The 123,623-nt window shown below is 41.6% G+C and overlaps 1 pseudogene; it reads right to left on the bottom strand.

Annotated features, from left to right (window-relative positions):
* Nucleotides 1-4,536: 4,536 nt before the first annotated feature.
* LOC134343335 (uncharacterized) lies at nt 4,537-69,184 on the bottom strand (annotated as a pseudogene).
* Nucleotides 69,185-123,623: the final 54,439 nt, after the last annotated feature.

Raw genomic sequence — 123,623 nt, 5'->3', positions numbered from 1 at the left:
TTGCTTTACAAGACATCTTATTATTTTTATAACTGCGACATCCTTTTTCTTGCAAATTGCCAAGGTTCATTACCCATTTTAGAATCAGAGTAACGTGTTACTCAGATACAAATCAAATTAAGGGACATATTCTCCCTCTCAGTTTAGTTAGAAAAAAAAATAAAGTAAAAAATTCAAAGTTTTGGGAATAGAAGTGAGCGTGAAGTTCATTTGTCATTCCTTGTCACGAGAAACTGGTTCACACCATATCTTGGTTCTCCATGCATGTACTGCATATGACACTTATGACCAATTAAATCCCACAAAAATTTGTGAAGCTGGGTATAAGGTCATAAAGATAATGTACTATGGGGTGTATGGATCTGAAACAGCAATATTTAGTACCTGCAGGAAGATCTCTGATGAGTTTGCCCCTGTTGTCCATTGCTATGCTGTCTTAGGGAAAGCAAGTGAGAGCATAAAGATTTTTTTTCCTGTGGCAACCAGTGGCAGAAAAGGCCTTGGAGAGGGGAGACAATGCAGGAGCTTGGAGACACGGTGATCTATGTGTTTGATCCCCATGCATGGGGAGCTACTGCAAACTATGCGCAGATCAAGTGACTAGTGCATGCAGAGGGATGAGTGACTGCAGAATGAACTCAGAATTGATTTGGATAAGAAGGTTGCAATGAGTAATGGGACCAGCCCTGGACGCAATTCCTATAACTGATCATTGAAAACTGTGCTGACAGATTCAATGAGCAAAGCATGTCTTTAATTGCCACTTCATCTCTAATCTCTGCATGATGTGTTCTTCATTTAGTATGAATAATCAATGAAAGTCATGATTTACCTCCAAAGTCTGCTGGCAGTGAAGGAACTGTGCATTAAAATAAACATATGCAGTGAGTCTAGGCATTCGTCTTTTGTAGTAAATTTCAACAACCAGCAGTACAATTAGTTAGCAGTTTTAATTAAACTAAAATGTCCCAACACCCCACTCAAGTGTTAGCAGGCACTGCACCACTTAAAGAGCGAATGAAGCAGATGATAAAATGCTTGGCAAATGAGGTAGGCACTGAGCTGTCTGTGAAAAAGTGGAGGTAGAAAGGTTTTGAAGGAGCTTTGAAGTAAGTCCTTTGTAGCTGCCACTAATTTCCATGAAGTTAGGGTAGGAGGACAATGCAGTCTTACAGGGCTGGAAGAGATTACAGAGCAGAGAGGACCTCAAAGGGATTTAAAAAATAGAATGAGTTTTAAAACTCAGGCATTATTTAACTGGGACAAAACAGACAATTCTGGAAACAATCCGCAGGTCAGACAGCTCAACAGTTCATTTGCCAACATTTCATCACCGTATGAAGAGACATCATTAATGCACCATTGATTCGCAAATTAACAGTGCACTGATGATGTGTATGGTGACAGAATATTTGCAAATGAATTGCCAAGATTGGAGAACAACTCAACCCAACCATCAACCAACTGAGTTATACATTGTCTGAGTTATTTCCAAGGTCAGACAGCACCTGTGGAAAGAGAAATAGAGTTAAAATTTCATATTGAAGACCTTTCGACAGAACTGATGTGATCTAACAATCATAGTGCTGATGGGTGAAAATGTGTAGCTACAAATATAGACGAATTTTGGATCTTACACAGAGTGAAACGTGGAGTAAGGTCAAAGAATAGTCAAGTTTAAAGATATGAATGTGGGTTTTAGTAGTAGATAAGCTGAAGCAAGGCCAGTGAGGTCCATAATGGCTAGTTTGTAAAGGATTATCTGGTCAGACTCAGTTTGGGATCAGATATGGGATGAAGATTTAGATGTTCTCTGCATGTAAGAAAATAAATGAATGTTGTATGATCTTAACTTTAGTTGTGGAGAAGCAGCATGTTGTCATTCCAATATCTTTATTTTATCAATAAGCAAAATGCTTAAAAATAAAAAAGCTTTCACTGGATGAGAGTTCTGTAATGGCCTGATAGTATCTCGCTGCCACCATCTAGAAAGCAAAGTAACACATTTTTTTTGCTCACTAAGGATACTCACATGCAGAAATTTGAATCTTTATGTCTAAAAGTCTACTGTTTTGCATTTCACACCTTTTAACAATCTTTTACCTGAATTTTCATTTTTCTGCTTTCTCTCACTACTCCCATTAACCTCTCAAACAGGATGATCTCTACAATTTATCCTCATAGGAATCCTGACTTTACCTTATCACAGATATTTAGTTTGCTTTGCCCATCCCTTCCCACCTTCTCTTCAATGTAAAACTACTATTTTCTGCCTTCCCCAGCTTTAACAATGTGCCTTTTACCCAAAACTTCATAACTCAAACTTTGGTGAACCCAAACGCAGGACACTGACACGGAGAGACAGAGTTAACACCGGCAAACAAAAGCGCAGAAACAAAACTTAGAATACACAATTCTAAGCGGCCTAGGACGTGAACTACCACACTGGCTGAAGCAACGATTTGGCGATCGGTGGATGGAAAGCCGGGGTCTTTATGCTGCAGGTGAAATGAGATTCAGGTGCACCGCTACCAGGAAGCCCGGGAGAACAAAAGGAACACCACGCCCACCATGACCCCCCCCCCACACACACACACACACACACAAATAAACAGACAGAGACACACACAGGGGAGAAGGAGAAACACGGGGAAAAGTGAATTAGGAGAACATGAGGAATAAACGGGAGGGACGGCCGGGACCGTGGTAGTACCCCTCCCCCCAACGGGAGTCTCCAGACGAACCAGCAGGCTTGCCCGGGTTGTCGCGATGGAAGTCTCGGATGAGGGAAGGGTCCAAGATGAAGGAGTGGGGGATCCAGGTGCGCTCCTCAGGGCCGTATCCCTCCTAATCGACCAGGTACTGGAGACCCCTGCCTCGATGACACACATCCAGTACTCGCTGGACGGTGTACGCTGGATGATTGTCGACAACCCGGGCGAGTGGAGGGGGTTCAGCAGGAGGGCACAGAGGGCTAACAGACACAGGTTTCAGTTGGGAGACATGGAATGTGGGATGAATGTTCATGGATCTGGGTAGCTTGAGTCTGACCACCGAGGGGTTGATGATGCCCTCGATTTCGAATGGTCCGATGTAACGAGGGGTGAATTCCTTGGACTCGGTTTTGAGGGGGATGTCACTTGAAGAGAGCCAAACCTTCTGACCAGGCTGATAGTTGGGTGCTGGAATCCAGTGGCGATTGGCGATCCTCTGGTTGCGGTCAGCCGAGCGTGCATCCCTCCAGACCTTACGGTGTCAGCGGAGATGGGCCTGAACTGAAGGCATGGTGATGTCATCCTCGTGAGCAGGAAACAGAGGGGGTGGGTAACCGAGGGAACATTCGAAAGGGGACATATCGGTGGCAGCGCTGACCGGGGAGTTGTGGGCATACTCAATCCAAGTGAGGTGGGTGCTCCAGGATGATGGGTTACTGGCAGAATTGCAGCGCAGTGCTGCTTCTGAGTCCTGATTGGCTCGATCCGTCTGACCATTAGTCCGTGGATGGAAACTGGAAGACAGACTCACTGAAGCTCCGAGGGCTTGACAGAAAGATTTCCAGACTTGGGAGATGAATTGGTGCCCCCGGTCAGAAACGATGTCAGAGGGGATTCCATGTAGGCAGAAGACATGTTGGACAAGGAGGTCGGCTGTTTCATGGGCTGTAGGGAGTTTGAGAAGGACTATGAAGTGCATGGCTTTGGAAAAACGGTCCACAATAGTGAGTCTAGTTGTGTTACCATGTGAAGGGGGTAGTCCAGTGACAAAATTGAGAACTATGTGGGACCAAGGGCAGCCAGGGACAGGTAGGGGACGAAGCAGCCCAGCAGGTGGTCGATGGGAAGCTTTTCTGCGGGCACACACAGTACAGGCGGAGACGAAGGAGCGAGTGTCAGCATCTATGGTGGGCCACCAGAAGTGTCGCTTCAAAAGGGACAGGGTGCGGCCGATTCCAGGATGGCAGGCGAACCGGGAACTATGCCCCCACTGAAGAACCTGAGAACGGACAGAGTCAGGCACGAAGAGGCGACTGGGGGGGGGGGCCATTGCCTGGATCTGGCTGAAGCCCGACTTATAATTCTGCGTCAAATGTACGCTGTAAGTACCATGTACCCTACGCCGTAGGGTGACGTGCACCTCCCCAAAAATGTAACTCACGCGTTGCGGTGACGCAGACCGCAACAACTGTGACTGGTCCACTTGGTAGCATCACATTTCCTCCTACACATTTCCAGTTGCTTTTCTCCCCCATGTCTGTACACTGATGCGAAATAAATGGTTGGAGACGATGAACCAAACAGTCAAATCCGCCTGCCGACATCCAAAAATATTTGAATTACGTTTCCTCGACCATGTCTCTCACGAAGAAACTCAACACAGTGGCATAAAAATCCCACTGCCAACTAGCATTTTGGCAGTGAATTGCAGAGTGACGCAGACACAACTACGCATGCTCGCTACGGCGTAGGGCTACGCAAAAGTATAAATCTGGCCTACGGTGTAGCCAATACGCACAAGTATAAATCAGCCTTGAGTCTATTAGGACTTGCTAACTACGGACTCGATCTCCCAGGTGAGAGCAGCCACGACACAGGATGGTGGAAGGATGGTATCAGGATCGGAAGAACCTTCCTGGGAGACGTACTGGTGAGAGAGAGCATCTGACTTTATGTTCCTGGAACCAGGAAAGTAGGTAAGGGTGAAGTTGAAGTGGCCAAAGAACAGTGCCCAACGGGCCTGGCGGGAGTTAAGGCCTTTAGCTGTCCGAATGTATGCCAGGTTCTTATGGTCCGTCCAAACAATGAATGGGTGTTCTGCTCCCTCCAGCCAGTGCCCCCACTCATCCAAGGCGAGTTTAATGGCCACCAACTCATAATTCCCAACATCATAGCTCCGTTCAGCGGGGGATAGACAGCAAGAGAGGAAGGCGCAGGAATGAAGCTTTTGGTCCGGGATGGAGCATTGAGAGAGGACTGCTCCCATCCCAGAGTCGGAGGCGTCCACCTCCACTATGAACTGGCAAGATGGGTCAGGCTGGACCAGGATGGGAGCGGAGGTGAAACACCTCCTAAGCTCTGAGAAGGCTGAGTCCGCTTCGGGGGTCCAGTGGAAGGGGGTCACAGGAGAAGTGAGCTGAGTAAGGGCTGCTGCCACCCAGCTGTAGTCCCTAACGAAGTGACGGTAGAAATTGGCGAATCCCAGAAATCGCTGGAGTTGTTTAAGCAAAGTGGGTTTGGGCCACTCTGCCACCGCTCGGATCTTTTCGGGATCCGTTCTCACCTGCCCGCTTTCAATGATGTACCCCAGGAAACTGATGGAATGGGCATGGAAATCGCATTTCTCGACCTTAACAAATAGCTTGTTTTCCAAGAGTCTCTGAAGAACCTGGCAGACATGGAGGGTGTGCTCCTGGAGGTTACGGGAGAAGATTAGGATATCGTCCGGATAAACAAGACAAATTGGTTGATAAAGTCCCTAAGGACGCCATTGACCAGAGCCTGGAACACAGCGGGAGCGTTGGTCAAGCCGAAAGGCATCACCAGGTATTCAAAATGACCGAGGGGGATGTTAAAGGCTGTCTTCCATTCATCTCCCTCCTGTATCCTGACCAGGTGATAGGCATTCCACAAGTCCAATTTAGAGAATACAGTGGCTCCGTGAAGGAGCTCGAATGCTGAGTTGATCAGGGGCAGGGGATACTTATTCTTTATGGTAATGTTGTTCAGGCCACGGTAGTCGATGCATGGGTGTAGCGAGCCGGCTTTCTTCACCACAAAGAAGGAAACAGCGCCTATGGGGGAAGATGAGGGTCAGATGATGCCAGCCATGAGGGAGTCATTTACGTGCATCTCCATAGCTTCTCTTTCTGGGCGGGACACGCTATACAGCCGACTGGTGGGTAATGAGGCTCCGGGGAGAGGGTCAATCGGGCAATTGTAAGGGCGATGTGGAGGCAGAGAAAGGGCCCGTTGCTTACTAAACACATCTCTGAGATCATGATATTCTACGGGAACGGTGGACAAGTCAGGGGGCTCAGAGGCGGACAAGGTCACAGTGACCTCCACTGGGGGAAGGGCTGATTGCAGGCTAGAGGAATGGCAGAACGAGCTCCAGCTGACTATCTTCCCGGTGGGCCAGTCGATGTGGGGGTTACGACAGCTTAGCCACAGGTGGCCGAGAACTAAAGGGGCCTGAGGAGAGGAGATTAGATTGAACCGTATCTGTTCCCGATGGTTTCCGGAGAGAAGGAGAAGCAGGGGTTCCGTGCATTGCGTGACATGGGCCAGGAGTCTACCATCTAGCATATTGGCATCCAGGGGGGTACACAGAGGCTCACGAGAAATACCGGCTTGGAGAGCGAGGTTTTCATCCAGGAAGTTTGCCTCTGTGCCGGAGCCCACTAGTGCTAGCAGAGGCAAGGACTGTTGATGATGACACAGAGTGGCTTGAAGCTGCGTTCAGGGTTGGGGAAGGTTCTGCTACTGGGGAGCCCTGCCCCTTTTTTACCGAAGGGGACAGGTGGCAAGGAAGTGGCCGGACTGACCGCAATATAGACACCCGCCTGCTCTCTTTCTCCAGAAGCGTTCGGCGGGAAAAAGGTGGACCCGCCCCAGCTGCATGGTTTCCTCTCCCGGGGCGGTGGAAACAGCCGGACTGGGAGCTACTCAGGGTGCAGGAGGGGGAGAGAGGCATGTTCTGGTGGGAGGTGGTAAAGAGAGCCAAGAAGTGGCCAAAGGTGGTGGACGATCAGTTCTCTCTCTACGGTGCTTCCGGAGGTGATTGTCCAACCTGGTGGCCAGGGAGATCAGGGAATCCAGGCTGTGGGAATCGTCTCTCACCGCCAATTCATCTTTCCCAGGTCGCTATGTCCACCCCGAAATACCCCCTGGAGCGACTCATCGTTCCACCTCGAGTCAGCTACTGATGTCTGGAACCCCACTGAATATTCAGCGACACTGCGGGAGCCCTGGCGGAGAGTGAGTAGGCACTTAGCGGCGTCCTTACCCTGGATTGGGTGATCAAAGACCTTTCTCATCTCCACAATGAAGCTGGCGGAAGAGGAGTAGATATCAGGTTGGTTGTCCCAAACTGCTGTGGCCTACGCTAATGCGCTCCCTCGTAGCAAACCCATGACATAAGCAACTTCAGACTTATCTGTGGAGTAGGTCGATGGCTGCTGCTCAAACACCAGGGAGCATTGAAGGAAGAAACCCCAGCACTTCCCCAGGTTTCCAGCATATTGCTCCGGTTCTGGTACGTGAGGCTCTCTGGGCTGGGTTGAGTGATATGAGTGGAGACACGTTTCACCTGGTTACCGATCTGCATGACGAGAGCAGACTGGGAACGGAGGTTCTCCATGACCGGAGGAGTTGGTCGTGCTGTCCCAGTAGGGAACTCTGGCCGGTGAGGGCTGGTAGGATGGTGTTTGTGTCTGCTGGGTCCATGTTGGCCAGATCGTTCTGTTGAGGTGAACGGGTGAACCCAAATGCTGGACACTGACATGGAGAGACAGAGTCAACACCGGCAAACAACAGTGCAGAAACTAAACTTAGAATACACAATTCTAAGCGGCGTAGGATGTGAACTACTACATTGGCTGGAGCAATGATCTAGAGATGAGTGGATGGAAAGCCGGGGTATTTATGCTACAGGTTAGATGAGATTCAGGTGCGCCGCAATCAGGAAGCCCGGGAGAACAAAAGGAACGCCAGAATGCCGTGCCCACCGTGCTGACACACACACACACACACACACACACACACACACACACACACACAGGGAGCGAGACAGACAGGGGAGCTGGAGAAACACAGGGAAAAGGGAATTAGGAGAACATGAGGAATAAACGGAAGGGACGGCCAGGACAGTGACACTCTGTTCAAAATAGACAAAATACTAGACTCAATGTCAATGGAGGGAAATTAATAGTTGAGGTTTTGGGCTGAGACCCTGCATCGATTATTCAACCCGTGCAGACGTTATTTGTTTTTCTCTTTCCGCAGATGATTCCTGATCTGCTGAAGTCTTTCCAGTATTTTCTGTTTCTTTCAGATGTCTCATTTTGAATATAAGCATTAGATTTCCCAGAGAAAAGATCTACAATTAATAAAGTTTGAACTAGAAGGAAGTTATTAACAGGGCTGTGAACAGCTTTGTGATATTCTGAGTCATATTTAAGGGGCTCCATTAGAGCGTCTCGACAGTGACACTATATCAAAAATATATCATGGGTTGTGAATCATTCTGGGACATCTGAAGTTTGTGATAGGTGTTAGAGGTGGAAGTATTTTTTATTAGTGCAAGTCCATTCACGTTAACAACAAAGGGCCTTCCTTTATTAACAACAAAGTACCTTTAGCAGGTCTACATTATCATCTAATGTATTGGGAAACCTGCATGACGTTCTAAAAAAACACACACAAAATGCTGAAGGAACTCAGCAAGCCAGGTAGCAGTTATGGAATAGAGTGCAGTTGATGTTTTGGCCTGAGACCCTTCATCAGGACTGGAGAAAAAACGCTGGAGGCAGAATAAGAAGGTTGGGGGGGGCGGTGATTGAAGGAAGAAATGCAGAGTGATAGGTGAAACCAGGAGGGGTGAAGTAAAGAGCTGGGAAGTTGACTGGTGAAAGAGATAAAGGGCTGGAGAAGGGGGAAACTGATAGAGAGTACAGAAGTCCATGGAAGAAATAAAAGAGGAGGAGCACTAGAGGGAGGTGATGAGCAGATGATAAGGAGAGAGAGGGAAATGGGAATAGGGAATGGTGGGGTAGGTCATTACGGGAAGTTCGAGAAATTGATGTTCATGCCGTCAGGTTGGAGGCTACCCAGACGGAATATAAGGTGTTGCTCCTCCAACCTGAGTGTGGGTTCATCACGACAGTAGAGGATGCCATGGACTGACATGCTGGAATGGGAATGGGTGGCTATTGGGAGATCCCACTTTTACTGGTGGTCAGAGCATAGGTGCTTGGCGAAGCGGTGTCCCAATCCACATCGGGTCTCACCGATATACAGGAGGTCACACCAGGAGCACCGGATACAATATATGACCCCAATAGGTCTCAGGTAAAATGTCTCCTCACCTGGAAGGACTGTTTGGGGCTCTGAATGATAGTGAAGGAGGAGGTGTGGGGACAGGTGTAGCATTTGTTCTGCTTGCACGAATAAGTGCCAGGAGGGAGATCAGTGGGGAGGGACAAATGGAGTCATGTAGGGAGCAATTCCTGTGGAAAGCAGAAAGTGGGGTGGAGGGAACAATGTGCTTGGTGGTGGGATCCCATTAGAGATGGCAGAAGTTATGGAAAATTATGTGCTGGATGCAGAGCTGTTGGGATGACAGCTAGGACAAGAGGAACGCTATGCCTGGTGGGGCAGTGGGAGGGTGGGGTGGGGGGAGACGTACGAAATGAAAGAGATACGGTTGAGGGCAGTGATGATGGTGGAGGACGGGAAGCCTCTTCTTTGAAGAAGGAGGACATCTCCCTAGTTCTGGAATGAAAAGCCTCATCCTGAGAGCAGATGTGGTAGAGAACGGAGGAAGAGACAGAAGGCGATGCCGTTTTACAAGTGACAGGGTGAGAAGTGGTGCAGTCCAGGTAGCTGTGAGAGTCAGTGAGTTTATAATAGACAGCACTGCTGAGTTCCTCCAGCATTTTGTGTGTGTTGCTTGGATTTCCAGCACCTGCAGATCTTCTCTTGTTTGTGACATTCTAAGAAACATACTTTACTACTTATAGAATGTTGTCTTTCTGAAATACCACATAAATAAGTAATGGAATGGAGAGTTTTGCAAAAATAAAATCTGAAACATGATAGATTTTCATTGTAAGATTAGAAACTTGGCAAACAAAGTTATTTTTAATATACACTCAATTTCCTGACAGTTTAGTGTACTTTTTACTAATTGCTATATACATATTCAACCATTCTTTGGCTAATGATGCTGTCTCGGGTTGATTACTCTCAAGGTGCACTGCTTTTGCTCTACATTTTTGTCTTTTTATCCAATTGCTGCTACTCAGGTTTTAAAGAAATCTTTGGATATACTTTTACGAAACTCTGGAACTCATTAAAGCAAGGCATTTGGAAAATACAATGAAATAATCATTGTGTGTGTGACCAAATGTAGTCATGGCTTCATAAACGAAAAAAATGTGTTTGCTGAATATATTCTGACAATGTAACTAACAAGGTGGATAAAGACAGCCCAGTGGACATGGGATTTGTGTGTTTCTGCCTCCTGTTCATTTGTGGTAATTGTTATATCTGAGTTCAGTCATGTCATGAGTTGATATCCATACACGTGGGTTTCTGAGGGGAGGCTCTATATAATAGGTAAAACTAGCTTTATTTCTCCCCAATAACCTACAGTTTCTGAGGCTTACCCGAACTCAGAGCTCAACTAAAGGGGCATCAACCAGGTACTTTAATTGGGTCTAAACGAACCCCAACACCATTTTGGGGCTACTTTCACCAGAGGTGCTGCAGTAGTTCAGGAAAGCACTCATAATCATCATCTAAGAGGCTATTAGGAATGGGAAATAAATGCTGTTTTTGTCATCAATGTTCAGACCACAAAGCGTAAATGAAGAAGTAAAAGCTGATTTATACTGGTGTGTATGGGCTACGCTGTATACCTGATATATACTTTTGCGTAGCTCTATACCGTAGCGAGCATGCGTAGTGTCTTTGTCGCTCTGCAATTCACCACCAAAATGTTAGTTGGCAGTGGTGCTTCTATGCGACTGTGTTGAGTTTCTTCGTGGGAGACTTGGACAAAGAAACGCATTTCAAATATTTTCGGAGGTCAGCAGGTAGATTTGACGATTTGGTTCATCATCTCCAACATTTATTTTGCATCAGTGTCCAGATATGGTGGAGAAAAGCAACCGGAAATGTATAGAGGAAATGCGATGCTACCAAGCAGACCAATCCCAGTTGTTGCGGTCTGCGTCGCCGCGACACCTGAGTTATAAATTTGGGAAGGTGCACGTCACCCTACGGTGTAGGTTACGCAGTACCTACGGCATACATTTGACACAGAAGTATAAATTGGGCTTAAGCATTATGTGCTGAATGATAGCTGGCTGAAAGTATCGTTCGTTTATTATGTGCCATGTTATGACATGAGAGATCTCGCTCTTTCCATGACCATGATTGTTCTTGTCAAATCTTTCTACAGAAGTGGTTTACCATTGCCTTCCTCTGGGCAGTGTCTTTACAAAACAGGTGACTCCAGCCATTATCAATACTCTTCAGAGATTGTCTGCCCGGCACCAGTGGTCACACAACCAGGATGTGCATCAGCTGCTCTTACAACCATCTACCACCTGCTCTCAAGGCTTCTCATGACCTTGATCAGGGGGCTAAGCAGGTGCAACACCTTACCCAGGGATGACCTGCAGGAGAGTGGAGCGAAGGATTGCCTTCAACCTCCTTTGGCAGAGACGTACCACTGCACCGTCACCTGAAAATATTTTATAAGCCAGCAAATATGTTGTCTTTTCAGATACTTCCACAGTTTTGTAGTCATGCATAAAACAATCTAAATCCAGCTATTATGCATAAGTATGAATTTGTAATCAGACACAAATCAATGCTTTGATGAACAGAATGAAGTTTAGAATTAGATCATCTTTTGGTTAATGAAGCTGATTCCTTCCCCAGATTATATAGAATATGCTTGTCTTCTGTTTACAATGACTCACTCAATTACTTGCAAAAAAAAAATGAAATTATCCCCTAGTAAAATATGCAAGTTGAAATTCCCTTTGCATCTCTTGTAGTACACTCCGGTGATACAACACTTAAGGATATTAATTCAACCTTGCTGCTAACATTGCTTGTCTTCAATGAATGACTCATCCACATAAAGGAACATGAGGTTGCACATTAAATTTGACAAATTACATTTATCTTTCTGCTTTCAGTCTTGTCCCTAAACAAATATTTGTAGATTATTTACTTTCTAACAGAAAAATATGTATGTAGTTTTGAATGTCTTCACTGGGAATGCATTCACGATGTATTCATTCTTCAGTAAAAATAATATTGGGTCAATGTTTACTCTGCTTAATTCTAAAGGAGGAAATGGTCTCACCAGGTTAACTTCTTTATTGCTGGAGACCAGAATCAAAGGAATGGGTAGGCCATGGAGCAAATCAGTTGCATGTACGAAAAGGTCATTAACATCCTCTCCAGCCGAGCACCCATCTGACTAGGGCATATCATTGTTCTGCCAAAACTTTCTAGAGCAGCAGAAGAATATGAACTGGAGTCAAGAAGTTGTATGGCTCCACAGCTCCCCATGTCCATTTCAACCATTGTAGCATCCACCCTGATCCTATTTGCCTGCATTAGGCCCCAAATCATTTTATGTGTTGCCTATTCAAGTGCCTGTCTAAATGTATCTTAGCCATATCTGATCCCTCCACCTTCCCCAGCAACGAATTCCAGATGATCATCTATTAAGATTAATAGAGTTATAAAATATCACATGCAGAAGATGTTGTTACAATAATACTGGTAAAAACAGTGTAAATATTAGAAAATGGAACTTATCTCTGTAAACCTAATTGTTAGGATTTACATATCAATACATAGATCCACTCATCAGATTGGGACCAAAAAGGATCTCTCCCAAAAACTTTTTTCTGCGATGGATGACTAGTTTACCTGCAATTTGTTGGTATATTTCTCCAAACACAAGAGATTCTGCAAATGCTGGAAATAAGCAACAAACAGAAAATTCTGGAGGAACTGAGCAGGCCAGGCACCATCAATGGAGGGATTGTTATTATTTCAGGCCAGGAACCTTCTTCAGGACTCAGCCAGAGATACTGCCTGAGTTGCTGAGTTCCGCCAGAATTTTGAGTATATTTTTGTCAGAATTGAATTTGTGTTTTGGAAATTCTTTGTAGAGTTATAATCTGTTAGAATTTGCACCTCAGAATAAAACGTGCTTCATGTAAAATAATGTATCTGTTTAATGTTCTTGTTAGCTGGAAGTACCTCCAATTGACAACTACTGTAAGTCTCTGGAAAAGACACTAAGGTAGGTTATTTTAATTAATCCTTGAAATATTGGCTGATAAAGTATAACCTCCTTAAAGTAAGGATATGCGTAGACATTTGTAACTGATAAGATTTGTGATCTTGACTTATGTTGAGGACTCTACAGCGTGTACACTCAATACCCTCTATCCCCTTGTCCCCTTGTCTCCCTCATCTCCCCTGCTGATACATCCAGCTATGGCAGAGTCATTAGAAAACTTCTGATGATGACAAGACTCTGTGCAATCATGTTTGCTGTTGTGTGCTGGGGCAGCAGGCTGAGGGTAGCAGACACCAACAGAATCAACAAACTCATTCGTAAGTCCTGTGATGTTGTGGGGAAGGAACTGGACTCTCTGATGGTGGTGTCTGAAAAGCGGATGCCGTCCAAGTTGCATGCCATCTTGGACAATGTCTCCCATCCACTACATAATGTACTGGGTGGGCACAGGAGTACATTCAGCCAGAGACTCATTCCTCCAAGATGCAACACAGAGTGTCATAGGAAGTCATTCCTGCCTGTGACCATCAAACTTTACAACTCCTCCCTTGGAGGGTCAGACACCCTGAGCCAATAGGCTGGTCCTGGACTTATTTCCTGGTATAATTTACATATTACTATTTAATTATTTATGGTGCAACTGTAATGAAAACCAATTTCCCCCGGGATCAATAAAGTATGACTATGACTACGACTATGACTATCACACATCACATTTTAACCCTATGCACATTTGTTTTAAGTACCTCCAGCATGGGGAAAAGATTCTGGCTATCCATTCTTCTGCTGCTTCTTGCAATTTTATATTCTTCAATCAGGTCACACCTCAGTCTCCTTCACCCCAGGATAAACAAGCCTAGTCCATCCAATTTTTCCCAATTACTAAATAACTGCTGATCAACTGGCTGCAGTGTTTACTAAGAACTTTAACCTCTCACTATGGCAGTCTGAGGAACCCACCAGCTTCAAGTAGGCTTCTATATACCGCTGCCTCATAACGTGACAACCTGTCTCAATAGGTGTTGTCTGGTAGCACTTACATCCACAGTGATAAAGTGCTTTGACAGATTGGTGATGAAACAGATAAACTGCTGTCTGAAAAACAACTTGGATCCATTCCAGATACCATCTCACTAGCTCTTCACTCAACCCTGGAACATCTCAATAGCAAAGATGCAGACATCAAGGTGCTCTTTATCAAGCTCAGCTCAGCATTCAGTGCCACCATCCCATCAAAACTAATCAATAAACTTCATGTACAATTCGATCCTTGATTTCCTCATTTGCAGACCCTAGTCAGTTTGGATAGGCAACAACATCTCCTCCATATTCTCCATCAGCACAGATGCCCTCAATGTTGTGTGCTTAGTCCCCTGCTCTGCTCACTTTGCACATGAATGTGTGGCTAAGCGTAGCTCCAATGCCGTATTTAAGATTGTTGACAACATTACTCTAACAGGCTGAAGGTGGTAATGAATCAGCATATAGGAGGGAGATTAAAAATATGGCTGACTAATGCCACAACAACAACCTCTCACTCAATGTCAGCAAGACCAAGGGACTAATTATTGACTTTAGGTGGAGGAAAACAGAGGTCCGTGAGCTAGTCCTGATTGGGGGATCAGAGGAAGTGAGGGTCAGCAACTTTAATATTCCTGGGTGTTAATCATTTCAAAGGACCTCTCCTGGACCCGACACAAAAGTGCAATTATGATGAAAGCACAAAGGCAGCGCCTCTACTTCCTTAGATATTTACAAAGGTTCATCATGACATCTAAAACTTTGACAAACTTCCATTGATGTGTGATGGAGAGCATATCGACTGGCTGCATCGCTGCCTGGTATGGAAACACCAATGCCCTTGAAGAGAAAATCCTACAGAAAGTACCGGATACAGCCAAGACCATGAGAGGTAAAGGCCTCCCCTCCAATGAGCACATCTAAGTGAAGTGTTGTTTCAGGAAAGCAGCATCCAGCATCAAGGATCCCCAACACCCAGGTCATACTCTCGCTGCTGCTGTCATGAAGAAGGTACAGACGCCTCAGGACTCACACCAACAGTTCAGAGATAGTTATTACCCATCAACTATCAGGCTCTTGAACCAAGGGGAATAAGTCGAGAGTTACTGTCCTCAACAGGAGGTTCTTTGGTTTGGAATTCTACCTCTGTTTTTCATATACATGAGCAGCAAGACAAAGGAAACAGGGGACATTACAATCCTAAAAGAAAGTGAAAGGATTTATACAGATAAGTGGAATGAGCTTCAGTAAGACATTCCTTGACTTAGAAACAACAAGATACATCAACTAAGTATATCACTAAACTTACAAGAGACATTAGCAGGTTCAGTGATTGGTTATTCTAGATAATTTGTTCCATTTCTTTGTCAGTTTTTTAAAATCTGTAAAGTATTTTGTAATTTTATTTAATGGAGCCTAATTTGCATTGGCTCATCTATTTCACTGAATTGTGGACCAAATTGCCTGGTTCTGTTTAATAAAAGTAGCTTTAATCCAGTGGAATAGATCTTTTGGGTCCAAAAGGTGCATTCAGCAAAGCATGTGGAAAAATCCAGACATTCCCATTCAAAATTACAATCCACCTATTTAACCAGCTCCTGTAAATATCTACATTATAATTCATGTTTCTTTCTTTTCGGATGTCTCTCGACCTGTTGAATATTTCAACATCTATTGTTTTATTTGGAAATACCCAACACTCAGTTCAAAGGTTCATAGGTACATTTAATGTCAGAGAAATGTATACGATATACATCCTGAAATTCTTTTTCTTTGCATCCATCCATGGAAACAGAGGAGTGCCCCAAAGAATGAATGACAGTGAAAACATTGGAACCCCAAAGACCCCCAGCTCCCCCCTCCCACATGGAAGCAGCAGCTAAGCAACCATTCCCTCTCCCCCCACCAGCAAATCAAGCATGGGCACCCCCCACCGAGCACTCAAGCGTGTAGCAAAGCGTCAATAAAGACACAGACTTGCTCCATTTTGGGACTGTGCAAATTACAATTTCTCCAAATCTAATGTTGCCAATGGTGGAGATGTCAATGATACTGCCAAGTTACACAGTTGTGCTCAGTATCTAAAAGCCGAAGCCAAATCTTTGCTGTCTACAATCTTCAGCTCAGCTGTCACCATTCCATGTTTTCCACTTGAAACTCCAGCCATCCCATAAACTCTGACACAATACCATCAGGAAGCGGGTACAGGAGCATCAGGAATAGGAATGCCAGACTGGGTAACGGCTTCTTCCCCCAGGCTATGAGAGTAATGAATATACTGCCTCCTCCAGGGTTTCATCACTCAGATGGCAAGCTGTTACTGTTTACTGTTTGCCTGAGCTGTGCACTTCAAATGCACTTTCAATTATACAGTAGATTCCAGTTAATTTGGCCATCGGCTATTTGGACCTGTCGCTTATTTGAGACAACTCTTAAAGAACAAAACAAATCAAGAATATAGCTGGGATTCCCTTTGTTTATTTGGGACACTATGCTGCTTAAATGGGGCAAAAGGCTGTTGCCAAACATATTCTAACTAGCATCAGTCACGTGTACATTCTGTGGCCATTAGACACTACACTACGCTTCATGTGAACAATTTTAAATAGCATCACTTGCGTGTTTGTGTTCAAAAGGCAGTGATTTTTCTCACTGAGATTTGGCGGGTAATAAACAGTAAGACAATTCAGAACTGTTTTGCTCACTGCAGTCTCAAGCATTAAGGTTTGGAGATGCCAGAAATGGCCGGGAGTGAAATTGAAACAATTTCTCTACTTCAACAAGTTAGGAACTACAGATAATTTGAAGGTATCAACAATTGTCTTGAACATTACAATTAAAATGAAAATTTGGAGGATGCAATTGTGTAAGGTATTATTTGAAAGCAGTAGACTATCTGTATGAGGTGTATGCACTGATTTACAGTCAATTAAAAGCACGTAGCAGCGTACACTGAATGAATTCCTCTGTCCATAACTATTAGGAACTAAATACTTTGTTTTTAAGTGCTGTGGTAGTTTTGGCGGTGTTCTAATTAATTCTGTATTTCATTTAAATACTGTACATGATTTGTTACTCCATTAAATGGTAGTTTGTCTTTTTTATACTTTTAATAATTCAGTTAATTGGTGCAGCCACTTAATTGGGCCAATATGTACTGGTCCCAATGTGCCCAATTAAATGGAATGCACTGTATTTTATTTACTTATTTGTGGTGATATTTTGTTTATGTGCTGTGTGTGATACGTGTATTGTTGGTGTACTGTGGTCTGGAGAAATGTTACTTGATTTGGTTACATATATGTACAGTCAGATGATAATAAGCTTGAACTTGAACTACCTCTAAACATCAGCCAAATGTTACAAGCAGTTTTGTTTCTATTTCTACACTTGGTGAGTGGCCTGGTGCACGTTGAGAGCCAATGAGAACAGCAGGCAAGGCTGTTGAAAACTGTAAAAAAGAACTGTAGATGCTATAACAGAACAGAATACAAAACAGAAAATGTCTAAAATGCTCATTAAATCAATGTCATCTGTAGATAGAGAAACAATACTGGGAAAAGTGAAAAACCAAGACACAGGAAAGACTTTAGATGCTGGAAACATTGAGCTATATACAAACTGATGGAGGAACTCAAATGGTTAGGCAGCATCTACTGAGGGAAATAGACAGCTGATATCCTGGGTCCAGTCCCCTCTTCCAAATTGGAAAGAACGAGGAAGATAACAAGTATAAGGTTGGAGGAGGGGTGGAGCAAGAGCTGGCAGGTGATTGGTGAATCCAGGTGAGAGGGGAAGACAGGTGAATCCTAGTGAGAAAACAAAGATATTTAAAGTTGCAGAGATGGGGTAGGTTGTCCAACTGTCATAATACCTGGAAGACAGAAGAGAGCCATTGGGGGGAGAACTATTTCTCACTACTGCATTATCAGTTGTGCTTAATATCATGAAAGTTTAAAAAAAAACATTCAACATGGTAACATCGTGGTTAGCACGGCACTATTACAGCTCTATTATTAGAGTTGGCACGTGGCCAAGTGGTTAAGGCGCTCGTCTAGTAATTTGAAAGTCACTAGTTCGAGCCTTTGCTGAGGCAGTGTGTGTGTCCTTGAGCAAGGCACTTAACCACACATTGCTCTGCGACGACACTGGTGCCAAGCTGTATGGGTCCTAACGCCCTTCCCTTGGACAACATCGGTGGCATGCAGAGGGGAGACTTGCATCATGGGCAACTGCTGGTCTTCCATACAACCTTGCCCAGGCGTACGCCCTGGAAACCTTCCAAGGTGCAAATCCATGGTCTTTATGAGACTAACAGATGCCTATAATTACAGCTCGGGGCATTGGAGATCGGACTTTAGCTCTGATGTCGTCAGTAAGGAGTCTGCACATTCTCCCCCTGGAATGTGTAGGTCTTTTCTGGGTGCCCTGGTGTCCTCCCACAGTCGAATGACGTGTCAGTTAGTCGGTGAATTGGTCGTTGTAAATTGTCCTGTGATTAGGTTAGGGTAACATCAGGGGTTGCTGGGCAGCGCAGTTTGAAAAGCTGAAAGGGACTATTCCACATTGTATCCCAATAAATAGACAATAGAGTAAATAAATTTCTAAGGAATAAAATTATAGTATTATGAGGACAGACTGGATAAGCTAATACATCAGACACTAACTGCAAGTGAAAATCATCAACAAAACACTTCTAGCTTAGTTGAAATATCATAAAGTGTCAGCATCATTATACAATTAAGCACATTATATTCAATGAAAGTTAATTTCTTGTTTCTCTAAATGCCTACCATGATAGAAATAGTCTGAACTAATTTTTGTGTTCAGCTTCAAACAGTCTATCATCACTAGAAAAGATTTCTGAGGAAGAACACTTTTGAAAAAAATTGCTGTCCAGTGTAATTTAACTCTACAAGTCCAGGTGGTAATTTGTAAATCTACATGCACTCCCTCCATCCAGGGTAATCTGCTAAGAAGGGATCACAGGTTCCAGCTATGGTCTAACCAGGGCTGTTTCACACTATGGGGCATTTTACTGTTTGTACCTGTCTGCGGCACTTTAACAGTTTATATTTAACTCTTTTTGGATCTTCATTGTCTTCAGCTTGTTACCATTTTGAATGTATTTAGATCCAAAGTAGATGAATTCAGCATATCTACATTAAACACATTTACCAGAGTTTTGTCCACTTTTTCATATTTGTTTTTCTCATTTTAAATTGGATATGTAGATTAGATTAGATTAGATTAGATTATGAGGACACGCAGTCCTCTTTTATTGTCATTTAGTAATGCATGCATTAAGAAATGATACATGTTTTTCCAGAATGATATCACAGAAACACATGACAAACCAAGACTGAAAAGCTGACAAAAACCATATAATTATAACATATAGTTACAACAGTGCAAAGCAATACCATAATTTGATAAGAACAGACTATGGGCACAGTACAATCTCAAAGTCTCTCGAAAGTCCCACCATCTCACGCAGACGGTAAACCTCCAGAGCCACAAACTTGCCAATGCAGCATCCCGGAAGCATCCGACCACAGTCCGACTCCGCGTCCGTCCGAAAACTCCGAACCTCTGACCAGCTCTCCAACACCAATGCACCGAGCACCATCTCTGCCGAGCGCTTCAACCCCAGCCCTGGCAACAGGCAATAGGCAAGGCCGAGGATTTGGGGCCTTCCCCTCTGGAGATTCTCAATCGCACAGTAGCAGCGGCAGTGAAGCAGACATTTCAGAAGTTTCTCCAGATGTTCTTCCGCGCTTCTTCACGTCTGTCTCTATCAAATCAGGATTGTGTATGGCATCCTACTTCACAGATACGATATCAATTCAGAACAGCTGCGTGCGCTGCATCACGCCGCCATCTTCTCCTCCCTCCGTAGTTTATAGTCCCAAAATCTAAGTCATGTATAAGCACCATGAATAGTCAAGTCTCCAGCAGAGAACCCCCTGGGATGTTGGTTACATTCTTCCAAGAGTATCTCTTTCCAGTCAACCAATTTCTTAACTAGTACAGTACAATAGCTTGCTTTCGGTTCAATGAGTTTCACCTTTTGGGGTGGGGATCATTATCAGCTTGCTGTAAGTCTACATAGATAAGAGGCATCACATTTTCCAAATCCACATCTCTAGATACTTCTTCCTAATGGTAACAGAAAATTACAACAAAAGAAGTTATCATTTTACCCATCACAGAGAAGCCCATTAGAATAATCCCACTTCTCAGCTCTGAAGTATGGCTTTTCAGATAAGAGAACAGTCAAAAACTATAATGACTTTTGAGCCGCTCACAAGCCTGCAATATAGCAATGCTGTCTCACCTGGAAAAATTTAATCATTACAATTGCCCACTTGGTCTCAAGTGAACTCACTAGATGGTGCTAAATCTCTTACGTCCTATTTGGAAATAGAATTAGGGAGATACAGCTTGAAAACAGGCATTTGGCCAAAATCGGTATTGACCATTAACTACCCATTTCCACCACATTAGTCCTGTTTTTTTTTTAATTCTTCCTACATTCACATCATCTCCCCCCAGATCCTACACTCACACTCATACTAATTGCAATTAAAAGTGGTTAATCAATTTACCAAATCGCATGTCTTTTGGATGTGGGAGAAAAACAGAGAACGTGCAAAGATCCACACAGGTTGCACCAGATGAGAGGATTGAACCCAGGTCTCTGGCTGTGTAAGGCAGCCGTTCTACTGTCTGCATCCCTGAGTCACCTGCTTTGCTAGTCTTCTGATTTCAACATTCAGTATAACAGAGAATCCTAATTTTCCAATAAATCCAAGCGAATTTTTTTTGTCCCTGCAATTCAAAATCCTCGACAACATAAACTCCTGTGCTGTCAATATAAAATTTCAATGAATTGCTTCTAATCCAACAACACATATACTACATACCTACTCCGGCAAAATATCTGAATGATAAATCAGACAGCTCTCCAAAGTCTGATCATTATCGGATAATAATATTTCCTCAGTTCACATGTATCCAAACAGTTCTCAGTTGCTCCTCACATACCGATCTTGAGTTCTAGCTCAGTTACTTCACTTATAATAAAAGCTCCAGAACTAAAGTACCTTTGTGGGCTTATATAACTGCTTATTCTCCAGTGGTTTCATTTCTGCTCATTATGTTGCAGTTTTTTTTTTAAGTGATGAGATACAGAGTTAGGAGAGTTGGGTGAAACACTGTCTCTCACATCAGTTTAAAATGTAATCATATGAGTTTCTTCTATCTCGTCGGAAAAAAGAGTGGAATATTCACATAGGAGTTTCCACTAATCACTTTGCTCTGACATATTGATAATGAGTTGTTTGGCAATTAATTCAAAATCATTCTTCAGCAACCTTAGGTAAAGTCAGGTGTATGAGCATTTTGTAATACTTATCTATGTCCCATAGATCTATGACAGCCAAAATGGTTCAATGGTTTTATTTGTGTTTCAATTCCAGTAATCCTTCCTCGAGTTTAGCATGACTTATCTCTGAAGAGGTTTCTATCACTGTAGGAACTAGCCTCGTTCAATGAGTTACATATTGTTGAATAGTCTTTAGATCATGGGTTAACATGAACAGCACCCTGTCAATTTTCAAATAAATTCGACGCTGATTGATTTCATTTTTCTCTTCAATGTTCAGATTTTTAAAGTCCTCTAAGGACATAGGATCAAGAGGAGGCCAGATAGCTGACTAAGCCTCTCTGACACTCAGTTATACCATAGATAATCTGGGCCTCAACTCCGGTTGCCTGCTGTTTCTCCATATCAACACATGACAACCGCATCTTCACCCTAGTTGCCTCACCGTCACCCAAGGGCATGCGAACTTAACCCCCTCACCAGTGTTCATCCTCAGTCCCACCACCATTAACCCTGGTCATCTAATCTTCATTCCCACACCTCATCTTGCCGTCACATCCTTTCCACTCATCCAATCACCTCACCTTCATCTCCTATCTTCCAACTCATCCAAGTGAGCCCATCCTCTTGTATCCAGAATTCCCAGTCCACCTAGATGCTTTCCCCATGCCACTTAGGTTCTTTTGATTTATTTATTACATAATACAAACTGTATTCTAGACCCTAACTACCTGAACTTTTCCACCCCCTTCACTCTCTCCATCATATTCCCTCCGGGAACCTTCATTACTCCATATAAAGAACAAGTTGTGATGTTTTCATCAAACATGTGTTACCTGACTTCACTTGACAACTTCCAGAATTTTGTCCTTTTATCCCAATCTTCCATTAATTCAACTGAATACCACCACCTATTCACCTCACTGTCTACCCTACATTCATTCCCACCTCTTGCCCACAAATCAGCCCACTTTTACCCCTCTACTCATTGAACTATCAATCCTGGTCAGCTCAGCCTCATATACTCCTTTCCTCACCACTGTTACCCTAGCTATCACACCTTCATCCCCATCACACCACTATTCAGCCCAGCCAACCCCCTTTACTCAACTTTCAGCCCCCGCCATCACTCCGACTTCACCTCCCCCTAACACCAACTCCAAACTGGGTTATTATCTCTAAAGCAGAAGGGGCTATGAGGAAACTTGATAGACATTTAAAAAATTATGAGAAGTATAAATTATCAGAATATTGTCTTCAAGGTAGAAATATCAAACACCAGATGATATGCCTTTAAGGTTGCGAGGGAAGGGGCATAGGGAAGTGGGAGTTTAAAAGTGATAGAGGCTTAAGTTTTTTCCATAAAATGATAGGTACCTGGAGTAGATTACCATGGTTATTAGTGAGAGCAGGCAGTTTGGTGGAGTTTAAGAGGCTATTAGGTAGACACAGGAAGGAAACAGACGAATATGGTACAAACACAAGAGGTCTCAAGGTTTCATTGTTTCAAAGATACATTTAATGTCAGAGAAATGTATACAATATGCAGCCTGAAATTCTTTTTCTTCGCAAACATCCACAGAAACAGAGAAGTGCCCCAAAGAATGAATGACAGTTAAATGTTAAAAACTCCCCACCCACGCATAAGCAGCAGAAAAGCAGCAAACGCACCCCCCCCACCAGCAAAAAAGTATTGGTGCCCCCCCACCAAGCACTCAAGCATGCAGCAAAGCATCAATAAAGACACAGACTTGCAGTAACCCACAGACTACTCGCTCACCCGATATGCAACATACCATAGGCTCGCTCGCTCTCTCTCCCTAATAAGGGAAAGAGAGGTGTCCCCGTTTCACAGCAAAAGGGGAGACATATCAAACAACTTGCTGATTTACGATGTTAGAAGTCTGTTGCTTCACTTTTTCCAAGCTCTGTGCCCAAAGAACTCGGGTCTCTGGGCACACAGCCAGCAGCCAGCTTGCTGCTATCGATCTTCCGACTCCCACGACACACCAGTTTCCTGCAGCGGCACTGACCTCAAGTCCGCCCGTCTCCAGAGCCATGAAATCCCGGAACCCTGAAGGCATGCTGGTCTTCTAGGCCGCGTCCTTGGCTTATTGAAGTTAGTGTGTAACTCCAGGTCAGGGTCTTCAAAAGAACCCTGAAAGGAAAAAATAGAGATATTAAAGATAGAAATAGAGCTGTTTCTGAAGATGCAAACAAAGGAGTCACGGTTAGGCGCCATTGTTCTCCGAAGCTCCTAAGAGGGAGACATTTGGTATAAATTGGCAGCAAGATCAACATTGTGGGCTAAGTAGCCTCTTCAGTGCTGTATTGTTCTGTTCTAAACTTCACCTCTAGCTAAGTTAGGATTTAGATCATCCAGTGAGCTGTCTCTGACAAGTTCCTCTGTTCCCAAAACACATCATGACAAGTTTCTAACCTTTTCCCTGGTGCTGGTCTTATCTTTATTCTTGATGTTCTCTGGTTCATCTCCAGTCCCCCCCTTGGTACCTCATTCAGCCTTTCTCTCATCGCCATTCACTCAAAACTACTAATATAGTAAGTTCAAACTTCTGCAAAACCCAAACTGTTGGAGGAACACGGTGGGTCAGGCAGCAGTTATGGAGAGAAAGAAATAGTCACTGTTTTGAATCAGGAACCTCCCTCAAGTCCTCACCCACTGAGTTCCTTCAGCAATTTGATTTTTCACTCCTGTTTTCAACATCTGCAGCCTCTTGTAAGTTTACTCTTGTGTTTGCTCCTCTATCCTGGATCTCATCACATAAATACTTAATATTATAATTATCACACTTATTTCAAATCCCTTTAAGATCTTGCTGCTCTTCATACCTATAACATCTTTCAGACTTTAACAGCTCCTTGTAAAAATAACTAGAACCGCATTGCCAGATATTATTCAATAGCTAACATATATGAACTATATTGATATTTTAAGCATGGATAAACTAACTTCTTCCTGTTCTCAGAAAAATTCATATCATTTTCATGATTTCAATATTTCAAGATTCAATTTACTTGAATTTCCATTAAGTATTTCTTATGGAGGGTCCTTGACCTCAGTTGTAGATCCCGTTTCTCTCCCCTCGGATATAGATGACCTGCTAATTATGTTCAGCAATTTTTGTTTTTTCTTTCTCTTAGTTGATAGTCAAGGTTTGTTGTTTTAAAGCAAATTCCAACTTTATTGAAAATAATTAGAGAGCAATTTACAGAGCCTGTGCAATCGTTTAGAAGGCTTAGTTCAATGTGTTCCTTGATTTCTATTCCAAAAGATATTCAAAATATGCAGAATTTAGTCAAGTTGAAAATCATTAGATAGGATAACAGAATGGTTGTAGAACAGGAAGAGGCAATTTTGCTTGTCAAGTCAATTGTGGCTCTGTAAGAAAAATCCAATTAAGCTTACTCCCATACCTTCTCCCCATAGCCCTTTCAATTACTTATTCATTTCCTTTTAAAATCTACAATTGAAAATTTTGGTTCTGTTGCCAATCATTTTAATTCTTTTTCCTTGGTTCTTGTCTCTTCCACCAATGGGAGTGATTTTTCCCTGTCTATCCAGTCCATACAACACCCTTGAGAGTCTAATACCTCTGCGAAATCATCACCTCTGCTCCAAGGAATGCAACCCAACCCTCTCATCCTTGAAATCATTCTCTTAAGTCGAAGTAAAAGAAGGCAACTTATTCCCACCCGTAGTCTTCCCTGTCAGTATTATATTAGGTAAAGTGCTCATTCACTGCACGAATGTAGAATTTTGCTTGTGGCATTCTGTCTCCTCTAATATATAACATATGTGGAATCCTTTCCTCTGCAGGGACTGAAGGATTATGAGTGTCATGGAAATATGTTGTTTCCCAGATGTATACGCTTCTCATGCTGATGAAACCTGTTCATCTGCTACTCCTTTAAATTATGATGAACAGCAACCCCGTGGCAGACTCACCAAGCTGATTAACGTTAAAATAATGTTTTACTGCTTATCTTGTAAAAGTCAATCCAAGTGGTGCATGGAAAGGATTGGAGAGGTCAGAAGGCAAGTGATGCCTGTGTACTGGGTGTAGAATTGTTGTTGGACTGTCATGTTAACACGTTTCCTTTCAAGAATACCATGTGCACTTTGTTTTTAAGACCATGTATACATCTGAACTCAAGCAGCATCTAGGCCACAGAGTTAGTGAAGTTAGGTATTATTCTATATTATGCAACAGTTAACTTGTCTAATTAATCATAGAGATAGCATAAAAATAGGTCCTTTGTCCCTCTCTCCAAATGTTGATCATCAAGTACCTACAGTTCCTATACTATGCTGATCAGATCCTCCACTACGAGGGAAACAAATCTGTCCTCCTTATAACAGACAACCTCTATCCCAGGTAACATAATGGTGAATCTCCTTGGCCTTCTCCCCAGTGCAATCACAGTTGCAATCACAGTTTTCTGACAGTGAATATATAATTCTAGCTGAGGCTTAACCTATGTAAAACCCCCACTAAAATTTTATTGCAAATAAATGCTGTAGGGTATTTTATTTCGCAAACACGAGGAATTCTGCGGATGCTGGGCTCCATCCCTCCCCCTCCTGTCTTCTCCTATCATTTTGGATCTCCCCTTCCCCCTCCCACTTTCAAATCTCTTACTAGCTCTTCCTTCAGTTAGTCCTGACGAAGGGTCTCGGCCCGAAACGTCGACTGTACCTCTTCCTAGAGATGCTGCCTGGCCTGCTGCGTTCACCAGCAACTTTGATGTGTGAGGGTATTTCATTTAATGGTTTTCTGTAGAGGCAATGTGTTCTGTTGGTAGTGTTTGGGTTGTTGTTAAAAATAAGGAGTTGTGATGTTGATGCTTAGGAATGTCATGTCTTCCAATCAGGATGGTGGAATTGGGAGAAAGTTCTAGAGAATACTGGGCGGAGAGGTTTTGTGACGGACATTGAGATGGATCAAGGCCTTTTTTGGTGGGAACTGGAGAGAGAAAAAGCTCAAGAGAACCGTCTGTAGGATTCATTCCAATGGGAATGCATGATTCGATGAAGTCCAAGATTGGAAATCATACTGGTCATTGGCGAATAGGAGCTGGTGCCATGAGTACACTGGATACATTGGCTTTAGGAAGATTTAAGCTCCAACTTGTGTGCATTTGACTGTTTTAATTATGGTGGGCCTTTTTTTTTCTTTTTTTCTTTCTTCTTTGTAACAGTTTGGTTAAATTAAGATTCATAAATATTCTTTTTTTACATTTGTATGCAGTGAATGGTTTGTTTACCAGAAGAAGCAGGATCTCCCACTTCCCATTCCCATTCCGATAGGTCAATCCATGGCTTCCTCCACTGTCGCAATGAGGCCAAACTCTGGTTGGAGGAACAACACTTTATATTCTGTTTGGGTAGCATCCAACCTGATGGCATGAACTTCAATTTCTCAAACTTCTGGTAATGACCCCTCCCCCACTTTACCATTCCCCATCCCCTTTTCCCTCTCTCACCTGATCACCTTGCCTCCCTCTGGTGCTACTCCCCAACTTTTCCTTCTTCCATGGCCTTCTGTCCTCTCTTATCAGACTCCGCCTTTTCCAGCCCTGTATCTCTTTCACCAATCAACCTCCCAGCTCTTTACTTCATCCCTCCCCATCCCAGTTTCACCTATCACCTTGTGATTCTCTGTCCCCTCCCCCACATTTAAAATCTACTCCTCATCTTTTTTTTCTCCAGTCCTGCCAAAGGGTCTTGGCCCAAAACCATAGACACTGCCTGGCCTACTGAGCTCCTCCAGTGTTTTGGGCGTGTTGCTTGGATTTCCAGCATCGGCTGATCTTCTCTTGTTTACGGTCCTATATTTCTTGCCGATGGGCTAGTGCATGGGGGCAGTAATAACACAGTATTCATACAGATTGGGGTTCGGGTAGACGAGACATCCCAACTCCCCAGTTTTGGTAGGACCCAAGTCATATCAACCCTAGACATGCGGAATCTGATTAAGGTGGTTTTCTTTTATGGTGGCTATCTTTTATGCCCTGGATAATGAAGGTGAGTCTCACATCTGGCTTCTTCATCAAATTACCTACCTATGCTGGTCCTTTCAGAGAGCCTTGGACTAGGATACCATACTCCTCTGTACTTAATGCTCTCTCAGGCTCTGTTCATTGTGTTCTATCCATATTAAACATTGCAAGTACATCACCTTGCACTTAGCAAGATTGTATTCTATTTACCAGTGCTCTGTCTATTTTGTCAAAAGATCAATACCATCCAGTTGCCTACAACTATCCTCCTCATTATTTACACCACTACAAATTTTGGCGTCATCTGCAACATATCAATCATACCTCTTACGTTCATACCCAAGTTAGGATCACTGCACCAATTTTGTGATATATTGCTGTTCATAGAATTCTGATCACAAAAATAACCCTCCACCGTCACCTTCTGCCTCCTAAAATAAAGCCAATTTTGGATTCAATTTGGAACCCTGTATTTGGGTCCTTGTTTTTGATTAGTTTCCCATGTGAAACTTTGTCAAAGGCCTTACTGAAACCATGTTTCAGTTAAGGGAGTCAGGATGGATTCAGTAGGAGTAGTTAGGCACGTCTTTGAGCAGAGGAAATCCTGACTCACAAATCTGATGCAACACACACAAATGCTGGAGGAACGCTGCAGGCCAGGCAACATCTATGGAAAAGAGTAAACAGTCGACATTTTGGGCCGAGACCCTTCATCAGGACTGGAAAGAAAGAGGAGAAGCCAGAGTAAGAAGGTGGGGGGAGGGGAGAAGAAAGTACAACGTGGTACATGATAGCTGAAACCGCGAGAGGAGGAGGGGTGATGTAGAGATAGGAAGTTGATTAGTGAAAGAGATAAAGGACTGGAGAAGGGGGAATCTGATAGGAGAGGATAGAAGATCGTGGAAAAAAAGATGGAAGAGCACCAGAGGGAAGTGATGGGCAAATAAGCAGATAAAGTGAGAGAGGGGAACATGAATGGGGAATGGTGAAGTGGTGGGGGCAGCTACCAGAAGTTTGAGAAATCGATGTTCATGTCATCTGGTTGGTGGCTACCCAGATTGATTATAAGATGTTACTCTTTCAACCTAAGTGTGGCATCATCCCAGCAGTATAGGAGGCCATGGAATGACAAGTCAGAATGTGAATGGGAAGTAGAATTAAAATAATCACAAATCTGATTGAGCTTTTGAGGACATCATTGCAAAACTGATGAAGGCAGAGCAATAGATGTGTTATACCTGGACTTTAGCAACACTTTACCTGCTGTTATAAGACTATTAAACAGTTTCCTCACGATCTACGTACCTCAGTATGATATTGCCATGTTATTGTTTACTTGCACTGTACTTTTACTATTGCTGTTGTACTTTATTCTGCATTGTTATTGCTTGACCTTGATCTGGTCTGTATGAACAGCGTGCAAGACAAGCTTTTCTCTCTATCTCGGAACCTGTGAAAATAATAAACCAATTCTAATTCCAATTCCTTTAGACACAGTCACAAATAGTAGGCTGCTCCAGAAGGTTGAAGCACATAAGATCTGATGTGTGTTGGCAAACTGGATCCAAAATTAGTAACATAAAAAGTAGTGGAGTAGCAGCCAGCAAGGTTTTCCTGAAGATCCAAAGGGACGTCGATCAGCTGGAAGGTTGGGTGTAGTGAGCAATGGATTTTAATCCGGACAATTGAGAAGTAATGCATTTTTGTATGTCAAATGCTGGCAAGATGTGCACTGTAAATAGTGTGAACCTTTGGAGTCTTGTAGAACAAATGCAAAGGCAAAGAATACAGCCCTTCAGCCCATCATGTCCGTGCTGACCTTAGGATACAAGTGCACAATGCCCCGAGAATGATGATACAGGTGCGTAGAGCTGCAAAGAAGGCAACTGGCATGCTACCTTCATAACCAAAGGCACTGAGTATAAGAGACAAAACATCATATTGCAACTATACAAAGTGTTAGGTGGAACTGTATTGTACACAGTTCCGGTCACCACACTCCTGGAAGGATGCGGGAACATTCGAAAGAATGCAAAACAGAAGCACCAATATGGAAGGTTTTCATTGCAAGGAGAATTGGGATAGGTTAGTTTTGTTTTCATTAGAGTATAGGAGGCTGAGTGTTGACCTTACGAAGATTTATATTGATTATGAAGAGCATATCTGCTATGGGGTGGATAATGTCTTTCCTCTGTGCTTATGTTTACCGAGAGAGGGAGAAATTGGAAGGAACTTAGAGGAGGCAATTGTTTCATATGGAGGTCGGAGGATTTATGGAACAAGCTAACAGAAGAGGTGCTAAAGACAATGTTTAAAATGCATTTAGCAGGCACTTGGATAGGGAAGAAGTAGGGACCTAATGAAGGTAGAGTGAAATATCATAGAAAGGCATCACAAACAGGATGGGTAAGTTAAACAAAAAAGCCTGTTTCAATCTTTGTGCCTTGACTTCCAGACTTGCCGATTGTTGGACTTCAATTTCTAGCTTCAACCTCTGAACTTTATTGACCTCTGGGTATTGTCCCCACGACTCGCTGATCATGAGACTTTGAGACATGCTTAGGTTGTTTACACGAACAGCGCATTTCACTGTATGTTTCAATGTACATGCTATAAATAAGTGAATTTGAATCTGTGCTCATCAATTTGACATCAGCTTCACTGTCCTCTTTAAATACACTTTGTAAATTCTTCAAAAAATTCAATTAGTCAAACAGGATGTCTTCCTAAAATAAACATGCAGACTCTCTTTGATTAATCACTGCTTTCCCCAAGTGCCATTATTCCTAACCTTCATTTTTTTCCGATGTCTTCCCTACCACTGACATTAGACTCACAGGCCTAGAATTGTTTGGCTTATCCCTTCTTCCCTTCTTGAATATTTGCTGTGGTACAGTTATCAAGGGCTCACTGATTACAGTTTACTTTTGTCACAAGGATAAACAAACTGGAAATGCATTTGTCAGCATTTTGAACATATTGCAGATTAATACCACCCAGAATGACATGTTGATTTAAAATCCTGCTGTTCCTGTAACTGAGCCAGTCCATCATTTAGCTTTGCCAAAGATGAGGAGGAAATGTATTCTAACAGCTAACCTGAGCAAGCCAATCTAAATTAAAGTGTATGTTTACACAAACAGCTTAGTAGCTTCAATACATCCAATGCCATTTAGCATACTGCAAAATGAAAGTGGTCAGCCATTTTTTTTTAAACACAAGAGATCCTGCAGATGCTGGAAATCCAGAGCAACACACACAAAATGCTGGAGGAACTCAGCAGCTCAGGCAGTATCTATGGAGAGGAATAAACAGTCAAAGCTTCAGGCCGAGACCCTTCATCGGACCTTTTTTTATGTCATTCCATGGGCATCCTAGTCAGCTGGTGGTGTAGTGGCGTCAGCACCATTTCTTTGAGGTCAGCGGTCCCGGGTTCGAATTTGGCCAGCTCCTTGAAAACTTACCATCCGTGCTGGGTTGAGCATCAAGCTAGCAACTCGGCCTCATAAAAAAAAACAGACAAATGCTAAGGAAAGGCAACAACGCCATCCGATGCACTACAAGACACAAAAAGGAACAATTACAATCATCGACATCCTAAGTGACCTTTAATTCTGTTCTGATATGAATTTTGGATTTGCAGTATTGAAGAGATAATCTCAAGATTTGGAATCACAGTTGATAGAAGAGAAAATCTCTCTTACCTGCACAATGGAGATGAACACCTGTAGGATATTTTATGAAATATTTTCATCCAGATACTGCTCACTACATAGAAACAGAAGCTACACTCGGTGCACTTTTAACTTCAGAGTGGAATGTGGTATATCAGACATCTGTGTTCAGGCACACAAAGTAGGCAATGATCAAAGTTATAATGTCTGACACAGCAGGCTACAAAATGTGAATGCTCTGAGCTCAACTTGAAATTACAGTTCCACACACGTAAAAGTAACTTTGATGGAAAGCCCTCAAAGGGAAGAGCAATCTGTGTAAGGTAGCAAGATTATCATTTCATAGAACATAGAACATTACAGCACAGCACAAGTCCTTTGGCTCACAGTGTTGTGCCAACCTTTTAGCCAACTCCAAGGTCAATCTCACCTTTCCCTCCTACAAAGCGTTCCAGTTGCTGTCATTCATGTGCTTATCTAAGAGTCTCTTAAGTGTCCCTATTGTATCTGCCTCTACCACCACCCCTGTCACCACGTTTCATACAGCTACCACTCACCGTGTAAAAAAACTTACCCCTCACATTCCCCCATACTTTCCTCCAATCACATTAAAATTATGCCTCCTCACCTAAGGATGCACTGTTCAGACTGAAAGATCACAAAGTACAGTTGTCAATAAATTCTAAGGAGAAAACAAACAAGATAGATTTTTTTTTACCTGAAACAAAGAATAATCTTTGCCAGGAGGCCTGGCAGATATCAGATCACTTACATTCAATTGGGTCATCGACATCCACAAGGCAGCATGTCTCAATAGAGAAATGGAAGTCATGTGAAAAACTCAACCATTTCTCAAAAGTTTGTAGTTTGGTTGTCACTGTGAATCAGAGCCCATCAGGTTATTAGAGCAAGTGTTGAAGCAAATGCTGGGATTAATAATGGTTCTGGTGATCAGGAGTACATATTTGCTATTCTTTGCATTCATCTGAGCACTCATCAATGGGCAGGACTGAATATTAGTAATCTTGAAAATTAATGTACTGGCTGATGGAGGAGCATCTCCCAATGTGATGAGTGAACAAACTTTTTGCAATCTTCACTGTCACCCTACTTCAGCTCCGCAGAGAAATTTCTCTGTGCAAAAGCACTAAACATATAAATTTTGGGAGACTTTCATTACAAATCCAAATATAAATCTAAAATGTTAAAACAATATTCTATGCAATCTCTGATCGATTATCATATGCTTCTGAGCTTTTAGACACCAAAGGTTTTTCATCTTGTATGCACACAACGAAGTCCAAAAGTCATAATTGTCACCAAATAGCATGCTTTTTGTGTGAGTATAAATGCAATGTCTAAAGTGACATCCGTTACCAGAAGTGAAACCTCAACAGAGCAAGATATTATTGTAAATCTGTCTGTAATGATGATTCTGTCTTAAAAATACACTCTCTGATGACAACACCATTCTCGACAAGGTTTGCACAAAGTTCCTGATGAATTTGTGTTTGACATTACCTCAGAACTTACTGTATAACAAGAAAAAAAATCACATTGTCACCTTTATAAGTGCTAAGTGTATGCATTATAGACATTGCTCAAGAAGCCCATCAAGAAATTGTTGAAGCTAAAATAGAATTCCAAATGATTGATTGTTTAGCTAAACAGAAAAACTTATGTAAATTGAAAACATCTTTAAATTGGAGTTAAAGCTTCAGGTTAAAGACCCTTTATCAGAACCTGAAATATTGACTTCATTCTGTTCTAATCCTACAAATGCAATGTGTGTATATTTATTTATTTGGGGATCCAGTACGGTACCAGGCCCTTCCAGTCCAATGAGCCTATGCCGCTCAGTTACACCTATATAACCGGTTCACCTACTAACCTGTATGTTTTTTGAATGTGAGTGGAAATTGGGGACCTGGAGGAAAAGTTGGAAGTTCAAAAATTCTATGCAAATTTATTATCAAAGTACGTATATGTCACCATATTGTATATGTCACCTGAGATTTGTTTGCTTGCAGGCACACTCAGTAATTCCTATAACCATAATAGAAAGAAAGAAAGACCGCACCCAACAAGGCAGACAACCAATGTGCAAAAGACAACAAACTCTGCAAATACAAAAGTAAAAAAAAATAATAAATAAGTAATAAATATCGAGAACATGAGATGAAGAGTCCTTCAAAGTGTGTCCATAGGTTGCGGGAACATTTCAATGAGGAAGTGAAATTGAGTGTAGTTATTCCCTCTGATTCAAGAGCAGATGGTTCAGGGACAATATCGTTCATGAACTTGGTAGTTTGAGTCCTGAGGCTCCTGTATTTTCTTCATGATGCCAACAGCGAGAAGAGAGCATGACCTGGATGGTGGGGGTGCCCGATGATGGATGCTGCTTTCCTATGACAACACTGCATGTAGGTGTGCTCAAAGGTGGGAGGGCTTTACCCATGATGCATTCTATAGAAGTTCATCAAAGTTTTAGATGTCATACCGAACCATCCCAAACTTCTAAGAAAGTAAAAGCGTTGCCATGCTTTCTTCTTGGGTACTGGGTGCGGGAGAAGACTCATGCAGTCAATGGAGAATATACAAAGTCCTTACAGATAACAGCAGAACTGAACCTGTGTCACTGCGCTGTAACATGATGAACACTAGGCTATCGTACACATTATAGATTTCCAACATCTGCAGTTTTCATTCTGTTTGCCAGATGTCTTCGAATGTCAATCAACCACAATATCAAATCAGTAGGAACCAATACAAATGTGAGTTATCCATTAATGTTCATATTCATCTTAACACTGGCTTTGCAGATTGCCAATTGATATGCTAAGTATCATTTGCTTTTGATTGACAATGGATTTATTAACCTTTCTGTTGAAGAAATGTCATTTCTACTTCTGTGAATACCACTGCAAAGGTTGATTTTTATCCCCTATTTAACAAAAATGACTTTTGGGAAGTTGAAAAAGTTGATGGTTAAAGAGAGGGAGTTATGGGACAATTATAGAAGTGTTCAGGATTCCAGGCTCCAGGTTTGGGAACTTTGCTTATCCTTCAACAATCAAGTTCCTGAACCTTTGTGGATAACTTCACCTACCTCAACTCTGAACTGACTCCTGGTGACTCCTTTCAAGGACACTACAACTCATGTTCTCAGTATTATTTATCCACTTTTTTCATATGCACATTCTTTTGCATTTGTTTTCTTGTGAATGCCTGCAAGAAAATGAATCTCAGGTTGTATATGGTGACACATGCATACTTTGATAATAAATTTACTTTGATCTTTACTTTCAACTTTGAAACATCTGTAATCCTCATACCCAGGGGAAATCGGCGGGAGGAGAGAGAGCAGCGCACTGCGCGTGCGCAGCCCTCCGGTGAAAAATTATATTGTATCCATTAAATAGGGGCTGTGGACAATTCTGATTTGATGGAGACGAACGTGAAAGCACTGAGGAACATCTGGAAAAATTTCTGAAATGCCAGTTCGCTGCCGTTGTTACTGTCGGGAATCTTTTGGAGGGAAGGCCTCAAAATCCCCGGCTTTGCCTGCTGTTGGCGACTGAGATGGAGGTCGAATCACTTGGATAGAGATGGCGCTCAGTACTCGGTGTCGGAGAGCTGATCAGAGCTCGAAGTTTTCGGATGACTCAGAGTCGGACTGTGGTCAGGTATGGCAGGGAGAGTTTTTTTCCTTCTCCCGTCTGCGTGAGTTTTGGGACATTTGAGAGACTTTGAACTTTTTACTGTACTCATGGACTTCTTCATCAAGTTATGGTATTGTTGCACTTACCAAGCTTATTATGAAAGCATATGCAGAGAAAAACAAGAAATTCAAACCTTCCTCATTACTGACCGGGGATATAATTCACATAAAACATGGTAAATATTTGGACAAACAAACAACTTCATGTGATAAACAGCTACACAATATTCTATGGTCACAGCATTGTCATCCACTGTTGGCCAGTGTGAAATACATTATCCGAAGGTTGAAGAAGGCACTAAGCAGTGACGACAATAACATTTGATGTGACACCCACCAAATGTTTTATAAAAGCATATTAAATCCACTCTTCCCTATTAATCATGAATGTGAAATGTGCATTACTAGGAAAGGTAGAGGACTGTATTTCTCTCCTTTCAAACAACTGATATCCTCTTTCAGCTATCCCAGAAATTACTGTAAAATCTCTAATATATAGGGTTCCACCATTTTTTCTCTTTTATATTTGGGAACAAGTACTTTCTTGAAAAGCTGAACAGACTAATGCAAATAATGAAGTCACAAATTTTTTCTAAGTTTCAATAAAACTAACCATTCTACATATGTAGAATTGACTGGTTGCGTGATGGTCTAGTAGAGCAATTTGAACATGCAGTGATGCAAGACGCTGCAAAGAACAGTAGACTCTGCTCAATATATCATGGGCATAACTCTCCCCCACATTGGTAGTACCTACAGGAGTTGCTGCCTCAAGAAGACAACGTCCATCAAAAAAGCCCTACTACAATAGCCAAGTCATCTTTTCAGAGGCACCATTGGACAGGAAGTACAAAATCCCCTCACCACCAAGGTTAAGAGCTAGCTGGTTCCCTCCAACCATTCAGCAAAACTCTAATCGCTTAACAACACCATGACCACTTTGATCACTTTGCGCTCAAATGGACTTTATTTTTATTTTGCTCTGATTGTGTTCTTTCATATAAAATATATACAATTTAAGTTTATTTTTTATCCTGCTTATATGATACTCTGTGTCTCTGATCCTGCTGCAAGTCAGCGTAATTTAAACAACCAGGGTCAATAGTCCTGAAGCATCGATCACCTTGCTCATGATGATATCAGAGTGATATCCAGTCACTTTCAAAGGTGAAAAGGGTGGATCGCTAGACAATTATTAGCTATAAGGTTGCAACTAAAACATTTCTTTGCTTTCATGAGACCCTTGCCTAACAGTCAGAAAGCAACTGACTGCATTGCCATTACATTGTTGGCTTACAATTACCCAAACCTACTCTCAGCACCATAGCAACCAGAAGACAGAAGAGGGTGGAATTCCCAAGGCGTCCTTGTGTTATTATAGCCAATGGTTAAACTGCTACCAGGCAAAAGCGAAGCCTGCTTAAAGAAATCAGAATTTTCAATTATGGCTTAATTAGGGTAGATCTGGTTTGCAGCTATAATCTTGTAGTCTTTTCTCAGCTAACACTCTGCTAAGTTCTGCCCTCACAGAGGTCAGAATTTCTTGGCTGTTAATGGAAATTTCATATTTATGTAAAATTAGCTGAAACCAGTGACTTACTTTGAGCCCACTTACAGCAATGCAACAATTGACATTACCTTTAATCTGTAGGGGAAGTGAAGGAGGCAGATACGATAACAATATTTAAGAAGCATTTAGACAGGTAATGAACATTCACAGAACAGAGAGTATGTACCCTGTGCAGGCAGGTGGGATTGGTTTAAGCTGGTGTAATGGTCGACACAGAATTTGTGAGCAAAATAATCTATTCCTGTGCTTTTCTATGTGTCATTCTATGTGTTATGTAACATATGATTATTGATCCCTTCAACTCATCCACCTTTTACTTCTTAACTTTCTAAATGTGAAATATAGGGATACATATTCTCCATCTGAGGAACCTTCCTCAGTGAATAGTGAGTTAGGTGGATTTGAGGATTTTTCTTCTGCGCTATAGAAGCCTCATCGCTATCTCTTTACTCAATCCTTCAATGATGTAGGTTTTGGAGATACCCATCCCAGCTTTACAAACATATCGTATGACAATCCCATGGTTAGGATGAATCTTTATGCGTTGTTAATTCTATATACACTCAGTGACCACTTTATTAGGCACACGTATCAGGTACACCAACATCTGCTGCTGCTGTAGCCCATCCACTTCAAGGTTCGATGTATTGTACATTCAGAGATGCTCTTCTGCACACCACTGTTGTAACATGTGGTTATTTGAGTTACTGTCGCCTTCCTGTCAGCTTGAACCAGCCTGGCCATTCTCCTCTGACCTCTCTCATTAACAAAATGTTTTTGCCCAGAGAACCACCGCTCACTGGATGTTTTCAGTTTCTTGCATCTTTCTCTGTTAACTCGAGAGACTACTGTAAAAGTTAGCAAATGAATGAACATGCAACATTAGTTATGAAAGCAGCTTTGGGCTGCTTGTATCACTTCAGAGTCAGAGATTGTGGCTTCAATCTCTATTCCAAAATCGGGATGTCAGTTCTCTAGTTTCCAACTAGATATGGAAAGTTAATTTCCAAAACATTATTCTAACCATTTCTGGAGAAAAATCAGACCAAGTATTAGGAAAGATTCTCAGTGTATTTTAGCTCCCTGTTTGATGATGTTTCTGTGCAGAATCTTTGGAAATCTGCGAGAACAAAATACAAATCCATTTTGATCTAGTGTTCCTCTTCAATCCTTTTGATTCTTCTGCACCCTTTCATATTCTGACTGGCCATCTATTCACCTGATCCCTTCGTAGTTCACGGCAACACTCATAATGCTCTCTGTGTCTTTGAAATACTTTTGCCTCTCTACCTCTTTCCCAATTAAAAATCTTCTTAAAGCTAGTGCAGTCTTTCACCCAAAATAATAACCCTCTTTCCTTTTTCACAGATGCTACCTGCCCTATTGAGTGCTTCCAGTGTTCTGTTTTTATTTTTTAAAACTTATTTTCTCCTGAGCTAACAAGGCTGTGATAGTAGTGGTCCCCTGCTCTACTCACGTGATACTTAAGACTGTGAGGCTAAATAGAGCTCCAATGCCATATTTAAGTTTGCTAATGACAACACTGATGTTGACCAAATCAAAGGTGGGAACAAATCAGCTATAGATCGAAAATCTGATTGAATAGTGCCACAACAACATCTCACTCAACATCTGCATGACCAAAGAACTGATTATTATCTACAGGAGGGAAAAAAACAGAAGGTAATGAGCCAGTCCTCATCAAGGGATTGGAGATGGAGAGGGTCAGTAACTTTAAATTCTTTGGCATTATCATTTCAGAGGATCTAGCCACATTTCAGCTGAACACCAGTCTTTGCTTAACGCCGCCTAAAGTTTGCTTGAGGTGTCAAAGAACAAGAGGAGCTTGGGGCTCAGTTGAATAGCTATCTGAAAGTGAGCATACAGCTGGGTAAGGTGGTAAAGAGGGGATATGGTACGCTGGTCGTTGTTTGGGGAGTTCAGCCTAAATGTTAGGATGTCAGGTTGCAGTTATATAAAGCTTTTGTTAGGCTGCACGAAGAGTATTCCGTGCAGTTCTGGGCACTCCATTGCAAGAAAGGTGTCGGGCTTTGCAAAGGGTATGGAGAGGTTTTCCAGGAGTCTGTCTACATTAGATATGAGCAATAAGGAGAGGAGAAACTTGGATTGTTTCTCTGGACCATCGGAGGCAGAGAAGGGATTCAATAAAAGTTGATTAGTATAAGAGGCAATGGGTAGAGTAGACAGGCAGAATCTTTTCCCTAGAGTGGAACTATCAAAATACTGGAAGACATGCATTTGAGATGAGAGGGGGAAAGTTTAAGCAAATTGTGCAGGTTAAGGTCTTTTATTTACACACAGTGCCTGGAATGAGGTGCCATGGGTAATGGTGGATGCAGGTTCAATAAAGGCTTTTAGGTAGACATATGAATATGCTGCAAATGGGGAAATATGGATCATGTGCAAGTAGGAGACATTCAAATTGGCGTCATGTTTGGCATAGACATCATGAAACACACAACCTGTTCCTATGCTGTTCTATGTTTTTAAAGTAAATCTAACCAGGCTCTCAAAATCAAAATGTATGAAATGCCAATACTCATTTGAACTTTCCATAAAAACTTGGTTACAGAAAACAAATCAGATTCTACAACAAGCACTGAGTACGATCTCAGTCTTACCCAAACCAAGCCATCTCACATTATGCCATGTTAGATTTGTTTTTGCAGTCCTCAGCTCTTTTTGTTTACGTCATTACCTGATGAAAGACTGTCAAGGGTAACAGAGTACCTGTGAGTTTAACAAGCAGCAAGACTAGTGGTTCTCTTCTTAACCAATGAAATTTAAGACTGCAAATGATGATGAATTTGAGAATGAGGGTAGAGTTAAAAGAAGTGAGAGAGAAAAAAGGGGAAACAAATGGAAAGTAAAAAAGGGCTAGAAAAGAACAGAAAAGGAAAGGGTAGTCAGAAAATTTGTAAATTATGTAAATTTTAAAATCTCTGAAGGTATGAAACTTTATAGTTTAACTTCTAGGCTAGAAAACTTGATAGCACCGCTTTAACAATTCATTGAGGGTCAAAAGGGTTTAACCCTTTATGTTTTTTAACAGATTTAACTTCCTATATTGCATTTAATGGGAACGTAATTTCCAAAACCAACATACATTTCACAATAATGAGGAGGCTCAAAATAAAATGTTTTTTTTGTGGTCAGGTTAACAGAGTGCTATTACTGGCATTTTGTTGGAATTTTAATTTAGAGTTCACTGCTTATTCCTTTATGTTTTCAAATTTGCATAATAATAATACTGTGTATTGCTGACATACAATTTAGCATCCTGCAAGACTCAAGTCAACAGAGAAGTTTGCAATTAAAGGACACCGGAAAATGCAAAGAAACAAATTGACAAAAAACTTGATCAGAAAGCTGTATTTTAAGGAATGTTGTAGAAGAGAGGTGAAGGTAGATTGGGCAAAGATTTAGATCCGTGATCTATATTGACAATGACATCTCTTTCGATCCATAGTAAGGCTCACATAGAAACCAGGGGCCAGGCTGGTCGGTGGTGGGTAGTTTTATGTTTCTATCAAGTCTTTTGCAGTAAACATTCTCATGGTCAATGCCTTAAATAATTAAGATACTTTATTTGTTTTACGTGGCTCTATGTGTGAAATGCCCATGTATCAGCTTCATAATGGGCTGGAGCAGTTTGTGCCTTCCTTCTCTGGGATATTATTGGCTCTCACCCAACACCTACTGCTGGTTCACAGGCAGTAATAAAAAAGCAGTTACTACTTTCACGTAGAAGCCCCCATTTCCCTTCAGCTGCAGGGTCAAAGTTCTGATGACGTAACCAAAAAATTGAGACACTTGAAACATTTAGGTGTACGGCACTAGCTGGGAGCAGATCAGTCAGCAGGCCCTCTCTCAACCTTTGCCCTCTAGCAGGGGAAGGTGAGTTGGAAGCAGGATAAGTTCAGGTTGGAGATGTTTTTCATAATTTTACATCCTGGTCAACCCTACACTATTCATCCTGGGGGATTAAATTCCACCTACAGGCCTCAGTGGTTGTAGATCATGGATTAATCATGATTTTGTGCTTAAACACGATTGAATACTCAAGCTAGCCTTACAGTATTTTGGGTCTGTCAGAAATTCAGCAATTGTAGATCATCCAGAGGCTTTTGTTTGTTTTTAAATTATATTCAGGTAATCCTATGCTCAATCTTGAGTCAACACACATAGACAACAATAACTGGCTGGCTCATTCGAAGCTCACAAGAAGTCATGACACATCAAGCAGGTCTTTGGGAAGAGGATACTACACCTTTAATAAAGGTAATAGCTTGAGGACCATGATAAAGCAAAGCAAACACAAAAACAATACCAGTAAACTGGATAAAGAATATCACATTCAATAAGACTATTGCATACGTAGCTGACACATTCATATCCACCTACTTTTGTGGGATTAGAGCCCTGCTCTTCAGGTTTCCTCAATATATTAAACTCCATCATAAATTATATACGGTATGCATTTCAATCTCCTGAAATGATGACGTCAGCTGGATAATACCCCTTAGTCATGTTATTTTTGTAACTCTATCATCTGTTTTCTTCTCAAGTTAGAGGCCTTGGGCACTCTAAGTGAAATAAAATAATTTTCAAATTATCTAAGGTACAGATTCATTACACAGGGTTGGGTGCACATTTTCCTTAACCTTGATCAACTCAGAAGTTGCACAAGACCACATTTATAGAAATGGTAACATTTGACAAATGGTATCTTTGAAAAAAGCAACCCATTTTGTGAAACGATTAAATTCAGAGCATCAAAGGGAATTCACTAGGGAGAACGCAGGAGGGCAGAACATTCAGGAATGCTTCAATAGACATTTCCTGCTGATGACATTCACTGTATTTTTAACAGAAAGAGTTTATACCCAGGGTGGCATTTCTGTAAATGCTGAATACTACAATCCTTTTGTTTACAGGATGTACCTGGGGCATGGCCATGATCTGAGGAAATATTAGCAACTGGAAGTAATTCAGTCCAATAAAACATTCCATTTCTTCACTCATCTGAACCCAAACTTCTGATAATATTCCTCTACCCTCCCTTTTTTCCCAAGGAACCAGATCTAATTGTTTCTTGAACTCATTTATACAAAGGCTATTAAATACAACTGATAGTGGAAAATATTCCATTGAAATGATAAATATAGTAGCAGTCAAATTGAATTAAGAGCAAAATAAATTGCAGCTACAATACAGTTCCACAAATAAAATCAGCATTTGTCCTGTAATGTATACCTTGCTTCAGTGTTGGGTGGCATTGAAGCATCATGTTCTAAGTACACATCTCATTATTTGCTTGCAATACATCCAAGTCATGAACAAAACCTCACAGAGGCTCATCAGGGGTCATTAGGGTTATGTCACATGACAGCATCCATGACCATGATTGTTCTTGGCCATTTTTTTCTACAGAAGTGGTTTATGCTTTACCATTGCTTTCTTCTGAGCAGTGCCTTTATAAGATGGGTGACTCCAGCCATTATCAACACTCTTCAGAGATGGTCTGGCTGGCGTCAGTGGTCGTATAAGCAGGACTTGTGATGTGGACCAGCTGCTCATGCTTCTTGCCCAAGGGTGACCTGCAGGGTAGTGGAGGGAAGGAGCACCTTACACTTCCTCTAGTAGGGCTAGGGACATACCTCCGCACCGCCACCATTGGTATGAGCAAACTTACACATTTTACAAATTTTGCCTGTGGCAATTGATGACATATTTAAATGTGATAAGTTTTGTGATATTCTGGGATTCAAATTATAAGCAGCATCCAAAAACTCCTGCATGAACTCGATGGGTCAAGGTGCATCTATGGAGGGGAATATACAGTTGACATTTCGGGTTTACACCATTCATCAGGTCGCAATTTATAAGAAGTATTTTATAACAGTGTAGTTCTATAAATACTGATGTGAAGCTGTACCCTTGAGAACTATTTCATCTTGATTGCAATAATATATTCAGTTAAAACAAAAAAAAACGGAAAATCTGCTTGAAACTGCTAAAGGAGTAACAATAATAATTAAAATATCAGGAGCAAGATCTAAGAACATAAAAACTGATCTAACCATTTTTTATCCCCAGAAATAGTAAAAATCCAAGCATTTGGCAACTACAAACTCCTAGTAATTCTGTCTACAGAACTCCGTCGCACATGAAGCAATTATTTGGGCAAATGCCTGGAAGTACTTATTACTGTACTTGAGGAATCAAACAGGCGAGACCCAAGGGCGTATTGAAGCTGTAGGACCTGGGTCAGAGTTTGAACGACTTAAGTGACAGGCCAGAATGGAGAAAATCAAGTGTGGGCCGAATCGAGGCAGTGGGGCCCAGGCCCGAGAGCATATCGAAGTGGCTGGGCCTGTGACCAAGTGTGAGAGTTGACCTAAGGTCTGGCCTGTTTAAGTGCCATCCCGATTGAAAATTACAGGCTGTCGAGGCCGGAGGAAAGCTATGAACCAGTGTTCAGCTCTCCGCTCTACAAGGTTTACTTTGGTGGATAGGTGGAGTTGTGGATAATGAAGTAGGTTTTCAAAGCTTGCAGAGAGATTCAGACCACTGAGAAGAGTGGGCTGAAAGGGAGTTTAATGCTAATAAACGTGAGGTGCTAGGACTAATTAAAATAGGACGTACATGGTAAATGGTAGGGCATTGAAGAATGCAGTAGAACGGAGGGATATAGGAATAATGGTGCATAGTTCCTTGAAGGGGGAATCTCATGTGGATAGGGTGGTGAAGAAAGCTTTTGGAATGCTGGCCTTTATAAACCAGAGCATTGAGTATAGGAGCTTGGATGTAATGTTGAAATTGTATAAGGCATTGGTAAGGCCAAATTTGGAGTATTGTGTACAGTTCTGGTCACCGAATTATAGGAAAGATGTCAATAAAATTGAGAGAGTACAGAGGAGATTTACTAGAATGTTGCCTGGGATTCATCTCCTAAGTTACAGAGAAAGGTTGAACAAGTTGGGTCTTTATTCTTTGGAGCGTAGCAGGTTGAGGGGGGACTTGATAGAGGTATTTAAAATTATGAGGGGGATAGATAGAGTTGACATGGATAGGCTTTTTCCATTGAGAGTGGGGGAGATTCAAACAAGAGAACATAAATTGAGAGTTAAAGGACAAAAGTTTAGGGGTAACATGAGGGGGAATTTCTTTACTCGGAGAGTGGTAGCTGTGTGGAATGAGCTTCCAACAGAAGTGGTTGAGGCAGGTTTGATGTTGTCATTTAAAGTTAAATTGGATAACTATATGGACAGGAAAGGAATGGAGAGTTATGGGCTGAGTGCAGGTCGGTGGGACTAGGTGAGAGTAAGAGCTTGGCATGGACTAGAAGGGCCTAGATGGCCTGTTTCCGTGCTGTAATTGTTATATGGTTATATGGTTATACTCGTTTCTGTACTGAACTGAAGCTGTGGCCTGCAACTAACAGGCTCCTGGATCGGCTGCAGTGATGACAGGCTCCATGGCTGTGGACGCACCATCATGAGCTTCAGTTCTGACTGTTACTTGCCTATTTTTCTTGTTTGAACGATTTGCTTTTTTCCCCCTGAACATTAGGTGTTTAACAGTCTTCTTTTTTCAGTGGTTCTATTGGAGTCCTTTGTTTTTTGGCTCCCTGTAAGGAGACAAATCTCAACATTGCACATAGAATACAACTTCGATAATAAATGTAAATTGAACTTTGAATTTTGAATTTCTGATATTCAGTGCAGTATGGAATAATCTCTATAATCATAGAATAAGTAAGCTGGTGGGAAGGAACAAGCAAAATGGAGACAGCTGAGATATTTAAGCGATGATAACGGGGATAGGACAGATGAACGGGGAGAAATAAAAACAGAAGATGCTGGAGAAAGCTCAGTAAATCAGGCAACATCTGTGGCAAATGAAACAAAGTTGATATTTCAGCTCAAAGGTGCCTTGTCAGAATGCCTGAACGGGGGACATAGAGTAGACGATGCTTGAGGTGGTAGGAATGAGGACATCATCAGCTAGGGTACCTAGAATGGTCAGTTAGCAATGGTATAGAATTAATGTAGACAGCTAGAGGAAGATAGACATCAGACATCTTGGACTCATGGGAAGCATCTGCAGTCTTCTGATTTTCACCTAAATATAAATCTAAATCTAAATCTTGGAAAGCTCATACTGTGCATAAACGGTCAAGATGTGGAGATTTTAGTATCATGGTTCATGAGCCAGTTCCATTATCTTCAAGTGGGAAAGGTTCTAGACAGGCCCCCAATAAGTTATAGAGCAGGCAATATTGTATATACAGTGTGAAAGCACTTCTTTATTTTTAAGAATGTTGCATCTTCCTTGCTTCATAACTATACATTTACACAATATTTGTATAAAATAACAGCTAATCAGTTCAGACGTAATTGCTTGATATTACTTATGACCTGACAGGTCAGAATCAGTATCTGCCACTCGGAATTCTGGATCATAATCTGCAGTGCTTTCTCCCGAGGCAGACAAAACAGAAGCCCGATGAAATATCTGATTTCTGATCCATGTGGAAAATTAGGCTTCTGAGCCCAATGTCTAATGTCCACTTGACCGTGTTTTACATTATATTTATGTGAGAGATCATAAAGACTCACTCTGCTCCATGTAGCAAGCATTATTGATATGGACATCGGAGGTATTTAGTAAATATACTTGAAAACGGTAGAGGAACCTGTGTTTGATTTCTGCCAATGATGTGATCTCATCATCATATAACAAAAAAGGGATTAACCCACCATTACGTTTACTTCGAACATGTCATAACGAACCCTGAAGCTAATTTTAACTTGAGTTACAGGTAGGTTAGCTATACCAAGCATCAGTGAAAGGCCTACACTGGACATGCTGTATGATCTTCACGTGGTTTCTGGCTGGGAGAAACTGGTAGGGGAAGACTCAAAGACAAGTTTCAAAGGAGAGTTGGGTAAATAGAGTCATAGTCATAGAGCACTACAGGACACAAACATGTCCTTTGGCCCATCTAGTCCGTGCTGAACTATTCTGCCTAGTACCATTGACCTACACCTGGGCCATAGCCCTCCCATCCATGTACTAATCCAAACATTTCTTAACTGTTAACATTGAAATCACATCCACCACTTCCGCTGGCAGCTCGTTCCATATCCTCTCCACCCTCTGAGTGAAGAAGTTCACCCCTCATGTTCTCCTAAAATATTTCATCTTTCACCCTTAACCCATGACCTCTAGTTCTAGTCTCTGTGGGAGAATGAGGGGACATTTATACTTGAAGTACTTTAGGGAAACAGAAAGGAGATGCACTAATTAAGCAACTATCAAAGGAAAGATCAGTGAATGACTCTTTTCACACTGAGACTTTATCACATCAGCTAGTTGTTGGCAATAACATTACAAGAGAAAGCAGTATTCTCTGACTAGACCAATGAAGTATGTTGGGTTACAAATCAATTACAAAAGATGTGCTACAAGATGAACGGAGGTATTTTTTCTAGTTTGTAGCAGAAAGTGTATTAACCTTGGACTATGATAGAGATATTGTTTCAGAAACAGGTTATTTGATTAGTTAAATGTTCTACTCCTTTATACCTGAATCTTCTAAGAGATTACAGTGATTATGCATGAAAAGACTCCCACCATTTAGAAGAATGAATATTAGGCTTTAGACTTTTAGCAAAGGTTCAGTGCACCACAAACAAGAACACATACAAGAGAATCAATCAAAAATATTAACAAAGGTGCAACTGCTGTTGCTGCAGAAGCTTTACAAATGCTTGAGCACATAAAAGGAGATCATCTTTCCACTTGTAAAACAAAAGACAGTACTACTTTCAATGACAGCTGCTCAATGGACTTTAATCTTGATTGCATCTTCTGAATGAATAATTAAAACTGGGCATTCAAACAAATTTGAACTTTAGATTCAAATAATCGTAAAACTCTGAAATCAGATCCAATTAGGATAACTTGAACTGCATCATCAGAGAATCAAATGCATTTTCTGGTGTCACTCAATGCCATCTCTCTACCTCTTCCCTTGATCTCCATGTGTTGTATCCTGGCATTCAGCTACCCTGGTATCAAATTCTGGCTGGATAAAAACTTGCCCCAGTTGGCCATTGAGAAACTGGCTTTTCCGACACTACAATTGCATTCAATAAACCAATTCAATTATTACTCCAGATCATTGCCTCTGGCTGAAACTATCTGTTGATATATTTAATTGTACACTGAAGTTTAAACCTTATATCAGACTTGTCTTCAACATTGTTTTGTTTGCCAAATTAAAAGCCAGTTGTACTGGAGGAAGTGTCTTAGAATGGAAGAAAAATTGGCTGTCCCAAAAAGAACTGAGTTGGAATAAATGGGAGCTTTTAGATAGGTATGTAGATGAAATAAAAATGGAGGGCTTAGCAGGAAGGAAACAATAGATTGATTTTGAAGTAGGTTAAAAGGGTATCACAACATTTGGGCCAATGGTCTGTAATGTGCTATACTGTCCTATGTTCTAGGTTTTCAGACTGGAGGAAGGTAACCTGTATTGTACAGTAGGGAACAGACCGGAACAAGGAAGTGTGTGTGAAGGGTGAGGTTTTCCAATTCAAGGATTATACAAAAATTGGTGCTAGGATGTGTTGTGATAAGAATGCTTTGCAACAGAATACAGATCTATTGAGTGAGTGGGCAAAAGACTTGCAAATGGAGTATAAAGTGGCAAAGTGTGAGACCATGCACTTTGGTAAGGGAAATCAAAGGCAGATTATTAACTAAATGGAGAGATTCTGTAAGTGAGTGAAGTACAGAGGTGTTCTAGTGTATGAATCTCAAAACTGGCTTACAGGTCTAACAATAGTTAGTAAGGCAAGTGCCATTTTGGCCCTCATGATAAAAGGATTGCAGTTTAAAAACAGGGAGGAACGTTGCAATTGTAGAGGATGTTAGAGGTCCCCTTATTTACCTAAAAAAATAATATGGTAACAACAGAAGCATTATAAAGAAGATTCACCAGGCTAATGCCTGGGATGAGAGGGTTGTCCTACCAAGGGGAAATAAATAGTTTGGGCCTCTACTGCTTAGTGTTTAGAAGAATGAATGTCACCTTATTCAAACATACTATATATAATCCTGATTGGGCTTGATGCTGCAATGTTTTCAGTAGAGAGAGTCTCAAGCAAGGAGTCACAACTACAGGGGGCCGGTCACTTAAAGATGAGGTTTCGAGAAATTTCTTTTTGCAAGAGGTGGTGAATCGCTGGAATTCTCGGGTGATGGAAGCGATAATTAGAAATATTTACAGCAGAAATGGGTAAATATTTGAAAGGCTGAGGAATAAGGTGGCACAGAGAAATGGCGCAGTAGTGCTATGATCACACTAAATAGTGCGACAGGTGTGAAGGGCCTAATTACCTACCCTAGCTCCTATTTGCTTATGTTCTTGTATTCTTCCGGTGTGTATGATTGGTACCTCAACCCTGAATGGATGAGTAAACTGATGGAAAGAAATTCAGAACTGATAGACAGAGAGAGAGAGAAAATGAGAGAAAAAGAAAGACGAGATATAATCAAGACCATGTGGAAAAATTATTTCATCATGAAAAGAACAATACTAAGGACCATCAATACAGTAAAATCACTAATAAATCAGAATAATTCAGGAGATTTTATTTTTGCCTGAAGTGTACCACAAGCAGTAATTGAGGTGAATAGCATGGAATAATTAAGATGAAACTAGATCACCATGTGAGAGAACAGGGAACAAAGGGTTATGCTTCATGGTGATTTAGATCAGGGGATCTTAGCCTAGACTCCAGGGGGTCAGTGAATTTTGATGGGAAAAAATTACATCTTTATCTTCCCTAACCTCCAATTGAAATATAGCATTTCCTCTAATTATGAATAAATAATTTGATAACTGTACTTCAATATAATTGGTTTATTTTGTAATCCAATGTATTTTATTTTATATATTTAAGTACATCATTCTGAGAAGGGGTCCACAGCATAAAATGGTTACGAACCCCTGATTTAGATTGTGTTTAGTTGGGATAGGCGGAAACGCTAGGATCAGTTGGATCAAAGGAATTTCAGTTATTTTTCCTTGGGGGAAGAAGCTGAAGTAAATTTGATAGTGGTGCTCACAATTATGACTAGTTTTGATAGATAAGGCAAAATGAGAAAGTTCAGGAACGAGCTGACACAACTTCAAGATAATTGTCAAAAGTATCAGCGAAAGTATTACTTGACAAATGTCGTTGTTGTTTAGTACACACTCATTGAAACAATGGTAGAAACAGGTCAACAGTACCAATCAGCAAAGAAGCCAATGACTACGTGAGGGATTTATTCAAAGGTCATTGGAAGGGAGTAAGGGAATGGGATTAACTGGACGACTTGATGGAAGGAGTGGCACAGGTAGAATGAGCCAGAGGGCCTCCTTCCATCAATAGTCTATCTCCATGATCAGCGTTCTGCATAGCTCTTTGCAAAACAGCTTCATTTCCCCCAGAAAATGCACTGAACCATACACTATATCAAAACATGTTAAGTTGCTGTTCAAATTCAGTTTCTGAGTTCCTTATCTTCCCTTCATGTGTACTATCATGGGGAGCATGAGCGAAAGGCAGCAGTTGGGGAAGAGTCCAAGTGCAGTAGTCAAACTCTAAGGACTGTAACGAGGTTGAACGCAAGATTGTTAGCAAGTGTGATAGAAAGAAAAGTCATGTGGTTCAACTTGGTTAATTCTGGCAAGTGAATCAGCTGTTGTCTGTTAATAGTGAGATCAGGACTGAATATGGGGTAATATTCAAGGCTGATAATGTCATTTATTATAGGGACAAATGCAAGAATGAATGTTGCACTGCAGTTTTGCTGAGGATTGTGATGAGTGATTCAAGCAACAGGAAGAACACTGACAGTATAAATAAATGCTTAGTTTATTCATACCCTAATTCTTTTATAAGTCATGTTTTAATGAGGAAATTATTGAATGATATGATTTAGCGAAAATGTTATCTTCTTAGTCATTGAAAACTGCTAAACGTGTAAAGCAACTAAGCCTAATGACATATTTAAGAAACAAATGAAATCAAAGATTAAAAGCATTATCTTAAACATGATTGCAACCCTAAATGTGATAAGGCACCGAGCACATCAAATTCTGAGGAACACATTCCGATAAACTGAATAAAATATCTCCTTGCCGGGGAATCTCTTCATACAACAATATACCAGGCTTTTAGTCTCTGTCTTTCTTCGACCTTGCACTATTGTAAGTGCAACCAATCATATTTTGTGGCAGAATGCCACTGGTTTCTGCTGCTGCTAATGCATTACTTGGCAAATTCATGTTGACCTCAACCTCCAGATAGGTCAAATATTTGATCTTTATTTTTATTTTGTTTTAATGGATGTGTAATTGTGTTACAAAATAAGAAACTGCTTGCTGTGTGTTTTTGGGGGGAGAAGGCTATTTATTGTTGATTTCTTGAGCTGCCAATGTCACATATAGACACATAAATCAACATAGAAAAGACTACTTTTCTGAAATATGAGTCTATTAACTGCAGAGAAATTACGCAAGTGCTGGTAAATGACAAACCGGATAAAGGTGGGTCAATGCTCCATCTGAACGCAAATAAAAAGGCCAGTTCACCAGACACTGTCTGAAAATGTTGTCCTTAGAATTTTTTGTTTGATGAGTTTAAAATAAAAGTGGGTTGGAAACATACTGTAGTAGTCTAGAAATGATTCCTGTGGTTGAGTGACATCTATTCAGGACATAGCAGACTGAGCCTCTGTTCTCTGGATTATTAAGAATGAGCAGTTATCTCATTGAAATTTATAAGATTCTTGGAATGTTAGACAGCTGATAGTGAAAGTGTTGAGTGAGTCTACCAGATTGTTAGAAAGTAAACTGTGATTCTACAGTCAAGAAAGCAAACTTCAGGGTCTATATCACTCTCATAGAGTTGTGTAACACAGAAAGAGGCCCCTTGGTATCTCATGTCCATGTGTTGTGCGACACAAAAAGAGGACCCTCGGTCTGTCACGTTCATACCCACCTTCTACCTAACTACATAAATCTGTTACTCTCGTTTCATATTGCCTGGTCCACATCCAATAATTCTGTTCTTCCTGTTTCCGATTTCTGATGTTTATCCCCTTTCCTACTTACCCTACACAGTCTGTGTAGTAACTTCTACTTTGAAAAAGGCACACTCGACAACTTCATGCCAAAGAAACAACTTTATGTCGAGCTTCAAAACCGTTATGTAAATACAGAGGCTTTCACAACCGGTATGGCATGGCAGACACACTGTAACAAAACCCACCAGAAGTAAAAAGAATGGAAGTAAAACCCCCCATTATCCTAATTAGTATTAACTTACTTTTAATAATGCTCACATTACAACACCCTTTCAAATCCAATATCCCCAAATGTAAAAAACTAGGAAATGAAAACAGTGGTGTTATTGACTTGCGAACCCCTGAAAACTTATACTCATATCTCAGCAAAAGTTTATCAATACAAAACATCTCGAAAACATAACAGATTCAACATTCAATCTAACAACAACAAAAAAGAACTGTCCCGTCAAAGATTCAGTCTGTCAGGAGGTTTACAAGTGCGCTGTGATCTGCGCACTACCCCCTGGTGACCCAGCAGGCACCACTGGTGATGGTGTTTTTGGTGGGTCTGGTGTTAGGGGCATGAGAGGGGTCTGTGTGTCTGCGTGAGAATGTCCATCCTCTTCAGGGGACCCCGACCCCTCTGCCAGCATCTCGCCCTCTGGCAAAGTCACTGGTGGACATGCTCCCACCATAGCCTGTCTCACTTTAGCCTTCACGTCCGGGCGCAGCAGGTCCAATCTTGACGTGGGCCTACGCCCCATCTGCATCTCTGCTGGAGTGCTAAAGTGGTAGTCGTAATCTGTGGTGTAAGGCAGTATTTAAACAGGAAACGTGAAAGCCAAAAGCTAAGAGAGTCCCTTGTCATCCGCTTCAGGCCTTCCTTCACTGTCTCAACAGACCGCTCAGCCAAACCATTTGAGGCTGGGTGGAAAGGGGCCGTCCGAATGTGATGAATGCCATTCTGCTGCATGAACTCACTGAACAGTTCACTAGTGAACGTCGGGCCATTATCAGTGACCAGAGTGTTAGGCAGCCCGTGGACTGCAAACACTTGTCTGAGTTTGTCTATGGTTGAGGGGGCTGTGATGTTGCTCATGCCGTGAGCTTCGATCCATTTAGAATGCGCATCTACCATCACAAGAAACATCTGCCCCATAAAAGGGCCAGCAAAGTCCAAATGTAGCCTAGACCAGGGGTGGTCTGGCCACTCCCATGGATGCAAAGGAGCTGGTGGTGGCATATTCTGATTAGTCTGACATTGCGTGCATGATTTTACCTTGTTCTCCAGATCCTGATCCATTCTTGGCCACCAAACGTAGGATCCTGCAAGGCTTTTAATTTGAGACGCTCCTGGGTGAGCCTCATGAACTTCCTCCACAATCTGTGAATGGCCAGGGGGAGGCACAATGACCCTCGCCCCCCAGAAAATGCAGCCATCCTGCAGACTGAGTTCTGTCTTGCGTTTGGCATAAGGCCTCAGTACCTCTCCTTCCATAACTCTGGGCCAACCTTGTAAAAGAAAAGTCTTGACTTGGGACAGGACTGGGTCCCTCTCTGTCCACTGCCTGATCTGGGTCGCCTTTACAGGTGTCTCTGACAACCTCTCCAATGAAAACACAGTCTCTGGAGGCACATATGTAGTAACAGGTGTCTCAGTTAAAGGTAGTCAACTCAGTGCATCGGCGTTTGCATTATCCCCACCCCCTCTGTACACTATAGTGTACCGGTAGGCTGACAATGTAAGAACCCAACACTGTATCCTGGCTGAGGACAGCTGTGCGATGCACCTAGTCTCACTGAACAGGCTCATCAGTGGTTTATGGTCCGTATAAATTGTAAATACACGTCCATAAAGGTACTGATGAAAGCGTTTGACCGCAAAAACAATGGCCAGACCTTCTTTGTCTAGCTGTGAATATCCCTTCTCAGCAGCTGTCAGGGTATGTGAAGCAAAGCCAATATGCTTCTCTGAATGGTCCTCCATTACATGTGAGAGAACTGCCCTGTCTCCATAGGGCGAGGCATCGCATGCCAGGGTGATCTCCTTGTCTGGGTCATAGTGAACAAGCAGCTTCACTGAGTGGAGGAGTTCTTTCACTTCCTTGAAAACTTTCTCCTGCTCTTCACCCCACTGCCACTCAGCGTCAAGGTGAAGCAGCTTAGACAGTGGGATCAAAACCCTTGCGAGGTCAGGAAGAAACTTGCCATAATAATTCACCATGCCCAAAAATGATCTGAGTTCTGTGACGGTCTTAGGGCTTGGGTCTTCCTTAATAGCTCTCACTTTGTCTTCCACAGGGCAAAACCCCTCAGCTGTGATCTTGTTTCCGAGGTAAGTCACACTCAATGCCAGGAACACACATTTTCCATGCTTCAACCACAACCCTGCATTTGAGAGCCTCTTCAGCACCCGTTCTAAGTTAGCCAGATGCTCCAGCTCCGTAGCCCCCTTGATCAAAATATCATCAAGATACACTGCTACGTGTGGAATCCCCTGCAGCAAGGTGTCCATTGTCCTTTGGAAAATGGCAGGGCTGGATGCCTCTCCAAACACCAGGCAATTGTACTTGAATAATCCCTTGTGCGTATTAATTGTGACATACTCCTTTGAATCCTCGTCAAGCAGCAGCTGTTGGTAGGTATGACTCGTGTCCAGCTTTGTGAACAGCTTACCCCCTGACAGGGTCACAAACAGGTCATCCACCCGTGGCAATGGGTACTCCTCCAGCCTAGAGACCTGATTCACTGTAAGATTATAATCCCCACATATCCTCACCGTTTTGTCTGCCTTCAAAACCGGAACAATGGGAGCTGCCCACCTTGAAAACTGGACAGGCTCAATGATGCCCAGCCTCTGTAAACATTCCAGCTCCTCCTTGCCTTTGCCTTTCATGGCATGGGGCACCGACCTGGCTTAAAATAACCTGGTGTAGCCTCAGGGTCAACATGGGGTTTCACTGTCACACCCTTCAGTGTTCCTAGCTCGTCCTGAAAAACGTCACTGTACCGCTGCAGAATGTTCTCCGTCGTGTGTGCATACTTAATTTCATGTCAGTTTAGCTGGATTTTGCGAAGCCAATTGCGACTCAAAAGACTGGGCCCCCTGCCCTTAGCTATCACTAGCCTGGCTTCAACTTTCTGACCCCCGGCTGAAATGTCCACATATAACACCCCTAAATGAGGTATGGGCTGCCCCGTATAGGTCCTAAGTTTGAGCTTTGACGGGCTAATGGGTGGCAGGTTGGACCCTCGTGTTCTCCTGTAGGTCTCCTCACTAATGACCGATGCAGTAGCCCCTGAATCAATCTCAAACTTAATGTCCTTTCCCCTGACAATGACTGTGGCATAATACGGTTCAGGTGGTTCCTCATCTGTTTCCACTGCAAACATGTTGTAGGCACACGTGGCCTCTTCATCTGCATCTTCTAGATGGTGTGTGGCTGCCCGAGCCTGTTGAGCTCTCCCCCGCCCAGGCTTAATCTTACCCTTCGAACTTCTGCACTTTTTAACTTAATGTCCCTTTTTGCTACAAGTATGGCAGACAGTGTCTTTGAATTTGCAATCCTTTGCATAGTGCGTCCCTCCACATCGGAAACATTCTACCCACTTTGTCTGTTTACTGATCTCCCTCCTGACTTGGTGCACTGCTGCTGACTGCGACCCCCCCATGTCCTTTCTGGATATCCTTGACATTATTAGCAGCCATCTCCATGCTTTGGGCAATCTCTAAGGCTTTCTTGAAAGTCAGTGGTGGGGTTTCCCCTAACAGGCGGCGTTGTATGTCATCATTATTAATGCTGCAGACTAATCTATCACGGAGCATGTCATCCAACACCGCTCCGAAATCACAATGCTCCGACAGCTGCCGAAGCTCGGCCACAAAATTGGCCACAGACTGACCTGGCTTCCTGAAATGGCTGTGAAACTTACACTGTTGGACTATCACAGAAGGTTTCGGATTGTAGTGGTTCCCCTCGAGCTTGACCAGTTCCTCTTATAGAATGTCCCCCGGTTTCTGCGGTGTGGCTAAATTTCTTATTAGCTTGTAAGTCTTCGCCCCACACACACTCAGGAGAATAGAGCGCTTCTTAGCCTCGTCCGTAATTCCATTAGCACAGAAAAAGTGTCCCAACCTTTCTTCATACTCCGGCCAGTCCTCCATCACGTCCACAAAATCAACAATAGTTCCAAACGTAGCCATCTGAACGTGAGGCCTCTTACCGGTGCTGCTGCTCCCGTTCGAAACGTGCCGACACGTCCACAAAACCAGTTCACCTCGTCGCCAAAAATATGTAGTAACTTCTACTTTGAAAAAGGCACACTTGACAATTTCATGCCAAAGAAACAACTTTATGTCGAACTTCAAAACCGTTATATATATGCAGAGGCCTTCACAATCCGTACGGCATGGCAGGCACACTATAACAAAGCCCACCGGAAGTAAAAAGAACGGAAGTAAAACCCCCCCATTATCCTAATTAGTATTAACTTACTTTTAATAATGCTCACATTACAACAGTCTGCAAAAGCATCATCTTTCAGGTCTGTTTGACATATACCCTACTCTATATCTTTCTAGTCCACTTCAGTGGTACCACGTCCTATCCCATTCAGATTCACTTGAGCTCCTTCCTGATCTGCCTAAGCTCCACCCTACCCTATACCTTTCAGATCCACGCAGTCCGCTCAGGCTTCTCGCTTCCACCTGAGCAATATCCTGCCCTATTCCTTTGCAGTTTACCTGAGCCTCGCCCCAATCCTTCAGTCTTCTTGACCTCCATTTGGCCTTCTCTGTTTCTGGTCTGTTTCAATGCTATCCTATTTTACCCCCTTCAGGTCTGCTTGAGCCCCACTCTGCCGAGTCCATACTTACTCTGCCAAATCTGCTTGGAAACTACGCTGCCCGCCATCTCTGTATCTATTGTGGGTTACACTCGCTTCGCTTTGCATCCTCAGCCCGTCCATATTTCACCCAGCCTGATCGCTCAGCTTAACACCATGTACCTCCTCAGACTTCCTGGTCCACCTGCATAACAGCTTATTCTCCCTCGCTCACCCTCTTCGCTCTGTCCAGTGCATTTGTGATTCTGCCTACCTGGTTTGTCCAAACCTGCTTTCTCTCTTTTAGGTCTGCATAAGCTCCAGCCTGTTTATTCCTTTACTGGTCCGTTTAAACCACATCCTGCCATCTCCCTTTCAGATCCGCTAGAGCTCCACTCCGCCGGGTTTGGACCCAACTTACCAGATCCAGTGGGAATCAGCCTGTGGCTTCTGTGCATGTCCCTGTCGCTCAAAAATTCTGCATCAAACTTTGTTCTTTCTGCCTCCTGCACCTGTTCATGCTTCACCCAACCTGTTGTGCAGGCTTGTCGCTCCACACCTCTTCTGACTGCTCGATCCACTCCCACACATCCTACTCTTCCGGCATCACCCTGAAGCCACTAAATGTAGTTCTTGGTACAGGGACTCTTCGCTGCGTCCAGTTTGCTTGCAAATCATCCTGCACAATCTGTGCTGCCGTCTCCCTTTCTGTGTGAGGTCCACCCTGCTGTCTCCCTTTTTGGTGCACAAACTTCCACCTGATCTTATTTCAGAAAAAAAAAATGTTAGACCTATCATAGCAGCTCCCGATAGTTTTGTCAGCTGCCTAATTGGTGATATCCTGTGGAAGAAATATCACTGGCTATTTCTAGATCCACAGAATTTGAATGAAGTTTAGATGCAACATGAAACAAGGCCCTGAGAAGTGCATCTAAAAATTACTAAGACAGATGTTCATTGACACCACTTTGCAGTAGGTAAAATTTATATTGGAAAGGAGTATAATGGGTTGAAAGATAGTCCACAGAATAGGAGGATATATAGAAATGACATGTGAGATTTCTGTATTTTTCACATGGGCTGTTGGTTTTATGGAGCTAGCTGTTGGAGGAAAAGCAACAGACAGGTACAATTGCAAAATTTAAAACACAGTGGGACAGGTACTTAGATAGGAAAGTAGAGGGATACAGGCTTCATGCAGGCAAAAGTGATAGCCTTCATGATGAGCATGGGGAGAAGGGTCTGTTGTTGTGCTGTATGACTCTGTGACAGAGTCTCACTCAGAAATGAAGCAGGAGAAACTATCACACTTACATTAAACCACGGCATATAACATCACACTACAGGCCCTCTGACCCACAATGTTGTGCCAACCTTTTGACCTACTCCAAGGTTAATCTAACCCTTCCCTTCTGCATTACTCTCTATTTTTCTATCATCACAGTGCCTTTCCAAGAATCTCTTAAATGTCGCTAATGCATCTGCTTTTACCATTACCCCGGCAAGCCATTCCACACACCCACCATTCTCGTCATCAAAAGCTTACCTTTGTCATCCCCGCTGTACTTGCCTCCTATCACCTTAAAATTATGTCCTCTTGTATCAGCCATTTCTGCCTGGGAAAATGTCTCTGGGTGTCTACTCAATTGAAGATTTTTATCATCTTATAAACCTCGATAAAGTCACTTCCCATCTTCCTTCGCCCAAAAAAGAAAAGCCCTCGGTCACTCAAACATTTCTCATAAGATTTGCTCTCTAATCCAGGCAGCATTCTGGTAAATTTCCTCTGCATTCTCTCTAAAAGGTTTCAATTGCATCCTTACTCATTCTTTTAAACTGCAGCAAGTACAGGTTCAGAGCCATCAAACACTCCTCATACATTAACCCTCTAATTCCCAGGGTCATCCTTGTGAATCTCTTCTGGACCTTCTCCAATGCCAGCTCATCTTTTCTTAGAAAATGGACTCAAAACTGCTGACAGTACTCCAAGTGCAGTCTGATCAATACTTCATATGACATCTTAGCTTCTATTTTCTAATCCTCTTGAAATGAATGCAAACATTGTACTTGCTTGCCTTATCACAGACTAAACTTCAGGGAACTGGGCACAAGGACTCCAAAGTCCCCCTGCACCTCAGTTTTCTGAATTTTATCTGGTTTAGAAAATAGTCTATGCCTTTATTCCTTCTACCAAAGTGCATGGTTGTACATTTCCTTACGCTATATTGCAACTGCCATTTCTTTGCCCATTCTCCTCAGTCTTTCTGCAGACTCCCTGTTTCCTCAGCACTATCTGCTGCCCCACCTATCTTCGTATCATCCACAATCTTGGCCAGAAAGCCAACAATCCCATTATCTAAATCATTGACATATAACATGAAATGAAGTGATCATCTTTTGTTTTGTAACTCCAGAAACTGATTGAAAGAAAAACACAGGAAGCCACAATACTGGTCTACTGCGTTTTTCTTTTCTTATTTTTCAGTAAGGCATTTACATATGACATGGTAGCATAATAATGTGTATAAAACTACCATATCGATATCTATAGCGTAGTAAATTTAAAATTGTCCCATTCAGGCCTAAAGGTTTATTCGCTGTGGAGGATTTCATACTCTTGTGGGATAACATCTTTCCTGATGGAGAGGGAATGTCACTCTGCTTGGCAGGTGAGACTTGTGGCTGTGAAACAATATCAGCACTGTGGCCTCCTCCCTGGTGCTTGTAGGATTTGACCCTGCGGTTGCAGGAAGTGGTACCGACATCTCTGTACACCTTTCTTCTCTAACAATTAACACTGTGCTCTTCAACTGATCAGTATGTTGTCTCCAGATGACATCAGACACAATCTCCACTGTGTAGGAGAGTGAGGAGAGTGGTCCAGTTCTGTTCTTAATCCTTTCAAGTACCCACTTTTTTATCACATCTATAATCCTTCGCCAGGACAGGTTGTCCATGAATGAAATATTGAATGTTCTTGTCTGAGGAGCACTCAATTGGCTCAGCTGTTTGTCCTGCATAATCTTTCTGGGAATGGGTTTGAGGAGATCCAAGTGTGAATGCAAGGGATAAACCATGAACAGCATAGCTGGCAAGTTATTGTTTGTGGAGTGTGCTGCATTGAGATATGTAAAGAGGAAATTGATGACTTCTGATTTAGTGTAGTGTGTTCTACTGACGTTGCTCACAGTGCATTCTTTAGATTCCGGACAAACCATTTTCACTAAACCGCCTGTAGCAGGATAGTACAGTGCTGATGTAATATGTCTTATTCCATTCATTTGGAAAATGATTGAAGCTGTTCCACAATAAACTGTGGACCATTGTCACTAACTAAGTGTACTGGAACACCAGTCATTGAGAAGAAACTTCTCAACACATCACCAGTGTGTGAGGTTGTAGTAGAGGCTATTGGGAACACGTGTGGCCACTTAGTAGCTGCATCCACTGCTACCAAGAAATTTGTGCTCATGAACAGTCTGGCAAAATCCACGTGAATCCTCTGTCAGGGCATTTCAGAGCATTGGATGATACAACAACTCTCAATCCCACCTAAGGCAACCCCCATGAAGCGCAAGTTCATCCCAGCGCAAGTAAGAATCGGGGAACTGCAACTTCTGCTTCATGTTCCAGCCATTTTGGGTTGTTACTTAGACCTGAGACAGTGTGGGGTCATTTCTGCTTTCCCTTTGGATCAGTTTTGGATCAGTACCCTTTGGTGAGTAGCCAGGGCATCAAAGATTATGGTGAGAAGGCGGGGGAGTGGGACTAAATGGGAGAATGGATCAGCTCATGATAAAATGGCGGAGCAGACTCGATGGGCCGAATAGCCGACTTCTGCTCCTTTGTCTTATGGTTTTATGGTCTTATGATGTCTGCTCTAACAGGGAGACTTTCAATTTGCATTAGGGAAAATACATCAAATGTAATGTCCGCTTTTGTAATTTTTTCAGATATTTCCTTTTCCAAGGGTAAATGGAACAAACCATTATCATTTCCATGATTAGTTGTCTTCTTGACTATGACCTAGTAATTGTGTCCTCCAAGAAACAGAGCCCATCTCTGCATTTGTGCTGCTGTTAACGGAACACCCTTCTGTGGATTGAAAATGAACACTAGTAATTGTGATCAGTAATGAAGGAAAACCTCTCCCATACATATACGGTTAGAACATTTTTACACCCCAACCCAGACTCAACTCAGCTCTATCAATCTGTGCTTACTGTTTCTCTGCAATGATAAGAGAATGTAATGCAAAGGACAAGGGATGTTCACTTCCATTGCTCATAACTACGACTATACCATCAGGCAAGGCATCACAACCAGAATTAGCTGGATGATGTGGATCATAATGGCGTCTTGATGTAAACAACAGGAATTCTGCAGATGCTGGAAATTCAAGCAACATACATCAAAGTTGCTGGTGAACGCAGCAGGCCAAGCAGCATCTATAGGAAGAGGCGCAGTCGATATTTCAGGCCGAGACCCTTCGTCAGGACTAACTGAAGGAAGAGTGAGTAAGGGATTTGAAAGTTGGAGGGGGAGTGGGAGATCCAAAATGATAGGAGAAGACAGGAGGGGGAGGGATAGAGCCGAGAGCTGGACAGGTGATAGGCAAAAGGGGATACGAGAGGATCATGGGACAGGAGGTCCGGGAAGAAAGACAAGGGGGGGGGTTGACCCAGAGGATGGGCAAGAGGTATATTCAGAGGGACAGAGGAAGAAAAAGGAGAGTGAGAGAAAGAATGTGTGCATAAAAATGAGTAACAGATGGGGTACGAGGGGGAGGTGGGGCCTAGCGGAAGTTAGAGAAGTCGATGTTCATGCCATCAGGTTGGAGGCTACCCAGACGGAATATAAGGTGTTGTTCCTCCAACCTGAGTGTGGCTTCATCTTTACAGTAGAGGAGGCCGTGGATAGACATGTCAGAATGGGAATGGGATGTGGAATTAAAATGTGTGGCCACTGGGAGATCCTGCTTTCTCTGGCGGACAGAGCGTAGATGTTCAGCAAAGCGGTCTCCCAGTCTGCGTCGGGTCTCACCAATATATAAAAGGCCACATCGGGAGCACCGGACGCAGTATATCACCCCAGTCGACTCACAGGTGAAGTGATGCCTCACCTGGAAGGACTGTTTGGGGCCCTGAATGGTGGTAAGGGAGGAAGTGTAAGGGCATGTGTAGCACTTGTTCCGCTTACACGGATAAGTGCCAGGAGGGAGATCAGTGGGGAGGGATGGGGGGTACGAATGGACAAGGGAGTTGTGTAGGGAGCGATCCCTGCGGAATGCAGGGGGGGGGGGAGGGAAAGATGTGCTTAGTGGTGGGATCCCGTTGGAGGTGGCGGAAGTTACAGAGAATAATATGTTGGACCCGGAGGCTAGTGGGGTGGTAGGTGAGGACCAGGGGAACCCTATTCCTAGTGGGGTGGTGGGAGGATGGAGTGAGAGCAGATGTACGTGAAATGGGGGAGATGCGTTTAAGAGCAGAGTTGATAGTGGAGGAAGGGAAGCCCCTTTCTTTAAAAAATGAAGACAATTCCCTCGTCCTAGAATGAAAAGCCTCATCCTGAGAGCAGATGCGGCGGAGACGGAGGAATTGACTCAACCAATCACAGCTCTATAACAATGGCCCATTTGTTTTTTATCACATACAAGCCCAATGTGGCTTGTTGATTGTTGCACTTCACTGTTACAAATATCATTCGACAGGAGCTATCCTTTCTCCAGTATGTTCTTAGTTGGCTATCTGCAGGCTTCAGTTCAATATTCTTGAAATGCTGTTCAAACTCATTTTATGGAATGGCTGAAACAGCTGAGCCAGTGCCCATTTCCATTTTAATTAATTTGTTATTCACTTCTGTTGTAAGCCATATTGCTTGTCTATTGTAAATTTCAAGACTAACCAGTTTTGTATCACTCTCATCGCCATGAGATTCTTCATCAACAGCATGCAGATTATAGTGCTCTTTTTGAAACTGCAACTTGACTTTATATCTTCTCTTCCCTTTGCAGTCCATTTATTTTTGTCTGCCCAGCAAGTTCTTTGTTTGGTTCCTACTTTGTTGCATTTTCTGCAAGTTTCCTCTTTAAAACTGTATTGGTCTAGTGTATATGAGCTCCTGCAATAACAGTAACACAATTTGTTCAGCCAGGCCAGTTTCTGTTTGGACATTGCAATTTTGTTCAAACTCTCTTTCATTCCTGTCTGCAACACAATTGTATCCTTATATGCTGTTTCCATTAATACAGTGATTTCTTCTGCTCTTTTAAATGTCAGATCTGCTTCAGTTAGTGACCATATTCTCATGCTTTCTTGTAAGATTGTCTGCTGTCTGTCTAGGTACCATTTCCAGTGCGGACTTTGGTGACCATGGTTTTCCATATAGATCTATCCTTCGTTTTTTGGATGACTTCCATTTCCTCAATGTGTAGCCACCTGGCTATGCTTTTGATGTACATAAGCCGAGGTCTTCCTCTAGGTTTACTCCCCTCAATCTTTCCAGAGAGTATGAGTTTTTCGAGTTCATCTTTCCACATGATGTGTCCTAGGAATCTGAGTTGTCTTTCTCTTATTGTTGGTATGAGTGATCGAACTGCTTGGGCTCTTCTGAGAACTTCATTTGATGTGTGTGTGGTCCATGATATTTTTAACATTCTCCTGTAGAGCCATTATTCAGCCGCTTCTAGTCTCTTTTCCATTGCTGGAGAAACGGTCCAGCATTCACTTCCATAAGTCAGGATAGAATAAATGTAGCACTGCAGTATTCTGTTTTTAGTGTACGTGCTCATCTTTCTGTCTGTTAATATGGTCTTCATTTTTTGGAAAGCTTCTTTTGCCATTGCTATTTGTATTTGATATCTGTGTCGCACCTGCTATTACTTGTTATTACGCTGACAAGATATTTGAATTTGTTGACTTGTTTGATGTTTCTATTTCCGATCTTGATCACATATTGTGGGATGTTTGTCTTTCTGGAGATGACCATGCTTTCTGTCTTCTTGGTGTTGACTGAGAGGCTTCTGCGATTACTTTCTGCTGCCACTATAGTGAGTAGTTCTTGAAGTTTTGTTTCTGAGTCAGCTATTAGTACGATATCATCAACATATCTGATGCTATTTATATTATGGCCTCCAATTGTGAATCTTTTGATGTCTTTCGCCAGACTTATTCAACCTGTATAGTGAAAATTCTCAAGATATTTTCACTATACAGGTTGAATAAGTCTGGCGAAAAGACACAACCTTGCCTGACTCCTCTCTTGTAAGATTACACAAACTAAATGGTCTCTCAATGCATTATTTTGCCTTTCACTGAACTGAAAATGCTTGGACAATTTCTTCAATCAATGTAAGCTGAAATGAACTCCACTTCTTTCTGATTCCATTTATGAAACCTAAAATATTCTGCAACCAACAATGGTTTTGGATCTAAATGTTCCTGCATTACGCTTATAATATCAGCAAAGCTGATTTCGGCTGGGTTGGTTGGAACAATTAAACTTTTAAGCAAACCATATGCTTTCCCACCCATTGCAATTGGTTGTTTCATCTGTTTCAAAGTACTGCTCAATTTAGAAGAGGGTAAAGAGGGCTTTTAAAGAATGGATCACTGGACTCTTTTTTAGGGAAGGTGGAACCTGTACAGATAGGATAGTTTTCACCTGAACTGGAGAGGAACTAATATCCTTGCAGGAAAGTTTGCTAGAGCTACACATTGGGGCTTAAATTAAAGTTGCAAGGGGATGGGAAACAGAACAGACAGTTGTGGAGAAAGATGCTGTTAAGCCTACATACATACAAAGTCAGGAATCAAAAGATTGAGTATGGTGGATGCTCTGAGTTGTGTATATTTCAATGCAAGAACTATTGTAGGAAAGATAGATGAGCTTAGAACATGGATCGGAATGTGGAATTATGAGATTGTAGTTATTAGTGAGACTTGGTTACAGAAGGGGCAGGACTAGCAGCTCAATATTCCAGGTCTCTTTTGTTTTAGATGTAATAGAGTGGGAGGGATTAAATGGTGTCATGGTCCGGTCCATGAAGTCTGGATTCCGGTTCACAGTCCGGTCCATTGTTCCTTATTCCAGGTTTTCTGGTTTTCCCTTTTTCTGTTGGGTGCTCTAATTGAGGCAGCTGATTCACATTTTGGGCTGGCTACATAAATAGCTCCTTGGTTCAGCTTCAGTTGCTGGGTTGTTCATGTCAAAGCCTTCTGTCTGAATTCCCTCTCTTGCCTTGCATCTTTGCCTGCACCACTGTCAAGTTCAACTGCTGGAGCCTTGCTGTGTCAGGATAAGAAATTGTCTGTTGTTGTTTGGAACTGTCTCTCTGTATCCATGCCTTTGCTAGGTAGGTCTGGCTGTTTGTTGCTACCTAGTTTTGGGAACTGTTTCTGTGTCCATGTCTTTGCTAGGTAGGTCTTGTTGTTTGCTGCTACCTTGTGTTGGGAACTGTCTCTGTGTCCACACCTTTGCTAGGTAGGTCTGGCTGTTTGTGGCTACCTTGGGTTGGGATCTGCCTCTCTGTGTTCTGTGTATGAGTCCTGGCCCTAGGTCCTGCTCCCTCTGAGAGGTACTGACTCTGTGTAGAGCCCTGGCCCCAAGTCCTGTTCCCAAGGAGGGGTCCTGGGTCTGTGTTCCATGTCTGTGTTCCTGTCCTCAAGTCCATGTCTCTGTGTTCCTGTCCTCTCAAGTCCATGTCTCTGTGTTCCTGTCCTCTCAAGTTCATGTCTCTGCATTCCTGTCTCCCTTGACCAAGGCTCTGTGTTCTTGTCCAAGTAAAGGCTTTGCGTCCTTGTCCTGTGCAGGGGATCCATGTCCAGTCCTGTAGTCATATTATGTTTGTGTCTAGTTTTGGAGTCGGAGTCTGAGCCTGAGTCAAGACCCAGGTTCTATGTCCTTGCCCAGTCTCTGACTCGGAGTCCATACCTAATGCTCGAAGAAACCCAAGCCATATCCAGTCCTGTAGCCGCGTCATGTCTTTGCCTAGTTCTGGGGTCTGAGCCTGAGTCAAGACCCAGGTTCTGGATCCTTGTCCAGTCTCTGGCTTGGAGTCCAAGCCCAGGCTCCTAGTTCCCAGTTCCGATCCTGCTTGCCTAGCCAATGTCCTAGCCCTAGTCTGTGTTCATGTCCCAGCTCAAAGTCTGCATCCATTCACATCCCTAACCCAGTTCTCTCGTCAAGTCCTGTTCCGAGTACCTCAGTGTCGGTCTTGCATTTGGGTCTGCCACCAGTGCCCCTTTATGACAAATGGGATGTGCTGCAATTACTAATCAAGGAAAATGTCACAGTAGTGCTCACATGGAACAGACTGGAGAGCTTTGTCTACTGAAGCTATATGGCTGGAACTGAGGAAGAAGAAAGGGATGACTATGTTAATGGAATTATACTAGTGCCAACCCAATAATCAGCAGGATTTAGAGGAGCAAATCTGCAGAGGGGTTGCAGACAGATACCAGGAGCATAAGGCTGTGATAGCAGGTCATTTTAACTTTCCACATATTGTCTGGGATTCTCATACTGTAAATGTCCTTTTCAAGTTAGATGAGATAGAATCTGTCAAGGATGTTCAGGGAAGTTTTCTCAAACTATATAATTAGTTTGCAATTCTGGATCTCCTATTAGGGAATGAGACAGAGCAGGTGACTGGAGTATGTATAAGTGAACATTTTAGATCCATTATTCAAGATAATTATGGAAAAGGATAACTCTGCTCTTTGGATTGCGATTTTAAATTAGAGAAAGGTCAATTTTGATGATATTAGAAAGGATCTGGCAAATATGGATTGGGACAGGTTGTTTTCTGGGAAAGGTGTGCTTGATAAGTGGATGGCCTTCAGAAGTGAAATTTTGAGAGAACAAGGTTTGTATGTTCCTGTCAGAATAAAAGGTAAGGATAATAGGTTTAGGGAATATTGGTTTTCATTAGATATTAAGGCCCTGGTTAAACGGAAGATGGAGGTGCATAGCAGGTATTGGCAGAAAGGAGCAATTGAAATACTTGAGGGGTACAAGTGTAACTGGGTGGCCATCGGATCTTATTCAGTACTGTTAAAAATGTACTTGGGTATCCATCTGGGTAATGCTAGAATAGTTGTCTGTGCCTTTAAGGGAGATGGTGATGGTTACGCACATGTGGGGTAGTGGGGAGACCATTTTGTTTTCTGCTGAAGATGCTGTTAGGGCGTTAGAATTGGGTTCCTCCCAGAGTGTCCTGGGCATGGTGAGGAAATGTGAGCATTAATTGACAATATCCATGTGAATTCGTTTATTCTTGTTGGCGAATCGAGAATATCAGTAATTTGACATGTTTTGCATGCAGATGCTTTAGATTTTCTGGAGTAAATGACTCAATGCTGGATTGCGTGGCTTGGGCAAAGTTCCTCACCAGCCAAGTAGGTCAGTCCTCCTGTAATTTAACTACCAGGCAATAGCTTATCAAAGTTGTGCCAAAGTGTACCTTTTGCCTAACTTTATTGTATCAGGACTGATTGTGCATGCAACCACAAGGTGAATGTTTAGTCTCTATTTGGAAGTTCAGCACGTGTGTATGTCTTAGATGAGATGTATTTGCTGTTATGTATAAGATGCAGGGTGGGTGGGATTCTAATGTTTGTATTGTGTTCCTTCAGGATTGCCACTACCGTATTAGTTCTGGTATTTTTTTATACTGCATACACAATTCTGTCCATACACGAGGGTGTGGATCGAAAGTTAAACTGAGATTGTACCAGCAAGAACTGGTTGTAAATTCGTTTGTTTTGTTTCACGACCCTCTTCTGGCACTTAAACATCTAAAACAGGTAAAGGAATTAAAACCTGAAAAAGTCTTTGTCCTGAATGTGTACTTTTCCCCAAGCTACATAAGAAATTCAAGAAAATACTTGAAAAGGAAATCAAGAGAGCTGAAAGAAGGCATGAAGTTGCTGTTGCAGTTGAGGTGAAGGAGAATCCCAAGGGCTTCTACAGATACAATAAGAGCAAAAGGATAGCAAGGGATAAAGTTGGTGCTCTTGCAGGTCAGAATGGTCATTTATGCGTTGAGCCAAATGAGATGGGGGAAACTATTAATTGATTTTTTTGCATCTGTTCTTACTTGGGAGATTGACATGGAGTCTACAGAAATGAGGGAAAACAGCAGTGAGGTCAGGAATTGTATGCAGATAACAGATTTGCTGTAAATTAGGGTGGACAAGTCCCCAGGGCCTAACATAGTGATCTCTTGGAGCTTGTAGGAGGCTGGTGCAGAACCTGTGTGACTCTGGCAGAGATATTTAGTGTTCTTGGCCATGGGTGCAGTGCAGGAGGATTGGAGGACAGCTAAGGCTGTTCTGTTATTTAAGAAAGATTCTAAGAGTAAGCTGAGAAATTAGACTGGTGAGCCTGACATCAGTAGAAGGTAATTTATGGGGAAGTATTCCAAGGGACCGGATATATAAGTATTTGGATAGACAGGGACTGATTAAGGATAATCAACATGCTTTTGTAGGTGGCAGGTTCTGTCTGACCCATTTGTAGAGAATCCGAATCAGGTTTATTATCATGTGTCATGAAATTTGTTAATTTGGTAGCAGCTGTTCAATGCAATACATAAAATAGAGAGGGAAAAAAAGTAAAAATAAGTAGATCAATTACAATAAATGTATATTGATAGCTTAAAAATTGTACAAAAACAGAAATAATACACATATTAAAAAGGTGAGGTACTGTTCATCGGTTCAATGTACACTTGGGAATCGGATGGCAGAGGGGAAGAAGCTGTTCCTGAATTGCTGGATGTGTGCCTTCAGGCTTCTGTATCTCCTACCTGATGTTAACAATGAGAAAAGGGCATGCCTGGGTGCTGGGAGTCCTTAATAATGATGCGGCCTTTCTGAGACACCGCTACTTGAAGATGTCCTGGGTAATTTGTAGGCTAGTACGCAAGATGGAGCCAAATAAATTAACAACCCTCTGCAGCCTCTTTTGGTCCTGTGCAGTTGCCCCGCCCTCAAACTAGACAATGATGCAGTCTGTCAGGATACTCTCCACTGTACATCTATAGAAGTTTTTGAGTGTTTTTGTTGACATACCAGAAATCTTCAAACTCCCAATAAATAGTAGTAGTGTTTGTACCTTCTTTATAACTGCATTGATATGTTGGGACCAGGTTAGATCCTCAGATCTTGACACCCAGGAACTTGAAACTGCTGACTCTCTCCACTTTTGATCCCTCTGAGGATTGGTATGTGTTTCTTCATCATCTTACCCTTCCTGAAGTCCACAATCAGCTCTTTCGTCTTACTGACATTGAGTGGCAGTGGAGTTTTTCCATGAAAATTACCAGGAAAGTTGATGAAGGCTAGGCAATGGATGATCTTCTTAGCCAGTGATTCTCAACCGTTTTTGGGCACAGCCCCCTTAGGCGCTCTTCTCTGGTTCCAGAGCCCCCCTTTCAAACAGGGATACAACACAAACAGATAGACAGACAATCATTTATTATTGAACACCAAGAAAACTTGAACATTCAGACATACTGGACAAAACTTGGGAAAAGACTGTATAAAATTAAACATCTATCAGGCCTAATGTGATCCTTGAGCATGGTGCTTTTCTGCAAGTTTTATGATATCGGGCTCCAAATTAGACAATGACAGTCGGAGGTCACCTCTTGTTGCGATATCATTTCTGTTCCTGGATTTTGTTAAGGAAACTACCTTGCAGAATCCACTCTCAACCATATATGTTGAGGGAAAGGCAATAAAAAATCTTTGGGCTTTTTCCCAAAGTGTTGTAAATTTATTTGGCAGATCACTCTTGATCCACAAATCTTTTTGAAACGGACTGAACTGACGACGTGCCATTATATCACTCTGAAGGTGAATCAAAATCTCTTGAATTTCTGCCTCAGCTTGGGTGAGTTGTAATTCAAATCGATTCAAACTCCAATCCAGGATACTGAGGTTTAACAGGTCATTAAATCTTTTTGCATATCCTTGTGTACCTGATTGAGATGTTTCACGTAAATGGTAAGGTCATCGTCCTTCGGTGCCTCTGAGATCGTCTTCAGGTTTGGAAATTGTAAAAATTCCCAACGTCCAATATTGTGGCAATAGACTTTGAGTTTCTTAAGAAAAGAAACAATGGCTTCCTTACAATCTACGAGGTTACTGTTTTTCCCCTGTAAGGTCTTGTTTAACAAATTAAGTTTCTGAAAGATATCTGCCAGATAAAACATGTCAACCTTAGCATCAACAAGCCTTTCTCCATGCTCTTTATCAGACATGAAGGAAACTGTTGTGTCCCAGAGTGTAACAAAACGTTGAAGACAGTTTCCCTTGGAAAGCCACCTCATCTCGGTATGTAGCAGCAGCAGCATCTGGAAGTCTTCATCATTTTCTTCACACAGCTGCCGGAAAAGACAATCCAGAAGGGCATGGGATTTGATGAAGTTTACAGCCTTTATGACAACTGAAAGCGAAAGATTGAGACGTCCTCCTAAGTTTTTAGCTATTAGGTGCTCCCTGTGAATGTCACAATGAATAGTAAAGACAGAAGGTGTAACTTTTTAGATGGGCCATGAATCCTCTGCATCGACCAACCATAGAAGTGGCACCATCAGTTGTACAAACAATTATATTCTCCATTGGAATATTGTTCTCACTTAAGTAACCTTTGACTTCTTCAAAAATAGACAGTCCCTTAGTATCCGTTTTAATCCTCCTGGCAAACATCTCTTCCATCAGTTCATTTCTGTTCCAGAATCTCACATAAGCCATAAGAAGAGCATTGTTATCTTGCAAAGTAGTTTTGTCTAATTGTAAAGAGAATTTCTTGGATTGTAATGAACTGACCAATCCCTCTTCCATGTCCCATGCCACCTCATCGACTCTTCTGACAACAGTAGAATTACTCAAAGGAGTTGTCTGAATTGTTTCTTTGGCACTCAAATTCAGGACATTGGGTATTATTATGGACACTGAAGGCAGGATAAGCAACTCACCAATGTTGTGAGCATTTCCAGTTTTAGCAATTAGTTTTCTAATTTTGTATGATGCAACAAGACCGTTCTAATTTCTGTGATGTTTGATTAAGCATTTGTTTCGGCATTGGCCTTCTCTCAAAATTATCTTGAAGGATTTTGAAGAAATCTAAGTGTTTATCCTTCTCTGGATGCCAGGGATCCAAATGTTTTTTAAATTTGCTTGGCTTCATTGCTTTGACAATGTAGTCATGCAGTTCAAACGCATAGGCAAAGATGGGTTTTGCAGAGATGCGATGAAACTATATGATAAGTATTCCACTGAATACTGACGACACTTTTTTTGGCAAGGAACTCATGGGTAGAATTATTTCTGAAAATAATAAGCAGACAAAATACAGATACATTACTGACAAAAAGTGCTGACACCCAGAGCCAGGGATTTTTTTCGGTGACTTCATATGCAGTAATAAACACTTTTCACAACCTACCTTAATGTATAATATATCCAAACACATATACTTTAAAGTTACTAGGCTAAAAAAAGGCCTAGCAAGACATGCTGATCTTCGGAGAATGAAGAATGGCGATAATGGATGTGAGAACCCTTGATTGAATATGTTGACCCGGTGCAGTCTGATTCGCGACTGACTCTGAAGTGAGGCTGTGTGGGAGGAGCTTAAGCAATGAATTTAACAGGCGCGCCGAATTCAAACGGTGTGTTGGAAAGATATTATGAATGGGAGGGAAACTATTGACTCCAATGAAAGTTGCTGCTTGGGTAATTCATTGTTCAGTTACCAGGGCCCCCATTAACCCTTGGGGCTCCCCTTCTCAGTTTTCAGTTGGTGGCCCCCTTCAAATGTGCCAGGGCCCCCAAGGGGGGGCCATATGGCCCCCGTTGAGAATGACTGCTCTTAGCCATTTGCACAGTCCTTTGTAGGGACTTCTGGACCAGTCCTCAGCTGCTCCCATACCAGATGGAGATACAACTTGTCAAGACATGGTATAGAAGGCGCTTGGGAAACTGAAAAGTCTGAAGCTAGATTAGTCACCTGGACTAGATGGGCTATCACCCCAGAGTTCTGAAAGAGGAGCTGAAGAGATTGTGGAGGCACTACTAATGATCTTTCAAGAATTATTAGATTATGGAATGGTTCTGGAATACTGAAAAATTGAAATGTCACTCCACTCTTTAAAAGGGAAAGAGGCAGAAGAAAGGAAATTATAGGCCAGTTAGCCTGACTTCAGTGGTTGGGAAGATGTTGGAGTTCATTATTAAGGATGAGTTTTCAGGGGTATTTGAAAGCCCATGAAAAAGGCGGCCAAAGGCAGAATAGTTTCCATAAGGGGACATCTGCCTAACAAATCTGTTACAATTCTTCGTGAAAATAATCGGTAGGAGAGACAAAAGAGAGTCAGTGGATGTTTCATTGGACTTTCAGAAGGCCTTTCACAATGTGCCACACATGAGCCTGCTTAACCAGATAAGAGCCCATGGTATTATACGAAAGACACCAGCATGGATAGGACATTGGCTGATTGGTAGAAGGGAAAGAATGGGAATAAAGGGGGCCTTTTCTGGTTGGATGCCAGTGACTAGTGGTGTTCTGCATGAGTTATTATTGGGACCATTTCTTTTCTTGAAATATGTCAATGATTTGGTGATGGAATTAATGGCTTTGTGGCCAAGTTTGCAGATGAAATGAAGAAAGGTGGAGGGGTTGGTAGTGTTGAGGAAGCAGGGAGTCTTCAGAAGGAAGTGGACTGTTTGAGAGAATGAGAAAAGAAATAGCAGAAGAAATATATTGTATATGGTCATGCACTTTGGGAGAAGGAATAAAGGCATAGATTATTTACTAAATGAGAAAATTCAAAAACAGAATTGCAAAGAAACTTCGGATTTCTGTGCAGAATTCTCTAAAGGTTAACTTGTAGCTTGAGTTGGTGGTAAGGAAGGGAAATACAATGATAGCATTCATTTCAAAAGGTCTACAATATTAGAGCAAGGATGTGATGCTGAGGGTTTATCAGGCATGGGGTTACATTGCACATGGAGTACTGTGAACAGTTTGGGGTCTAAGAAAAGATGAGCTGCCTTTGCAGAAGGTACAGTATAGAGGAGGTTCATGAGAATTATTCTAGGAATTAAAGGGTTAATGTATGAGGGGAGTTTGATAGCTCTAGCTCTATAATCGCTAGAATTTGGAAGAATGAGGATGGATCTCACTGAAAACTATCAAATATTGAAAAGTCTGTTTAAAGTGGATGTGGGGAGGATGGTGGAGAAGTCCAGGTTCAGAGGGCACAGCCTCAGAATAGAGAGATGTCCAGTTTGAACAGAGATGAGGAAGAATTTCTTTAGCCTGAGAGTAGTGAACCTGTGGACTTCATTGCTACATTTGTCTGTGGAGGCCAAGCCGTTGAGTACATTTAAAGTGGAGGTTGATAGGTTCTTGATTAGGCAGGTCTTCAAAGGTTACGGGAAGAAGGTGGGAGAATGGGGTCGAGAGGGATAATAAATCAGCCTTGATGGAATGGCAGAGTAGGCTTGATGGGCCAAGTGGCCGATTTCTGTTCCTTTGTCTTATTGTCTTCTAGTCTATGCTCAGCATTTGTAGTACTTTCTGTTAGCCATTATCATATTGTTATAAATTTACTTGGTTTATTCATTACCAATCTAACTCCTAATGTGTACTGAATGAACAAATAGAAAAATAAAGTACAAATGTAGCAACATTATACAATTCAATTGGTAGTTCAGTAACACAGTTCTGTTTTGTGGAGATAACAGTGCGGTGGTACAAACCGCCCAGCAGCTCCTGGAGAACTCTCATTTCACAGGGTATTCTGTATCTTTTTTGTCATAAGTAGCTGCTTGATTTATGATTGGAAACAACATGTATTGTTTATTGGGTCAGAATTTAAGGCCTTTCTTCATTCTACAATTGGATAATCAGAACATTTCACATATATTCTATACTGATAAAGTCAACAAGGATGGGGCTCCCTCAGTAATCTCAGTATAATAATGGAGCTATATGTATGCATGTGGCCAAGTGGTTAAAGCATTGGTCTAGTGATCTGAAGGTTGCAAGTTTGAGCCTCAGCTGAGGCAGCGTGTTGTGTCCTTGAGCAAGGCACTTAACCACACATTGCTCTGCGACCACACTGGTGCCAAGCTGTATTGACCGTAGTGCCCTTCCCTTGGACAACATTGGTGGTGTGGAGAGGGGAGACTTGCAGCATAGGCAACTGCCAGTTTTCCATACAACCTTGCCCAGGCCCACACCCTGGAAACCTTCCAAGGTGCAAATGCATGGTCTCATGAGTCTAACCAATGCCTGAAAAAATATGTATGCATAATTGATAGGAGCTGGAAAATCCAAGTCTCAGTAGACAGTACACTCCTCCACTTGATCTAAATGTGCAATAGAGATAATATGTGACATTGTTCTGTTCTCTACATTTCATCAATACTCATCTATACCTTGGGAGATCTTACTTCTCTACAACATATCAGAGTATTGTTATCGTATTTTAGATCTACAGACTCAAATGAATATTCAACCAGTTTTTCAAGGATCTGTTCTTTCAGAGTTGGGCATCTCACTTCCATCAATGAAGGGTCGATAGCTGAATAAAAAATATGTTGCTTTCTATGGATAAATGTTGAGAGAATTAAGTTATTTTTATCCTGTACTGCTTGTAAGGAATATTGACCACAGCCAGAGATTATTGAAAAACTGGGGAACACTGAAAACATAAAACAAAATATCCTTTAGAGAGAATTCTGAGAAACTACAAAATTACAAATTCCATCACTTACCAATGGAATTTCTTGCTTGGCTATTCTAGATTCTTTGTAAGCAATTTAAAATGGATGCTAGATTGTATTGGAGCTGTTTGCTGCATTGAATCTTCTTGAAGTTCAAATGTTCAGAATTCAAAGTAAGTTTATTTTCAAAGTACACATGACACTAAGTACAGCCCTGAGATTCATTTTCTTGTGGGTTACTCAATAAATACATCGAATAATAACCATAACAGAATCAATGAAAGAAAAAACAAGCAACAGAACAACTATGAAAAGAAAGAAATAATAATAAATAATATATATCAAGAACATGAACCCATTAGTTGTGGTAACATTTCAATGATGGTGCAAGTGAAGTTGAGAGGAGTTACCCCCTTCGGTGCAAGAGCCTGATGGTTGAGAGTAGTAACTGTTCCTGAACCTGGGGGTATGAGTATAGAGGCTTCTATGCTACCTTGATGGGAGCAACAAGAAGAATGCATGTTCTGAGTGGTGGGGGGTCGCTGATGACGGATGCTATTTTCCTGCAATAGTGTTCCATGTACATGTGTGGAATACTGGGGAGGGCTTTATTCCTGCTGGATTGAGCCATATCCATTACTTTTTGTAAGATTTTCCATTCAAGGGCATTGGTATTCCAAAGCAGACTGTAATGCAACCAGTCAATATACACTACCCACCCTACGTAATTTGTCAAAGTTTTGAATGTCATGCTGAATCTTTGCAATCTCCTATGGAAGTAGGGGCACTGCCCCATGCTTTCTTTGTGATTGCACTTTGTGCTGAATCCTCCGACATAATATCACCAAGGAATTTCTAGTTGCTGACCCTCTCCACCTCTGATCCTCTGATGAGGAATGGCTCATCGACCTTGTTTTCTTTCTCCTGAATTCTATAATCAGCTCCTTGGTCTTGCTGACATCAAGTGAGAGGTTGTTGTTGTGGCACCACTCAGCCAGATTTTCAATCTCCCTCCTATATGCTGATTCATAACCATCTTAGTTTCAGCTTACTACAGTGGTGTTGTCAGCAAGCTTGATAATGGCATTGGAGCTGTGCTTGGCCACACAGTCGTTAGTGTAGAGCGAGTAGAGCAGGGGTCTAAGCACACAGCCTTGTGGTGTACCTGTGCTGACGGGTATCGTGAAGGATATGTTGTTGCCAATATGAACTGACTGGGATCTGCAAGTGAGGAAATCCAGGATCCAATTGCACATGGAGGTTATTGAGGCCAAAGTCTACTAGAAGCTTACTGATTAATTTTGAAGGGATGATGGTATTGATTGCTAAGCTGTAGTCAATAAAGAGGATCCTGATGTATGCACCTTTGCTGTCCAGATGGTCCAGGGTTGAGTGAGGAGCTAATGAGATAGCATCTGCTGTTCAGCTGTTGTGACGGTGGGCAAATTGGGGTGAATCTATGTTGCTTCTCGGGCAGGAGTTGATACGGTATGTTTTGTCACCAGCCTCTCAAAACACTTCATCACTGTGGCTGTAAGTGCTACTGGACAATGGTCGTTGAGGCAGATCACCATGTTTTCTTGAGCACCAGTAGAATTGAAGCCTGCCTGAAGCAGGTGGGCTCCCGGGACTGCCAAAGCAAGAGGTTAAGGATCTCAGTGAACACTCCAGCCAGTTGATCAGCTCAGGTCTTTAGTACTTGACCAAGTACCCCATCTGAGCCAGATGCTTCTCATGGGCCCACCCTCCTGAAGGCTGATTGCAAGTCAGTCTCGGAGACTGAAATCACAGGACTGTCAGGGGCTGTGGGAGTCTGTGATTCCTCCTCCATGTTTTGATGGTCAAAGTGAGCACAGAAGGCACTGAGCTCATCTGGAAGTGAAGCCCTACTGTCACCCATGTTGCTCGATTTAAATTTGTAGGTGATAGTATTCAAGCCCTGCCACTGCTGTTGAACATCCTTCACTAATACAGGTTTGGTTCAGAATAGTCTGTTTGCCCATGAGATGGCTTTCCGGAGCCATCTTACTCTGTGAGACAGCACACTGGTTCTAGGGCAGCCATTTTACTCTGATATTTCAGACCTTTCAGCTTTGGAGTTATTGCTTGTAATATTTGTTTATTTCCAACTGCTTGTAGTGGGTCATTTCGCGCCTCATCTAACCACATCAGTTGTAGTCCTCAGTGTACATCAGATTCTTCAGCAATTGTACTGAATGCCACTGGGTATGATATCTGGTATCACAAAGAGGATAAGGACCATTTACAGCTGGAGTAAAACAAGGCATACTTCACCCCAAATGTGTATACCCAGTTACGTTTCATCCATGAACTATATTCTCTGAATCCAGGAATCCACTTGTCCACTTGGCCCCATCCACACTCTTGAAGATCAATGTCAATCACCACAGCCTGGCAGACCTTCTCTCATATTTCCTTGCAGCATAGATGAAGGCCATTTGGCCTATCATGTCCATGCTAACTCTCAGAGAAATCCCATACGTCCCATTCCTCCTCTTATATCCCAACAACCTATTCTTGCTCACATGCCCATCAGTTCCTGCCACCTGATGCTCTCACCACAAATACACATTATGAGTAGTTTACAACAGCCAATTAGCTGGCTGGCCAGACTTCATTGGGATGTAGAAGACAACCAGAGCATTCAGAGGAGGTCTACCCCATCGCAGGGAGCATGAGACAGACAACACCAGGAGCTCAGGAATGACCCCAGACCTCTGGAGCTGTGATACCTCCGTAATACATGCTGCGCCACTGTGTTCCCCTTGCACTGAAGCAACTCTGTCTGTAGTTCTGAAAGTTAATACGATGTAGAAATCTCAAACAGGGTATCTTTTGATTTACAACTGGTCAAGCCATGATTTGTCAACGTAAGTTTAGAGTTAAAAATACTTGGTTCTCCATGGTCACCTTGTCTTTCTGTAGGAAGGGGCAATGTGTATCAGAGGGTGCTGTCATTGGTGAGGAACTTGTTCTCTTCAGCACATGGCCTTATTAACAGCAAACAAGTTGTCTCCAGAGCTCCTAATGAATACCTTAATAAGCTTTTATTCCATCAACGTATAGGTTGCCTCGGTCACAAGAGAATTTTAAACGAACAGAATTGCATCATTTCATGCTGATTCACGATAACGGCTGTGTTATGGTTCTTAATAAGCATTGGCCACTAGGAATTCAAGTTCTTTATTATGCACGCATAATAACACAGGCTGTATACGAAGGAGAAAGTCAACTAAACTGGTGGATGATGGGAGCTGTCCTTTCACTATGGGTCTGACAATTGATGTTACCAGGAAGACATATAACAAGGAGCAATAGAAAAAAGAACGAATCTTGTACTTCCATTAAAACTCCATTGCACGATATGACGGGTCTATGCAGATTCTGCTGAGTGGCCAGATCAAGTGTTGTGACCTGAGAAGTACTCTAAAATTATCCGGATCGGCTGTGAGCAGCATAACTTCACTGTTCAGAGGACAGAATCACTTATCCATTGCACAGGAAGGGTAACCTAAGAATTAGCAGTGAAGTGGAGGAGAGAAAACATGGAGGAAGTGACTGAGGGGAATGCACAGTCAGAAAGACTGGGGCTTCAGTTGTATGTTTACTGGACGTCTTTTTAATTAGCTATTCCATTGTCCTCCAATTTGGCAGTTACTTGGCAATGCACTGGGCAAAGTTCTAACTTCGCAATGATTCCTCCCTGCTTCGCTCCATTTCCACCATCCACCATCACAATGATCCCTCTGCAGTTAAATCTCTGGTGCATTCCAATTCAATGTAATTAATCTGCTTCAATTCTCAATATGTGATGAGTTACATTTAACCTTTGCTTTTTCTATGTTCATCTTGTGCATTGAGTTGCATGTTTCATACTGTTTGTCAATGATTTGAAAAATGGAATTGATAGCTTTGTGGCAGTTTGTGGATGATAGGTGGAGGGGTAGGTAGTGCTGAGCAGCAGAACCTAGACAAATTGGACGAATAGGCAAAGAAGTGGCAGATGGAATACAGTGTCAGGAAATATATGATAATGCATTTTAGTAAAAGGAACAATAGTGCAGACTATTATTTAAATAGAAGGTTCAAATGTCAGAGGTGCAGAGGGACTTAGGAGTCTTCGTGCAAGACTCCCAGAAGGTTAATTTACAGGTTGAGTCTGTGGTAGAGAAGGCAAGTGCAACGTTGGCATTCTTTTCAAGGGGACTAGAATATAAAAGCAAGGTGATAATGCTGAGGCTTTAAGACACTTGCCAGGCCACACTTAGGGTACTGTCAGCAGTTTTGTGCCCCATATCTCATTAAGGATGTGCTGTCATTGGAGAGAGTCCAGAAGGGGTTCACGAGGATGATTCAGGGAATGAAGGAGTTAACATATGAGGTGCGTTTGGCAGATTTGGGCCTGTAGTCACTGGAATTTAGAAGAATGTGTGGCGATCTCATTGAAACTTACTGAATGTTGAAAGGAAAAATAGAGTGGATGTGGAGAGGATGTCTCCTATGGTGGGGGTATCCAGAACTAGAGGACGTAGCCTCAAAATTGAAGGATGACTTTTTAGAACAGAGGTAAGGAGGGATTTTTTTTTTAGCCAGAGCATAGTGAATCTGTGGAATGCTCTGCCACAGACTGCGGTGGAGGCCAAGTCCGTGGGCATATTTAAGGCGGAAATTGATCATTTCCAGTTTGGTCAGGGCATCAAAGGAAATAGTGAGAAGGCAGGTCTATGGACTTGAGTGGGATCCAGGATCAGCCATGATGGAATGGTGGAGCAAACTCAATGAGCTGAATGGCCTAATTCTGCTCCAATGTCTTATGGATTACGGTTTTGTGTTGTTTACTGATATACATCAGTACTCCTTCAACAGGCCAGCAGAAGGCATGTTGGTGTGCTGTTGTCCCCTGTAAATCAGAGGTGTTTACTCTTTCCTTCCTGCAGAGTTATGTGATAGTCCTTCAACAATTGACACCTGCCAGTTGTCTTTCTACTACTTAGCTTTTACTGTTATTCCACCTCCAAGAATGCTTACTATATCATCCCACGCTTGCACCTTGGAAAGTCCAACCACCTGACTGTACTTCTACTCCTGGTGACTAAAGACTGCAGCACCAGTGGTGAAGACCAATAAGGTATGGTCTCAGGAGGCAGAGGAACACTTACAGGACCGCTTTGAGTTGGTTGACTGGACGATATTCAGGGGTTCATCTCAGAATCTGAATAATTACGTCATAGCTGTCATCAACTTCATCAAGACCTTTGTGGTTGAGTGCGTATCTTCAAGAACATAGTGGACATACTCAAACCAAAAGCCATGGATAAACCAGGAGATTTATGTAATCTTCTGAGGGTAGATCTGTGGCACTCAAGACTGGGGAACCTATGTACACTACTTTGCTTTTTGTATCTTTTTTTTGTTCACTTTTTGTTCTACTTATATATATATTATATTTTTTTAGATTATGAGGACATGCAGTCGTCTTTTATTGTCATTTAATAATGCATGCATTAAGAAATGATACAATGTTTCTCCAGAATGATATCACAGAAACACATGACAAACCGACTGAAAAACTGACAAAAACCACATAATTATAACATATAGTTACAACAGTGCAAAGCAATACCATAATTTGATAAAGAACAGACCATGGGCACGGTAAAAAGTCTCATAGTCTCTCAAAAGTCCCATCATCTCACGCAGATGGTGAACCTCCAGCGCCACAAACTTGCTGATGCAGCATCCTGGAAGCATCTGACCACAGTCAGACTCCAAGTCCGTCTGATAACTCCAAGCCTCCGACCAGCTCTCCGACACCGAGCACCATCTCTGCCGAGCACTTCGACCCCGGCCCTGGCAACAGGCAATAGACAAAGCCGAGGATTTGGGGCCTTCCCCTCCGGAGATTCTCGATCGCACAGTAGCGGCGGCAGTGAAGCAGGCATTTCAGAAGTTTCTCCAGGTGTTCCTCTATGCTTCTCACAGCTGTCTCCATCAAATCAGGATTGTGCACACCTACCTAGTTAACACATATGATATCATTCGGAACGGCCGCACTGCCATCTTCTTCTCCCTCCGTCCATATGCAGCATATGGGCTACATGGCACTTTGTTCTTCGTATTTCATATGTTTTTTATTTACTGCAATGAACTGATGTCACTAAACAACATATTTCACGACATATGCCAGTAATATTAAACCTGATTCTGAAGTCTTTACAAGATCAGGGTGAAGAATTCTACTGACCTCAGCGGCTGAGAGATGCTTGCAAATAGTGAAGGGCTTCTCTCTCTCTCTCTCTTGAGTAACCTTTAAGCAATACAAACTAATGTTGAGCCCCTCTCAATCATACATTCACAAGGTGTGTGAGGTGGGATCACTGGCCTCAAGAATATATTTAGCCATCAGCCTTCTCCATACAGCCTCCACGTCTGAATCTAGTTCCATATACATTGCTCCATAAAGCAATATTAGTCAAGCTTTCACTGAGCGTGTTATCTCCTATGTGCTTTATTACTGATTACCTGTCTTCAGATTTCTAGCTTCAGTAAGGATTATCATAAGAAATATGCAGCAAGTGGGCTACATGGCACTTTGTTCATCGTTCCAGCCTCTGTAGACATACATTTCTAATCATGGCAATGCCCAGGCTAGGAAAAATTAAACCATAGACTTCTGCTGACATAATAGTAAATAAGTTCTGAAAAGTTGAACATTAATATTCCATAACAGAAATGTATCAATGTTTACTTTAATTCAGCTATCAGTGTGCAATTACTTAAATCTGTGATGAATTGTCATGACGGACATTACTCACAACTTCCACAACCCAGAATAAAGTCAACAACCCAGAATGTTTTGCTGATGGTGTAATCATTGTCTGATTAGGAAGACAGCGCGAGATTACTGAAATCATGCCTCTCAGAATACCTTCATTTTCAGACATGTCCAAAGATCTGAAATTTTCCATATATTGTTTTGAGGGAGATGAATTTTGTTTCAAATTAGACTGGAATCTTTCTCCAGAAGCTTTATGTTTTGGTTCACAGAAAATTGCAGGGGTCTTAGACAAGCATGACAGAAATACTCAAATGTCATGTCAAATGTGTTGGGCACGTGGCCAAGTGGTTAAGGCGTCCGTCTAGTTATCTGAAGGTTGCTAGTTCGAGTCTCAGCTGTGGCAGCGTGTTTGTGTTCTTGAGCAAGGCACTTAATCACACATTGCTCTAGTCTGTGGAGGAGTGGCACCCCACACAGACTTCCAATCTGTGCCTGGTAAGGCATAAAAATGCCCGATGAAGGGCTCTCATGGTCTGAGTTGACGTTCCCTCCCATGTCAAATGGGGAGTGGTGGAGAGACTAAAGGAAATGTCTGTGGGAAGGTGGAGAACAAAGGAAACTGTGATGCAAATGATAGTGGTGCTAATTGAATAAAGATGGTGCGCCGTTTCTTCATCACAGAGGAATTGTCTGGATGGGATGTAAATAGGAGATGAAGACTGACAATGGAGAAAAAACAAATCTAATGCTAGAACTGTAAAATACACAACACAGCATTTGCTGGAAACATTCTTATTTTTCCACACAAAACATTTTTGATAAAGCCCGATGAAACAAAAGGCTAATTTATAGCAATCTTACTGTGATACTAAATTGCGTTTGTGTCTACAAATGGAAACTACAAAGAGAAATAGTATGTGGAAAAACAAATTCCTAAATTTCTGGATATTCCAAAGAAAATTCCAGATTTTATCAACCAACACCATTCCCACTCTTTCATCTATATCCCCGGTTACCAAACCTCCCATTCTCAGACAGAGTCAAAGACTCCACTTCTTCCTACTGAGTCAAAGGCCTCAGTCAGTGTTCCAGGTACATTGGCAGATGTATGGGCTCCCAGCAGTGGAGGTTATCCACTGATATAAAAACAAGAGATAGCGAGTTCCAAGGAATCTCTGCTCCACAGCAATGAACAGGTATCTGGGAAAATATGGAGATCAGCAGTTCAGCAATTTGTACATACCCCCACTAACCTTAAAACTGAGATCCAAACCAGTGGCTTGGTTGCTCCTTCACTCTCTGGGACTGAAACTTTCCCCATTCACCTCAGGCAATTAACATGAATACAGTTTTAGTCACCCTGTTATAAGAAAAACATAGTTAAATGGAAAGAGGACAAAAAAGGATTTACGAGGATTTGCAAAGACTAGAAAACCTGAGTTATAGAGAGAGGTTGCCCTGGCTAGGTCTTCATTCCTTGGGATGTTAGAGAATGAGGGTGACCTTATAGAAATGCTTAAAATCATTGGAGGCATAAAGAAGATGGATAGTAGCAGTTTTTCTCCCCAGAGTAGGGGAATGCAGAACCAGGTAGTGTGAGAGGGGAAAGATTTAAGAAGGATCTGAGGGGCAACTTTTCCACACAAGAATGTAGTTGTGGTTGTTCCCAGTGTGCCTGTAGCTTTTGCCCTACTTGGTCACTCAACCTTGTGAGGTGCTGTTTGAGTGCACTAGAATACCAGTCGAATGGGCTGGTATGTCCTGCCTGCTGTTGAGCTTCTGGAGAAATGTTGGTGCTGTGCTTATCCAGCAAAGAGGTTTACATCACGTTCCAAGCATGTGCCTTGCATATTTTTTGGTCATTTGTATAGATGTCATGATTATTTGCATTTTAGCTGTCTTTAGAAGATGCCTCATTTTCAACCACCACCTATGGATGTGAAATTCTACATTAGCATTTAACATTGCTCCTGATGTGATAGCTCTGGATCCCAGTATTTAGACAATTTAAGATGCATTATGAAATTAATTGCTACTCTTCAAAGTCCATCTGCTTGGCTCCAGTGACAAAGAGACCGGGACTGAACTTTCTGACTCATATTTGTGTCTGAGAAAAGCTCATGTGAAAACTTGTCTTGCTTCAATATATCATGCAAGAAGCTACACATTTCAATCCAAATATTGACAAAGGGTGGAGAAGTTCAAGGCACTTTTGTTTCTCCCATTCAGGGAGTATATTTCTGTTTGGCCTATGAATTAAAGGAAATGAGAAAATGTTAAATAAATTATTGCCTTTCAGTACATTGGAAGAATAACAACAGTGAGCATATGTTATTTTCAAATATGGTTTTATTGTGTGCATATTTCATCCTCAATACGAATATACATTAAACAAATAAGATAAAGTCAAAACAGAAAAAATCATTTTCAATTTACATTTTCCTAGTTAAATCCAGATTTTTTTTAAATTCGAAATGACGAGGTATTTCAATAAATCAAAAAACAATTACGACTGGAAAATAGCTATTAGCCTTCCTCCTCATAAAATAGCTTCACCTATCCCCTTACTTACCCTTTCTGCCTCTAAAAAAAGAAATTAGTTATTGAACCATTTTATGACATTCACTTCAAAGTGCTCCTTGGCAATAACTACAGAACACTAAAAAAAATCCCTGCATGAAATCCTTCCTTACTCTTCATATCTGAATGTGTCCCCTCGTATTGAAACTACTCTCTTAATGTACCAGTTACAGATTACTTTTGCAATTGGAAGTGAATAGCAAGTAATTGGGAAAAGAAGTGAAATATTAGTCTTGGAGATGAAGTACAAAGTTGGAAAATCATGCTACAACTATACAGGCACGAGTGATCATGTTTGGAGTATTGTACAGGTTTTGTCTCCTGATGTAAGAATAGGCATGTTTTATATGAGTTGGTTCAGTGAAGGTTTACTTGATTGATTCCTGGATGAAGGGTTTGACTTATGAGTAAAGCGCAGATTAGTTGAAGGTTAATAGAAATTTAATTGAAATTAGGATAATTTAGAGCTGAAATGTTGATATATAATGTTTCTACAGGATTAACAAGTGAATGAAGAGGGTATGTTTCTCTGGATGGCTGATGTTTGGGGATGTAATTTCAGAATAAGGGATTACCCATTCCAGGCAGATGAAAGGAAGAATGTTCTCTTGTGAATCATTTAAATTCAGCGCTTCAGAGGGATATTGTGCCTCTAATTGAATATATCCATGGATGAGAAGGATTTTGCGAATAGCTAGAGAAATAGAGTTGAGGTCAAGATCCCATGAATGGAACAGGCAAAAGGAGTTGCATCCTTACTTACTTCCTATTTCTTATGTTCTTCTCATCTAACAAATGGTATTTCATGTGAGATTTGACCAGCATTAAACAGAGCAACAAATTAACATCTTCTAATTGCAGACTTTTCCTGGTTGATCACAACATTTTACAGTGTCAGCAACCCAGGTTCATTCCTGCCGCTGTCTGCAAGGAGGTTGTACGTTCTCTCCGTGACTGCATGCGTGCTCTGGTTTCCTCCTTCAGTCTAAAGACGTACCGGTTGATAGGTTAATTGATCATTGTAAATTGTCCTGTGGTTAAATAGGTGGGATTCTGGGTGGCATGATTGGAAGGGCCACTGTATCAAAATAAATAATTTAAAAAAATATTATTAGACACAGAAGCCATGACAGACCATCAGCCAAAGTATACTTTGTCCATGCACACCTTGTCTTGTTTCTCAACATCCCTGATTGATCTCCACCTTTCCTACACACATGTCAACACCACTGTCAGCACTGGTGTGTGGAATATCAATCAGCTCCACTACAGCCTTTGATTTGGTAACTACACATGAAAGAAAAATAGCAAAGTTGAACAGAAATAAACAAATGAAGAACAAAATTATAAATCTGTTGTTGGAAGACCAAACATATTGAAATAAAAGCAACACAGAAGATACTGAAGGAACTCATTGGGTCAGGCAGTATTTATGAAGGGAAATGAATAGTATGTGCTTTGAGTTCAGATACATCATCTGGGTTATCACTTTTAAAGTTCAAAGTTCAAGTCAATTTATTATATAAGTACATATATGTCACCATATACAACCTTGAGATTCATTTTCTTGTAGGCATAGTCAATAAATCTATGGAATAATAACCGTAATAAAATCAATGAAATACTGCTCAACTTGCGTGTTCAACCAGAGTGTGGAAGACAGCAAGCTATGCAAATACAAAAAGAAAGAGGTAATAATAATAAGTAAATAAACAATAAATATCAAGAACATGAGATAAAACGTCTTGAAAGTTAGTCCAATGGTTGTGGGAACATCTCAATGATGGGGCAAGTGAAGTTGAGTCTGGAGCCTGATGATTGAGGGATAGTAACTGTTCCTGAACCTGGTGGTCTGAGTCCTGAGGCTCCTGTAGCTTCTTCCTGATGGCTACAGTGAGAAGAGAACAGGAAATAAAGGATGAATGTTTACATTGTCAGAAATGGTGCTGTACGAATATAGGATGAGGAGTCTTTATATGCAATTTAGTTTAATGTATTGACATATATAATTTTCTCCTGTACTCTGTATTCTTATATATAAATTAATAAAAATATGGGAAAAAGAAAAGAAAAGGTGCATTATCTGAAGTTGAAGAAGAGAAAGAAGAGAGTAAAAGGTAGTTTTTAAGGATAGGAAATGTGGTGGCTCATGTTCCAAAAGATTTCCGAGAAGTGATCAAGATTGAGCTAGTGAAAGAAAAGTTCAAGTTTATTGTAATTCAATCATATACATATAGTATGTACCACCAAACGAAACAGCATTCCTCTGGACCAAGATCCTAATACAGTACATATAACTCGCACGCAATTCATAAAGTAATATTACCACAAGAAAATTAAAAATAATGAAGTAATGACCTTAAAGAGGGGTAACTTTGAAGGTATGAGACGCAAATTAGCTAAGATAGACTGGCAAATGACACTTAAAGGATTGACGGTGGATATGCAATGGCAAGCATTTAAAGGTTGCATGGATGAACTACAACAATTGTTCATCCCAGTTTGGCAAAAGAATAAATCAAGGAAGGTAGTGCACCCGTGGCTGACAAGGGAAATTAGGGATAGTATCAATTCCAAAGAAGAAGCATACAAATTAGCCAGAGAAAGTGGCTCACCTGAGGACTGGGAGAAATTCAGAGTTCAGCAGAGGAGGACAAAGGGCTTAATTAGGAAGGGGAAAAAAGATTATGAGAGAAAACTGGCATGGAACATAAAAACTGACTGTAAAAGCTTTTATAGATATGTAAAAAGCAAAAGACTGGTAAAGACAAATGTAGGTCCCCTACAGACAGAAACAGGTGAATTGATTATGGGGAGCAAGGACATGGCAGACCAATTGAATAATTACTTTGGTTCTGTCTTCACTAAGGAGGACATAAATAATCTTCCAGAAATAGTAGGGGACAGAGGGTCCAGTGAGATGGAGGAACTGAGCGAAATACATCTTAGTAGGGAAGTGGTGTTAGGTAAATTGAAGGCAGATAAATCCCCAGGGCCAGATGGTCTGCATCCTAGAGTGCTTAAGGAAGCAGCCCAAGAAATAGTGGATGCATTAGTGATAATTTTTCAAAACTCGTTAGATTCTGGACTAGTTCCTGAGGATTGGAAGGTGGCTAATGTAACCCCACTTTTTAAAAAAGGAGGGAGAGAGAAACCGGGGAATTATAGACCGGTTAGCCTAACGTCGGTGGTGGGGAAACTGCTGGAGTCAGTTATCAAAGATGTGATAACAGCACATTTGGAAAGCGGTGAAATCATCGGACAAAGTCAGCATGGATTTGCGAACAGAAAATCATGTCTGACGAATCTCATAGAATTTTTTGAGGATGTAACTAGTAGAGTGGATAGGGGAGAACCAGTGGATGTTGTATATTTGGATTTTCAAAAGGCTTCTGACAAGGTCCCACACAGGAGATTAGTGTGCAAACTTAAAGCACACGGTATTGGGGGTAAGGTATTGATGTGGATGGAGAATTGGTTAGCAGACAGGAAGCAAAGAGTGGGAATAAACTGGACCTTTTCAGAATGGCAGGCAGTGACTAGTGGGGTACCGCAAGGCTCAGTGCTGGGACCCCAGTTGTTTACAATATATACTAATGACTTGGATGAGGGAATTAAATGCAGCATCTCCAAGTTTGCGGATGACACGAAGCTGGGTGGCAGTGTTAGCTGTGAGGAGGATGCTAAGAGGATGCAGAGTGACTTGGATAGGTTGGGTGAGTGGGCAAATTCATGGCAGATGCAATTTAATGTGGATAAATGTGAAGTTATCCACTTTGGTGGCAAAAATAGGAAAACAGATTATTATCTGAATGGTGGCCGATTAGGAAAAGGGGAGGTGCAACGAGACCTGGGTGTCATTATACACCAGTCATTGAAAGTGGGCATGCAGGTACAGCAGGCGGTGAAAAAGGCGAATGGTATGCTGGCATTTATAGCGAGAGGATTCAAGTACAGGAGCAGGGAGGTACTACTGCAGTTGTACAAGGCCTTGGTGAGACCACACCTGGAGTATTGTGTGCAGTTTTGGTCCCCTAATCTGAGGAAAGACATCCTTGCCATAGAGGGAGTACAAAGAAGGTTCACCAGATTGATTCCTGGGATGGCAGGACTTTCATATGAAGAAAGACTGGATGAACTGGGCTTGTACTCATTGGAATTTAGAAGATTGAGGGGGGATCTGATTGAAACATATAAAATCCTAAAGGGATTGGACAGGCTAGATGCAGGAAGATTGTTTCCGATGTTGGGGAAGTCCAGAACAAGGGGTCACAGTTTGAGGATAAAGGGGAAGCCTTTTAGGACTGAGATTAGGAAAAACTTCTTCACACAGAGAGTGGTGAATCTGTGGAATTCTCTGCCACAGGAAACAGTCGAGGCCAGTTCATTGGCTATATTTAAGAGGGAGTTAGATATGGCCCTTGTGGCTACGGGGATCAGTGGGTATGGAGGGAAGGCTGGGGCGGGGTTCTGAGTTGGATGATCAGCCATGATCATAATAAATGGTGGTGCAGGCTCGAAGGGCCAAATGGCCTACTCCGGCACCTATTTTCTATGTTTCTATGTTTCTATATTCCAGAAGATTGACATTTAGCATAAGGTGCATTTATGACACAAATAAATAGTATAATATGGGTACTTCATATGTGGTAAAACCTGGGAATTCAGTAGTCTCATGGCCTGGAGGAAGAAGCTGTTTCCCATCCTATCAGTCCTTGTTCTAATGCTATGGTACTTCCTGCCTGATGGTAGGAGTCAAAGAGATTGTGGGACAGATGGGAGGGATCCTTGATAATGTTAAGAGAGATGAAAAATTTCCTCATTTGCTGCTGTAACTAATTGCAGGATTCAACAAAATAAAACGGATAGCAATTGGACATTGAAGTTGTTGAAAATACAGTTCAATGCAGAAAGAAAGGACAGTAATATATCTTGGACTTAATATGGAGCAGAGGAACAAATCCATATCAAATTGTAGAATTTTAAATGGGTGAGAAGATCAATGGGCAATTGATGGACAATTGAATTTATAAGGTAACAATATGATGGAGGAACTCAGCAAGGCAGGCAATATCTCTGGAAGGGAATAAGCAGTCAATGTCTTGGGCTGAGAGTCTTCATTAGAGTCACGGTTTACTCAGAAGCCCTGACTGGTTGTGCCACAGCCTGGTATGGAAACACCAATGCCCATGAATGGAAAAGTATTGGATGCAGCCCAGTCCATCACAGGAAAAGCCCCCCACAATAGAGTGATTCGAAATGAATGCACCATCTATCATCAAGGACCCCCACCATTCAGGTCATGCTCCCTTCCTGCTGCTGCCATTGGGAAGGAGGTGCCTTAGGTCCTACACCATCAGGTTCAGGAACAGTTTTTACCCATCGATTATCAGGCTCCAGAAAGATCACTCACTTCTCATTAATCTTATTCCACAACCTATGGCTCACTATCAAGGACTCTACAACTGATGTTTGCAGCATTATTTATTACTTATTTAATATTATTATTATTATTTGTTTTTCTTTTTGTATTTGCACAGTTTATCTACTTTTGCAGATTGTTTTTCCTGTCTTTGTGTGTAGTTTTTCATCAATTCTAATGTGTTTCTTTATTTCTACTGCGAATGTCCATGAGATAATGAATCTCAGGGTGGTATATGGTAACATACGGTATGCATAAATACTTTGATAAAAAAATTTACTTTGAACTTTGCATTGTTCTATATTTCTGGCAACTGCAGAATCTCTTGTATTCATGACTTTATACTGGTTTTATATCACAAAGTACTAATACAAAAAACAATGTTGAAGTAGTGCATAATGTTAGTAACTTTTGGAATTTTACATACAATTTTAGGTATTTCATTATAGAACAAAATAAAAAGTACAATATTTTGTAGTCTATTGGGATTGAAGTGTATTTGTTCTTCTTTGGTTTTGTGAATTCTGAGGTAGCCAATGAGGCCAATGTGGGAATTGCAGATACTTCCATGGAGAGGGCAGGAGGTAGTTTATAAGGAAGACAGGTTGGCAGTTTGTGGTGTCTTATAATGCTTCTGCTACTTACACAGATCTCAATGCATAGATTTGATGATTTTAATACCACATTGATGCTCTTTCTCTACTTTGAACAATCTTGGGCGAGAGGATCCCAGGAAAGTAGGAGTGTTGCATTTCTTTAAGAAAGCTATGAGCACAAACATAAAAAATAGATATTCAGTGGGAAAATAAATTAAATTAAATTGCACAATAGTATAGAAATATTTAGAGTACACTTACTAAGATATTATAATTACAAAGAGAGATTTGAGAAACTAAGGTGTATATGTATAGTCAAAAAGACAAAAGATGATTTGCATCCTGAAGATTATTGAGCCATAAGAGTGCAAAATTTGAAGCTAATAATCCAAAATAAATAAAGATACTCCTTGAAAAATTATTATCTTATGAAACAGTTCATGTTATGCTCAAACATTCAGTAATTTATTATACAGAAAATTGTTCCTTAAACAATTGGATTTTCAATTGGAAAAGAATTTGGGAGAACTTTGTGAAAACCTTATCTAACTGTCAGTCAACCTGCAGCCTGCTGTCTTGCTGAAGTCTTCCATCAAATGATGTAATATGCAAGAGTCTTCAAAATCTTAATATTCTGATGTCTCATGTAGTATTGGCTACTAACAGTACTGTAGTTACTAACATTTCAAAAATAAATAAAGTTGTCAATTTATAGTTCTGTTATAACCTTTTATGCCTCTGATAGTAACAAACCACATTTTGCATAATATGGCAGCAAAAATATTTTGTTGTCAGTAAGTTTTGCTGTTTGTCAGGGGCTCTTGCAGATTGCTTTCAAGAATATTTTCACTGGCTGCAGAGCTGTCATGCAGCTAACTGCATGCGAGGAGGTAAATTAAATGGTAATCTGTTTTACTATTGTCACCTGTATCAAGGTACTGTGAAAAAATAGTATACCATTATAGAGATCAATTTAGAACAACACCGCATGGCGTAATACAAAGCAAGACAATGGAAGAGTGCAGAATGAAGTGTTACAGTTACAGAGAAAGTTCAGTGCAGGTAGAAAATAAGCTGCAAGGTAGATTGTCAAGTCAACAGTCCACCTTATCATACTAGAGAACTATTCATTAATCTTATAACTGCTGGATGGAAACTGTACTTGAGTCCAAAGATACTTGCTTTCAGTCTTTTGTTTCTTCAGCTCATTGGAAAGGGAAGAAGATAGAATATCAGTGCTGTGGGGTCATTGGTTATGTTGCCTACTTTACCAAGGCAATGAGAAGAGTAGACAGAGTCCCTGAGGGGGAAGCTGGCGTTCTTGAAGTGCTGAACTATATCTACAACTCACTGCAGTTTTTTACGGTCATGGATGATCAGTTGCCATACCAAGACATGATGCATCCAGATAGAATGCTTTCTATAGTGCATAAAGCTTTAAGTTCCTCGAGGTCAATATCACAAATGACCTGACTTGGTCCAACCAAGCAGAGTTCACTGCCAAGAAGGCCCACCAGCGCCTTTACTTCCTGAGAAAACTGAAGAAATTTGGCCTGTCCCCTAAAACCCTCACTAATTTTTATAGATGCACCGTAGAAAGCATTCTTCTAGGGTGTATCACAACCTGGTATGGAAGTTGTCCTGTCCAAGACCGGAAGAAGCTGCAGAAGATCGTGAACACGGCACAGCACATCACACAAACCAATCTCCCGTCCTTGGACTCACTTTACACCGCAGGCTGTTGGAGCAGTTCTGCCAGGATAATCAAGGACACGACCCACCCAGCCAACACACTTTTTGTCCCTCTTCCCTCTGGGAGAAGGCTCAGGAGCTTGAAGACTCATACGGCCAGATTTGGAAACAGCTTCTTTCCAACTGTGATAAGACTGCTGGACAGATCTTGACCCAGATCTGGGCCGTACCTTCCAAATATCCGGACCTGCCTCTCAGGTTTTTTTTTTGCACTACCTTACTTTCCATTTTTCTATTTTCTATTTATGATTTACAATTTAAATTTTTAATATTTACTATCGATTTGTAATCCAGGGAGCGGGAAGTGCAGAATCAAATATCGCTGTGATGATTGTATGTTCTAGTATCAATTGTTTGGCGACAAAGTATAAAGTATAAATGAAACTGGCCATAGTCAAAGGGGACATGCCAAATTTCTTTAGCTTCCTGAAGAATTAGAGGCACCAGTGAGTTTTCATGGCTGAGGCATCAATGTGGTTAGATCAAGTCAAGAGAAAATCCTAAAGGGAAAATCTTGTCTGACAAATCTGTTGGAATTATTTGAAGAAATAACAAGCAGGACAGACAAAGGAGAATCAGCTGATGTGTACTTGGGATTTTCAGAAGTCCTTTGACCAAATGCCACACATGAGGCTGCTTAACAAGCTATGAGCCTATGGTAGTACTAGAAGGATTCTAACATGGATAAAGCAGTGGCAGGAGGCTAAGAGTGGGAATAAAAGGGGCCTTTTCTGGTTGGCTGCGGGTGACTAGTGGTGTTCGACAGGTGTCTGTGTCGGGACCGATACTTTTTACATTATATGTCAATGATTTGGATGATGGAATTGATGGCTTTGTTGCAAAGTTTGCAGAAGACATGAAGACAGGGGAGAGACACATAGTTTTGAGGAAGTACAGAGGCTACAGAAGGACAGACCGATTAGAAGAGTGGGCAAAGGAATGGTAGATGGAATGCAGAGTTAGGAAGGGTATGGTTATGCACTTTGGTAGAAGAAATTAAGGAGTTGACTATTTTCTAAATGGAGGGAAGATACAAAAAACTGAGGTGCAAAAGGATTTGGGAGTCTTTGTGCAGGATTCCCAAAAGGTTAATTTGCAGTTTGAGTTTGTGGTGAGGAACGTAAATGTGATGTTAGTCTTCATTTCAAGAGGACTAGAATATAAAAGCAAGGATGTAATGTTGAGATTTATAAAGCACTGGTGAGGCATCAGTTGGAGTATTGCGAGTAATTTTGGGCCCTTTATCTTAGAAAGGATGTGCTGAAACTAGAGAGGGTTCAAAGGAAGTTCATGAAAATTATTCTAGGATTGAATGGCTTGCCATATGAAGAGCTCTGGGCCTGCATACACTAGAATTCAGAAGAATGAAGGGTGACCTCACTGAAACCTATTGAATGTAAAAGGCCTTGATAGAGTAGATGTGGAGAGGATGTTTCCTATGATGAGAGCATCTAAGACCAGAGGACACATCCTCAGAATAGAGGAAGTCCTTTTAGAATGGAAATGAGGAGGAATTTCTCTTGCCTGAGAGTGGTGAATCTGTAGAATTCTTTGCCACAGGCAGCTGTGAAGGCCAAATCTTTATGTATATTTCAGGCTGCTGTTGATCAGGGTTCAGCTGTTCATTGATCAGCTGTTCATTGGTCAGGGTATGAAGGGATATGGGGAGAAGGGAGGAGATTGAGGCTGAGAGGAAAATTGGATCAGCATGATGACATGGCAGAGCAGACTCGATGGGCTAGATGGCCTAATTCTGCTCCTATATCTTAAGATCTTATGGTCTAAGACAACTTTTTGATGGTGTTCACTCCTAGGAAATTAAGCCTCTCAACCCTCTCAAACTCAGCACTATTGAGGTAAACAAAAACTTGTGCACTTCCCTCTTTCCTGAAGTCAATGATCAGATCAAGTCCTCTTTGAATTTGTTTTACTTTGATTGATTACTGGAGTTTACTAAACCAAATGGCCCAGGAAGGGGAGGAAGTTATAATTGTGCCTCCTTCCTAACCCATTCTCTCACCCTCTTCAGACTCTGCTTGTGATTGATAACTTGAAGACTAAGATTCTATCTGTTCATTTTTCTTAATGTCTGATTGAAGCATCATCTACTTCTTCAGTTGTGATTTACTCCTATTCTACTAAACTGAAATATATACCCATTATCTACAAGGAATTTGCTTACATGCACCATTGAAGTTTGCCATAAAATGGATTAAATGGCTGATAAAACAACAGGAATGTTTTTCACAATCCTTGTTTTATTTTGTTCAGTTAAATTATGTGGCCTGACATTAATTTTGAATTTGCTTTTTAATATCATCGGTCAATGAATTCATCAATATAATATCACTGCTGCTTTCATTTGGAACATTCAAATGCTGAAACACATTCATGTGAACATTGAGCAAGATGAATGGTTTCTAACACCTCTCCCATTTTTAATATATAGTATATACACTGATGTGTATATATATATATATATATATATATATACATATTTTTTTTTGGCTGAAATCAAAGTTGCTGTGTATTGGATTGGAAAATATTGTGATTTTCTTTTCACTGTAAATCCAAAATTAACATTAATAATTCAATCTGATCAATGCCCAGAAATTTTCATGCTCTCTAATCAACTCCATTTAGTTAAATTTAGTAAGGCAGAAATATCATGTGACAAACAGGAAATAGAAATGCATGCACTATTTTAATTACATTATGAGGAAGTTTGTGCATATGCCAAGATGGACAGAAGTTCAGTTTATAATTATTAAAACAGATTAAAATACTGGTCTTCTTAGAACTGGCCATTTCCAAAATAACCTCTTGAAAATACATGCAATTATTTTCACAGAAAAGCAAACTAGGGGGCATTTTGAAAAAGAACTTGTCTCTTTTAGAATGCTGTTCTGATGTGGCCAACGACCAGCATTTTAATACTACAGCCAACTGTGATGTCTTGGTAAGTTGGATGCTTGTGTACTTAATGTGCCTTTTCACAGAATATCATTAGTAAATTTTCCATAGTGAAACTTAAGAAAAATCTGATGTTTTGTTTTCAAAGTTTTATTGATGTACAGTATATGAGTCTCATGATAAATTGGATCTCTGCTAAAATTAGCCTATCCCATTAAGAACTGAGAGTCTAATTGCTTCTTGTTTGATCAGAAAATTCTCAGAGGGGTTCAGACAGCTGGAGATTGATGTGCACTTTGTGACAAAAACACATTAGTAGAGCAAGGGACAAGGTCCTGCTGAATGCGTACATTGATTTAGGCAAGAAATTAAAATGAAGGATCTCAAGCGTAGTCTCAGGATTACTCCTGGTATAGTAACATGCTAGTGAGTTCAGAAATAGAAGAAAGGCCAGATGATGTGTAGCTGAAGGGCTGGTACAGGAGCAGGGATCTCTCCTGGGCCAGAGGTGACCCGTACAAGAGGGATTGGTTGCATATGAACTGGAAGGAGACAAATATCTAGTGGGGAAACTTACTTTTGCCACCGGAGAGAGTTTACATTAAATTGGCAGGGGGATGGGACCTGATAGAGCAAAGTCAGAGAGAAGACAGGGGTATGTGCAGCAACTAAAGTGTGTAAGCCCAGTGATCAGGATAGCCATATTTACAGTAAAAGGACAGATAGGACCAGGGCTTTGAATTGCATTTATTTCATTGTCTGTAGCTAAACAGGTATGGCAGATGAACTGAGGCCATGATTGCCTCGAAGGACTTGGACTGTGACTGCCATTACAGAACCCTGGCTGAGAGAAGGGCAGGACTGGCTGCTCAGTGTTCTGGGATACTGATACTTCAGGCAGGAAATAGGAACCGGTAAGAGTGGAGGGGTAATTATCCTTTTGATAAGGGCAGCAGTGATTGGAGAGGATATTCTTGAGGGATTATCTAATGAGACCATTTGGCTAGAACCTAGAAGGGACTGGTCACTCTGATAGAGCTATATTTTGGACCTCTTAATAATCAGCAGGAACTTAAGGAGCAGATGTATTGACAAATTGCACATTGTTGTGGGAATAGTAAGGCAGTGTTTATGAGAGATGTTAATTTTCCTAGTACCAACTGGCCATCCAGATAGCAAAGGGCCTGGATGGGCAGAATTTGTGCTGTGTGCACAAGACAGATTCCTCTCATAATAACATAGAGGAGCCTCCTCGGGAAGGAGTAATACTTGACCTTCTCAGTGAACAAGTAACTGAAATGGCAATTAGGGAGCACTTTGGGTCCAATGTTTACAAATCTGTTAATTTTATAAGATAGAACAGGTCCACAGGTTTAAGTCCTGAACTGGAGCAGAACTAACCAACTTTGAGGGCATTAGGCAGAATCTGGCTGAGGTCAATGGTGTGTTGGGGGGTGTGGTGACTTTATTTAAAGGCAAAGGAACAGCTGGCAAGTGGGATGCTTTTAAAAGGGTCATATCTAGAACTCAAGGGCAGCATGTTTCTGTTAGGATCAAGGATAGATATACCAACTGCAGGGAACTCTGGCTGACAAAAGATATCAAGGCTATGATAAGACAGAAGAAGGAAGTGTGAATTGCATGTAGGCACCTGGGTATGAACGAAAATATCATGGACATCAAGGAAAAACAGCAATGCGTGATGAGGTCTTAGATCACATGCATGTAACAAGCAAGGAGGCATTCAGAGCATTGAAGCACATTAAAGTGGGCAAATATCCCAGGGCCTTACTGAGTCCACCCTGGACCTTATGGGAGGGCAGGAAAGAAATCATAGATGTCCTTTTAGAGATATTTGTTTCATCTTTAGCTACAGGTGAAGTTCCAGAAGACTAGACGGTGGTTAATATTGTCCCACTGCTCAAGAAGGGTTACAAGGAGAGACCAGGGAACTACACTTGTAAGGATGTTACTGAATTAAATACTGTAACTAAATCTACCATCACTTTGATAGTTAAGGCCAACATCAGGAGTATTCAACATGGTTTTTTGCCTCGGAGGTCATATCTAGTAAAACTTTTGGAAGAGGTAACTAGGGGGATAGATGAAGGTAGGATAGTGGATGTTGTCTGTAATGACTTTATTAAGGACTTTTACAAGGTCCTGCATGGTACTCTGTTCTGGAAAATGAGGTTGCATGGGATTCAGGATGAGATGATGAGGATTCAGAATTGGCTTGATGATAGAAAGCAGTCGGGTAATGGTTGACAGTCAATTCTCTGACTGGTAGTCTATGACTAGTGGAGTGCCCAAGGGACAGTATTGGGATTTCCATCTTGTTCATTGTTTATTTAAATGACTTGGATATGGATGTACATGGCGTGATTGGCAAGGAGACTAGTGTTGAAATTGCAGGGGCCCTGGCAGAAATATTTAAAATGTCGCTGTCTACAGGTGAGGTGCCAGAGGATTGGAGAGTGGCTCATGTAGTTCTGTTGTTTAAAAAAGGATCGAAAAGTAATCCAGGAAACTATAGGCCGGTAAGTTTAGCGTCGGTAGTAGGTAAATTATTGGAGGGAGTACTAAGAGACAGAATCTACAAGCATTTGGATAGACAGGGACTTATTAGGGAGAGTCAACATGGCTTTGTGGGTGGTAGGTCATGTTTGACCAATCTGTTGGAGTTTTTCGAGGAGGTTACCAGGAAAGTGGATGAAGGGAAGGCAGTGGATATTGTCTACATGAACTTCAGTAAGGCCTTTGACAAGGTCCCGCATGGGAGGTTAGTTAGGAAAATTCAGTCGCTAGGTATACATGGAGAGGTGGTAAATTGGATTAGACATTGGCTCAATGGTAGAAGCCGAAGAGTAGTAGTAGAGAATTGCTACTCCGAGTGGAGGCCTGTGACTAGTGGTGTGCCACAAGGATCAGTGCTGGGTCCATTGTTATTTGTCATCTATATCAATGATCTGGATGATAATGTGGTAAACTGGATCAGCAAGTTTGCTGATGATACAAAGATTGGAGGTGTAGTAGACAGTGCGGAAGGTTTTCAGAGCCCGCAGAAGGACTTGGACCAGCTGGAAAAATAGGCTAAAAAATGGCAGATGGAGTATAATACAGACAAGTGTGAGGTATTGCACGTTGGAAATACAAACCAAGGTAGAACATACAGGGTTAATGGTAAGGCACTGAGGAGTGCAGTAGAACAGAGTGATCTGGGAATACAGATACAAAATTCCCTAAAAGTGGCGTCTCAGGTAGATAGGGTCATAAAGAGAGATTTTGGTACATTGACCTTTATTAATCAAAGTATTGAGTATAAGAGCTGGAATGTTATGATGAGGTTGTATAAGGCATTGGTGAGGCCGAATCTGGAGTATTGTGTTCAGTTTTGGTCACCAAATTACAGGAAGGATATAAATAAGGTTGAAAGAGTGCAGAGAAGGTTTACAGGGATGTTGCCGGGACTTGAGAAACTCAGTTACAGAGAAAGGTTGGATAGGTTAGGACTTTATTCCCTGGAACGTAGAAGAATGAGGGGAGATTTGATAGAGGTATATAAAATTATGATGGGTATAGATAGAGTGACTGCAAGCAGGCTTTTTCCACTGAGGCAAGGGGAGAAAAAAAACAGAGGACATGGTTTAAGGGTGAGGGGGGAAAAGTTTAAAGGGAACATTAGGGGGGGCTTCTTCACACAGAGAGTGGTGGGAGTATGGAATGAGCTGCCAGACGAGGTGGTAAATGCAGGTTCTTTTTTAACATTTAAGAATAAATTGGACAGATACATGGATGGGAGGTGTATGGAGGGATATGGTCCATGTGCAGGTCAGTGGGACTAGGCAGAAAATGTTTCGGCACAGCCAAGAAGGGCCAAAAGGCCTGTTTCTGTGCTGTAGTTTTTCTATGGTTTCTATGGTTTCTATGGTTTACTGATGATACTAAATTAGTGGATTTGTTGGTAGTGAAGCAGGTGAGCTGGTAAAGGTTGGATGGTCAGTCCAGAATAGGACTAATGGTGAATTGCAGGGCACTGACGAGTGTTGTGGAAGAGAGGGATCTAGGAGTACAAGTGCACAGTTTGCTGAAAGTGGCTATGCAAGTAGATAGGGTAGTGAAGAAATCATTAGGATGCTGACCTTCATCAGTCAGGACAATGAGTTTAAGAGTGGAGACATTATGTTGTAGTAATATAAGTTGCTAGTGAGACTGCGTGGAGAAGCGCATAGTTTTGATCACCATTTTAGAGGAAAGACATTGTCAAGCTGGAGAGGGTGCAGAAGCGTTTTGTGAGGATTCTGTATGGTGAAGAGGGTCTGAGTTATAGGGAGAAGTTGGCCATACTGGACCTTTATTCTCTGCAGTACAGAAGAATGAGGGGTTACCTCATAGATGGTTATAAAATTACGAGTGGTATGGATAAAGTTTATCAGAACCTGATTCTGGTGAAGTTGATGGTCATAGTCTTTTCCAAAAAAATTAGAGGGCGCAGAAACAATATAAGAGGGGAGCGATTTAAATCAGAGCTCAGGGGTAACTTCTTTACGCAGAGGGTGATGAGTACCTGGAATGAGTTGTAGGAGAAACTTTTTGAGGTGGAACAATTACAACATTCAAGAAACATATGGATAGGTACATGGAGGGAGGAATGTTGAGGGTTTAGGACGTAATGTGGGAAATAGGGAGTAGCAGGGAGGAAGCAGTGACCAGTATGGACTAGATGGGTCACAGGGCCTGTCCTCCTTTTTTACTCTCTGACTCTGTGATTCTACCTGTTTCAGATTGTAGCTCCGAAACAGTATCTGTTTTAACACCCAACAACATTGGGTGAGTGGTGTCCATTTGCACTAAAGAAGATGTTTTCATGTATTATCCATGGTTCACTGTAGTGCCACAAATGTTGAGTGTGATAAATTACTGGTTTACGATGACAAGAACATTATACAATATGAAGGGTAATTCATTTTCTTGGGTGGAAACGATCATGCAATTTGCTTTAGATGTTACTGTAGCTCCAGAGCCTTCTTGGGTAGAGAATTTCAAAAGCTGACAACCATCTTGTTCAGGTTTTTAATTTCTCTTTTTTTTGTTCTAAATACCGAAAGGCCCTCATTCTGAGACTGGGACTGTTGCTTCATTCAGGGAAACACAATTTCTGCAACATCCCTGCCCCACTCAAGAACTTTGTACATTTCAGTGAGATCTCTTTTCATCCTTTCAAGCCTAAGTGTTTAAGAGTGGTGAAAACATGTTGGCGCTGCAGCAGTGTCCCTCCTGTCCTTGCAAAATGCTGCAGCTGCTCCTCTTCCTTCTCCATCAGTCTCTCTCCACGGTGTGACAGCACAAGGTGAACTTCTTACCCAAAGGCCACTTCAGCTGTTAACTTATATGACCGCTCGCACCATTTCATTTCACGCTTAAAACATTTCTGCTTCAACTCCTGCACAGAAAATTCCATGCACAACTATTCTGTTCAAAAGCAGAAACGTCTTGCTGTAAATTTATTTTAAATTTTTATTTGGAGACCAGCAATGTGACAGGCACTTCCAGCCCAATGAGCCCCTGCCATCCAATTACACCCATGTGGTCAATTAGCCCTCTAACCCGCGTGTCGATGGAATATGGGAGGAAGCCGTCATGGGGTGAACATACAAACTCCCAGTCAGTGGCAGAATTGAACCCTGGTTGCTGGTACTGTAACAACATTATGCTAACTGCTAGACTACCAGTCTACCCATTAACCAGGGTCCTGCTGAGACAACATCTGTAATACCGTATACAGGTCTAGTCTCCCTCCTTAACAAAAGCATCGCTACAATAGAGGGGTGCAACAAAGGTTCCCTGGATTGATTCTTGAAGTGGTGCATTTCGACATGAAGAGATCATGAGACTGGACCTCTACTCACTTGAACTCAGAAAAATGAGAGGTGACCTCATTAAAGTATAGAAAATTGAGAGGGCAAATGTGGGTGACATTCCTCCCTTGAGGAGTCTAGAGCCAGCTGACACTATTTCAAAATAAGGGTTTGGCCATTTCTGGACAGAGATGAAATGAAATTTGTTCACCAAGAGGTGGTAGATCTTTGGAATTCTCAACCCTTGAGGGTGGTAGAGAATTAGTGCATGAGTTTATTCAAAAGTGAGTTTGATGTATACCAACGGAATCACGAAATATGGAGTTAGTGCAGGAAAGTGGTGCTGAGGTGAGGACTAAATAACTGAATGGCAGAACAGATACAATGGGAAAAATAGTCAATTTAAGTTCTTTAAATTCTTTGCTGTTTCTTTTTGTTTTCTATCTTCAGTCTTGTGAATGTAATTTTTTAAATTCATAATGTATTCATCAGTTTCCAAAGGGATGCAAACAGGTCCATTTAGATATAAGACCATAAAATATAGGAGCAGAATTAGGCCATTCAGCCCAGTGAGTCTTTTCTACCATTCCATCTTGACTGATTTATTATCCTTCTCAACCCCATTGGCTGCCTTCTCCCCATTACCCTTGCTGCCCTGATTAAACAAGAACCTATCAAACTCCATTTTAAATATATTCAATCCCTTGGCCTCCACAGCCACCCATGGCTATGAATTCCACAGTTTCACTATGCTCTGGCTAAAGATGTTCCTCCTTAACTCTGTTCTAAATGGATGTTTTTCTAATCTGAGGCTGTGCCTTCTCATCATGGACTCATCGACTAGAGGAAACATCCTCCCCACGACCCTTCTATCCAAACTTTTCATTGTTTGATAGGCTTCAATGAGGTCCCCCTCATTCTTCCAAACTCCAGCCAGTACAGACCCAGGGCCATCAAATGCTCCTTATACGTCAACTCACTCATTTCCAGAATTAATGTCATGAACCTCCTCTGGATCCTCTCCAATGCCAATTCCTCCTTTCTTAGATAAAGGGCCCAAAGCTGCTCACGATACTCTAAGTGCAGTTTGACCCTAACCCTAACCCTAACCCTAATGCATCACATCCTTGCTCTTATATTCTCGTCCTTTCAAAATGAATGCTAATATGCAATTGCCTTCCTTACCACTGTCTCAACCTGCAAGTTAACCCTCAGAGAATCCTACAGAAGGTCTACCAAGTCCCTTAGCACCTCTGATTTTTGACTTTTCTCCTCATTCAGAAAATACTCTGCACCTTTACTCCTTTTACTAAAGTGCATGACCATACTCTTCCGTACAGTATATTATATCTACCACTTTGCCCATTCTCCCAGACTGTCTAAGTCTTTCTGCAAACTCCCCGCCTCCTCAACACTTCATGCCCCTCCACCTACCTTCGTATCATCTGAAAACTTGGCCATAAAGCCACCAATTCTGTCATTTAAATCATCCACTGATAATGTGAAATGAAGCGGTTTCCACACCAACCCTTGCAGTACACCACTCGTCACCAGCTGCCAACCAGAAAAAGCCATTAATTCCAACATCCAAATCATTGACAGATCTTGAAAATGAAACAGCCCCAATTCTAACCCATGTGGATCACCACTAATCACTGGCATCCAACCAGAAGAGGTCCACTTTATTCCCACTCTTTGCCTCCTGCCAGCCAGCCAATCTTCTATCCATCCAAATATCTTTCCTGTAATGCCATGGGCTCTTATCTTGTTAAGCAGCCTCATGTGTGGCACCTTGTCAAAGGCCTTCTGAAAATCCAAGTAAACAACATCCACTGACTCTCCTTTGCATATCTTGCCTATTATTTATATAACCATATAACAACTACAGCACGGAAACAGGCTATCTCGGCCCTTCTAGTCCTTGCTGAACTCTTACTCTCACCTAGTCCCACCGACCTGCACTCAGCCCACTCAGCCCATAACTCTCCATTCCTTTCCTGTCCATATAGCTATCCAATTTAACTTTAAATGACAACATTGAACCTGCCTCAACCACTTCTGCTGGAAGCCCATTCCACACAGCTACCACTCTCTGAGTAAAGAAGTTCCCCCTCATGTTACCCCTAAACTTTTGCCCTTTAACTCTCAACTCATGTCCTCTTGTTTGAATCTCCCCCAACCTCAATGGAAAAAGCCTATCCATGTCAACTCTATCTAAACCCCTCATAATTTTAAATACCTCTATCAAGTCCCCCCTCAACCTTCTACGCTCAAAGAATTAAAACAGATTTGTCAGGCAAGATTTTCCCTTAAGGAAACCATCATAAATTTCGCCTACTTCATCATGTTCCTTTAGTACCTCAAAACCTTGTCATTAATAGTGGGCTTCAACTTCTTCCCAACCACTGAGGATAAGCTAAATGGCCTATGACTTAATTTCAAACAAGAGAAAATAATCAATTAAATTTAAATTCTCAAGCTACAACAACTAAATCTATGTTTTGGATTTATATCTGTTTGCTTGGCAACCTAACTACTGCTTTCTACTCCTGCTGAATTTATATGCATATACTCTCAGCCACTTTATTAGATACCTTCTGTACCTAATAAAGTGACCACTGAGTGTATGTTTGTGGTCTTCTGCAGCTTTAGCCCATCCACTTCAAGGTTTGATGTGTTGTGCATTCAGAGATGCTCTTCTGTACACCTTCTCTCTGGCTATCCATCCCAGAGGACGATGGTGGTTCCTTTCAGTCAGTTAGTGGGGTTGACCCCACTCCTCAGAAAGGAACAGCGTGTGCGTGAATGGATTTTAGGTGAGTAGGGGGTTGCACAGGTCCAGACCCACCCTCTCGACATCCCCTCCCGGATCCAGTGGCATGGTGGGGTCCAAGACGGCTGGGGGAAGTTCTGTTGCAGTGAATGGCCAGACCAAGCTTCGATGCAAGAGATGCCCTTTCCGCGCTTCGCGGCACGTGTTTGCTAGATGGCCGTTGACCCTATGAGAGGGTTCATCTGCCCTTTGACAGGTCTTGTTTTCTGTCCTGCAGGGTGTCTAGCCACCCTCCTCACCAGGCAAGCCTGGTGGGGGAGCCGGTTTAGTCGCCAAACACCCGACCATGCGACAGGTAGTACTGAGTTACATGGTACCAGTAGCACCCAGACGAGTGACTTGACACACCACTGTTGAAACGCATGGTGATTTGAATTACTGTCACTTTCCTGGCCATCAATGCTTCTGCAAAGAATTGGGCAGAAAAGACCTAATGGGCAACATAAGGGTATCTCTTTATTATGGAGACAATCAGAGACCTAATATTTGGAGTTCCTCTCAAGTGTTCCACATCTACTTAAGAAAACTCTGTGACTGAAGCAACTTTTGAAGCCAAAGAATCCTTCTGAGCCTACCTATTCTGTGCATATGATTCCACGTTATTCCATTCTGGAGGAGGCACATTGTTATTGAGGAAAAACATCAATCACATAATAACAATTATACAAAAGTGTTTATTTTTGTGCCACAGGTCTTCTAAGTATGCCCTGCTCCATTTTGCTTTTTTGAATTTCTCCTATCTTTATATGTTAATGGTGAAAGAATCTGTAATTGAACATGGCAATATTTGTTGATTGCATCCTTGGAAAATCAGAGAATTCATTGTTAGAATGTGACCTATCAGGAGTTACTTTAATGATCACAGTTATCTTACCAACATTACTTGGGTGATCATCAAAAGGAATTCATTGGTATATTTACAAAAATAAACTCAATATTAAACTTTTCTTTGATTCCTGTGTGCAGATCATTTTTAAATATCATTCTTTTTGAATACAAATGCTTGCTAGGTTCACTGTTCAAGATTGAAGGACTACTTAATTATGTACCTGTTTCCCAACTGGACAAAATGGTTTCCTTCAAACTCTAACATATCCTCCTAACATCATGAACCCTTGAATTGATTCTTCTAAACTTCAGGAAATAAATCAAGAATTCCTTGTAACTTAAACAAGAGAGTAGTAGTATTATTCTGATAAATCTGCTGCAACCCTTCTGATTAATTTCAGGATTGTTCACTTTTCTCCAGCTGTGATGAGCCCAGAGACTTGTGTAAAATCACATACACTCTGCTCCCTTGTACTCCAGTCCTCCATTAGCCTTTTATACCTTCTCATTAGGTTTTAATGATTTACCGACATGGGATTCTGAAGTGAAGTTTCATACTCCACTGCTTCTAGCTTTGAACCACTTAGGTTTAAAGTGGATGCTTCCTATCTGCTTACGCTGAACATCATTTACTACAGTTTTGCCCATCTATTAATATATTTACAATTTAATGCAGCTGCCTGGAATGATTACAATGCCAGCTATCTTAATGCCATGGGGAAATGTAGACGTCTGGCTTTCAATTCTACCAGTTTTTTTTTCTACATGTGTACACAAATACAAAGAGTACCATACCCTACAACAGCCCAGATCTCCTAGAATGCACTCTTCTGCTCTAGGAAGTGCAAGCAGACATGTCCTTGGATTCTATTCGAGAAAATATATTTCCATGTCACTGTCAATCAAACAGGAGTTCAAGTATTGTGCTATCTTAGTCATCCCCTTAGGGTGTCTTTCCTGTCTCTGTAGTTGTTGACTCTCACATTTTCTCACCAAAAGTAAAGCATTGGAAAACCTGCCAAAATATAATTTTTAAACACAAGAATTTCTGCAGATGCTGGAAGTCCAAAGCAACACACAGGAAATGCTGGAGCAACTCAGCAGATCAGGCAGTATCTATGAAAATGAATGAACATTTGATATTTAAAGCCAAGACACTTCTTCAAGACTGGAAAGAAAGGGAGAAGATGCCAGAATAAAAATATACATATTTTTGTTTTACTTCCATGTGCAGATGACTAAATTTATGTCTGAATTTCTAGAAGTCTGTGCCCAGAGGTTGTGCTATTGTTATTAATTTCATAGCTCGAAGCCGAGGCTGAGAGATTTGAAAATCAACCAACACTATCCATTTCAATGGGGTGATTTTTTTTTTGTCTTACCAGTATAACAACTTGAACTTCTAAATGTTAAAACATGATTTGAAGATGTTGGGGGGGGGATTTTTTTGGGGTATATAGAAAATAAAAGATTCTCTCTAACAAAAGAATCAAGTGCTTTCCCAGCATTTAGGACAAATAAAGTCTTTTCAGGATTCCAGCCAGGTACAGGTATTGATTATAAACAATGTTTCGATGACAAGCTGCCATTTTCATCAGGGATGAAGCCTCGGCTTGTCCAGTCCAGTGGTATATATACTCCCACCGTCTGACCCTCCTGATTGGTTAGTCCTCGCCCAATCAGAATCTCTATTCCCTCCAGTTAGGGAATCTAGGAGCATGATGTATTATTTCTACATTATGTTGTGATAATCTCTGTAGAATAATGTGCAATGTGATTTGTATTCATTCATGATCAAAAGCACAATCAATTTAACCTTATCTTACTGGCAAAATATTTCAGTGTTTGTTGAATTTTATTAATTAGACTATTGATTACCTCTTTTCACACTCACTTCTTCGTATCCATCCACATTGACCTCAGGTAGATCAATATCTCCCAGGTACTTGAATTAATTAAATCTTTGGTCAGCTTTATAAACTAATCTCTAATTTTTATCAGGTGTTTATACTCCAAATATTTCTGTAACCCTCAGGCTCGCCCAGTCTAGGGGAATCAGCCTTTGGCCCCGCCAAACTGGGTAATCACGTTTGTGTGGATGCTGTGTAATGTACCCCCAGTTACAAACCCACAACGCAAAATATCAGACAGTACAGCATATACAACTAAATGATAGACTTAATGAATCTTAATCTGAATATAGGGTTAGTAATGAAAATAAACAAAAAAAGGGCCCAAGTCACATTCAAAGTCAAGTTGGAGCTCACTCAGTAGTCATCCTTCCACCATTGGTCTCCTCCGAACGTCGCCGATCTTCAGGCCCTCAGATTCCAGTCCACTCCGTCCGGTGGACTACCAGCTCTCTCCACATGTGTCTTCCCTCTTCATCTCTCCTCGACAAAAGACCGTGAAAAACCTGGCTCCCAGACACACAAGAAAGAACAACATTTCTCCCGTTGGATAGCCACTGAATTCCAAAGTCCAGTTACCTATAGTCATAACCCAAACATTGCTGCCACAGAGAAACCATTACCTTAACAGTGGAACGTTACAGAGAAGCCATTATATTAGCCTTAGCAGTGAAACCTTACAGCGTGATACATTTCCCAACTGCAGGATTTTCTAAATTCACTCAAAATGCAATCCATTCATTAAAAAAGTCACCTCTCCAAAACAAAACAACAACAGCAAAGGACCAAAGTGAAAATGCAAACCAATATCTTAGGAGTTGAGTTGGTTGTGAAGAAGGTAAATGCAATGTTGGCATTCATTTCTGGAGGTATAGAATATAAGAGCAGGGATGTGATGTTGAGGCTCTATAAGGCATTTGTGAGACCACACTTGGAGTATTGTGTACTGTTTTATGCTCCTTATTTTAGAAAGCATATACTGACATTGGAGAGATTTCAGAGAAGATTCATGAGAATGATTCCAGGGATGAAAGGGTTACTGTATGAGGAACATCTGGCTGCTCTTGGGCTGTATTCCCTGGAGTTCAGGAGAATGCGGGGGGGGGCAGGATCTCATAGAAACATTCCAGATGTTAAAAGGCCTGAACAGATTAGATATGGCAAAGTTATTTCCTATGGTAGGGGATTCTAGGACAAGAGGACACGACTTAGGATTGAAGAACGTCCTTTTAGAACTGAGATGCGGAGAAATTGCTTTCGTCAGAGGGTGGTAAATCTGTGGAATTTGTTGCCACGAGTGGCTGTGGAGGCCAAGTCATTGGGTGTAGTTAAGGCAGAGAGAGATAGGTTTTTGATTAGCCAGGGCATCAAAGAGTGTGGGGTGAAAGCAGGGGAGTGGGGATAACTGGAAGAATTGGATCAGCCCATGTTTGAATGGCTGAGCAGATTCGATGGGCCGAATGGCTTACTTCTGTTCCTATTTCTTATGGAGCTTAACATGCTTCCATTATTGTTTTTCACCACTCAACCATTTCTTCAAAGCAGAACTTCAACTCTAAAACTTGAAACTTGTCTGCACTTATTTTAAATTTTTAGTTTGGCAAAGCATTATTTTTAAATATGCCTGCTCACTGGAATGCAAAGTCATTGTGATAGAAATGATGCATGGCTCCTCTCTTTGCCCAACACTTGGAAACTGAACATAAGCAGAAATGAAACACTCAGCAGATCAGACAGCTGTAAGCAGACAAGCATAGGACAAATGTTTAGTGAATAACCTTCATTAGAACTGATGAATGAACTAAAGCTTGCTGGTGGTGCAATAAAAGTACAAGTGTCCTTCTTCAGAATTTACACTGCAAACAGTGGCACTCGTTTCGTCCAAAAAAATGATACAAGTGTCAATCTTTTTTTAGGTACAGTAGATCAAAATGGACGAGTTAATAGATGTATCACTGAGGTCACAGCCTTTTTACAGTTAGAACTTTATAAAGTAACACATATAAAACTAGAGATAAATAAATACCCATTTAGTCTGAGATTGTTGGCTACATTTATGTTGGAATTGTAACAAAAAATGTTTACACTACTTGTCACCAGAATTCTTTCTTTCTTTTTCAATCTTTTTATTAATATCAAAATGATAAACATAACATAGAATTAATACAAAGCTATTGGGATTACATTGTTAATAATTAACATATATAAATATAAACCCAGTTGGCACACAGGTGTTAAACCTCCCAAAATCGTACAAAATATGAATATAATATACAAAAAAAACAGAAATAGCATGAAAAAGGAAAAAAAAATACCCTCAAAAAACTATTCTAAACAAAGCTAACCAACTAAACTAAGGAAAAGAAAAAACATGGGCTTTTGTGTAACATCAAAAAGAACCATTAGTGTCATTGACTCCGCTTCTCTCTGCATATATTTAAAAGAAATAGAATAGGTTTGGAAAAGGTCAAATTACATCATATGGAAGTATTGAATAAATGGCCCCCAAGTCTTTTCGAATTTAATAGAAGAATCATAAAATACACGTCTAATTTTTTCTAAATTTAAACACAACATAGTTTGAGAGAACTAATGAAATGTGGTGGGAGGATTGATCTCTTTCCAATTCAGCAAAATGGATCTTCTAACTATTAATGTAAGAAATGCAATCAACTGACGAGCTGAAGAGGTTCGAAAATTTTTTGGGTTGAATCAATTTATTCTAGCAAGTCCCATTATATCTAATTTTTTTTCAACCCTCTGTTAATGGATCAAGCCTATTTGGCTTGGAAAACCAAAGGTATATTATGATATTGTGATCTATTTTTGTACAATTGTTTCATATCCTTTGAACAATTATCTAATAAATATAATTTGCCTAGATCCCATTTCTTTAGATATTTACAGATCAGAAACTTTTTAAATACTGTTCTTCCTACCTTCCTGAATCTATATTCAACGGATGTTTTGGAAAAAATTTTAGATTTAAATCCTTTTCAGAAAGGTATTGTCATGGTCCGGATCGGGGTCCCTTTAAATTTCCCTTGTTTATGTAACGATCCGGACCGTTGATTCCATGTTTTCCCATGTCCCTCAGCTTTGGTGATTAGAGGCAATTAATGCTCAGCTGAACCGGTAGTTTATAGTTTTTTTTAATATTTGTATTTAAATATTTTATTTCCATTTTTACAGTTTCAAAATAACAAAAAAGGAAAAGGGCCTGAAGCAAAAGTTTGAGCACCCTGTATGGTCAGTACTTAGTAACACCCCTTTTGGCAAGTATCACAGCTTGTAAATGCTTTCTGTAGCCAGCTAAGAGTCTTTCAATTCTTATTTGGGGGATTTTCGCCCATTCTTCCTTGCAAAAGGCTTCTAATTCTTTGAGATTCTTGGGCCGTCGTGCATGCACTGCTCTTTTGAGGTCTATCCACAAATTCTCGATGATGTTTAGGTCGGGGGACTGAGGGCCATGGCAAAACCTTCAGCTTGCACCTCTTGAGGTAATCCATTGTGGATTTTAAGGTGTGTTTAGGATCATTATCCTGTTGTAGAAGCCATCCTCTTTTCATCTTCAGCTTTTTTACAGATGGTGTGATGTTTGCTTCCAGAATTTTCTGGTATTTAATTGAATTCATTCCTCCCTCTACCAGTGAAATGTTCCCCATGCCACTGGCTGCAACACAAGCCCGAAGCATGTTGATCCACCCCCGTGCTTAACAGTTGGAGAGGTGTTTTGTTCATGAAATTCTGCACCCTTTTTTCTCCAAACATACCTTTGCTCATTGCAGCCAGAAAGTTCTATTTTAATTTCATCAGTCCACAGGACTTGTTTCCAAAATGCATCAGGCTTGTTTAGATGTTCCTTTGCAAACTTCTGATGTTGAATTTTGCGGTGAGGACGCAGGAAAGATTTTCTTCTGATGACTCTTCCATGAAGGTCACATTTGAGCAGGTGTCGCTGCACAGTAGAACAGTGTACCACCACTCCAGAGTCTGCTAAATCTTCCTGAAGGTCTTTTGCAGTCAAATGGGGCTTTTGATTTGCCTTTCTAGCAATTCTACGAGCAGTTCTCTCGGGAGGTTTTCTTGGTCTTCCACATTCCACATTTCAAATTGCCTTCCTGCTCCTCTCTCAGTTATCAATTCTCTCTCATTTGATTTGTTATGAATTAATTGACTGTTTCACTACCATGTATTTTAGTTAAATTAATCAGGGAAAGAAAACAGGAAACAGATCTTTGACCTTGTTAACAGCCTATTGGAGTTGGATTATTATTTAAAGATTTAACCTTGATGTTAATGGAATTAAAACTTGAAACTCAGAAATCAATATTTTCTGAGAAGACTTTGATAAAATTTACTTATCTCAGCTCTATTTTACATTTTGTAATTGCATTATGTCCCAAATTCACATTTCTACCAATTTTATAGTTAGGTTATGCTTTATTACAGAATACCAATGATATTTACTTATCAGTTTTATATGATAACAGTTATTGATCGAACTAGGCTTTCAACTTACACAGAACTGTTAATTACTTTCATATTATACTGATACAATACAACTCAGAGTTGATAAATTTTCAAAATACTTTCGCGGATAATATGAGATTAAAGTTCTATAAATTCATATAATATGCAGAAAATTATGCACTCAGTTTTGTGTGATTCTGATCATGATTCATTAACAGCACATTATGCACAGCTCATGTAATTTGTAGAATTGAACAATGGACGCCTATGAGCCAAAGCCTTATATAGTGATGACATCAGCTTTCATATAGAGCCCATCTGACACCTGAACTGTCAAACCAGGCCACATGTGTGCAACTAATGCACAGTATGGACTATTCACAGGAAATCAGCTCTGATTAGTCGGGAGAAGCCTCACACCTGTTTAATAAGACTTAATTTATTAGAGAAGTCACCATATGCATTGGAGCTACACCTTGGATCCTAGCAAGGGTTATGGATAATTTTAACACCATAAGGTGAAAATTGCTGCTTCAAAGGTAGTTCAGCTGGACCTCTAGGATAACCAAAAACATGAGGAGAGGGCACAAAAAATACAGCCTTCTTTAAAGAGGAGGCCAAAGGAGGAACAGCATCAGGGTCTGGCTAAGAGATTCACTAGAACAGTGCTTCCAGGTCCATCCATCTGATGGCAGTTGCATTAAGACCATAAGACCAGAAGATATAGGAGCAGAAGTAGGCCATTTGGCACATCAAGTCTGCTCCACCATTCAATCATGGGCTGATCCAATTCTTCCAGTCATCCCCACTCACCTGCCCTTTTCACATACCCTTTGATGTTCTGGCTAATCAAGTACTCTGCCTTAAATGCATCCAATGACTTGGCCTCCAGAGCCACTCGTGGCAACAAATTCCACAGATTTACCACCTTCTGACTAAAGTAATTTCTCTGCATCTCAGTTCTAAAAGGACCCCCTTCAATCCTGAAGTAGTGCCCTCTTGTCCTAGAATCCCCTACCATGGGAAATTACTTTGCCATAACTAATCTGTTCAGGCCTTTTAACATTTGGAATCTTTCTATGAGATCCCTCCTTCATTCTCCTGAACTCCAGGGAATACAGCCCAAGAGTTGCCAGACGTTCCTCATACAATAACCCTTTCACTCCTGGAATCATTCTTGTGAATCTTCTCTGAACCCTCTCCAATGTCAGTATATCCTTTCTAAAATAAGGATCCCAAAACAGCACACAATACTCCAAGTGTGGTCTCATGAGTGCCTTATAGAGCTTCAACATCACATCCCTGTTCTTATATTCTTTACCTCTAGAAATGAATGCCAAAATTGCATTCACCTTTTTCACCACCAACTCAGCCTGGAGGTTAACCTTTAGGGTATCTTGCACAAGGACTCCCAAGTCCCTTTGCACCCCTGTACTTTGAATTCTCTCCCCATCTTAATAATAGTCTGCCTGATTATTTCTTCCACCAAAGTGCATGACCATACACTTACCAACATTGTATTTCATTTGCCACTTCTTTGACCTCCTCTAAACTACCTAAGTCTCTCTGCAGGCTCTCTGTTTCCTCAACACTACCCGCTCCTCCAACTACCTTTGTATCACTGGTAAATTTAGCCACAAATCCATTAATTCCATAGTCCAAGTCATTGACGTACATTGTGAAAATCAGCGGTCCCAATACCGACCCCTGTGGAACTCCACTGGTAATTGGCAGCCAGCCAGAATAGGATCCCTTTTTTCCTACTCTCTGTTTACTGCCGATCAGCTAATGCTCCACCCACGCTAGTAACTTCCCTGTAATTCCATTGGTTCTTATGTTGCTAAGTAACCCCATGTGCAGTACCTTGCCAAAGGCCTTCTGAAAATCCAAGTAAACCACATCTATTGCATCTCCTTTGTCTACCCTGCTTGTAATTTCCTCAAAAAATTGCAGTAGGTTAGTCTGGCAGGATTTTCCTTTCAGGAAACCATGCTGGCTTTGGCTTATCTTCTCATGTGCCTGCAGGTACTCTGTAGTCTCATCCTTAACAATTGATTCCAACAACTTCCCAACCACTGATGTCAGGCTAATAGGTCTATAGTTTCCTTTCTGCTGCCTCCCACCCTTCTTAAATAGCGGAGTAACATTTGCAATTTTTCAGTCATCCGTTACAATGCCAGAATCTATCGATTTTTGAAAGATCATTGTTAATGCCTCCACAATCTCTCCAGCTACTTCCTTCAGAACCTAAGGGTGTGTTCCATTGGGTCCAGGAGATTTGTCCATCCTCAGACCATTAAGCTTCCTGAGCACCTTCTTAGTCGTAATTTTCACTGCACAAACTTCACTTCCCTGACACTCTTAAATGTCTAGTATACTGCAAATGTCTTCCACTTTGAAAACTGACGCAAAATATGCATTCAGTTCCTCTGCCTTCTCTGTGTCTCTCACTACAATATCTCCAGCGTCATTTTGTGTTGGTTCTATATCTACCCTCAACTCAATTTTTTACCCTTTATATACTTTAAAAAGCTTTTAATATCTTCTTTGATATTAGTCGCCAGCTTCCTTTTATCATTCTTCTTTTCCTTCCTAATGACCTTTTTAGTTTCCTTCTACAAGTTTTAAAAAGCTTCCCAATCCTTTATCTTCCCACTAGCTTTGGCTTCCTTGTATGCTCTCTCTTTTGCTTTTACTTTGTCCCTAACTTCACTTGTCAGCCATGGTAGCGTTCTCCTTCCATTTGAAATTTCTTCTTATTTGGAATGTATATATCTTGCACTTCCCTCATTTTTTGCAGTGTGAGGGGGTCCTGGAGTTCTCCTATTAACTGTGCTTTTGAAGAGAGAGAGAGAGAGTTATTTACCACCGATATGTTGCTTTTGAAAAGAGAGAGAGAGAGAGGAAGATTGACGGTTGGACCGTCACTTTAAGGTATTGGAAGTAATTTTGGATTTCTACTGAGTTGGGTTTGGAGACAGCACCGAGCAGCTCGAAAGTTGCTATGGTGACTGAAGGCAGGATGTTGATGTTACTTTCAAGGACTTGTTGCCTGCTTGCATTTCTTTGCAGACAAAGGAAAGAGGGATTCTTTGAATGACAGGTGATGCTCAGTACCGTGAGATAAATGGGAGGTCAGATGGTACAGACCTCAGACACATGATCTGGACATTGAATGAGCATTGTTGTGCCCGCAGAGAAAGTGGGTTTTGGAGGATCGAGCAGGCGGATCGATCCAAATTGCTCTTCCGGTGAAGGAGAAGGGGTTGACTGGTGGGGAGTTGTCCATGTGTCCACCCTTGCTGGGGTGATAGCTCCACCGCAGGAAAACGCTCCCCCTGGTTAAAGTCACAGGCAGTGACTTGTGAAGGATTTCGGAGGACGACGAGGAAATCGATGACAGCAGCTCACCTGAAGACTCAACTCACTCTCTCTCTCTCTCCATCATTACTCAACTAAATACCGTGAACTGAACTGAACTTTACTCAACATTGTAAGACTGTATCTTTTTACCCCTAGACTTAAAGAAGCTTGGTTTTCATACATATTTCTCCACACTTACCGATTTACTTACTTATATATATATATATAATCATTGCTAACCTGTGTGATTTATCTTCATTTATATTACTGTATTGCATAGTTACTAATAAATATTAGTAGCTTATAGCAATACTGGACTCCAAAGTGGTTTCTATTTCTGCTGGTTTCTCTATCCCCAGCACGGGGTATATGACAGCAGAAATTCCAGTCATTGCTGCTCTGCTGCCCTTCCTGCTAGTCTCCCTTTCTAGTCAACTTTGGCCAGTTCCCCTCTCGTGCCATTGTAATTTCCTTTATTCCACTGAAATACCAACAGATTGGAATTTAGTTTCTCCTTCTCAAATATTGTGATCACTGTTCCCTAAGGGTTTGTTAACCTTAAGCTCTCTTATCATTTCAGGATCATTGCACAACACCCAATCCAGCACAGCTGATCCCCTAGTAGACTCAACAACAAACTGTTCTAAAAAGCCATCCCTTAGACATTCTACAAATTCTGTCTCTTGAGGCCCCGCACTGGCCTCTTTTTCCCAATTCACTGTCATGTTAAAATCCCCAATGATTATCAAGACATTGCCCTTTTCACACGCCTTTTCTATCTCCTGCTGTAATTTGTAATCCACATCCCGGCTGCTGTTTGGAGGCCTATATACAACTGCCATTAGGGTCCTTTTACCCTTGCCATTTCTTAACTCAACCCATAGAGACTCTACACCTTCCGATCCGATGTCATCCCTTTCTAATGATTTAATATCATTTCTTATACACAGGGCCACACCACCCCCTTTGCCTACTAACCAATCTTTCTGATTCACCATATATCCTTGGACGTTCAGCTCCCAAAGGCAGCCATCCTCTAGCTAAGTGTCAGAGATGGCCGCAACGTCATACTTGCCAATCTGTTGCTGAATTTCAAGATCGTCCATTTTATTTCTTATGCTGCATGCATTCAAATATAACACTTCCAGTCCAGTATTTGTTGCTTTCTGTTTTAACTGCACCACACCTCTTTTGTCCTGTAACTCGTCCCAATGGCTGTGATTATGCCTCATCTCCTGCCTGTCCTTTCTATCATCTCCATTGCACACTATCTTTGATTTACTTCTGTTTTCCCCTTCCTCAGCCCTATCACTCCAGTTCCTACCCCCCTGCCAAATTAGTTTAAACCCTCTCTAACAGCTCTATTAAACCTGCCTGCCAGGATATTGGACTCCCTTTGGGTTCAAGTGTAACCCATTCTTTTTGTACAGGTCGTACCTCCTATTCTGAGGGAAAATAATTAATCACTGAGAAATGCCACAGACAGATCTCCAATTACCTTTCCAGAATGGACAGCACTCTCAACCAGTGAAGGTTATTGTGTACTTGAACTGCTTGACTGCAGGATCATTTCATTTTGCAGGGCTAACACCTGTTTGGAGTTTAGAACTGCTTGTGAATTTGTGGCACTGGCATACACCAAGTCCTTGCCAACAGTCAGAGCTGCAATGAAAAGTGTGCCACTTTCTCATAAAGACAAACAAGCTGTGCTGCCAATAACCAGGAGAGGCTTGCTTCAGTATTGATTGGAGCAAGGAAAAATCCATTGGAATTTAGAGTTTTGGATCAATGTCGTCTGTATTCAACTCAAGTCAAGTCAAGTTGCTTTTTATTGTCATTTTGACCATAAACTGCTGGTACAGTACACAGTAAAAATGAAACAACGTTCCTCCAGGACCATGGTGCTACATGAAACAACAAAAAACTACACTAGACTAAGTGAGACAACACAAAAACTACACTAGACTACAGACCTACACAGGACCACATAAAATGCACAAAACAGTGCAGGGCAGTAGAATAAATAATAAACAAGACAATAACAATAGGCACAGTAGAGGTCAAGTTACAATATAATAATAAATGATGTAGATGTCAGTCTAGACTCTGGGTATTAAGGAGTCTGATGACTTGGGGGAAGAAACTGTTGCACAGTCTGGTCGTGAGAGCCCGAATGCTTCGGTATCTTTTGCCAGATGGCAGGAGGGAGAAGAGTTTGTATGAGGGGTGCGTGGGGGTCCTTCATAATGCTGTTGGCTTTATGGGTGCAGCGTGTATTGTAAGTGTCTGTAATGGCGGGAAGAGAGACCCCGATGATCTTCTCAGCTGACTTCACTATCCGCTGCAGGGTCTTATGATCCGAGACGGTGCAGTTCCCGAACCAGGCAGTGATGCAGCTGCTCAGGATGCTCTCAATACAACCTCTGTAGAATGTGGTGGGGATGGGGGGTGGGAGATGGACTTTTCTCAGCCTTCGCAGAAAGTAGAGATGCTGCTGGGCTTTCTTGGCTATGGAGCTGATGTTAAGGGACCAGGTGAGATTCTCCACCAGGTGAACACCAAGGAATTTGGTGCTCTTAACGATCTCAATGAAGGAGCCATCAATGTTCAGCAGAGAGTGGTCGCTCCATGTCCTCCTGAAGTCAACAACAATCTCTTATGTTTTGTTCACATTCAGAGACAGGTTGTTGGCTCTGCATCAGTCCGTTAGCCGCTGCACCTCCTCTCTGTATGCTGACTCATCGTTCTTGCTGATGAGACCCACCACGGTTGTGTCATCGGCAAACTTGATGATGTGGTTTGAGCTGTGTTGCAGCACAGTCGTGGGTCAGTAGAGTGAACAGCAGTGGACTGAGCACACAGCCCTGGGGGGCCCATGCTCAGTGTGATGGTGTTGGAGATGCTGCTCCCGATCCGGACTGACTGAGGTCTCCCAGTCAGGAAGTCTAGGATCCAGTTGCAGAGGGAGGTGTTCAGGCCTAGCAGTTTCAGCTTTCCAATCAGGTACTGAGGAGTGATTGTGTTGAATGCTGAACTGAAGTCGAAAACAGAATTCGAATGTACGTGCATTATAGTACAAGAAAACAGCAGCTATTTGAGCACAGCAAGCTTTCAGAAAGAGTAATAATGTCTGGAAAATCCAGCAGAGATGATATCTGTTTTAGTAATGTTGACTGAAGAAAAGTATTAATGGAGAATGTGGAATAAATTCACCGTACTTTTTTCAATATTGTGCCGAGCAATCACTGGCCTGATTAACAAAGGGATCAAATTGGGTCACAGTTTAACATTTCATGGAAAGTCCATGCTTCTGACTGTGTAAAGATTCGACAATACCCCATCGGATTGTTAGTCTGTCTTTTTATTGCTATCCTTGGGAATGGGTATTGTATGATCAATGTTCTGCCTCAGGCAAAATGGGAAAATGTTGCTGTGCTGGATAGAGTTGTGGGTTCTTTTCACTCTACATCCCGGCTTTTGATGTGGATTGATGCAGTACATCTGCAAAGTCTGTCTAATCTTTTTGAAGGACATGTTTACATTGTCTGATATCAAGCAGATAAAAAAAATAAAACCTGCTGCTGCTGGGAATCTGAAATAAAAGCAGATATCTGAAATATTCAGTGGCTCAGGCAGCAGCTGTGGAGAGAGGTGTAAATATAATGTCATAGATCTTGCTTTCATTGAAACTTCCATCAGATTTTTGACGAAAAATCATTGATCTGAAACTTTGAATGTTTCTAACAGCCTGGAACGAAGGATCGAAGGCAATAGACAATGCAATCCAAGGCCTAAGACAAAGTGCAGCAAACAAAGCAAAAACCCTAAATTTTATTCCACACTTCAAAATCTATTTTAATTTGGCTAAAGGATGCATGCAAGCAAGTAAAAATAGTATTTGATGGAAATACTCAATTGGCCAGTCAGCAACTGTATGGAGAAAACATTCCAAGTCCATGACCTTTCATCAGAACTCAGATCTGCTGGGAAGTTACTGACCTGAAACATTAATCCTGATTCTCTCTTTGGAGAGGCTGCCTGATATACTGAGTATATCCACCATTCTTCAATTATACATGGCTCCAGAGTGACCAAGGTTGGGAGCTCAACGTTCAGGGATATTCAATATTCAGGAGGGATAGACATGAAGGAAGGGGAGGTGGGGTGGTGTTGCTGGTTAAAGAAGAGATTAACGCAATAGAAAGGAAGGACATAAGCTGGGAAGATGTGGAATCGATATGGGTAGAGCTGCGTAACACTAAGGGGCAGAAGACACTGGTGGGAGTTGTGTACAGGCCACCTAACAGTAGTAGTGAGGTCGGAGATGGTATTAAACAGGAAATCAGAAATGTGTGCAATAAAGGAACAGCAGTTATAATGGGTGACTTCAATGTACATGTAGATTGGGTGAACCAAATTGGTAAAGGTGCTGAGGAAGAGGACTTCTTGGAATGTATGCGGGATGGTTTTTTGAACCAACATGTCGAGGAACCAACTAGAGAGCAGGCTATTCTGGACTGGCTTTTGAGCAATGAGGAAGGGTTAATTAGCAATCTTGTCGTGAGAGGCCCCTTGGCTGAGAGTGACAATAATATGGTGGAATTCTTCATTAAGATGGAGAGTGACATAGTTAATTCAGAAACAAGGGTTCTGAACTTAAAGAGGGGTAATTTTGAAGGAATGAGACGTGAATTAGCTAAGATAGACTGGCAAATGACACTTAAAGGATTGACGGTGGATATGCAATGGCAAGCATTTAAAGGTTGCATGGATGAACTACAACAATTGTTCATCCCAGTTTGGCAAAAGAATAAATCAAGGAAGGTAGTGCACCCGTGGCTGACAAGAGAAATTAGGGATAGTATCAATTCCAAAGAAGAAGCATACAAATTAGCCAGAGAAAGTGGCTCACCTGAGGACTGGGAGAAATTCAGAGTTCAGCAGAGGAGGACAAAGGGCTTAATTAGGAAGGGGAAAAAAGATTATGAGAGAAAACTGGCAGGGAACATAAAAACGGACTGTAAAAGCTTTTATAGATATGTAAAAAGGAAAAGACTGGTAAAGACAAATGTAGGTCCCCTGCAGACAGAAACAGGTGAATTGATTATGGGGAGCAAGGACATGGCAGACCAATTGAATAATTACTTTGGTTCTGTCTTCACTAAGGAGGACATAAATAATCTTCCAGAAATAGTAGGGGACAGAGGGTCCAGTGAGATGGAGGAACTGAGCGAAATACATGTTAGTAGGGTAGTGGTGTTAGGTAAATTGAAGGGATTGAAGGCAGATAAATCCCTAGGGCCAGATGGTCTGCATCCCAGAGTGCTTAAGGAAGTAGCCCAAGAAATAGTGGATGCATTAGTGATAATTTTTCAAAACTCGTTAGATTCTGGACTAGTTCCTGAGGATTGGAGGGTGGCTAATGTAACCCCACTTTTTAAAAAAGGAGGGAGAGAGAAACCGGGGAATTATAGACCGGTTAGCCTAACGTCGGTGGTGGGGAAACTGCTGGAGTCAGTTATCAAGGATGTAATAACAGCACATTTGGAAAGCGGTGAAATCATCGGACAAAGTCAGCATGGATTTGTGAAAGGAAAATCATGTCTGACGAATCTCATAGAATTTTTTGAGGATGTAACTAGTAGAGTGGATAGGGGAGAACCAGTGGATGTGGTATATTTGGATTTTCAAAAGGCTTTTCACAAGGTCCCACACAGGAGATTAGTGTGCAAACTTAAAGCACACGGTATTGGGGGTACGGTATTGGGGGTAAGGTATTGATGTGGATGGAGAATTGGTTAGCAGAGAGGAAGCAAAGAATGGGAATAAATGGGACCTTTTCAGAATGGCAGGCGGTGACTAGTGGGATACCGCAAGGCTCAACGCTGGGACCCCAGTTGTTTACAATATATATTAATGACTTGGATGAGGGAATTAAATGCAGCATCTCCAAGTTTGCGGATGACACGAAGCTGGGTGGCAGTGTTAGCTGTGAGGAGGATGCTAAGAGGATGCAGAGTGACTTGGATAGGTTGGGTGAGTGGGCAAATTCATGGCAGATGCAATTTAATGTGGATAAATGTGAAGTTATCCACTTTGGTGGCAAAAATAGGAAAACAGATTATTATCTGAATGGTGGTCGATTAGGAAAAGGGGAGGTGCAACGAGACCTGGGTGTCATTATACACCAGTCATTGAAAGTGGGCATGCAGGTACAGCAGGCGGTGAAAAAGGTGAATGGTATGCTGGCATTTATAGCAAGAGGATTCGAGTACAGGAGCAGGGAGGTACTACTGCAGTTGTACAAGGCCTTGGTGAGACCACACCTGGAGTATTGTGTGCAGTTTTGGTCCCCTAATCTGAGGAAAGACATCCTTGCCATAGAGGGAGTACAAAGAAGGTTCACCAGATTGGTTCCTGGGATGGCAGGACTTTCATATGAAGAAAGACTGGATGAACTGGGCTTGTACTCGTTGGAATTTAGAAGATTGAAGGGGGATCTGATTGAAACGTATAAAATCCTAAAGGGATTGGACAGGCTAGATGCAGGAAGATTGTTCCCGATGTAGGGGAAGTCCAGAACGAGGGGTCACAGTTTGAGGATAAAGGGGAAGCCTTTTAGGACTGAGATTAGGAAAAACTTCTTCACACAGAGAGTGGTGAATCTGTGGAATTCTCTGCCACAGGAAACAGTTAAGGCCAGTTCATTGGCTATATTTAAGAGGGAGTTAGATATGGCCCTTGTGGCTACGGGGATCAGGGGGTATGGAGGGAAGGCTGGGGCGGGGTTCTGAGTTGGATGATCAGCCATGATCATAATAAATGGCGGTGCAGGCTCGAAGGGCCGAATGGCCTACTCCTGCTCCTATTTTCTATGTTTCTATGTTTCTATATATACGATAGACCAAAGAGAAAATACACCCCTGCCCTCAGTTTGCTGGCTATTTCTCCCCTGAACCATGTGTCTTTTTTAGTGTCGTTTTTCTTTAGTGTGGAAATCAATACTTCGAGCACATCAGCGAAGCTCCTGTCCCAACGAAAGTGGCTACTGCACTGTCTAGAACAATAGCATGTATCCACTCTCTGTTCAGAGACTATCAAACCTGCTGTGTAAATTGTACAACATCTCCACAGGATATGCAAAGCATTAAGAAAAATATATTTAAAATAGTTACATTTAGCAATAAAGATTAGGAGTAGGCAGAGTAAAGTCACTGCTGACAGGTACTTTGATATACCATGCGTTTAGCAACTGTCTGTCTTGCCCAGTCTGACAATGGTTTGCAAGAAGTTTATAATTCATCAGCCTTTTTTCCTGATCTAGACAGCACATGGTAATGCAGAACCTTCTACTTAACTACTGATGGCAATGGTAGGTGTAGTTCATTCAGGCTCGCAGTGGTGGTGTGAGGACAAAGCCTGACTTTTGTTTTGCAGTGTAATCACAATCGTTGTCTCCTGTCTGGGATTTAAAGCAGTAAGTTTCTGCAGTGTGGGCTTTTTCCTCTACGATACAGATTGAGGTATAATGGAGGGAAATTGGGACAAAGTGAGACCATCATTTCACTACTCATGCATTCAAACACACATGCTTATACTGCATTAAGATATAGCTGAATGCATTTCTGGTTCTATGCCAAATGAAATACAGAGTGTAATTCACACCAGATTGGAGAAGTGATTTAAAAGACATGGAAGATATATAGTCACAAACAAGAGAAAATCTGCAGATGCTGGAAATCCAAGCAACACACACAAACTGCTGGAGGAACTCAGCAGGCCAGGCAGCATCTCGGGCCGAGACTCTTGACACCGACTGTACTTCTTTCCATAGATATTGCCTGGGCTGCTGATTTCCTCCAGCAGTTTGTGTGTGTTGCTTAGAAAATACATAGAACTGGATTACGCAGGGAGTTGTTTGTTCAGTAAGAAACCCACATCTTGATATTTGATCAACTGTGCATCAGAAGTGGCATGTTCTAACAATCACTCAGGTGATTAAAGAATATCTCCTTGATATCAATTGGAAATGGTCATTTTGAATTTTCTTTTGACATGCAGGATAGCATCTTTTTATCCTCTTGTTAGATTATTAGAAAACTAGTGGGTTGGTTTTAGTTTCTGATTAACTTTGAGCATTATTATCAAAGGAATGGTATTATAAGAAATGTATTAAAGTATCTAAAAGGTTCTCTTAGCTGCATGCAGCAATTTCACTAAATGGAACTTAGCATCAATGTTAAAAGACTGCCAAGATACTCATATGTTCAATGTCCCTTTTAAAATTACCCTGTACAATTTTCCATTAATAGAATTGATTTGACTTTATTTCTTACATCCTTCACATTTATGAGGAGTAAAAATCTTTATGTTACATCTCCATATAAATGTGCAATCATAGTAATTTATAATAATTTATAATAAATAGAACAGTCAATGTAACATAGAAATACACTCCAATCAGTGTGAGTTAATCAGTCTGATGGCCTGGTGGAAGAAGCTGTCCCGGAGCCTGTTGGTCCTGGCTTTTATGCTGCGGTACCGTTTCCCAGATGGTAGCAGCTGAAATAGACAATAGACAATAGACAATAGGTGCAGGAGTAGGCCGTTCAGCCCCTCGAGCCAGCACGGCCATTCACTGTGATCATGGCTGATCATCCACAATCAGTACCCTGTTCCTGCCTTCTCCCCATATCCCTTGACTCTGCTATCTTTAAGAGCTAATAGACAATAGGCAAGATTGTGGTTGAGGTGACTCGGGTCCCCAATGACCCTTCGAGCCCTTTTCTCCACACCTGTTTTTGTAAATGTCCTGAATCATGGGAAGTTCACAACTACAGATGCGCTGGGCTGTCCGCACCACTCTCTGCAGAGTCCTGCGATTAAGGGAGGTACAGTTCCCATACCAGGCAGTGATGCAGCCAGTCAGGATGCTCTCAATTGTGTCCCTGAAGAAATTTCTTAGGATCTGGGGACCCATGCCAAATTTCCTTAAACATCTAAGGTGAAAGAGGCACTGTTGTGCCTTTTTCACCACACAGCTGGTGTGTACAGGCCACGTGAGGTCCTCGATGATGTGGATGCCGAGGAACTTAAAACTGTTTATCCTCTCAACCCCAGATCCATTGATGTCAATAGGGGTTAGCCCATCTCCATTCCTCCTGTAGTCCACAACCAGCTCCTTTGTCTTTGCGACATTTTGGGAGAGGTTGTTTTCTGTGTCAAAGTGATTACTTCTTTCCTGTAGGCCAGCGGTCCCCAACCACCGGGCCGCAAAGCATGTGCTACTGGGCTGTGAGGAAACGATATGAGTCAGCTGCATCCTTCCTCATTCCCTGTCACGCACTGTTGAACTTGAACATAGGGTTGCCAATTGTCCCGTATTTGCCAGGACATCCCGTTATATTGGGCGAAATTGGTTTGTCCCGTATTTCCCCCGCTAAGGTAGAGCGTGCCGAAATGGCGTGAAGCGAAGAAGCAATTACCATTAATTTATATGGGAAAAATCTTTGAGCGTTCCCAGACCCAAGAAATAACCTAACAAATCATACCAAATAACACATAAAACTGAAAATAAATAACACTAACATATAGTAAAAGCAGGAATGATATGATAAATACACAGCCTATATAAAGTAAAAATAATGTATGTACAGTATAGATGGGAAGATGAGGGCAAAACCGATTTGTGGGAAAAAATTGGCACGTACGCGCATGCGCACACAGGTGCCCGCACAAGGCTTCATGGTCATGGTAGAATTTCCTGGGGTAAAGTGTCCCGGGATTTGACTGCTACTTTTGTCCCTTATTTGGGACTGAGAAAGTTGGCAACCCTAACTGTAAAAGACATGTAAAAGACACCGCCGCGCACCCCCCCACCCCGGCCGGGTCGACCGGTCCGCGAGAATATTGTCAATATTAAACCAGTCCGCGGTGCAAAAAAGGTTGGGGACCCCTGCTGTAGGCCATCTCATTATTGCTTGAGATTAGGCCTATCAATGTAGTGTCATTGGCAAATTTAATTAACAGATTAGAGCTGTAGGGGGAGGGGGACGCAGTCATAGGTAAACAGGGAGTAAAGGAGGGGACTTAGTACACATCCCTGAGGGGTTCCTGTGTTGAGAGTCAGAGGGGTGGAGGTGAGGGAGCTCACTCTTACCACCTGCTGGCAATCTGACAGGAAGTCCAGGATCCAGCTGAATTAAATAGCATTGTGTGCTTTCAGAGTTTGATCTTGAAGTGACAGTTGAGCATGGATAAGGCATTGTTACTGTGCAGAATTTAGATGATGTATTACTAGAAATGCCTCCAATTTTTCAGTTACAAAATCCAGCTACATTTCTGGTAATAGAATATCTTACAGTTAGATTACAAACTGAATTTTTGATAAGCTCATTTTGTTTTTGAGACAGCAGTTGAAAGAAACAATTGGTTTTAAAAGCTGAAGATGAGGGCAAACACAATTGGATACATAGGAATTTTAAGTGATACATTTTGAGAGAAGAGAAACATTATAGGGAAGGTACCAAATGGAAAATTGCTAAAGAATTGAGTATTTAGTTTCCAAGCACATAATTGTCTAAAGATGTGGTTTCATACAAATAAGACTATTAAATGATCTTAATATCTTAAGTAATATAAATATTTTGGCCACCTGTGGTCAGACTAATGGATGGCATAGTGGTATAATGTTTCAACAATGTGGGTTCCCTTTGTGCAAAGTCTATATTTTCATCCTATGACTACACATCTTTCCCTCTAGTCCTTTGGTTTCCCCCACACAGCCTGATGATGTGCAGATAGACTAACTGGTCACTGTGAAATTACCTTATTGTGGATGTATACTGAGGGCTGGTATTGGGTCAATGGGCCTAATGACTTGCTTCAGTGTCATAAGGAAATATGAAATTATTTGTGATCATCCTTTATAGCTATCTACAACAGAACCATAAACCGAGAAGCCGTGATCCAGACAAAGGGATTTTTAAAATCCACGACTGGATGGCAGAATGGTGTAAAGGGAAAAGGGGCACTGTTTGCTTTATAATAAACTTGTCGTGGTGCAGAGACATGAGGACTTCTTCCATTCCTGCTCCTTTGACAGGGAACATCTGACACTGAGGAGCCGATC

Source organism: Mobula hypostoma, chromosome 3 (assembly GCF_963921235.1).
Source record: "Mobula hypostoma chromosome 3, sMobHyp1.1, whole genome shotgun sequence".
Taxonomy (NCBI): domain Eukaryota; kingdom Metazoa; phylum Chordata; class Chondrichthyes; order Myliobatiformes; family Myliobatidae; genus Mobula; species Mobula hypostoma.
The sequence above is the reverse complement of the archived record's forward strand: the minus strand, read 5'-3'. Positions and strand labels throughout refer to the sequence as shown.